The sequence below is a fragment of the Pelophylax lessonae genome (assembly GCF_965119305.1).
Source record: "Pelophylax lessonae genome assembly, chromosome: 1".
In the NCBI taxonomy this organism is placed as follows: domain Eukaryota; kingdom Metazoa; phylum Chordata; class Amphibia; order Anura; family Ranidae; genus Pelophylax; species Pelophylax lessonae.
The window spans coordinates 2965876-3110054 of record NC_138768.1 but is presented as its reverse complement, the minus strand read 5'-3'; the positions used below and the strand labels follow the sequence as shown (position 1 = coordinate 3110054).

Genomic DNA, 144179 nt, shown 5'->3' with positions numbered 1-144179 from the left:
TTGGGAAGTGCCCATGTACCCCTGTGCAGCAGACAGGGACCATTACTCTATACTGGAAGACTCAGAGGAAGTGGTCTGTGTATGGTGCCACATTGGGAAGAGTTCATTGATTATATACAGTAAGTCTCCATGAAGACAGGGCACTGGAACCATTGCCCATGTGAAGCTGGCATGGACTGCTTCGTTATACTGGAAGACTCAGACTAAGCGGTCTGTGTATGGAGCCACATTGGGAAGAGTCCTTCGATTATTTAAGTCTCCATGAAGGCAGGGCACTGAAATCGTTACCCATGTACAACAGACATGGGCCACTCCTCAACTGCATGACTGAGATGTCATGTTCTGTGTATGGTGCCACATTGGGAGCAGCCCATGAATCATAACAGTCCCCACAATGACAGGGGGGTGAAACTATTACCCATATGCAGAAGATTTGGACCACCCCCTTATAATGGGAGATTTGGATGACATGATCTTGGTAAGTGCCCATTGACCATAGAACCCCATGGGAATCATAAAGACATGGCACGGGAACCATTACCCATGTGTAGCAGACATGGACCTCTCCTCTATACTGGAATACTCAGATGATGTGGTCTGCATATGGCACCACATTAGGAAGAGCCCATCAATCATAATAGTCCCCACAAAGACAGGGTGGTGAAACTATTGCCCATGTGTGGAAGGAAGACCTGGACTGCTCCTCTGTAATGCAACACTCAGATGATACAGTCTGTGCATGGAGTCACAATAGAAAGAACCCATTGACCATAGAAATCCCCATGAAAACACAGTACTGGAATCTGTGTGGCAGGCATGGACCGCTCCCCTATAATGGAAGACTCAGATGACACAATCTTTGCATGGTGCCACATTGGGAAGAGCCAATTGACCATGGAAATCCCCATGAAGACATGTTATTGGAACATAACCCATGTGCAGCAGACATGGACCACTACTCTATAACAGAAGACTGAGATGCCATGACCTGTGTATGGCACCACAATGGGAAGACCTCATTGATCATAATAGTCCCCACAATGACATGGTGGTGAAACTATTACCACTATGCAGAAGATCTGGACCTCTATAATGGAATGACGTGATCTTGGGAAATGCCCATCGGCCATAGAACCCCATGGGGATCATGAAGACATGGTACCAGAACATTACCCATGTGCAGCAGACACAGACAGCTCCTCCATAGTGGAAGTCTCAGATGAAGAGGTCTGTATATGAAGTCACACTGGGAATCGACTATATAAGTCTCCACGAAGACAGGGAACTGGAATTACTACTCATGAGGCGGAGGCATGGACCACTCCTGGAGCTTGGAGAAATCCACATGAAGACATGTTACCGGAACATCACCTATTTGTACCAGACATGGATCACTATGCTATAATGGAAGACTCAGAGGAAGTGGTCTGTGTATGGAACCACTACGGGAAGAGCCTATCGGCAGGGCCGGTGCTAGACTATTTTACGCCCTAGGCAAGACTAGCTACTTGCGCCCCCCCCCCCCCCCCCAAAAAAAAAAGGGAAGGGTTTAAATACTCCTCTATGTCATACCCAGTGACCCTGATCTGATGGTTCCTCCATGTTATGCTCTCATACCCAGTGACCCCCCATGTCAGGGCCAGATTAACGTAGGGGCTATTGGAGCTGCAGCTCCAGGCCCCTACCTTTATAGGTTGGCCATATTCACTGTTACCGCTCTTCTGTCACTTGTAAACACAGAAGTCTGGCTTCTATGCTCGCTTCCCCAGGCAGCACCCTCAGAACCTCCCCACACAGCACGAAGGCCGGACAAGGAGGGACAGTTGCCGATGCATGGATGTGTTTATGGGCTTCAGAGACAGCATCCCATGTTGAATTAGGCATGCATGGCTGCACCCTTCCTCCTCTGGGTGCATGCCAAGGCACGGCCCTTAAGGCCCTTCAAAATCCTCAGCACCAAGCCCATGATGCTCTTAATCTGGCCCTGCCCCATGTTCCTCCATGTCACACCCGGGGACCCTAATGTCCTTTCTTGTCACACCCAGGGACTTTGATGTTTTCCCATGTCACACCCTTGGACCCCAATATTCCTCCATGTCATGCTGTCATACCCACTGACCCTGATGTTCCTCCATGTCACACCCAGGGCGCCCCGTGTTCCTCCATGTCATGCTGTCATACTCAGTGACCCCAATGTTCCTCTAGGTCAGACCCTGATGTTTTTCCATGTCACAGTGGGGATCCTGATGTTCCTCCATGTCACACCTGGGGACCCCGATGTTCCTCCGTGTCACACTTGGGGACCCCCATCCCCCATGGCACACCCAGGGACCCCAATTCCTCATGGCACACCTGGTGACTCTGATTCCCCATGGCACACCTGGTGACTCTGATTCCCCATGGCACACCTGGTGACCCCGATTCCCTTTCATACCAGGGATGCTCCATGTAACACCCAGGGACCAGCTCAGTGCAGAGAGTCACTTCCTGCCTGGGGATAAGGCCATTCAGCTCCAGCTGCAGAGGATCATCATGCAGGCAGCACTCTGGTGGGCTCCATTCCTGCCTCTTGGGGCCCCTCCAACAGTAGTGGAAAGCCAGGGCCTGATAGGCCTGCCCAAGACACCTGGCATCTTTCTCTGTCCCTTCTTCCTCCCCTACCGCCACCTCTCCCCTCAACTCACAATAATCATTCATGATGGAGAGAGAGTGCCGACTCCTGGCTGCGCCCCTAGGTGGCAATGCGCCCTAGGTGGCTGCCTAGTTTGCCTAGTGGAAGCACCGGCCCTGCCTATCGGTCATCTAAGTCTCCATTAAGACAGGGCACTGGAACCATTACCCATGTGCGGGAGGCAGGGACTGCGCCTTTATACTGGAAGACACAGCTGAAACAGTCTGCCCATGGCACCACATTTGGAAGAGACCATCGAGCATAACAGCCCCCACAACTACACAGTAGTGCAACTAATACCCATGTGTGGAAGACCTGGACCACTCCTCTATAAGGGAAGACTCAGATAGTGCTGTCTATTTATGGTGCCACATTAGGAACAGCACATCAGCAATAGAACTGCCCATGAAAAGACAGTACTGGAACCATCACCCAGTGGGAGACATGGACCACTCCTCTATAACGGAAGACTCAGATGACGCAGCCTGTGTATGGCACCACATCGGACTCACCGAGGATCCAACTACAACTGTCTGCGGAATAACTCCGCAACCATACCATGTATAGAGAAGAAACCAAACCTCATTCCATGTATCAGATTATGGCAGCAAAGGAGCCAGAAAACATAACGGGACGTCTCAGCGTACGAGAGTCATGGGGTGCAGCCATAATAGAGCAACGCACCCCACAGCACAACTGCTCTCCACAACAAGGGGCCCCACAGAATACAAATCCCACATCATACTCCACTCTACAGTCACTCTACACCACAAGGGGCCCCACCCAATGCAGATCCCACACTCCACTCCACTATATGGTCACTCTTCACCACAAGGGGCCCTACAGGATGCAGATCCCACACCACACTCCACTATTGGGTCACCCTCCAACACAAGGGGTCCCACAGTATGCAGATCCAATGCCACACTCACTGTAGGGTCACTCTCCACCACAAGGGGACGCCCAGGATGCAGATCCTACATCACAGTAGGGTTACTCTCCACCACAAGGGTCCCCACAGGTTGCAGATACCACACCACACTCCACTATAGGGTCACTCTCCACCACAAGGGTCCTCACAGGATGCAGATCCCACACCACACTCCACTGTAGGCTCACTCTCCACCACAAGGGTCCTCACAGGATGCAGATCCCACACCACACTTCACTGTAGGGTCACTCTTCACCACAAGGGTCCCCACAGCATGCAGATCCTGCACCACACTTCACTGTAGGGTCACTCTTCACCACAAGAGGCCCCATAGGATGCAGATCCCTCACCACACTTCACTGTAGGGTCACTCTTCACCACAAGAGGCCCCATAGGATGCAGATCCCTCACCACACTTCACTATATGGTTACTCTCCACCACAAGGGGCCCCACAGGATGCAAATCCCATACCACACTCCACTATAGGGTCACTCTTCACCACAAGAGGCACCACAGGATGCAGATCCCTCACCACACTTCACTATAGGGTCACACTTCACCACAAAGGGGCCACACGGGATGAAGATCCCTAACCACACTCCACTGCAGAGTCACTCTCCACCACAAGGGGTTCCACAGGAGGAAGATCCCTCACCAAACTCAACTATATGGTAACTCTCCGCCACAAGGGGCCCCACAGGATGCAGATCCCACACTACACTCCACTATGGGGTCAGTCTCCACCACACGGGCCCCACAGGATACAGATCACACACCACACTCCACTGTAGGCTCACTCTCCACCACAAGGGTCCCCACAGGATTCAGATCCCTCAACACACTTCACTATAGGGTCACTCTCCACCATAAGGGCACCCACAGGATGCATATCCCTCACCACACCCCACTATAGGGTCACTCTCCACCACAAGGGGTCCCAAAGGATGCAGATCGCTCACCACACTCCACTATAGGGTCACTCTCCACCACAAGGGCCCTACTGGATACAGATCACACACCACACTCCACTGTAGGGTCACTCTCTGACCCAAAGGGCCCCACAGGATGCAGATGCCTCAACAAACTTCACTATAGGGTCACTCTCCACCACAAGGGTCCCTACAGGATGCAGATCCCACACCACACTACAATCCACATTAGAGTGTCTCTCCACCACAGGGGGGCCTACAGGCATGGGTGTCTGCAGAACCTTTTCCGGGGGGGGGGGGATTGTTTTAAGGTCAGCAATGCTCTGCCCATTTTCAACAATGTCATGAAGGGGAGGGGCTTAGTGATTAGCACATAAAGCACAGGCATTCAAAGGTTTAAGAAACCTGATGCAAAAGCAAAGCTGACGCTCTCTGTTTTGGGTCCGTGCAGGCGGCGCATGCATGCACGTGACGTCAGTAAGTGCTGTGACGTCACTCGTCGTGCCTCTGTGCAAGGGGCCACAAATCTCCTCAATTTCCTTGCCCCGGGCTCCCCCTCTCCTGGAATGATAGCACCGGGGCCTTGGGGGTGAGGACAGTGGTCCAGGCGGCTGCTGATGTCGGTCACCGTGCAAGCCGCCGCTCTCGAGTATGTATTTTTAAAGGGGAAAAATAACCGGCTCTTTACCAGTTTTCAGAGCGCTGATCGCTGCTCACGTGACCCGCCGCCTCTCTTCTCCTCTCGGCCTCTCCTCCTCCCCTCCTGACTGAAGTCAGTGGGAAACCCTCAGGCCCGCCCACTGCAGGCAGCTGTCAGACAGGGAGAGAAGAAAGCTGGCAGGTCACGTGAGCGGCGATCGACGCTCTGAAAACTGGTAAAGAACGGCTTATTTTATAAAAACACAGACACAGGGGCACGGACACACATGGGCACGGACACACAGGATTATTAAACAGACCAGACAGGATAGTATAAAGTGGCTTAACAATCACTTTAAAGAGGAAGTTGATATTCGGGGGGGGGGCACTTGCCCCTCCTTGCCCCCCATGTGGATGCCCATGCCCACAGGATATAGATCCTTGACCACACTCCACTGTACGGTCACTCTTCACCACAAGGGTCCCCACAGGATATAGATCCTTGACCACACTCCACTGTATGGTCACTCTTCACCACAAGGGTCCCCACAGGATATAGATCCTTCACCACACTCCACTGTACGGTCACTCTTCACCACAAGGGTCCCCACAGGATGCAGATCCTACACCAAACTCCACTATAGGGTCACTCTTCACCAGAAGGGACCCCACAGGATGCAGATCCTATGCTATACTCCACTGTAGGGTCACTCTCCACCACAAGGGTCCCCACAGGATGCAGTTACTGCACCACAGTTCACTGCAGGGTCACTCTCCACCACAATAGGCCCCATAGGATGCATATCCTGCACCAAACTTCACTGTAGGGTCCCTCTTCGCCACAAGAGGCCCCATAGTATGCAGAACCCTCACCACACTCCACCACAAGGGGCCCCACAGGATGCAGATCCCACATCACACTTCACTGTAGGGTCACTCTCATCCACAAGGGGCCCCACAGGATGCAGATCCCTAACCACACTCCACTGTAGGGCCACTATCCACCACAAGGGTCCCCACAGGATATAGATCCTTCACCACACTCCACTGTACGGTCACTCTTCACCACAAGGGTCCCCACAGGATGCAGATCCTACACCAAACTCCACTATAGGGTCACTCTTCACCAGAAGGGACCCCACAGGATGCAGATCCTATGCTATACTCCACTGTAGGGTCACTCTCCACCACAAGGGTCCCCACAGGATGCAGTTACTGCACCACAGTTCACTGCAGGGTCACTCTCCACCACAATAGGCCCCATAGGATGCATATCCTGCACCAAACTTCACTGTAGGGTCCCTCTTCGCCACAAGAGGCCCCATAGTATGCAGAACCCTCACCACACTCCACCACAAGGGGCCCCACGGGATGCAGATCCCACATCACACTTCACTGTAGGGTCACTCTCATCCACAAGGGGCCCCACAGGATGCAGATCCCTAACCACACTCCACTGTAGGGCCACTATCCACCACAAGGGGCCCCACAGGATGAAAATCCCACACCACACTCTACTGCAGGGTCACTCTCCACCACAAGGGGCCCCACAGGATGCAGATCCGGGATCCCACACTTTACTCCACTATGGGGTCACTCTCCACCACAAGGGGCCCCACAGGATGCAGAGCCCACACCACACTTCACTATAGGGTCACTCTCCGCCACAAGGGGCCCCGCGGGAAGCAGATCCCAAACCACACTCCACTGTAGGGCCGCTACTCCATAGAAGGGCTACTCCCTACAATGTTGGACCCCACAGACTCAGTCAGTGCCAACAGCACAGGATGCAAGGATGCTTTCCACCATGTGGGGCCCCACAGGATCCATTCTGAGGATCAGAGAGTGGCTCAGTGGGTAATGTTTGTATAGATCACATCTCTGACCTCCGTAGGAGGGGACGCGGGTCAGGAGGGGACGCGGGTCAGGAGGGGACGCTGGTCAGGAGGGGACGCGGGTCAGGAGGGGACGCTGGTCAGGAGGGGACGCGGGTCAGGAGGGGACGCGGGTCAGGAGAGGACGCTGGTCAGGAGGGGACGCGGGTCAGGAGAGGACGCGGGTCAGGAGGGGATGCGGGTCAGGAGAGGACGCTGGTCAGGAGGGGACGCGGTCGGGAGAGGACGCGGGTCAGGAGGGGACGCGGGTCAGGAGGGGACGCGGGTCAGGAGAGGACTCGGGTCAGGAGGGGACGCGGGTCATAATGGGCACAGCAGGTGTACAGACCCAGGAACTCAGCACAGCGATGGTGGGAACCCCTCATAATGGGCACAGCGGGTGTACAGACCCAGGAACTCAGCACAGGGATGGCGGGAACCCCTCATAATGGGCACAGCGGGTGTACAGACCCAGGAACGCAGCACAGGGATGGTGGGAACCCCTCATAATGGGCACAGTGGGGGTACAGACCCAGGGACTCAGCACAGGGATGGTGGGAACCCCTCATAATGGGCACAGCGGGTGTACAGACCCAGGAACTCAGCACAGGGATGGTGAGAACCCCTCATAATGGGCACAGCGGGTGTACAGACCCAGGAACTCAGCACAGTGATGGTGAGAACCCCTCATAATGGGCACAGTGGGGGTACAGACCCAGGAACTCAGCACAGGGATGGTGGGAACCCCTCATAATGGGCACAGTGGGGGTACAGACCCGGGAACTCAGCACAGGGATGGTGGGAACCCCTCATAATGGGCACAGCGGGTGTACAGACCCAGGAACTCAGCACAGGGATGGTGGGAAACTGCCATTCCACTCCCTGACAGCGAGGTGTGAGGTTCCTTAGCTCGTGTGTTTCCAGAAGCCAGGGGCTAGAGTTGCTTCTCTGCCCCAGGAAGGATGCTGGATCCTGGGGAGGACCCTGGCGGGGGCCCCCTGGATAGGCCTGAGACTAGGCCTTAGTCTAAGGAAGACATGGAGCTCGGCCCAAGGAGGGGTGAATCCCTGCCTACCTTTAGGCGAAGGACTGTTGAAAAGCTGAGGCGGATTGAGAAAGAGGAGGAGAAATTGGCAACTTTGAAAGTAGAATTTAAAAAGAAAAAGTTGTATTGTGCCAAACTGTACAGTAAGAAGAGACCGGCTCTGAGGCCTGAATTGAAGGACTTGGAGCAAGCTTTGAAGAAGCAGAAAGAGTTGGTGAGCTCTCTGAAGGAAAGCTGTGAAGCACTTCAGGAGAAATACAGGAATGAGGAACGTTTCAGCCGTATGAGGAGAGGAGCCGTTTCCAGCATGGAGAGTGACCCAGCCAGTGAGGAGATTCAGGTACCGACAGAGTCAGCAGAGAGTGAGAAAGTGGGCCCGGAGGATGAGCCCAGCTCTTCAACACCTCAGGCATCTGCTGAGCCCCCAATGGCGGAGGCCTCTGTCTCCCTCCCTCTGCAGCAGCAATGTGGAACATCTGAGCAGGAGGTTGAGGGGAGTACTGGCATGTTGGAGTTCGTCGCTGAGCTGGAATCCCCTCTGGATGGAAGAAAGTTCCATTTTTCTGCAGATTCCCCAGATGAGGAGATGGATACCGTTCCTCGCCCTATGAGAGAGAGACCTGTGGAGAGAGGAAGATTCACCATAAAGCCTGCAACAACCAGGAGGGAGTTTGATCCCACCATCAGCCATGACACTGCAGAGGTAACACAGCAAGCAGGTACAGTGTGTGTGCAAAGTGGTGATGTGAACTTTAATGACAATATGCTTGCTGAGGGTTGTAGTGCTATGGGCTGTCAGCCCACACCCATAAACAAAGTGCAGCATGCAGTGCAACCTGATACACCTGCTGAAAAAACTCCACTTTTAAATGCAAGTGGTGAGAAAACTGAAAATAACATTAAGCTTCTGGTTGAAGAGTCTGCAGAGAGGAGCACCTCGGACATTGCAGAGGCTTTGCCTGGACCAAATACAGTGGCTGTTCCTGAGCATGGTGGAGGAGATGCTGGGAGCAGTAGTACTATAACTTTTTTGGAGTCTGCAGTAGACAAGGCTGTGATTGAACCCAGGAAAGCAGCTGAGTGCTCAGAGAAGGGGGAGGGGGTGGGTCTTGTCTCTGCTGCTCCAAAGACTGCAAGGGTTGATTCAGGCTCCTTGTCATCAGGTGTGGTTGTGTCCAAAGACAATGCTGCAATTGCTGGTGGTATGTCTGGGAGGAAAACCTATGCTGGTGCTGCTGAAGGGTTTGGGAGGGGGGTGCAAGCAGGGAAGGAGCATGGAAATGTTTTATCTTCCTCATTATTTAAAAGGAGGAATGTGGTACAGCTCAGATGGGAAGGCGAAGGTATTCCGCCATATAGGAGAGCTGTGGTTGATAAGATTCTGCAGATGGGCTTTAAACCTGCACATATCTTTGCCCTGATCAGTCCGACCGGCTCCTATGAGTATGATTTGTCCTTTGTCCGTCCGGAGTCTTTGGACATATTTTGGGAGAAATATGAACATGTGTGTAGGAGCCTGCCGGACTGGAAAGGGCTCATCCCCAAAGTTGTGTCACGTCAGCCACTTATTAAAATAGTGACAATTCTTGTGCGCAATGAGTCCATTCCACAAGGGGATTTATCTGTATGGCTGAGGAGATATGGAGACATCCTGAGCCCCTTACACAAAATTATGGATGATCGAGGAATATGGACGGGGGGATGGTCTGTGCAGCTAAAACTAAGAGTCATGGATAATGTCATCCAGCATCTGCCATCCTCAGCTTTCCTGGGGAGGGACAGACTGACCATATTCTATCCAGGCCAGCCAAAGCTGTGCAATAAGTGTGGGGATAAAGGGCACTTTGCATCCTCCTGTCCAGTAATGAAATGCTCTCTGTGTCAGGATTTAGGGCATTTGGCAAAAGATTGCAATATTATAAGGTGCAACTTGTGCAATGCAGTTGGGCATCCTTATAGCCAGTGTCCTGAGGCAGTACACAACCAGCCTGAGCTCATGAGAGAGTTCTTCCGCCTGGACATGGAGGATGCTCAGAGCTCAGCAGCTAGGGTGCCTGCGATTCCCTCCGAGACTGTACCAATACCCAGTGTGTCAGTGTCTTCCCAGTCTGTGGTGCCCCAGTCTGTGCCAATGCCCAGTGTGTCAGTGTCTTCTCAGTCTGTGGTGCCCCAGTCTGTGCCGATCCCCAGTGTGTCAGTGTCTTCCCAGTCTGTATCTAAGGTATCGGTTATTAAGAATGTGTCCAATCCTTCTGTGTCTATGTCTTCCAAAATTGCAGAGGCGGCAAGAGGTGCTGAGGCAGGGGCATCAAGTACAGTGCCAGTCCCCTCCCCTAGACATTGCAGGGCTTCTATTAGGGACCATGGGGTGCAGAGGAGTGGGGAGAATGGTGAAGAGGCTGGCCTGGTGGCAGATAAGGTAAGGGAGAGTGGGGGTGAAGGGGAGGGTGAGAGTGGGGAAACTGTTATTTCCAATTTGTCCAAGGGGGATGTGGAATGGTTGGAGGAGAAAAGAAAGAAGGGCAAAAGAAGGAAAAAAAAGTGTTCAGCTACCCACAGTCCTGAGGTTTTGCCTTTGACAAATAAGTTTGGGGTCCTGTCAGATGATGACGATGAATGGGACTTGTTGAGTACAGAATCTTCCATGGATGATGAGTCGCAGGGTGCAGTGAAGCGCACTGGTTCTCCAGGGGGAGAGAGTAGTCAGGCTAAGAAACGGCTGCCTCAATTATCTGTTAAAAGTGGCAACCAATAATGTTATCAGCTGAAAATCAGTCCTAAAATATAATTTTTGATTAAAGGCTCCATGCATGGTGAAGTTTCTTAGTCCGGCTCTCTCGTAGGGTTTATGCTGTGTGCAATTTGGTTTATTTATTATGTTCTTGTTTTGTATAGTTATATTCAATTATTTTGTAAATATGTTATTTATAATTTATTTATTATGGTTTTATTGTATATAAGTTGATTGTTTGTAAGAATTTCCAATAAACAAAATTAACCCCTCATAATGGGCACAGTGGGGGTACAGACCCAGGAACTCAGCACAGGGATGGTGGGAACCCCTCATAATGGGCACAGCGGGGGTACAGACCCAGGAACTCAGTACAGGGATGGTGGGAACCCCTCATAATGGGCACAGTGGGGGTACAGACCCGGGAACTCAGCACAGGGATGGTGGGAACCCCTCATAATGGGCACAGCGGGTGTACAGACCCAGGAACTCAGCACAGGGATGGTGGGAAACTGCCATTCCACTCCCTGACAGCGAGGTGTGAGGTTCCTTAGCTCGTGTGCTTCCAGAAGCCAGGGGCTAGAGTTGCTTCTCTGCCCCAGGAGGGATGCTGGATCCTGGGGAGGACCCCGGCGGGGGCCCCCTGGATAGGCCTGAGACTAGGCCTCAGTCTATGGAAGACATGGAGCTCGGCCCAAGGAGGGGTGAATCCCTGTCTACCTTTAGACGGAGGACTGTTGAAAAGCTGAGGCGGATTGAGAAAGAGGAGGAGAAATTGGCAACTTTAAAAGCTGAATTTAAAAAGAAAAAGTTGTATTGTGCCAAACTGTACAGTAAGAAGAGACCGGCTCTGAGGCCTGAATTGAAGGACTTGGAGCAAGCTTTGAAGAAGCAGAAAGAGCTGGTGAGCTCTCTGAAGGAAAGCAGTGAAGCATTTAAGGAGAAATACAGGAATGAGGAACGTTTCAGCCGTATAAGGAGAGGAGCCGTTTCCAGCATGGAGAGTGACCCAGTCAGTGAGGAGATTCAGGTACCGACAGAGTCAGCAGAGAGTGAGAAAGTGGGCCCGGAGGATGAGCCCAGCTCTTCAACACCTCAGACATCTGCTGAGCCCCCAATGGTGGAGGCCTCTGTCTCCCTCCCTCTGCAGCAGCAATGTGGAACATCTGAGCAGGAGGTTGAGGGGGGTACTGGCATGTTGGAGTTCGTCGCTGAGCTGGAATCCCCTCTGGATGGAAGAAAGTTAAATTTTTCTGCGGATTCCTCAGATGAGGAGATGGATACCGTTCCTCGCCCTATGAAAGAGAGACCTGTGGAGAGAGGAAAATTCACCATTAAGCCTGCAACAACCAGGAGGAGGTTTGATCCCACCATCAGCCATGACACAGCAGAGGTAACACAGAAAGCAGGTACAGTGTGTGTGCAAGGTGGTGATATGAACTTTATTAATGACAATGTGCTTGCTGAGGGTTGTAGTGCTATGGGCTGTCAGCCCACACCCATAGACAATGTGCAGCATGCAGTGCAACCTGATGCACCTGCTGGAAAAATTCCACTTTTAAATGCAAGTGGTGAGAAAACTGAAAATAAAATTAAGCTTCTGGTTGAAGAGTCTGCAGAGAGGAGCACCACGGACATTGCAGAGGCTTTGCCTGGACCAAATACAGTGGCTGTTCCTGAGCATGGTGGAGGAGATGCTGGGAGCAGTAGTACTATAACTTTTTTGCAGTCTGCAGTAGACAAGTTTGTGATTGAACCCAGGAAAGCAGCTGAGTGCTCAGAGGAGGGGGAGGGTCTTGTCTCTGCTGCTCCAAAGACTGCAAGGGTTGATTCAGGCTCCTTGTCATCAGGTGTGGTTGTGTCTAAAGACAATGCTGTAATTGCTGATGTTTCTGGGAGGAAAACCTATGCTGGTGCTGCTGAAGGGTTTGGGAGGGGGGTGCAAGCAGGGAAGGAGCATGGAAATGTTTTATCTTCCTCATTATTTAAAAGGAGGAATGTGGTACAGTTACGATGGGAGGCTGAAGGTATTCCCCCATATAGGAGAGCCGTGGTGGATAAGATTCTGCAGATGGGTTTTAAGCCTGCAGATATCTTCGCCCTGATCAGTCCGACCGGCTCCTATGAGTATGACTTGTCCTTTGTCCGTCCGGAGTCTTTGGACATATTTTGGGAGAAATATGAGCATGTGTGTAGGAGCCTGCCGGACTGGAAAGGGCTCATCCCCAAAGTTGTGTCACGTCAGCCACTCATTAAAATGGTGACAATTCTTGTGCGCAATGAGTCCATACCGCAAGGGGATTTATCTGTATGGCTGAGGAGATATGGAGACATCCTGAGCCCCTTACACAAAATTATGGATGATCGAGGAATATGGACGGGGGGATGGTCTGTGCAGCTAAAACTAAGAGTCATGGATAATGTCATCCAGCATCTGCCATCCTCAGCTTTCCTGGGGAGGGACAGACTGACCATATTCTATCCAGGCCAGCCAAAGCTGTGCAATAAGTGTGGGGATAAAGGGCACTTTGCATCCTCCTGTCCAGTAATGAAATGCTCTCTGTGTCAGGATTTAGGGCATTTGGCAAAAGATTGCAATATTATAAGGTGCAACTTGTGCAATGCAGTTGGGCATCCTTATAGCCAGTGTCCTGAGGCAATGCACAACCAGCCTGAGCTCATGAGAGAGTTTTTCCGTCTGGACATGGAGGATGCTCAGAGCTCAGCAGCTGGGGTGCCTGCGATTCCCTCCGAGTCTGTACCAATACCCAGTGTTCCTGTCTCTTCCCAGTCTGTGGTGCCCCAGTCTGTGCCAATTCCCAGTGTGTCAGTGTCTTCCAAGTCTGTGGCGCCCCAGTCTGTGCTTTTGCCTAGTGTGTCAGTGTCTTCCCAGTCTGTATCTAAGGTATCGGTTACTGAGAATGTGTCCAATCCTTCTGTGTTTATGTCTTCCAAAATTGCAGAGGCGGCAAGAGGTGCTGAGGCAGGGGCATCAAGTACAGTGCCAGTCCCCTCCCTTAGACATTGCAGGGCTTCTATTAGGGACCATGGGGTGCAGAGGAGTGGGGAGAATGGTGAAGAGGCTGGCCTGGTGGTAGATAAGGTAAGGGAGAGTGGGGGTGAAGGGGAGGGTAAGAGTGGGGAAACTGTTATTTCCAATTTGTCCAAGGGGGATGTGGAATGGTTGGAGGAGAAAAGAAAGAAGGGCAAAAGAAGGAAAAAAAGTGTTCAGTTACCCAGAGTCCTAAAGTTTTGCCTTTCACAAATAAGTTTGGGGTCCTGTCAGATGATGAATGGGACTCGTTGAGCACAGCGTCTTCTATGGATGAGGAGTCCCAGGGTGCACTGAAGCGCACTGGTTCTCCAGGGAGAGAGAGTAGTCAGGCTAAGAAACGGCTGCCTCAATTATCCTCCGTTAAAAGTGGCAACCAATAATGTTATCAGCTGAAAATCAGTCCTAAAATATAATTTTTGATTAAAGGCTCCATGCATGGTGAAGTTTCTTAGTCCGGCTCTCTCGTAGGGTTTATGCTGTGCGCAATTTGGTTTATTTATTATGTTCTTGTTTTGTATAGTTATATTCAATTATTTTGTAAATATGTTATTTATAATTTATTTATTATGGTTTTATTGTATATAAGTTGATTGTTTGTAAGAATTTCCAATAAACAAAATTAACCCCTTATAATGGGCACAGCGGGTGTACAGACCCAGGAACTCAGCACAGGGATGGTGAGAACCCCTTATAATGGGCACAGCGGGTGTACAGACCCAGGAACTCAGCACAGGGATGGTGAGAATCCCTCATAATGGATACAGCAGGTGTACAGACCCAGGAACTCAGCACAGGGATGGTGAGAACCCCTTATAATGGGCACAGCGGGTGTACAGACCCAGGAACTCAGCACAGGGATGGTGAGAACCCCTTATAATGGGCACAGCGGGTGTACAGACCCAGGAACTCAGCACAGGGATGGTGGGAACCCCTCATAATGGGCACAGCTGGTGAACAGACCCGGGAATTCAGCACAGGGTTGGTGGGAACCCCTCATAATGGGCACAGCGGGTGTACAGACCCGGGAACTCAGCACAGGGATGGTGGGAAACTGCCATTCCACTCCCTGACAGCGAGGTGTGAGGTTGCTGGTTCCTTAGCTCGTGTGCTTCCAGAAGCCAGGGGCTAGAGTTGCTTCTCTGCCCCAGGAAGGATGCTGGATCCTGGGGAGGACCCTGGCGGGGGCCCCCTGGATAGGCCTGAGACTATGGAAGACATGGAGCTCGGCCGAAGGAGGGGTGAATCCCTGCCTACCTTTAGACGGAGGACTGTTGAAAAGCTGAGGCGGATTGAGAAAGAGGAGGAGAAATTGGCAACTTTGAAAGTAGAATTTAAAAAGAAAAAGTTGTATTGTGCCAAACTGTACAGTAAGAAGAGACCGGCTCTGAGGCCTGAATTGAAGGACTTGGAGCAAGCTTTGAAGAAGCAGAAAGAGCTGGTGAGCTCTCTGAAGGAAAGCTGTGAAGCACTTCAGGAGAAATACAGGAATGAGGAGCGTTTCAGCCGTATGAGGAGAGGAGCCGTTTCCAGCATGGAGAGTGACCCAGTCAGTGAGGAGATGCAGGTACCGACAGAGTCAGCAGAGAGTGAGAAAGTGGGCCCGGAGGATGAGCCCAGCTCTTCGACACCTCAAACATCTGCTGAGCCCCCAATGGCGGAGGCCTCTGTCTCCCTCCCTCTGCAGCAGCAATGTGGAACATCTGAGCAGGAGGTTGAGGGGGGTACTGGCATGTTGGAGTTTGTCGCTGAGCTGGAATCCCCTCTGGATGGAAGAAAGTTCCATTTTTCTGCAGATTCCCCAGATGAGGAGATGGATACCGTTCCTCGCCCTATGAGAGAGAGACCTGTGGAGAAAGGAAAATTTACCATTAAGCCTGCAACAACCAGGAGGAAGTTTGATCCCACCATCAGCCATGACACAGCAGAGGTAACACAGCAAGCAGGTACAGTGTGTGTGCAAGGTGGTGATATGAACTTTATTAATGACAATGTGCTTGCTGAGGGTTGTAGTGCTATGGGCTGTCAGCCCACACCCATAGACAATGTGCAGCATGCAGTGCAACCTGATACACCTGCTGAAAAAATTCCACTTTTAAATGCAAGTGGTGAGAAAATTGGAAAAAACTGTGTGTTTCTGGTTGAAGAGTCTGCAGAGAGGAGCACCTCGGACATTGCAGAGGCTTTGCCTGGACCAAATACAGTGGCTGTTCCTGAGCATGGTGGAGGAGATGCTGGGAGCAGTAGTACTATAACTTTTTTGGAGTCTGCAGTAGACAAGGCTGTGATTGAACCCAGGAAAGCAGCTGAGTGCTCAGAGAAGGGGGAGGGGGTGGGTCTTGTCTCTGCTGCTCCAAAGACTGCAAGGGTTGATTCAGGCTCCTTGTCATCAGGTGTGGTTGTGTCTAAAGACAATGCTGTAATTGCTGATGTTTTTGGGAGGAAAACCTATGCTGGTGCTGCTGAAGGGTTTGGGAGGGGGGTGCAAGCAGGGAAGGAGCATGGAAATGTTTTATCTTCCTCATTATTTAAAAGGAGGAATGTGGTACAGCTCAGATGGGAAGGCGAAGGTATTCCGCCATATAGGAGAGCTGTGGTTGATAAGATTCTGCAGATGGGCTTTAAACCTGCAGATATCTTTGCCCTGATCAGTCCGACCGGCTCCTATGAGTACGATTTGTCCTTTGTCCGTCCGGAGTCTTTGGACATATTTTGGGAGAAATATGAACATGTGTATGGGAGCCTGCCGGACTGGAAAGGGCTCATCCCCAAAGTTGTGTCACGTCAGCCACTTATTAAAATGGTGACGATTCTTGTGCGCAATGAGTCCATACCGCAAGGGGATTTATCTGTATGGCTGAGGAGATATGGAGACATCCTGAGCCCCTTACACAAAATTATGGATGATCGAGGAATATGGACGGGGGGATGGTCTGTGCAGCTAAAACTGAGGGTTATTGATAATGTCATCCAGCATCTGCCATCCTCAGCTTTCCTGGGGAGGGACAGACTGACCATATTCTATCCAGGCCAGCCAAAGCTGTGCAATAAGTGTGGGGATAAAGGGCACTTTGCATCCTCCTGTCCAGTAATGAAATGCTCTCTGTGTCAGGATTTAGGGCATTTGGCAAAGGATTGCAATATTATAAGGTGCAACTTGTGCAATGCAGTTGGGCATCCTTATAGCCAGTGTCCTGAGGCAATGCACAACCAGCCTGAGCTCATGAGAGAGTTCTTCCGTCTGGACATGGAGGATGCTCAGAGCTCAGCAGCTAGGGTGCCTGCGATTCCCTCCGAGACTGTACCAATACCCAGTGTGTCAGTGTCTTCCCAGTCTGTGGTGCCCCAGTCTGTGCCAATGCCCAGTGTGTCAGTGTCTTCTCAGTCTGTGGTGCCCCAGTCTGTGCCGATTCCCAGTGTGTCAGTGTCTTCCCAGTCTGTATGTAAGGTATCGGTTACTAAGAATGTGTCCAATCCTTCTGTGTCTATGTCTTCCAAAATTGCAGAGGCGGCAAGAGGTGCTGAGGCAGGGGCATCAAGTACAGTGCCAGTCCCCTCCCCTAGACATTGCAGGGCTTCCATTAGGGACCATGGGGTGCAGAGGAGTGGGGAGAATGGTGAAGAGGCTGGCCTGGTGGTAGATAAGGTAAGGGAGAGTGGGGGTGAAGGGGAGGGTGAGAGTGGGGAAACTGTTATTTCCAATTTGTCCAAGGGGGATGTGGAATGGTTGGAGGAGAAAAGAAAGAAGGGCAAAAGAAGGAAAAAAAAGTGTTCAGCTACCCACAGTCCTGAGGTTTTGCCTTTGACAAATAAGTTTGGGGTCCTGTCAGATGATGATGATGAATGGGACTTGTTGAGTACAGAATCTTCCATGGATGATGAGTCGCAGGGTGCAGTGAAGCGCACTGGTTCTCCAGGGGGAGAGAGTAGTCAGCCTAAGAAACGGCTGCCTCAATTATCCGTTAAAAGTGGCAACCAATAATGTTATCAGCTGAAAATCAGTCCTAAAATATAATTTTTGATTAAAGGCTCCATGCATGGTGACGGTGATGTTCCTTAGTCTGGCTCTCTCGTAGGGTTTATGCTGTGTGCAATTTGGTTTATTTATTATGTTCTTGTTTTGTATAGTTATATTCAATTATTTTGTAAATATGTTATTTATAATTTATTTATTATGGTTTTATTGTATATAAGTTGATTGTTTGTAAGAATTTCCAATAAACAAAATTAACCCCTCATAATGGGCACGGTGGGGGTACAGACCTGGGAACTCAGCACAGGGATGGTGGGAACCCCTCATAATGGGCACAGCTGGTGAACAGACCCGGGAATTCAGCACAGGGTTGGTGGGAACCCCTCATAATGGGCACAGCGGGTGTACAGACCCGGGAACTCAGCACAGGGATGGTGGGAACCCCTCATAATGGGCACAGCGGGTGTACAGACCCAGGAACTCAGCACAGGGATGGTGGGAACCCCTCATAATGGGCATAGCGGACGTATAGACAGGGATGGTGACACGCTCTCTCTGTGCACTGGGTGGTATTTATTGCTCTCCTCTATCTGTTGATGTTTTAGGTTCAGTACTTTATGAGGTCAGCTATGAAATGCAGGCATGGGTGGAGTCTGCAGGCATGGGTGGAGTCTGCAGGCATGGGTGGAGTCTGCAGGAATGGGTGGAGTAATGGTTGGTGGGAATATTCGGGGTCACATGTTGATGGAAGACATGGAGATTTCTGAGTATTTCCTTCATCTCTCTGGGATTATTTCACAATATTCTGCAATCAGTGGGATCCCAGTGTGCCCGCCCCTCTGTGAATCTCTCTGGAAGCTTGGAACAATGTATCACTGGGTGAATCTCTGAAACAATGGGGTTCATTTACTAACGCTGGAGGGTGCACAATGTGGTGCAGCTCCACATAGAAACCAATCAGCTTCCAGGTTTTATTGTCAAAGCTTCATAGAAGAAGCTGATTGGCTGCCATGCAGAGCTGCACCAGATTCTGTATTCTCCAGTTTTAGTAAATAACCCCCAATTTATCATTGGGTGAATCCCTCCTGATCCCTGGAACAATGTATCATTGGGTGAATATTTCCAGAACCCTGGAACAATGTATCATTGGGTGAATCTCTCTCGAACCCAGGAACAATGTATCATTGGGTGAATCTCTCTCGAACCCAGGAACAATGTATCATTGGGTGAATTCCTCCAGAATCCTGTAAAAGCTTTGGAGCAGTTTATCATTGGATGAATCTTTCCGGGAACCCTGGAACAATGCGAATCTCTCTGGAACAATGTATCATTGGATGAATCTCTCCAAAACCCTGAAAGAATGTATCATTGGGTGAATCTCTCTGGAACAATGTATCATTGGGTGAATCTCTCTGGAACAATGTATCATTGGGTGAATCTCTCTGGAACAATGTATCATTGGGTGAGTCTCTCTGGAACATTGTATCATTGGGAGAATCTCTCCGGGACCCTGGAACAATGTATCACTGGGTGAATCTCTCTCGAACCCAGGAACAATGTATCATTGGGTGAATTTCTCCAGAATCCTGTAAAAGCTTTGGAGCAGTTTATCATTGGATGAATCTTTCCGGGAACCCTGGAACAATGCGAATCTCTCTGGAACAATGTATCATTGGATGAATCTCTCCAAAACCCTGAAAGAATGTATCATTGGGTGAATCTCTCTGGAACAATGTATCATTGGGTGAATCTCTCTGGAACAATGTATCATTGGGTGAATCTCTCTGGAACAATGTATCATTGGGTGAATCTCTCTGGAACAATGTATCATTGGGTGAGTCTCTCTGGAACATTGTATCATTGGGAGAATCTCTCCGGGACCCTGGAACAATGTATCACTGGGTGAATCTCTCTCGAACCCAGGAACAATGTATCATTGGGTGAATTTCTCCAGAATCCTGTAAAAGCTTTGGAGCAGTTTATCATTGGATGAATCTTTCCGGGAACCCTGGAACAATGCGAATCTCTCTGGAACAATGTATCATTGGATGAATCTCTCCAAAACCCTGAAAGAATGTATCATTGGGTGAATCTCTCTGGAACAATGTATCATTGGATGAATCTCTCCAAAACCCTGAAAGAATGTATCATTGGGTGAATCTCTCTGGAACAATGTATCACTGGGTGAATCTCTCTGGAACAATGTATGATTGGGTGAATCTCTCTGGAATCTCTGTGAGTGTACACACCTTATATCGGGGGGAGGGAGGCTCCTCATTCTTGGCTCTCTATAAAATGAACAGAAACATAAAATTGTACAAAGTTCACTCAGTTGGCAGTAAAGGAATCACATGACCCGCGATGCCTGCAGCTCACCTTCCCGAGTCCTCACTCCTCTGCCTGCTCTCATTTCCTGTGGTAGACCGACAGCACAGTGCTGGGGTGCCACTGATATCATTGGTGACAGCCCTGCCCAGCTGGTTTTCGCTGAACAGAATCCCTCCCCCTTCCCATCTTCAGAACATAGGGGGAGGTGTTCTGTAGTTTACAGAGTAATTCTACTGAGACTCTGCAGGGGGCACCGGGGCAGCTCTGGATTTCTGGAAGCATCAACGTTTTCCATGCCGCCTGTGTACTGCTCTCCCCGGAACCCCCCCCCCCTGTGTACTGCTCTCCCCGGGACCCCCCCCCCCCCAATGTACTGCTCTCCCTATGACCCCCCCGTGTACTACTCTCCCTAGGACCCCCTGTTTACTGCTTTCCCTGTAAACCCCCCCCTGTGTACTGCTCTCCCCATGACCCCCCCTTGTATTGCTCTCCCCGTGACCCCCCCCCCTGTGTATTGCTCTCCCCATGACCCCCCCCCTGTGTACTGCTCTCCCCATGACCCCCCCTGTGTATTGCTCTCCCCGTCACCACCCCCCCTGTGTACTGCTCCCCCCATGACACCCCCTGTGTACTGCTCTCCCCATGACCCCCCCCCGTGAACTCTTCCCCCTGGGATCCCCCCCATGCACTGCTCTCCCTGGGACGCCCCCCCCTGTGTACTGCTCTCCCCATGACCCCCCCCCCCGTGTACTGCTCTCCCCATGACCCCCCCCCCTGTATTGCTCTCCCCGTGACCCCCCCCCTGTGTACTGCTCTCCCCGGGACGCCCCCCCCCCGTGTACTGCTCTCCCCGGAACCCCCCCTCATGTACTGCTCTCCCCGGGACCCCCTGTGTACTGCTCCCCCCATGACAACCCCCCCTGTATACTGCTCTCCCTGGGAGCCCCCCGTGTACTGCTCTCCCCATGACCCCCCCCCTTGTATTGCTCTCCCCGTCACCACCCCCCCCTGTGTACTGCTCCCCCCATGACACCCCCTGTGTACTGCTCTCCCCATGACCCCCCCCCCGTGAACTCTTCCCCCTGGGATCCCCCCCATGCACTGCTCTCCCTGGGACGCCCCCCCTGTGTACTGCTCTCCCCATGACCCCCCCCCGTGTACTGCTCTCCCCGTTGCCCCCCCCTGTGTACTGCTCTCCCCGTGACCCCCCCCCTGTGTACTGCTCTCCCCGTGACCCCCCCCTGTGTACTGCTCTCCCCGGGACGCCCCCCCCCATGTACTGCTCTCCCCGGAACCCCCCCCCCCCATGTACTGCTCTCCCTGGGACCCCCTGTGTACTGCTCCCCCCATGACAACCCCCCCTGTATACTGCTCTCCCTGGGAGCCCCCCGTGTACTGCTCTCCCTGGGACCCCCCTGTGTACTGCTCTCCCTGGGACCCCCCTGTGTACTGCTCTCCCTGGGACCCCCCCCCCCCCCCCTGTACTGTTTTTTCCATGTCCCCTCAGTCAGTGTTGGTTATTTGCAGGGGAGGGGCTTAGGATAGTAATCGTCTTCAGTGACTGTAAAACCTCCTCTGCATTGGATTCAACTTTTGCCTCTCATTGAGGAGTTAAGCTGCCTGTGGATGGTGCTGAGTCAGCAGGTAGCTATGCTGTCCAGACATACTTGCACATCACAAATCAGGGTGACATTGGGAGTGTCTACAACCAGGACCACCTATATGACAGTGCGGTCATCCTAACATGTTTCAGGCACTGGGAGCTGCAGGAATAAGACCAGGGAAGAGTGTTGTCACCCTCCTAGTGATGCCAGCCAGTGACACCAACCTCCTAAAAAGATGGAGGATTAGTATCCAGATTAATACTTCTACCATTGTAAAGCCAGGCCTGGACATTAACTTCTTCCACTACTTCTCTGTCATCCCCTCCTAACCCAGTGACACCATGATGGTCACCCAAGGCGAGCCGAGGCTGCGGATGACACCTCAATACCTCTTCCTCTACGTCTCTACCACCCCCTCCTACCCCAGTGACACCATGGTCACCCAAGGCAAGCCAAGGCTGGGGGTGACACCTCAATACTTCTTCCTCTAGTCCTATGCCATCCCCTCCTACCCCAGTGACACCATGGTCACCCAAGGTGAGCCGAGGCTGGGGGTGACACCTCAATACTTCTTCCTCTAGTCCTATGCCATCCCCTCCTACCCCAGTGACACCATGGTCACCCAAGGCGAGCCGAGGCTGCGGGTGACACTCCACTACATCTAAGTTGGGCATATTGTCATCCTAGTTTGAGGAGTATGGTCAGCAGAGAGATGTGTGGGGGGAAGGGAGGGTTGCCACCCCTGGAAGCCCTGCTGCCCCAGGACACGGCCTATGTTAGTTATGAGGACCACCAAACCCTTCTGATAGCACTGGGACCTTACCTGAACCTGGAGTGTCCCTTGCACAGTCTAGCATTGCTTGTAGCTTGGCCCTAACCAGCCCGAGCCTTGACCATATTTTCTGTGCTCGCTAGGTCTCTCCTAGGCTCAGGGCATTGATTGCTTCTGCCTGCTGCTGGTGGGTCATCTCCATGAGTTAGAATGAGAAGTAACCAATTCTGGATATTTATCCGCCTCGGCCAATCTGAAAAGGTCTTTTCCTTCCCTCCTTTATTTAGTGTTGGTTTGTTTACATGCAGCAACTAACCAGAGATCTGTCATTTAGCATTGGTTTGTTTACATGCAGCAACTAACCAGAGATTTGTCATTTAGCTTTGGTTTGTTTACATGCAGCAACTAACCGGGGATCTGTCATTTAGTGTTGGTTTGTTTACATGCAGCAACTAATCGGGGATCTGTCATTTAGCATTGGTTTGTTTACATGCAGCAACTAACTGAGGATCTGTCATTTAGCGTTGGTTTGTTTACATGCAGCAACTAACCAGGGATCTGTCATTTAGCTTTGGTTTGTTTACATGCAGCAACTAACCGGGGATCTGTCATTTAGTGTTGGTTTGTTTACATGCAGCAACTAACCGGGGATCTGTCGTTTAGTGTTGGTTTGTTTACCTGCAGCAACTAACTGGGGATCTGTCATTTAGTGTTGGTTTGTTTACATGCAGCAACTAACCGGGGATCTGTCATTTAGCATTGGTTTGTTTACATGCAACAACTAACTGAGGATCTGTCATTTAGCGTTGGTTTGTTTACATGCAGCAACTAACCTGGGATCTGTCATTTAGCGTTGGTTTGCTTAAATTAAACAACTAACCAGGGATCTGTAATTTAGTGTTGGTTTGTTTACATACAGCAACTAATCGGGGATTTGTCATTTAGCGCTGGTTTGTTTACATGCAGCAACTAACCGGGGATCTGTCGTTTAGTGTTGGTTTGTTTACATGCAGCAACTAACCAGGGATCTGTCATTTAGTGTTGGTTTGTTTACATGCAGCAACTAATCGGGGATCTGTCATTTAGCATTGGTTTGTTTACATGCAGCAACTAACTGAGGATCTGTCATTTAGCGTTGGTTTGTTTACATGCAGCAACTAACCAGGGATCTGTCATTTAGCTTTGGTTTGTTTACATGCAGCAACTAACCGGTTAACTGTAATTTAGTGTTGGTTTTTTTACATGCAGCAACTAACCAGAGATCTGTCATTTAGCATTGGTTTGTTTACATGCAGCAACTAACCAGAGATTTGTCATTTAGCTTTGGTTTGTTTACATGCAGCAACTAACCGGGGATCTGTCATTTAGTGTTGGTTTGTTTACATGCAGCAACTAATCGGGGATCTGTCATTTAGCATTGGTTTGTTTACATGCAGCAACTAACTGAGGATCTGTCATTTAGCGTTGGTTTGTTTACATGCAGCAACTAACCAGGGATCTGTCATTTAGCTTTGGTTTGTTTACATGCAGCAACTAACCGGGGATCTGTCATTTAGTGTTGGTTTGTTTACATGCAGCAACTAACCGGGGATCTGTCATTTAGTGTTGGTTTGTTTACATGCAGCAACTAACTGGGGATCTGTCATTTAGTGTTGGTTTGTTTACATGCAGCAACTAACCGGGGATCTGTCATTTAGCATTGGTTTGTTTACATGCAACAACTAACTGAGGATCTGTCATTTAGCGTTGGTTTGTTTACATGCAGCAACTAACCTGGGATCTGTCATTTAGCGTTGGTTTGCTTAAATTAAACAACTAACCAGGGATCTGTAATTTAGTGTTGGTTTGTTTACATACAGCAACTAATCGGGGATTTGTCATTTAGCGCTGGTTTGTTTACATGCAGCAACTAACCGGGGATCTGTCGTTTAGTGTTGGTTTGTTTACATGCAGCAACTAACCAGGGATCTGTCATTTAGTGTTGGTTTGTTTACATGCAGCAACTAACCGGGGATCTGTCATTTAGCATTGGTTTGTTTACATGCAGCAACTAACCAGGGATCAGTCATTTAGCTTTGGTTTGTTTACATGCAGCAACTAACCAGGGATCTGTCATTTAGTGTTGGTTTGTTTACATGCAGCAACTAACCGGGGATCTGTCATTTAGCATTGGTTTGTTTACATGCAACAACTAACCAGGGATCAGTCATTTAGCTTTGGTTTGTTTACATGCAGCAACTAATCGGGGATCTGTCATTTAGCATTGGTTTGTTTACATGCAGCAACTAACTGAGGATCTGTCATTTAGCATTGGTTTGTTTACATGCAACAACTAACCGGGGATCTGTCATTTAGCGTTGGTTTGTTTACATGCAGCAACTAACCAGGGATCTGTCATTTAACGTTGGTTTGCTTAAATTAAGCAACTAACCAGGGATCTGTAATTTAGTGTTGGTTTGTTTACATACAGCAACTAATCAGGGATCTGTCATTTAGCGTTGGTTTGTTTACATGCAGCAACTAATCGGGGATCTGTCATTTAGCGTTGGTTTGTTTACATGCAGCAACTAACCTGGGATCTGTCATTTAGTGTTGGTTTGTTTACATGCAGCAACCAACCAGGGATATGTAATTTAGTGTTGGTTTGTTTACATGCAGCAACTAACCTGGGATCTGTCATTTAGCATTGGTTTGTTTACATGCAGCAACTAACCGGGGATTTGTCATTTAGCATTGGTATGTTTACATGCAGCAACTAACCGGGGATCTGTCATTTAGGGTTGGTTTGTTGACATGCAGCAACTAACCTGGGATCTGTCATTTAGCGTTGGTTTGTTTACATGCAGCAACTAAACGGGGATCTGTCATTTAGCATTGATATGTTTACATGCAGCAACTAACCAGGGATCTGTCATTTAGCATTGATATGTTTACATGCAGCAACTAACCAGGGATCTGTCATTTAGTGTTGGTTTGTTTACATGCAGCAACTAACCGGGGATCTGTCATTTAGCATTGGTTTGTTTACATGCAGCAACTAACCTGGGATCTGTGATTTAGCATTGGTTTGTTTACATGCAGCAACTAACCGGGGATATGTCATTAGTGTTGATTTGTTTACATGCAGCAACTAACCGGGGATTTGTCATTTAGTGTTGGTTTGTTTACATGCAGCAACTAACCGGGGATCTGTCATTTAGGCTACGTTCACATCTTGGCGTTGCTATTTACAGGCATTTTTTAGGCGTTTTTTCAGGCGTTTTACAGGCGTTTTTTGTGCCGGCGTTTTTAGGTTGACTAGTAACCAATGGAAAAAAATAAAAACGCCTGTAATGTGCCCAAAAAGAAGCTCATGTACTTTTTTGAGCGTTGGGCGTTTTTCTTAAAACGTCAAAACGCTCAGATGTGAAGAGGTGCCATTGAAATTAATAGGATTTGTCTTGTTGGGCATGTTTTGAGCTGATCCTAGAGCAGAAAAATGCCCCAAAAACGCCCCAAAACACCTACATGTGAACTTAGCCTTAGTGTTGGTTTGTTTACATGCAGAAACTAACCAGGGATCTCTCATTTAGCATTGGTTTGTTTACATGCAGCAACTAACCAGGGATCTGTCATTTAGTGTTGGTTTGTTTACATGCAGCAACTTACCGGGGATCTGTCATTTAGTGTTGGTTTGTTTACAAACAACAGCTGGCCAGGGATCTGTCATTTAGCGTTGATTTGTATACAAACAACAGCTGGCCAGGGATCTGTCCTTAATGTGGTTTGTTTACAAAAAACAGCTGGCCAGGGATCTGTCATTTAGTGGTGGTTTGTTTACAAACAACAGTTAGCCAGTTATCTGCTATTTAGCAGTTGTTTGTTTACATATAGCAGCCAGTTGAGAATCTGTCATTTAGGGGCAGTTTGTTTACATGTAGCAGTCAGCTAAGTGTCTGTAATGTAGCTGTGGTTTGTTTATATACAGAAGCCAGTTGAGGATCTGTAATGTATCAGTTATTTGTTTACATACATTTACATACAGCAGATTGTAAACAAACCACCACTAAATGACAGATCCATGACTATCTGCTGGATGTAAACAAATAACTGATACATTACAGATCCTCAACTGGCTTCTGTATATAAACAAACCACAGCTACATTACACACAGTTAGCTGACTTCTGTGTGTAAACATACTGCCCCTAAATGACAGATTCTCAACTGGCTGCAATATGTAAACAAACAACTGCTAAATGACAGATCCCTGGCCATCTGTTGTTTGTAAACAAACCACACTAAATGACAGATCCCTGGCCAGCTGTTGTTTGTAAACAAACCACACTAAATGACAGATCCCTGGCCAACTGTTGTTTATAAACAAATCACCACTAAATGACAGATCCCTGGCCAGCTGTTGTTTGTAAACAAACCATCACTAAATGACAGATCCTTGGCCAACTGTTGTTTATAAACAAATCACCAATAAATTACAGATCCCTGGCCAGCTGTTGTTTGTAAACAAACCACACTAAATTACAGATCCCTGGCCAGCTGTTGTTTGTAAACAAATAACTGATACATTACAGATCCTCAACTGGCTTCTGTATATAAATAAACTGCAGCTAAATTACAGACAGTTAGCTGAGTGCTGCATGTAAACAAACTGCCCCTAAATGACAGATTCTCAACTGGCTGCTACATGTAAACAAACAACTGCTAAATAGCAGATCCCTGGCAAACTGTTGCTTGTAAACAAACCACCACTAAATGACAGATCCTTGACTAATCGCTGACCAGGGATCTGTCATTTAGTGTGGTTTGTTTATATACAGAAGCCAAAAAAAAACAGTTGAGGATCTGCCATTTACCAGTGGTTTATTTCCATACAGCAGCTGGCTGGGGATCTGTCATTTAGGGGTGGTTTATTTCCATACAGTAGCTGGCTGGGGATCTGTCATTTAGGGGTGGTTTATTTCCATACAGCAGCTGGCTGGGGATTTGTCATTTAGGGGTGGTTTATTTCCATACAGCAGCTGGCTGTGGATCTGTCATTTAGGGGGGGGGGGTTATTTCCATACAGCAGCTGGCTGGGGATCTGTCATTTAGGAGGGGGGGGTTATTTCCATACAGCAGCTGGCTGGGGATCTGTCATTTAGGGGTGGTTTATTTCCATACAGCAGCTGGCTGGGGATTTGTCATTTAGGGGTGGTTTATTTCCATACAGCAGCTGGCTGTGGATCTGTCATTTAGGGGGGGGGGGTTATTTCCATACAGCAGCTGGCTGGGGATCTGTCATTTAGGAGGGGGGGGTTATTTCCATACAGCAGCTGGCTGTGGATCTGTCATTTAGGGGCAGTTTGTTTACATACAGCAGCTGGCTGGGGATTTGTCATTTAGGGGAGGTTTATTTCCATACAGCAGCTGGCTGGGGATCTGTCATTTAGGGGTGGTTTATTTCCATACAGCAGCTGGCTGGGGATCTGTCATTTAGGGGTGGTTTATTTCCATACAGCAGCTGGCTGGGATCTGTCATTTAGGGGTGGTTTATTTACATACAGCAGTTGGCTGGGGATCTGTCATTTAGGGGTGGTTTATTTCCATACAGCAGCTGGTTGGGGATCTGTCATTTAGGGGTGGTTTATTTCCATACAGCAGCTGGCTGGGGATCTGTCATTTAGGGGTGGTTTATTTCCATACAGCAGCTGGCTGGGGATCTGTCATTTAGGGGTGGTTTATTTCCATACAGCAGCTGGCTGGGATCTGTCATCTAGGGGTGGTTTATTTACATACAGTAGCTGGCTGGGGATCTGTCATTTAGGGGGGGGGGGTTTGTTTACATACACCAGCTGGCTGGGGATCTGTCATTTAGGGGTGGTTTATTTACATACATCAGCTGGTTGGGGATCTGTCATTTAGGGGCAGTTTGTTTACATACAGCAGCTGGCTGGGGATCTGTCATTTAGGGGGGGGGCTTATTTCCATACAGCAGCTGACTAGGGATCTGTTATTTAGGGGTGGTTTATTTCCATACAGCAGCTGGCTGGGGATCTGTCATTTAGGGGTGGTTTATTTACATACAGCAGCTGGCTGGGAATCTGTCATTTAGGGGCAGTTTGTTTACATACAGCAGCTGGCTGGGGATCTGTCATTTAGGGGGGGGGCTTATTTCCATACAGCAGCTGACTAGGGATCTGTTATTTAGGGGTGGTTTATTTCCATACAGTAGCTGGCTGGGATCTGTCATTTAGGGGTGGTTTATTTCCATACAGCAGCTGGCTGGGGATCTGTCATTTAGGGGGGGGGGGGTTATTTCCATACAGCAGCTGGCTGGGGATCTGTCATTTAGGGGGGGGGGGGGTTATTTCCATACAGCAGCTGGCTGGGGATCTGTCATTTAGGGGGGGGGGGGTTGTTTTCTTTCAGTCTACCAGGGTTTTGTCATTTAAAGTAGCAGCGAGTGAAGATCAGCAGGTGGTCCTGTTGGTCGGTCGGCATCTTCAGGTGTTGCGGATTGATGATGGATCTTCATCGTTTTACAATGTCATTAGGATTGAGTTTACTTTGGGACTTTATTTTTTTCAATTATTTTTTCTAGTAAAGGACCTAAAGTCTTTTATATTGTGTACCCTGTACTCATTCACCTAGGAGGGGGGGGGCTACCTGAGGGCCTCTTCATTCTAAAGGGGTCTTATTAGTTCTGAATAGTCCCCCCTACACCTGAACATGGGGACAAGGTGCAAAGGGGGACATTTTGACGCTCCCCCATGTAAGGTCCTCCTCTAATGTTGAAGGCTTGTGGTTTGGTGTGGTTCAGAATGGGGGATGCATGCTCATTAACCCCCCCGCATTCTCATTAACCCCCCTTCCCTGGCCGCCCAGGCTCTATGCTTGAGTATGAATTTTAAGTAAGACCCCACACCTTGCAGCCTGGGTGGCTTAGAAAAGGGAGGGGCAGTGAGTATGCAACCCCCCTTATCCCCCCAATCTGATCAATACCAAGCCACATGCCCCCGACATAATGAGGATATCTTTCAGGGAAACATACGGTATGTGACCAGGACAACCCCCAATCATTTATTGCAATGATACATCACATTAACGTTTCCGAGTTGTCCAGGAGCCATTCATCAGGCATGACCAAAGAGTCTTGCGTGACTCCAAAAGCATTGCATTTTTATTTCTTAAATGGATATTTAGTGTTCTGGCGGCATATGGTCATCGGTGTAGCACCCCCATACTGCAAGCTTTATGAAGGAAGGGGTGAATTGGGAATATATAACCATGGGATCTTACAAGGAGGGTGGAAAAGTCCCTTCCCACTTTCAAGGCATTTTGTCTCCAATGTTTAGGGAACAATGGCCTCACCCCAACATTCTGTCCCCCCCACAAAAAAAAGGATATATTGGGGGTAATAGGAAAGCCCCCATGGAACAAGGGGGCCCCCAGATATTTGCTCGTCCAGCTGAATGAGTACATAGTACCCCTTGCTACGCATTCACAAAAAGGTGTAAAGAGTAAACGAAAACAGATTGTGTGAAAAAAGGACATTGAGGTGGAACTGATGTTCAGATGGAACTCCCATTCAGGTGGAACCCATGTTGAGGTAGAACCCATGTCCAGGTGCAACTCCTGTTCAGGTGGAACTCATGTTCGGGTGAAACTCTTGTTCCGGTGAAACTCTTGTTCCGGTGAAACTCTTGTTCCGGTGAAACTCATGTTCGAGTGGAAGTCATGTTTGGATTGAACTGATGTTCTGGTGGAACTGATGTTCAGATTGGGCTCCCGTTCATGTGGAGCTCATGTTCAGGTGGAGCTCATGTTCAGGTGGAACTCATGTTCAGGTGGAGCTCATGTTCAGGTGGAACTTATGTTCAGGTGGAACTCATGTTCAGGTGGAACTCATGTTCAGGTGGAACTTATGTTCAGGTGGAACTTATGTTCAGGTGGAGCTCATGTTCAGGTGGAGCTCATGTTCAGGTGGAACTCATGTTCAGGTGGAGCTCATGTTTGGATTGAACTGATGTTCAGATAAAACTGATGTTCAGGTGGAACTCGTGTTCGGATGGAACTTATGTTTGGGTGGAAATGATGTTCAGGTGGATGGAACTCACGTTTGGGTGGAACTCGTGTTGGAATTGAACTGATGTTCAGATGGAACTTATGTTCAGGTTGAACCCATGTTCAGGTGCATCTCCTGTTCTGGTGGAACTCATGCTTGGATGGAACTGATGTTCAGAAGGAACTCATGTTCAGGTGGAACTCATGTTCAGGCGCAACTCCTGTTTGGGTGAAACTCATGCTTGGATGGAACTCATGTTCAGGTGGAACTCCTATCCAGGTGGAACTCATGTTCAGGCGGAACTCATGTTTAGGCGGAAGCCATGTTCAGATGAAACTCATATTCAGATTGAACTGATGGTCTGGTGGAATGATGATCAGGCGGAATGATGTTCTGGGGGAATGATGTTCTGGTGGAATGATGTTCTGGTGGAATGATGTTCTGGTGGAATGATGTTCTGGGGGAATGATGTTCTGGTGGAATGATGTTCTGGGGGAATGATGTTCCGGTGGAATGATGCTCCGGGGGAATGATGTTCCGGGGGAATGATGTTCTGGTGGAATGATGTTCTGGTGGAATGATGTTCTGGTGGAATGATGTTCTGGGGGAATGATGTTCCGGGGGAATGATGTTCCGGGGGAATGATGTTCTGGGGGAATGATGTTCTGGTGGAATGATGTTCTGGTGGAATGATGTTCTGGGGGAATGATGTTCTGGGGGAATGATGTTCCGGTGGAATGATGTTCCGGGGGAATGATGTTCTGGGGGAATGATGTTCTGGTGGAATGATGTTCTGGTGGAATGATGTTCTGGTGGAATGATGTTCTGGGGGAATGATGTTCTGGGGGAATGATGTTCCGGTGGAACTCATGTTCAGGTGGAACTCATGTTTGGATTGAACTGATGTTCAGATAAAACTGATGTTCAGGTGAAACTCGTGTTGGAATTGAAATGATGTTCAGATGGAACTTATGTTCAGGTTGAACCCATGTTCAGGTGCATCTCCTGTTCTGGTGGAACTCATGCTTGGATGGAACTGATGTTCAGATGGAACTTATGTTTAGGTGATACCCATGTTCAGGTGGAACTCATGTTCAGGCGCAACTCCTGTTTGGGTGAAACTCATGCTTGGATGGAACTCATTTTCAGGTGGAACTCCTATCCAGGTGGAACTCATGTTCAGGCAGAACTCATGTTTAGGCGGAAGCCATGTTCGGATGAAACTCATATTCAGATTGAACTGATGGTCCGGTGGAATGATGTTCTAGAGGAGGAGTTCAGGCGGAACTCATGTTCAGGTGCAAGTCATGTTAGGAAGGAACCCATGTTCAGGTCACCAAGATTGAACTGATGGTCCGGTGGAATGATGTTCTAGAGGAATGATGTTCTGGTGGAATGATGTTCTGGGGGAATGATGTTCTGGTGGAATGATGTTCTGGGGGAATGATGTTCTGGGGGAATGATGTTCTGGTGGAATGATGTTCTGGTGGAATGATGTTCTGGGGAATGATGTTCTGGTGGAATGATGTTCTGGGGGAATGATGTTCTGGTGGAATGATGTTCTGGTGGAATGAAGTTCTGATGGAATGATGTTCAGGCGGAATTTATGTTCAGGTGCAAGTCATGTTAGGAAGGAACCCATGTTCAGGTCACCAGTTGAAGTGATCGGTGGGGAAGTGACAGTGATGAATACAGTGTAGACATTAGGAGGGGGCAGTGTAGAAGGGTGAGCTCTGCCATCTCCCCCATGGAACACGCATCACTCTGCAGCCTTATTTGGTATAAATATCATCCCCCCCAGACACAAAAATTCCTGGCAGTTCCTGAGAGACAAAGAGCGACAACAATAACCCAACTGCCTGTGCCAACTGTCTACACAAACTGTCATCCATGTCCTGCCACTATTATATCTGTACCTACCGTATCATCTGTGTACTAGATGTGTTTTCCATGTACTACCCGTGTCTTCCATGTACTGCCTGTATTATCCGTGTACTGCCGTGTCATCCATATACTGCCTGTATAATCCATATACTGCATGTGTCATGTGTGTATTGCCTCTATCATCCATATACTGCCTGTATAATCAATGTACTGCCTGCATCATCCGTGTACTGCCTGTATAATCAATGTACTGCCTGCATCATCCGTGTACTGCCTGTATAATCAATGTACTGCCTGCATCATCCGTGTGCTGCCTGTATCATCCGTGTGCTGCCTGTATCATCCGTGTGCTGCCTGTATCATCCGTGTGTTCCCCGGATTATCCGTGTACTGCCCGTATTATCTGTGTACTACCTGTATTATCCGTGTGCTGCCTGTATTATCCGTGTGCTGCCTGTATTATCCGTGTGCTGCCTGTATTATCTGTGTACTGCCTGTATTATCCGTGTACTGCCTGTATTATCTGTGTACTGCCTGTATTATCCGTGTACTGCCTATATTACCTATGTACTGCCTGTATCATCCGTGTGCTGCCTGTATCATCCGTGTGCTGCCTGTATCATCCGTGTGCTGCCTGTATCATCCGTGAGCTGCCTGTATTATCCGTGTGCTGCCTGTATTATCCGCGTGCTGCCCGTGTTATCCGTGTGCTGCCTTCATTATCCGCGTGCTGCCCGTATTATCCTTGTGCTTCCCGTATTATCCGTGTGCTGCCCGTATTATCCGTGTGCTGCCCGTATTATCCGTGTGCTGCCCGTATTATCCGTGTGCTGCCCGTAATATCCGTGTGCTGCCCGTATTATCCGTGTGCTGCCCGTATTATCCGTGTGCTGCCCGTATTATCCATGTGCTGCCCGTATTATCCGTGTGCTGCCTGTATTATCCGTGTACTGCCCGTATCACCCTTGTGCTGCCCATATTATCCGTGTGCTGCCCATATTATCTGTGTGCTGCCTGTATTATCCGTGTGCTGCCCATATTATCCGTGTGCTGCCCGTATTATCCGTGTGCTGCCTGTATTATCCGTGTGCTGCCTGTATTATCCGTGTACTGCCTGTATTACCCTTGTACTGCCTGTATTATCCGTGTGCTGCCTGTATTATCCGTGTGCTGCCTGTATTATCCGTGTGCTGCCCGTATTACCCTTGTACTGCCTGTATTATCCGTGTACTGCCCATATTATCCGTGTGCTGCCTGTATTATCCGTGTACAGAAAGCCAGGTACAGGAGCAGGGGGACGAGGAGCCAGGTACAGGAGCAGGGGGACGAGGAGCCAGGTACAGGAGCCGGGGGGCGAGGAGCCAGGTACAGGAGCCGGGGGACGAGGAGCCAGGTACAGGAGCAGGGGGACGAGGAGCCAGGTACAGGAGCAGGGGGACGAGGAGCCAGGTACAGGAGCAGGGAGACGAGGAGCCAGGTACAGGAGCAGGGGGACGAGGAGCCAGGTACAGGAGCCGGGGGGCGAGGAGCCAGGTACAGGAGCAGGGGGACGAGGAGCCAGGTACAGGAGCCGGGGGACGAGGAGCCAGGTACAGGAGCAGGGGGACGAGGAGCCAGGTACAGGAGCAGGGGGACGAGGAGCCAGGTACAGGAGCAGGGGGACGAGGAGCCAGGTACAGGAGCAGGGGGACGAGGAGCCAGGTACAGGAGCCGGGGGGCGAGGAGCCAGGTACAGGAGCCGGGGGGCGAGGAGCCAGGTACAGGAGCAGGGGGACGAGGAGCCAGGTACAGGAGCAGGGGGACGAGGAGCCTGGAAATGGATAGAAATGAAGGTGTTTTGTCTCTCTATGTACTGTAAGGTGTCACTGTTTCTGCACAGAGCTCAGTCCTATCCCCTCCCCAGTGCAGGGCCTCTCTGATTGGATGGATTGGACTCCCTGCAGTCCCTATGGATGGGAATCACCCACAATGCTCTGGGGTAGGCAGAGATCATGTGATCGGTACACTTTGTCAGCATGTGAAGACTGCACTCTGGTGTGTGTTGGTGCCATGCTGGGTATGGGGGGGGAGGGGGGGGGTGTGCTCCATTGGCTCCCCAGGGAGGAGGATTGGATGTCATTCCTCCATATGGGACTCTGGAAGACCCGGTCAGCTGAGAGGTGACTCCTCTGTAATATTAATGAGGGAGGATCAGGTGTCACCCGGAGAAATGCCCGTCACATGGCAACCCTCACCCAACCATCCTCCCACTAAAGGGAACCTGTCATGTATTGATGGAGCGACCAATCAAAATCGGGGCCTCTGATACCAGCGCAGATGGCTAATCCTGACGTGATCTCAAAAAGGAATAGTGTGCCATCATAGGTGTCAGTGGGAGGAATAGTGCCCATCATTGGTGTCAGTGGGAGGAATAGTGCCCCATCATTGGTGTCAGTGGGAGAAATAGTGCCCCATCATTGGAGTTAGTGGGAGGAATAGTGCCCCATCATTGGTGTCAGTGGGAGGAATAGTGCTCCATCATTGGTGTCAGTGGGAGGAATAGTGCCCCCATCATTGGTATCAGTGGGAGGAATAGTGTCCCATCATTGGTGTCAGTGGGAGGAATAGTGCCCCATCATTGGTGTCAGTGGGAGGAATAGTGCCTCCATCATTGGTGTCAGTGGGAGGAATAGTGCCCCATCATTGGTGTCAGTGGGAGGAACAGTGTCCCATCATTGGTGTCAGTGGGAGGAACAGTGTCCCATCATTGGTGTCAGTGGGAGGAACAGTGCCCCATCATTGGTGTCAGTGGGAGGAACAGTGCCCCATCATTGGTGTCAGTGGGAGGAACAGTGCCCCATCATTGGTGTCAGTGGGAGGAACAGTGCCCCATCATTGTTGTCAGTGGGAGGAACAGTGCCCCATCATTGGTGTCAGTGGGAGGAATAGTGCCCCATCATTGGTGTCAGTGGGAGGAATAGTGCCCCCATCATTGGTGTCAGTGGGAGGAATAGTGCCCCATCATTGGTGTCAGTGGGAGGAATAGTGCCCCCATCATTGGTATCAGTGGGAGGAATAGTGCCTCCATCATTGGTGTCAGTGGGAGGAATAGTGCCCCATCATAGGTGTCAGTGGGAGGAATAGTGCCCCATCGTTGGTATCAGTGGGAGGAATAGTGCCCCATCATTGGTGTCAGTGGGAGAAATAGTGCCCCATCATTGGAGTTAGTGGGAGGAATAGTGCCCCATCATTGGTGTCAGTGGGAGGAATAGTGCCCCATCATTGGTGTCAGTGGGAGGAATAGTGCCCCCATCATTGGTATCAGTGGGAGGAATAGTGTCCCATCATTGGTGTCAGTGGGAGGAATAGTGCCCCATCATTGGTGTCAGTGGGAGGAATAGTGCCCCATCATTGGTGTCAGTGGGAGGAACAGTGTCCCATCATTGGTGTCAGTGGGAGGAACAGTGTCCCATCATTGGTGTCAGTGGGAGGAACAGTGTCCCATCATTGGTGTCAGTGGGAGGAACAGTGCCCCATCATTGGTGTCAGTGGGAGGAACAGTGCCCCATCATTGGTGTCAGTGGGAGGAACAGTGCCCCATCATTGTTGTCAGTGGAAGGAACAGTGCCCCATCATTGGTGTCAGTGGGAGGAACAGTGCCCCATCATTGGTGTCAGTGGGAGGAATAGTGCCCCCATCATTGGTATCAGTGGGAGGAATAGTGCCTCCATCATTGGTGTCAGTGGGAGGAATAGTGTCCCATCATTGGTATCAGTGGGAGGAATAGTGCCCCATCATTGGTGTCAGTGGGAGGAACAGTGTCCCATCATTGGTGTCAGTGGGAGGAATAGTGCCCCATCATTGGTGTCAGTGGGAGGAATAGTGCCCCATCATTGGAGTCAGTGGGAGGAATAGTGCCCCATCATTGGTGTCAGTGGGAGGAACAGTGCCCCATCATTGTTGTCAGTGGGAGGAACAGTGCCCCATCATTGGTGTCAGTGGGAGGAACAGTGCCCCATCATTGGTGTCAGTGGGAGGAATAGTGCCCCCATCATTGGTGTCAGTGGGAGGAATAGTGTCCCATCATTGGTGTCAGTGGGAGGAATAGTGCCCCATCATTGGTGTCAGTGGGAGGAACAGTGTCCCATCATTGGTGTCAGTGGGAGGAACAGTGTCCCATCATTGGTGTCAGTGGGAGGAACAGTGTCCCATCATTGGTGTCAGTGGGAGGAACAGTGCCCCATCATTGGTGTCAGTGGGAGGAACAGTGCCCCATCATTGGTGTCAGTGGGAGGAACAGTGCCCCATCATTGGTGTCAGTGGGAGGAACAGTGTCCCATCATTGGTGTCAGTGGGAGGAATAGTGCCTCCATCATTGGTGTCAGTGGGAGGAATAGTGCCTCCATCATTGGTGTCAGTGGGAGGAATAGTGCCCCATCATTGGTGTCAGTGGGAGGAATAGTGCCCCATCATTGGTGTCAGTGGGAGGAATAGTGCCTCCATCATTGGTGTCAGTGGGAGGAATAGTGCCTCCATCATTGGTGTCAGTGGGAGGAATAGTGTCCCATCATTGGTGTCAGTGGGAGGAACAGTGCCCCATCATTGGTGTCAGTGGGAGGAACAGTGTCCCATCATTGGTGTCAGTGGGAGGAACAGTGCCCCATCATTGGTGTCAGTGGGAGGAATAGTGCCCCATCATTGGTGTCAGTGGGAGGAATAGTGCCCCATCATTGGTGTCAGTGGGAGGAACAGTGTCCCATCATTGGTGTCAGTGGGAGGAACAGTGTCCCATCATTGGTGTCAGTGGGAGGAATAGTGCCCCATCATTGGTGTCAGTGGGAGGAATAGTGTCCCATCATTGGTGTCAGTGGGAGGAATAGTGCCCCATCATTGGAGTCAGTGGGAGGAATAGTGCCCATCATTGGTGTCAGTGGGAGGAATAGTGCCCATCATTGGTGTCAGTGGGAGGAACAGTGCTGACGTGTAGGGGGGAGCTGGCATTGTATGTCGGATTCCCGTCCATTGGAGGTCTCAGTATGTCATGGTTGGCCGGTGTAGGCGATGGCCGGGAGTGGGGGTGTGGTGACACTCGGGGTCAGAGGGCGAGGAGACCTTTTCAGTAAAAACATAAAAAATGCAAACGTGTGAATTCCACAAAGACGTGACAATTCCCGAACAGAGGAAACACAGAGACCGCAGCGAGGAGAGAACCCGCCTGTCCGGCCCGTGCTGTCCCAGAGAATGGGATCAAATGTTGGTGACAATGTAGCACAGACGGGTGAGCGGTGGTCAGGATGGGGGTAGAGATGGCACACTGAGGGAACTGGGCACTGAGGGAACTGGGCACCGAGAGAACTAGGCACAGAGGGAACTGGGCACGGAGGGAACTGGTACACCGAAGGAACTGGTACACTGAGGGAACTGGGCACTGATGGAACTGGTACACCGAGGGAACTGGTACACTGAGGGAACTGGGCACTGATGGAACTGGTACACCGAGGGAACTGGTACACTGAGGGAACTGGTACACTGATGGAACTGGGCACTGAGGGAACTGGTACACAGAGGGAACTGGGCACTGAGGGAACTGGTACACCGAGGGAACTGGGCACTGAGGGAACTGGGCACTGAGGGAACTGGTACACTGAGGGAACTGGGCACTGAGGGAACTGGGCACTGAGGGAACTGGGCACTGAGGGAACTGGGCACTGAGGGAACTGGTACACAGAGGGAACTGGTACACAGAGGGAACTGGGCACTGAGGGAACTGGTACACCGAGGGAACTGGGCACTGAGGGAACTGGGCACTGAGGGAACTGGTACACTGAGGGAACTGGTACACTGAGGGAACTGGGCACTGAGGGAACTGGTACACCGAGGGGACTGGGCACTGAGGGAACTGGTACACCGAGGGAACTGGGCACTGAGGGAACTGGTACAGTGAGGGAACTGGTACACCGAGGGGACTGGGCACTGAGGGAACTGGTACACCGAGGGAACTGGGCACTGAGGGAACTGGTACACCGAGGGGACTGGGCACTGAGGGAACTGGTACACCGAGGGAACTGAGCACTGAGGGAACTGGTACACCGAGGGAACTGGGCACGGAGGGAACTGGTACACCGAGGGAACTGGTACACCGAGGGAACTGAACACTGAGGGAACTGGGCACTGAGTGAACTGGTACACCGAGGGAACTGGGCACTGAGGGAACTGGTACACCGAGTGAACTGGGCACTGAGAGAACTGGCACTGAGGGAACTGGCACACCGAGGGAACTGGCACACCGAGGGAACTGGACACTGAGGGAACTGGACACTGAGGGAACTGGGCACTGAGGGAACTGGTACACCGAGGGAACTGGTACACCAAGGGAACTGGTACACCGAGGGAACTGGGCACTGAGGGAACTGGTACACCGAGGGAACTGGGCACTGAGGGAACTGGCATACCAAGGGAACTGGGCACTGAGGGAACTGGGCACTGAGGGAACTGGTACACCGAGGGAACTGGGCACTGAGGGAACTGGCATACCAAGGGAACTGGGCACTGAGGGAACTGGTACATCGAGGGAACTGGGCACTGAGGGAACTGGTACACCGAGGGAACTGGGCACGGAGGGAACTGGTACACCGAGGGAACTGAACACTGAGGGAACTGGGCACTGAGTGAACTGGTACACCGAGGGAACTGGGCACTGAGAGAACTGGCACTGAGGGAGCTGGCACACCGAGGGAACTGGCACACCGAGGGAACTGGACACTGAGGGAACTGGGCACTGAGGGAACTGGTACACCGAGGGAACTGGTACACCAAGGGAACTGGTACACCGAGGGAACTGGGCACTGAGGGAACTGGTACACCGAGGGAACTGGGCACTGAGGGAACTGGCATACCAAGGGAACTGGGCACTGAGGGAACTGGGCACTGAGGGAACTGGGCACTGAGGGAACTGGTACACCGAGGGAACTGGGCACTGAGGGAACTGGTACATCGAGGGAACTGGGCACTAGGGGACCTGGCAAACTGAGGGAACTGGGCACCGAGGCAACTGGCACAACAAGGAAACTGGGGAGTGGGGAACGGACACAATGAGGTAACTGGGGCAGTGAGGGAACTGACATACCACGAAAACTGGCATTATGAGAAAACCAGGGCACTAAGGGAACTGCAAACTGAAGAAACCCTGGCATTATGAGAAAACTGGGGCCCTGAGGGAACCGGTACACCGAAAGAACCGTGGCACAGAGGGAACCGGCACGCCGAGAGAACCGGGGCACAGAGAGAACTGGCACAACAAGGAAACCAGGGAACTAAAGAAACTGGCACAATGAGGGAAGCGGGCAGTGAGGGAACTGACACACCAAGAAAACCTGGCATTACGAGAAAACTGGAATCCTGAGGGAACCGGTACACCGAAAGAACCGGGGCACAGAGGGAACGGCCTGGATCAGTCTTCCAGGGGCACCTTGAAAAAGAGAAAGTTAGAGAAGTGACATAAAGTTGAGGAAGAGAAGTTGAGGAGGGAGGGGGAGGGGGAGAGGCACACAGGAGGAGGAGGAGGAGGAGGAGGAGGAGAGGGAGAAGAAAGGAAAATCATTCTAGACTGGAGACTGAAGAGGGAGAGACAGAAAACTTCCCAGCTCCAGGCAGACATGAGACCGCACTCCGACATGAATGCCCTCAACCTGGACACCTATGGCCTGTCCCTCATCACTGCCAAAGAGGACATCCTCAATGACCGCATCTCCACCGACTGGTGAGACACTTCCCGGGGAGGGGGTGCCAGCCACAGTGGGCATGAGGAAGAGTGCCAGATGGGGGGGGGGGGCACAGAGCAGGGGTAGGATTTAGGATGGGCTGGGATCAGGGGTAAGAGAAGGAGGGTGCGGGTTCTGGAATGAGGACAGAAAGTTCTGCACTGCATACTAATGATGTGTCAGAGGAGAAGATGGGGGCATCACCATGGGGCCACCTGTATTTACCCGACTTTGGCTCCCCGTCTGAGGGTCCTACACCAAACTTCCCAAATTTTTCCTGATCTCAGACAGGCCTGACAATCCCAGAACCCACCGCCTCCAGGGCCCGCGGGTACCCAACAACCTGGGGCCCCTGAGGAAGGAGGGTGGAGGGGACTTCATGAAGTTCAGGATGGAAGTCTCCTGAGCCGAGAGAATTCAGGAGGACACTAAGATACCAAGAAGCCGAAGACTTACACCCAATGCCAGCACAGAGGCAAGAAATATACAAGAAGGGGGTCAGAGGAAATGATTCATACCCCCGAAATAAGGAGCCTTCCAGAATGAGGGCAGGAAATATTCCAAGACTAACAATATACAAAGTATCCATAATATTCCCTCCTAAAATAGAGGATTACCTACTTTTCAAGGTGATCTGCTCAATGACTTACATAATCTATGACATCAGCATTATTATATCCAATCACATTATTATATACATCACAGGAAGCCCTACACCCTAACTGTGATTGGACATAATAATGATGAGGTCATGGGTTATGTCAGTCATCAACCTGATCACCTTCAAAGGCACTTAATAGCTCTATTATAATAATATTTATAAACTTGTGTCTGTATGTGAAGGGTACCTACAATGGAGGAACCACACCAATGGGTAGATGGCCCACACCAAGGGGTAGATGGCCCACACCAAGGGGTAGATGGCCCACACCAAGGGGTAGATGACCCACACCAAGGGGTAGATGACCCACACCAAGGGGTAGATGACCCACACCAAAGGGTAGATGACACACACCAAAGGGTAGATGACCCACACCAAGGGGTAGATGACCCACACCAAGCGGCAGAAGACCTACACCAAAGGGTAGGGGATATCTGATATTAGATGACCCACTCTAAGGTGTACCTGATATAAGATGTTCCACTTCAAGGGAACCTTATTTTAGATGACCCATACCAAAGGGGTAGATGACCCATACCAAAGGGGTAGATGACCCAGACCAAAAGGTAGATGACCCCGATCAAGAGGTAGATGACCCAGACCAAGAGCTAGATGCCCACAGATCAAGAGGTAGATGATCCAGACCAAGAGGTAGATGACCCAGACCAAGAGGAAGATGACCCAGACCAAGAGGAAGATGACCCAGACCAAGAGGTAGATGACCCAGACCAAGAGGTAGATGCCCACGTATCAAGAGGTAGATGACCCACACCAAGAGGTAGATGCCCACCGATCAAGAGGTAGATGACCCAGACCAAGAGGTAGATGCCCACAGATCAAGAGGTAGATGACCCAGACCAAGAGGTAGATGACCCAGACCAAGAGGAAGATGACCCAGACAAAGAGGTAGATGACCCAGACCAAGAGGTAGATGCCTACGTATCAAGAGGTAGATGACCCACACCAAGAGGTAGATGCCCACCGATCAAGAGGTAGATGACCCAGACCAAGAGGTAGATGCCCACAGATCAAGAGGTAGATGATCCAGACCAAGAGGTAGATGACCCAGACCAAGAGGAAGATGACCCAGACAAAGAGGTAGATGACCCACACCAAGAGGTAGATGACCCAGACCAAGAGGTAGATGACCCAGACCAAGAGGAAGATGACCCAGACCAAGAGGAAGATGACCCAGACAAAGAGGTAGATGACCCAGACCAAGAGGTAGATGCCCACGTATCAAGAGGTAGATGACCCACACCAAGAGGTAGATCCCTACCGATCAAGAGGTAGATGACCCAGACCAAGAGGTAGATGACCCAGACCAAGAGGAAGATGACCCAGACCAAGAGGTAGATGATCCAGACCAAGAGGTAGATGACCCAGACCAAGAGGTAGGTGACCCAGACCAAGAGGTAGGTGACCCAGACCAAGAGGAAGGTGACCCACACCAAGGGTTAGATGACCCACACCAAGGGTTAGATGACGCACACCAAGAGGTAGTTGACCCAGACCAAGGGGTAGATGACCCACACGAAGAGGTAGATGACCCAGACAAAGGGATAGATGGTCCAGAGCAAGAGGAAGATGACCCAGAATAAGGGATAGATGACCCAGAATAAGGGATAGATGACCCAGAATAAGGGATAGATTACTCATACCAACCTAATGTTAATATATAATAAAGGGTGATACTCCATGTGAAGGGGTTCCTGATATTAGGTGATCCATGTGAAGGGGTTCCTGATATTAGATACTCCATGTGAAGGGGTTCCTGATATTAGATACCCCATGTGAAGGGGTTCCTGATATTAGATACTCCATGTGAAGGGGTTCCTGATATTAGATACTTCATGTGAAGGGGTTCCTGATATTAGATACTCCATGTGAAGGGGTTCCTGATATTAGATAATCCATGTGAAGGGGTTCCTGATATTAGATAATCCATGTGAAGGGGTTCCTGATATTAGATGATCCATGTGAAGGGGTTCCTGATATTAGATACTCCATGTGAAGGGGTTCCTGATATTAGATACTCCATGTGAAGGGGTTCCTGATATTAGATAATCCATGTGAAGGGGTTCCTGATATTAGATACTCCATGTGAAGGGGTTCCTGATATTAGATAATCCATGTGAAGGGGTTCCTGATATTAGATGATCCATGTGAAGGGGTTCCTGATATTAGATAGTTTCCTGGGATCAGCGGGAGGCGATGATGAGTCTCGTTATCCGGAGGGTGTCAGGTGGTGAAGGTCGGGGGTGGTGAGGATGATGATGGAGCCCCCATACATCAATATATACTGTATATCATTCATAGAATACGCCCCGCACACCGTATTCATCCTCCATGTGGATGACACAACCTCCCAGAGGACAGGAGGGGGAGGGGCACAGACAGTGACAGCTCCCCGCCTCCCTCTATCATTACCCAGCAGAGGTTGTCAGCTCAGATTTCCACACAGCGGCCGGTCTGTCTGGGGTACGCGAGTCTCTAGCAGTCCCATGTGACATAGAAGCAGGCTCTCAGTCCCTGTGATAGGTGTCTCTAGCACTCCCCTGCAACAATATAAATAACACGCATTCTACTGTAATATGGTAACAGCCCGAGGAGTTCTTCTAACATGACAATGCTTTGGCAGTCTTCTGTAACATGGCAGCAGTCTCTAGCAGTCTCCTGTAACATGGCAGCAGTCTCCTGTAACATGGCAGCAGTCTCTAGCAGTCTCCTGTTCCATGGCAGCAGTCTCTAGCAGTCTCCTGTAACATGGCAGCAGTCTCCTGTTACATGGCAGCAGTCTCCTGTAACATGGCAGAAGTCTCTAGCAGTCTCCTGTAAAGTGGCAGAAGTCTCGAGTGGTCACCTGTAACATGGCAGCAGTCTCTAGCAGTCTCCTGTAACATTGCAGCAGTCTCTAGTAGTCTCCTGTTCCATGGCAGCAGTCTCTAACAGTCACCTGTAACATGGCAGCAGTCTCCAGAAGTCTCATGTGACATGGCAGCAGTCTCTAAAAGTCTCCTGTAACATGGCAGCAGTCTCCAGAAGTCTCATGTGACATGGCAGCAGTCTCTAAAAGTCTCCTGTAACATGGCAGCAGTTTCTAAAAAAGTCTCATGTGACATGGCAGCAGTCTCTATCAGTCTCCTATGGCAGCAGTCTCTAGAAGTCTCCTATGGCAGCAGTCTCTAGAAGTCTCCTGTAACATAGTTGCAATATTTAGAAGTACCTTGTAAAATGGCGGAAGTTTGCATCCTTCTCTTGTAATGTGGTTGCAGTCTCTAGCAGTCTCCTGTAACATGGCAGAAGTCTCATGTAATATAGCAGTAGTCTCTAGCAGTCTCCTGTAATATAGCAGCAGTCTCTAGCAGTCTTCTGTACTATAGCAGTAGTCTCTAGCAGTCTCCTGTAATATTGCAGTAGTCTCTAGCAGTCTCCTGTAATATAGCGGTAGTCTCTAGCAGTCTCCTGTAATATAGCAGTAGTCTCTAGCAGTCTCCTGTACTATAGCAGTAGTCTCTAGCAGTCTCCTGTAATATTGCAGTAGTCTCTAGCAGTCTCCTGTACTATAGCAGTAGTCTCTAGCAGTCTCCTGTAATATAGCAGTAGTCTCTAGCAGTCTCCTGTAATATAGCAGTAGTCTCTAGCAGTCTCCTGTACTATAGCAGTAGTCTCTAGCAGTCTCCTGTAATATAGCGGTAGTCTCTAGCAGTCTCCTGTAATATAGCAGCAGTCTCTAGCAGTCTCCTGTAATATAGCGGCAGTCTCTAGCAGTCTCCTGTAATATAGCAGCAGTCTCTAGCAGTCTCCTGTAATATAGCGGTAGTCTCTAGCAGTCTCCTGTAATATAGCGGTAGTCTCTAGCAGTCTCCTGTAATATAGCGGTAGTCTCTAGCAGTCTCCTGTAATATAGCGGTAGTCTCTAGCAGTCTCCTGTAATATAGCAGCAGTCTCTAGCAGTCTCCTGTAATATAGCGGTAGTCTCTAGCAGTCTCCTGTAATATAGCAGTAGTCTCTAGCAGTCTCCTGTAATATAGCGGTAGTCTCTAGCAGTCTCCTGTACTATAGCAGTAGTCTCTAGCAGTCTCCTGTAATATAGCGGTAGTCTCTAGCAGTCTCCTGTAATATAGCGGTAGTCTCTAGCAGTCTCCTGTAATATAGCGGTAGTCTCTAGCAGTCTCCTGTAATATAGCAGAAGTCTCTAGCAGTCTCCTGTAATATAGCGGTAGTCTCTAGCAGTCTCCTGTAATATAGCAGTAGTCTCTAGCAGTCTCCTGTAATATAGCAGTAGTCTCTAGCAGTCTCCTGTAATATAGCAGTAGTCTCTAGCAGTCTCCTGTAATATAGCGGTAGTCTCTAGCAGTCTCCTGTAATATAGCGGTAGTCTCTAGCAGTCTCCTGTAATATAGCGGTAGTCTCTAGCAGTCTCCTGTAATATAGCAGTAGTCTCTAGCAGTCTCCTGTACTATAGCAGTAGTCTCTAGCAGTCTCCTGTAATATAGCAGTAGTCTCTAGCAGTCTCCTGTAATATAGCAGTAGTCTCATGTAATATAGCAGTAGTCTCTAGCAGTCTCCTGTAATATTGCAGTAGTCTCTAGCAGTCTCCTGTAATATAGCAGCAGTCTCTAGCAGTCTTCTGTACTATAGCAGTAGTCTCTAGCAGTCTCCTGTAATATAGCAGTAGTCTCTAGCAGTCTCCTGTACTATAGCAGTAGTCTCTAGCAGTCTCATGTAATATAGCGGTAGTCTCTAGCAGTCTCCTGTAATATAGCAGTAGTCTCTAGCAGTCTTATGTAATATAGCGGTAGTCTCTAGCAGTCTCCTGTAATATAGCGGTAGTCTCTAGCAGTCTCCTGTAATATAGCAGCAGTCTCTAGCAGTCTCCTGTAATATAGCAGTAGTCTCTAGCAGTCTCCTGTAATATAGCGGTAGTCTCTAGCAGTCTCCTGTAATATAGCAGTAGTCTCTAGCAGTCTCCTGTAATATAGCGGTAGTCTCTAGCAGTCTCCTGTAATATAGCGGTAGTCTCTAGCAGTCTCCTGTAATATAGCAGTAGTCTCTAGCAGTCTCCTGTAATATAGCGGTAGTCTCTAGCAGTCTCCTGTAATATAGCGGTAGTCTCTAGCAGTCTCCTGTAATATAGCAGTAGTCTCTAGCAGTCTCCTGTAATATAGCGGTAGTCTCTAGCAGTCTCCTGTAATATAGCAGTAGTCTCTAGCAGTCTCCTGTAATATAGCAGTAGTCTCTAGCAGTCTCCTGTAATATAGCAGTAGTCTCTAGCAGTCTCCTGTAATATAGCGGTAGTCTCTAGCAGTCTCCTGTACTATAGCAGTAGTCTCTAGCAGTCTCCTGTACTATAGCAGTAGTCTCTAGCAGTCTCCTGTAATATAGCAGCAGTCTCTAGCAGTCTCCTGTAATATAGCAGTAGTCTCTAGCAGTCTCCTGTAATATAGCGGTAGTCTCTAGCAGTCTCCTGTAATATAGCGGTAGTCTCTAGCAGTCTCCTGTAATATAGCAGTAGTCTCTAGCAGTCTCCTGTAATATAGCAGTAGTCTCTAGCAGTCTCCTGTAATATAGCGGTAGTCTCTAGCAGTCTCCTGTACTATAGCAGTAGTCTCTAGCAGTCTCCTGTACTATAGCAGTAGTCTCTAGCAGTCTCCTGTAATATAGCAGCAGTCTCTAGCAGTCTCCTGTAATATAGCAGTAGTCTCTAGCAGTCTCCTGTAATATAGCGGTAGTCTCTAGCAGTCTCCTGTAATATAGCGGTAGTCTCTAGCAGTCTCCTGTAATATAGCGGTAGTCTCTAGCATTGTTTTATAACATGGAGTGTTTTCTAGCATTCTCTTGTAACATAGTAACAATGTAGTGGTCTCTTAGCCTCCCATGCACCCTGATTGGAGAATGTCAGAGATAGAAGTAGGCGGAGTCAGGGAGAGTTGTGTCTGGTTGTGGACGGAGAGTGATATAAACATGAACAGTGATTGGTTGTGATAGGAAAGCACAGTGATTGGTGATTGGTTGGTGGGGGGATGGAAAATAGTGAATGGTTGGTGGGGGGTGGAAAATAGTGAATGGTTGGTGGGGGGTGGAGAATAGTGATTGGCTGGTGGGGGGTGAGAATAGTGATTGGCTGGTGTGGGGGTGGAGCATAGTGATTGGTTGGTGGGGGGAGGAGAATAGTGATTGGTTGGTGGGGGGGGGGGTGAAGAATAGTGATTGGTTGGTGGGGGGGGGGTGAAGAATAGTGATTGGTTGGTGGGGGGGGTGAATAGTGATTGGTTGGTGGGGGTGAGAATAGTGATTGGTTGGTGGGGGGGGGGTGAAGAATAGTGATTGGTTGGTGGGGGGGTGAATAGTGATTGGTTGGTGGGGGTGAGAATAGTGATTGGTTGGTGGGGGTGAGAATAGTGATTGGTTGGTGGGGGTGAATAGTGATTGGTTGGTGGGGGTGAGAATAGTGATTGGTTGGTGGGGGGTATACACATGCACACTCAGGTTGAACTGGATAGTCTTAAGTCACCATGTATTGCTGGCTGTCTGGATGAGTAGTGGGGTCTCCTGGCTGTCTGGATGAGTAGTGGGGTCTCCTGGCTGTCTGGATGGGTAGTGGGGTCTCCTGGCTGTCTGGATGAGTAGTGGGGTCTCCTGGGTGTCTGGATGAGTAGTGGGGTCTCCTGGCTGTCTGGATGAGTAGTGGGGTCTCCTGGCTGTCTGGATGAGTAGTGGGGTCTCCTGGCTGTCTGGATGGGTAGTGGGGTCTCCTGGCTGTCTGGATGAGTAGTGGGGTCTCCTGGGTGTCTGGATGAGTAGTGGGGTCTCCTGGCTGTCTGGATGAGTAGTGGGGTCTCCTGGCTGTCTGGATGAGTAGTGGGGTCTCCTGGCTGTCTGGATGGGTAGTGGGGTCTCCTGGCTGTCTGGATGAGTAGTGGGGTCTCCTGGGTGTCTGGATGAGTAGTGGGGTCTCCTGGCTGTCTGGATGAGTAGTGGGGTCTCCTGGCTGTCTGGATGGGTAGTGGGGTCTCCTGGCTGTCTGGATGAGTAGTGGGGTCTCCTGGGTGTCTGGATGAGTAGTGGGGTCTCCTGGCTGTCTGGATGGGTAGTGGGGTCTCCTGGGTGTCTGGATGAGTAGTGGGGTCTCCTGGGTGTCTGGATGGGTAGTGGGGTCTCCTGGGTGTCTGGATGAGTAGTGGGGTCTCCTGGGTGTCTGGATGGGTAGTGGGGTCTCCTGGGTGTCTGGATGGGTAGTGGGGTCTCCTGGGTGGTCTCCTCTTCTGGGAATAATGAGCTGTCAGACAATAGAGGAGAAGACGGCTCTGCAGACAGACAGACGTCTATACATTGTACCTCCTCCCGTCTGTGTGCTCCATGCACCCCCCACAGGAGGTAATGAGTGACATCCCGACTGTCAGAGAACCAATCACTGACACTCCGAACCCACCGACCACCGACTGACCACCCAACATTCCACCCAATACAACATCTCACCATTGTGTGTGAGGAGCCCCGCTGTACAGATGTCCAACCTGTGGCCCTTCAAAGGCCCCAACCATCTCCTGTACTATGTCTGCAGTCTCTGACCGTCTCCTGTACCATGTCTGTAGTCTCTGACCGTCTCCTGTACCATGTCTGCAGTCTCTGACCATCTCCTGTACTATGTCTGCAGTCTCTGACCGTCTCCTGTACTATGTCTGTAGTCTCTGACCATCTCCTGTACCATGTCTGCAGTCTCTGACCATCTCCTGTACTATGTCTGTAGTCTCTGACCATCTCCTGTACTATGTCTGCAGTCTCTGACCATCTCCTGTACTATGTCTGCAGTCTCTGACCATCTCCTGTACTATGTCTGTAGTCTCTGACCATCTCCTGTATCATGTTTGCAGTCTCTGACCGTCTCCTGTACCATGTCTGTAGTCTCTGACCATCTCCTGTACCATGTCTGTAGTCTCTGACCATCTCCTGTACCATGTCTGTAGTCTCTGACCGTCTCCTGTACTATGTCTGCAGTCTCTGACCGTCTCCTGTACTATGTCTGCAGTCTCTGACCATCTCCTGTACTATGTCTGCAGTCTCTGACCATCTCCTGTACCATGTCTGCAGTCTCTGACCATCTCCTGTACCATGTCTGCAGTCTCTGACCATCTCCTGTACTATGTCTGTAGTCTCTGACCATCTCCTGTACTATGTCTGCAGTCTCTGACCATCTCCTGTACTATGTCTGTAGTCTCTGACCATCTCCTGTACCATGTCTGTAGTCTCTGACCATCTCCTGTACCATGTCTGCAGTCTCTGACCATCTCCTGTACTATGTCTGCAGTCTCTGACCATCTCCTGTACTATGTCTGCAGTCTCTGACCGTCTCCTGTACTAGGTCTGTAGTCTCTGACCATCTCCTGTATCATGTCTGCAGTCTCTGACCATCTCCTGTACTATGTTTGCAGTCTCTGACCATCTCCTGTACCATGTCTGTAGTCTCTGACCATCTCCTGTACTATGTCTGCAGTCTCTGACCATCTCCTGTACTATGTCTGTAGTCTCTGACCATCTCCTGTACCATGTCTGCAGTCTCTGACCATCTCCTGTACTATGTCTGCAGTCTCTGACCGTCTCCTGTACTAGGTCTGTAGTCTCTGACCATCTCCTGTATCATGTCTGCAGTCTCTGACCGTCTCCTGTACCATGTCTGCAGTCTCTGACCGTCTCCTGTACTATGTCTGCAGTCTCTGACCATCTCCTGTACTATGTTTGCAGTCTCTGACCATCTCATGTACTATGTCTGCAGTCTCTGACCGTCTCCTGTACCATGTCTGCAGTCTCTGACCGTCTCCTGTACCATGTCTGCAGTCTCTGACCGTCTCCTGTACTATGTCTGCAGTCTCTGACCGTCTCCTGTACTATGTCTGCAGTCTCTGACCGTCTCCTGTACTAGGTCTGTAGTCTCTGACCGTCTCCTGTACCATGTCTGCAGTCTCTGACCGTCTCCTGTATCATGTCTGCAGTCTCTGACCGTCTCCTGTACTATGTCTGCAGTCTCTGACCATCTCCTGTACCATGTCTGCAGTCTCTGAAGATTACAGGACAGGAATAGAGAAAATCTTCCAGTGGTGACACCTGTTGCGGTGACAACGGTTGGGATTTCCCCTCACTTCCTGTTCTGGTTCTGACACAGGAAGTAAGAGGTGATCTCCAAGCAGGAACACAGAGAGGACCTCTAACGTCTTCCTTCTATAATAAAAGGTTGAAGAGTTCTGTATTATTGGGGGGTTCTGGGGTCTCTCTGGTGACCATGTGACTCCCCCGGTCTGGTTACGGTGTTCTCGGCTCATGCGGTGACATTGGGCGTCTCTCTATAGTGCCCTATTCCTTCATTTGTCACGTTGGTTGGTTAATGTGTAATGTTGAGGGGGGGAGGGGGGACTCTGATCCGTGACCGCTCTCCGGCGGTGACAACCATAAGGAAGAAGAAATTCCTGCCTGCGCAGGGGACAAAGTTCTCTGGGTCAGAATTCAGGGACGGGGAAAGAGGAAGGACGGGGTGACACCCGGAGCCATCACATGGGAGAGGGACCATTACCACAGGGGGAGGAGCCATCCCATGGGAGAGGGACCATTACCACAGGGGGAGGAGCCATCACATGGGAGAGGGACCATTACCACAGGGGGAGGAGCCATCACATGGGAGAGGGACCATTACCACAGGGGGAGGAGCCATCACATGGGAGAGGGACCATTACCACAGGGGGAGGAGCCATCACATGGGAGAGGGACCATTACCACAGGGGGAGGAGCCATCCCATGGGAGAGGGACCATTACCACAGGGGGAGGAGCCATCACATGGGAGAGGGACCATTACCACAGGGGGAGGAGCCATCACATGGGAGAGGGACCATTACCACAGGGGGAGGAGCCATCATATGGGAGAGGGACCATTACCACAGGGGGAGGAGCCATCACATGGGAGAGGGACCATTACCACAGGGGGAGGAGCCATCACATGGGAGAGGGACCATTACCACAGGGGGAGGAGCCATCACATGGGAGAGGGACCATTACCACAGGGGGAGGAGCCATCATATGGGAGAGGGACCATTACCACAGGGGGAGGAGCCATCACATGGGAGAGGGACCATTACCACAGGGGGAGGAGCCATCCCATGGGAGAGGGACCATTACCACAGGGGGAGGAGCCATCACATGGGAGAGGGACCATTACCACAGGGGGAGGAGCCATCACATGGGAGAGGGACCATTACCACAGGGGGAGGAGCCATCCCATGGGAGAGGGACCATTACCACAGGGGGAGGAGCCAAGGATGGCAGCAGGAGCAGGGGGACGAGGAGTCCTGAATCAATATTACAACAGTCAGGAAATTTCCCATCCTCCACCTCAGTCAGAGATTTCCTCTGCAAGGGGCTCCCTTCCTGACTCCTCCCATATGTAGACCTCCGGTTTGTGCAGAGGAGGTCCTTTCCTGACTCCTCCCATATGTAGACCTCCGGTTTGTGCAGAGGAGGTCCTTTCCTGACTCCTCCCATATGTAGACCACCCCCCCAGCTTGTGCAGAGGAGGACCTTTCCTGACTCCTCCCATATGTAGACCCCTGGTTTGTACAGAGGAGGTCCTTTCCTGACTCCTCCCATATGTAGACCTCCGGTTTCTGCAGAGGAGGTCCTTTCTTGACTCCTCCCATATGTAGACCACCCCCCCAGCTTGTGGCAGAGGAGGACCTTTCCTGACTCCTCCCATAGGGTGTTCTCAGGACAGAAATAGAGCTGCTAATACCCCAGAGTGCGACACATGGTGGACTCATCCCTGGCTCTCATTATATAGTGAGGGGCTCAGCACTCCACATGGATGCGGCACATGGTGGTCTCATCCCTGGCTCTCATTATATAGTGAGGGGCTCAGCACTCCAGGTGGATGCGGCACATGGTGGACTCATCCCCGGGTCTCATTATATAGTGAGGGGCTCAGCACTCCAGGTGGATGCGGCACATGGTGGTCTCACCCCTGGCTCTCATTATATAGTGAGGGCTCAGTACTCCAGGTGGATGCGGCACATGGTGGACTCATCCCTGGCTCTCATTATATAATGAGGGCTCAGTAATCCAGGTGGATGCGGCACATGGTGGTCTCATCCCTGGCTCTCATTATATAGTGCGGGGCTCAGTACTCCAGGTGGATGCGGCACATGGTGGACTCATCCCTGGCTCTCATTATATAATGAGGGCTCAGTAATCCAGGTGGATGCGGCACATGGTGGTCTCATCCCTGGCTCTCATTATATAGTGCGGGGCTCAGCACTCCAGGTGGATGCAGCACATGGTGGACTCATCCCTGGCTCTCATTATATAGTGCGGGGCTCAGTACTCCAGGTGGATGCGGCACATGGTGGTCTCATCCCTGGCTCTTATTATATAGTGAGGGGCTCAGCACTCCAAGTGGATGCAACACATGGTGGACTCATCCCCAGCTGGTCATGGGTTTATCTAGTTTTCTGACTCACACACCATGGTGGATAAAGGAAGGGGGGCGTTTTATTGTGGGATTAGAGTGTCAGCTCTTGTGTATATCATGCACAGTGTTGGATAGAGGAAGGGGGGTTGTATTGTGGGATTAGAGTGTCAGCTCTTGTGTATATCACGCACAGTGTTGTATAGAGGAAGGGGGGTTGTATTGTGGGATTAGAGTGTCAGCTCTTGTGTATATCACGCTCAGTGTTGGATAGAGGAAGGGGGGGGTTGTATTGTGGGATTAGAGTGTCAGCTCTTGTGTATATCACGCACAGTGTTGTATAGAGGAAGGGGGGTTGTATTGTGGGATTAGAGTGTCAGCTCTTGTGTATATCACGCTCAGTGTTGGATAGAGGAAGGGGGGTTGTATTGTGGGATTAGATTGTCAGCTCTTGTGTATATCACGCAGTGTTGGATAGAGGAAGGGGGTTATATTTTGGGGGGATTAGAGTGTCAGCTCTTGTGTATATCATGCACAGTGTTGGATAGAGGAAGGGGGGGTATATTGTGGGATTAGAGTGTCAGCTCTTGTGTATATCACGCAGTGTTGGATAGAGGAAGGGGGGTATATTTTGGGGGGATTAGAGTGTCAGCTCTTGTGTATATCACGCACAGTGTTGGATAGAGGAAGGGGGGGTTATTTTGTGGGATTAGAGTGTCAGCTCTTGTGTATATCACGCTCAGTGTTGGATAGAGGAAGGGGGGTTGTATTGTGGGATTAGAGTGTCAGCTCTTGTGTATATCACGCAGTGTTGGATAGAGGAAGGGGGGTTGTATTGTGGGATTAGAGTGTCAGCTCTTGTGTATATCACGCACAGTGTTGGATAGAGGAAGGGGGGGGTTGTATTGTGGGATTAGAGTGTCAGCTCTTGTGTATATCACGCTCAGTGTCGGATAGAGGAAGGGGGGGTTGTATTGTAGGATTAGAGTGTCAGCTCTTGTGTATATCATGCTCAGTGTTGGATAGAGGAAGGGGGTATATTGTGGGATTAGAGTGTCAGCTCTTGTGTATATAATGCTCAGTGTTGGATAGAGGAAGGGGAGTATATTGTGGGATTAGAGTGTCAGCTCTTGTGTATATAATGCTCAGTGTTGGATAGAGGAAGGGGAGTATATTGTGGGATAAGAGTGTCAGCTCTTGTGTATATCATGCTCAGTGTTGGATAGAGGAAGGGGGTATATTGTGGGATTAGAGTATCAGCTCTTGTGTATATCACGCACAGTGTTGGATAGAGGAAGGGGGGGTGTATTGTAGGATTAGAGTGTCAGCTCTTGTGTATATTACGCTCAGTGTTGGATAGAGGAAGGGGGGTGTATTGTGGGATTAGAGTGTCAGCTCTTGTGTATATCACGCTCAGTGTTGGATAGAGGAAGGGGGGGTGTCATTGTATCCGGTGTTGTTTGGGGACAATGGGACATTCCTGGAATTGTTACATTTTCTGGCATGTGAAGTACAATGTAACATGAATGAGAAAAATCCAGAAGGTTTAACCCTCCGGGTGCCGGGGAGATGCCGAGCTGTGTAAGGAAGAGACATATGTCAGCCAGATCTTCAGCTCTTGTGGTACTACAATCCTATTATACCTGGGCAGCCACAGAACATGCTGGGAGTTGTAGTTCCACACCTGCCTGCTGAGTTCCGGCTTCTGTTCACACAGTTGGGGGGTGTTGCGGTAGTTTGGTGTTGGGGGGGCACGGATCATGAATGTCTCGGTGACCCCCTTCTTGGAGGAGAGGATGGGGGGGGGGTCACTATATATAATACAGAATAGGTATGCAGGAGCAGAGCCGGGAACTCCGAGTCCTCCATAGTCTGTAATGGGAGTTACATAGACGACGTTCCTCCATTGTGGATTGTACAATCGGTTGGTGCCGTGTGTGCTTAGAGATCAGTCCTCGTGTTTTGGACCCGGATCCCCCCCAGGAATGCGGCTGGAGATGCCAGTCCATATATATCAGACATTCCCCCCAAGGACTACGTATACACCAGACTCCGAATTCCTCCCATGGACTACATGTGTGGGACATATGTGAGGCCTCCGCACCCCTCATACACACCAATATTCCCAGTTCTTCCAGCGTCCTCCCCAGCAGGCCCCATACATGTGACTGGAACCCTCCTCTGAGACCTCCAAGTCCCCTCCACCGACCACCAAATCCAAGAACAAAGCTAATTACAGCGACAGGAAGGAGACTGAGAAACAATGTACAGATCAGACGGATTATCCCTCTGTCTCTGCAATTATCCCGGGGACACCTCAGACTCCTCCGCCTAATGGCCCTAAAGAGTCCTGCCTGGTGATCAGAGAGTGTTATGGTCCCCACACACCATTACACCACCACCAGCCTGAACCATTACCCCCCCCCACCATTACACCACCACCAGCCTGAACCATTACCCCCCCCCACCACCACCATTACACCACCAGCCTGAACCATTACCCCCCCCCACCATTACACCACCACCAGCCTAAACCATTACCCCCCCCACACACCATTACACCACCACCAGCCTGAACCATTACCCCCCCCCCCCCCCCCACCACCATTACACCACCAGCCTGAACCATTACCCCCCCCCCCACCATTACACCACCACCAGCCTGAACCATTACCCCCCCCCCCCACCATTACACCACCACCAGCCTAAACCATTACCCCCCCCCCCCCACCATTACACCACCACCAGCCTAAACCATTACCCCCCCCCACCACCATTACACCACCACCACCAGCCTGAACCATTACCCCCCCCCCACCATTACACCACCACCAGCCTAAACCATTACCCCCCCCCACCACCATTACACCACCACCAGCCTGAACCATTACCCCCCCCCCCCACCATTACACCACCACCAGCCTGAACCATTACCCCCCCCCCCCCACCATTACACCACCACCACCAGCCCGAACCATTACCCCCCCCCCCCCCACCATTACACCACCAGCCTGAACCATTACCCCCCTCCCCCCCCACCATTGCACCACCACTACCAGCCTGAACCATTACCCCCCCCCCCACCATTACACCACCACCAGCCTGAACCATTACCCCCCCCCCCCCCCACCATTACACCACCAGCCTGAACCATTACCCCCCTCCCCCCCCCACCATTACACCACCACTACCAGCCTGAACCATTACCCCCCCACAACATTACACCACCACCACCAGCCTGAACCATTACCCCCCCCCCCACCATTACACCACCACCAGCCTGAACCATTACCCCCCCCCCCACAACATTACACCACCACCACCAGCCTGAACCATTACCCCCCCCCCCCCACCATTACACCACCACCAGCCTAAACCATTACCCCCCCCCACCACCATTACACCACCAGCCTGAACCATTACCCCCCCCCCACCATTACACCACCACCAGCCTGAACCATTACCCCCCCCACCATTACACCACCAGCCTGAACCATTACCCCCCCCCCCACCATTACACCACCACCAGCCTAAACCATTACCCCCCCCCCCCCCCACCATTACACCACCACCAGCCTAAACCATTACCCCCCCCACCACCATTACACCACCACCAGCCTAAACCATTACCCCCCCCCACCACCATTACACCACCACCAGCCTGAACCATTACCCCCCCCCCCCACCATTACACCACCACCAGCCTGAACCATTACCCCCCCCACCATTACACCACCAGCCTGAACCATTACCCCCCCCCCCCACCATTACACCACCACCAGCCTAAACCATTACCCCCCCCCCCCCACCACCATTACACCACCACCAGCCTGAACCATTACCCCCCCACAACATTACACCACCACCACCAGCCTGAACCATTACCCCCCCCCCCACCATTACACCACCACCAGCCTAAACCATTACCCCCCCCCACCACCATTACACCACCACCAGCCTGAACCATTACCCCCCCCCCCCCACCATTACACCACCACCAGCCTGAACCATTACCCCCCCCACAACATTACACCACCACCACCAGCCTAAACCATTACCCCCCCCCCCACCACCATTACACCACCACCAGCCTGAACCATTACCCCCCCCCCCCCACCATTACACCACCACCAGCCTGAACCATTACCCCCCCCCCCCCCACCATTACACCACCAGCCTGAACCATTACCCCCCTCCCCCCCACCATTACACCACCACCAGCCTAAACCATTACCCCCCCCCCTCCACCATTACACAACCACCACCAGCCTGAACCATTACCCCCCCCCTCCTCCCCCACACCATTACAACACCTCCAGCCTGAACCATTACCCCCCCCCCCCCTCCACCACCATTACACCACCACCAGCCTGAACCATTACCCAACCTCCTCCTCCTCCCCACACCATTACACCACCACCACCAGCCTGAACCATTACCCCTCCTCCCCCACACCATTAAACCGCCACCACCAGCCTGAACCGGTGATATAAGGCTGGATGGATCCATTCTGACCCCTCCCATCTGAATGTCGCAGCTGAAATCCAGACTCATCAGACCAGGCAACATTTTTCCAATCTTCTATTGTCCAACGTTGGTGATCCTGTGCCAATTGTAGCCTCAGTTTCCTGTTCTTAGCTGACAGGAGTGGCACCTGGTGTGGTCTTCTGCTGCTGTAGCCCATCTGCTTCAAGGTTGGATGTGTTGTGTGTTCAGCAGGGCCAGATTAAGAGCATCATGGGCTTGGTGCTGAGGATTTTGAAGGGCCTTAAGGGCCGTGCCTTGGCATGCACCCAGAGGAGGAAGGGTGCAGCCATGCATGCCTAATTCAACATGGGATGCTGTCTCTGAAGCCCATAAACACATCCATGCATCGGCAACTGTCCCTCCTTGTCCGGCCTTCGTGCTGTGTGGGGAGGTTCTGAGGGAGCTGCCTGGGGAAGCGAGCCTAGAAGCCAGACTTCTGTGTTTACAAGTGACAGAAGAGCGGTAACAGTGAATATGGCCAACCCGGGGCCTATATAAAGGTAGGGGCCTGCATGGAGCTGCAGCTCCAATAGCCCCTACGTTAATCTGGCCCTGGTGGTATTCAGCACACCTTGGGTGTAACGAGTGGTTATTTGAGTTACTGTTACCTGTTACTGTCTGCCCATTCTCCTCTGACCTCAGCAAGGCATTTTTCTCCACACAACTGCCGCTCACTGCGTTGTGATTGGCTGATTAGCAGGTTGTGTTACCAAGCAATTGAACAGGTGTACCTAATAAAGTGGCCTGTGAGTGTGTACAGAAACCGGTGAAATGAGAATGGCAACAACTGCTCAAGCAAATTTATATATATATATACAGTAACAAATAGGTTATATAGCTGATTATAAGTCACTGATCCAGAAAATTACCCCTAATCGGGAGGTGGTCCTACCAAAGGGACAATTTTACAAACTGTCTGTCTGCATTAAACCCTTTCCCTGCTGGCCAGCACATTGGGGCCCATATCCAGTGTTGGGGCACTCAAAATAAGTTCCTCCAAAACCGGGTATAGCCACCTGCACTGTGTCCTGTGCAAACAATACTGGGTGCAGTAAGGTTTGGCCAGCGGCCTCTCACCAACTCCCAGGGTGACAGCTGGCCTCTATTCTTCAGGTCAGTGAAGTCAGCGGCAGAGGTCTTCTCCCCAACCATCAGGGGGCAGCACCAATCAGCAACAGTGACTACTCCCCCTCCCTGCTTCCATGATAGGGTGGTAGACATTTGGTCTCCTCACTACTCCTGCCTCATGCCTGCCAACACACCTTCCTTTTCCTCTGCACAGAGCTCTAGGAATGTTGGGATATGTAGTTCTTCTTCCAATCTCAGGCTCAGTCTGTCCAGGAACTACATGTCCCACAAGTCATAGTTGTGCCCAGCAAGCTTTGTCCTTCCCACAATCCACAGCAGCTCAGTCTCCACTTCCTGTCTGTGATCCCAGGGAGTGGGCGGGGCTTTCCTTCTCCTGTCCCTCATATGAGTAGCGCTCTATCTGTGCTCGCTGCTGCCCCTGGAGGCGGGGAGAGGAAGTGATTGTAGTCCCTGGAGCCAGAAAGAGCCATGCCATGGACAGGGGGCTGCATAAGACTATAGAAAAACTACAGAATAGTATAGGACTACAGAACTATGACTATAGGACCATAAAATAATATATGGGGCTTTAGAAGACTATTTAGAACTATATAGGAGTATATAACACTATACTATATAGGACTATATAACACTATACTATATAGGAGTATATAACACTATACTGTATAGGAGTATATAACACTATACTATATAGGAGTATATAACACTATACTATATAGGAGTATATAACACTATACTATATAGGAGTATATAACACCATACTGTATAGGAGTATATAACACCATACTGTATAGGAGTATATAACACTATACTATAAAGGAGTATATAACACTAGGAGTATATAGGAGTATATAACACTATACTGTATAGGAGTATATAACACCATACTGTATAGGAGTATATAACACCATACTGTATAGGAGTATATAACACCATACTGTATAGGAGTATATAACACCATACTGTATAGGAGTATATAACACCATACTGTATAGGAGTATATAACACTATACTATAAAGGAGTATATAACACTAGGAGTATATAGGAGTATATAACACTATACTGTATAGGAGTATATAACACTATACTATATAGGAGTATATAACACTATACTATATAGGAGTATATAACACCATACTGTATAGGAGTATATAACACCATACTGTATAGGAGTATATAACACCATACTGTATAGGAGTATATAACACTATACTATAAAGGAGTATATAACACTAGGAGTATATAGGAGTATATAACACTATACTGTATAGGAGTATATAACACTATACTATATAGGAGTATATATATGGTTTTATATGAGACTATGTATATAGAACACCATGTAAAGCTATATGGGACTCTAGAACACTGTATAAGAATAAATAAGACTATAGAGGACTCTATCAGGATATGGAGGACATAGAACCTCTGATCTATAACCAATACTGACACACAGAACCCCAATACTGACAAACCAAAACTCCAATACTGATACATGGAACCCCAATACTGACACATGGAACCCAATTACTGACACACCAAACCCCAATACTGATACATGGAACCCCAATACTGGCACATCAACCCCAATACTGACACATGGAACCCCAATACTGACACACCAAACGCCAATACTGATACATGGAACCCCAAATACTGATACATGGAACCCCAATACTGACACACAGAACCCCAAAACTGATACATGGAACCCCAGTATTAACACACAGAGCCCCAATACTGACACATAGACCCAAATACGGACAACAGAACCCCAATACTGATACATGGAACCCCAAAACAGATACATAGAACCCCAAAACAGATACATGGAACTCCAATACTGACCCACAGAGCCCCAATACTGACCCACAGAACCCCAATACTTACACACAGAACCCCAATACTGACACACAGAACCCCAATACTGACCCACAGAGCCCCAATACTGACACACAGAGCCCCAATACTGACACACAGAACCCCAATACTGACACACAGAGCACAAAAACTGACACACAGAGCCCCAATACTGACACACAGAACCCCAATACTTACACACAGAACCCCAATACTGACACACAGAGCCCCAATACTGAAACACAGAGCCCCAATACTGACACACAGAACCCCAATACTGACACACAGAACCCCAATACTGACACACAGAGCCCCAATACTGAAACACAGAGCCCCAATACTGACACACAGAACCCCAATACTGACACACAGAGCACCAATACTGACACACAGAACCCCAATACTGACACACAGAGCCCCAATACTTACACACAGAGCCCCAATACTGAAACACAGAGCCCCAATACTGACACACAGAACCCCAATATTTACACACAGAACCCCAATATTTACACACAGAGCCCCAATACTGACACACAGAACCCCAATACTTACACACAGAGCCCCAATACTGAAACACAGAGCCCCAATACTGACACACAGAACCCCAATACTGACACACAGAGCACCAATACTGACACACAGAACCCCAATACTGACACACAGAGCCCCAATACTTACACACAGAGCCCCAATACTGAAACACAGAGCCCCAATACTGACACACAGAACCCCAATATTTACACACAGAACCCCAATATTTACACACAGAGCACCAATACTGACACACAGAACCCCAATACTGACACACAGAGCCCCAATACTTACACACAGAGCCCCAATACTGAAACACAGAGCCCCAATACTGACACACAGAACCCCAATATTTACACACAGAACCCCAATATTTACACACAGAGCCCCAATACTGACACACAGAGCCCCAATACTGACACACAGAACCCCAATACTTACACACAGAGCCCCAATACTGAAACACAGAGCCCCAATACTGACCCACAGAACCCCAATACTGACACACAGAGCACCAATACTGACACACAGAACCCCAATACTGACACACAGAGCACCAATACTGACACACAGAGCCCCAATACTGACACACAGAACCCCAATACTTACACACAGAGCCCCAATACTGACCCACAGAACCCCAATACTGACACACAGAGCACCAATACTGACACACAGAACCCCAATACTGACACACAGAACCCCAATACTGACACACAGAGCCCCAATACTTACACACAGAGCCCCAATACTGAAACACAGAGCCCCAATACTGACACACAGAACCCCAATATTTACACACAGAACCCCAATATTTACACACAGAGCCCCAATACTGACACACAGAGCCCCAATACTTACACACAGATCCTACATTTATGACAGACAGAATCTTCAATGAGCCCCCCCATCTTCTCGTGTGATAATTATGGATTCCAGTTGATTTTAGTGGTGAAAATAAAGGATTATTGATCCCGGGAGGAATATGGGGTGACCCTGGAAAGGTCTGGGAATAGGGGGAGGATTATGGGGTGACCCTGGAAAGGTCTGGAAATAGGGGGAGGATTATGGGGTGACCCTGGAAAGGTCTGGAAATAGGGGGAGGATTATGGGGAGATCCTGGGAAGGTCTGGGAATAGGGGGAGGATTATGGGGAGATCCTGGAAAGATCTGGGAATAGGGGGAGGATTACGTGGTGACCCTGGGAAGGTCTGGGAATAGGGGGAGGATTACGGGGTGATCCGGGAAAGGTCTGGGAATAGGGGGAGGATTACGGGGTGATCCTGGAAAGGTCTGGGAATAGGGGGAGGATTATGGGGTGACCCTGGAAAGGTCTTGGAATAGGGGGAGGATTACGGGGTGATCCTGGAAAGGTCTGGGAATAGGGGGAGGATTACGGGGTGACCCTGGAAAGGTCTGGGAATAGGGGGAGGATTATGGGGTGATCCTGGAAAGGTCTGGGAATAGGGGGAGGATTATGGGGTGACCCTGGGAAGGTCTGGGAATAGGGGGAGGAATATGGGGTGACCCTGGAAAGGTCTGGGAATAGGGGGAGGATTATGGGGTGACCCTGGAAAGGTCTGGGAATAGGGGGAGGATTATGGGGTGACCCTGGGAAGGTCTGGGAATAGGGGGAGGATTATGGGGAGATCCTGGAAAGGTCTGGGAATAGGGGGAGGATTATGGGGTGATCCTGGAAAGATCTGGGAATAGGGGGAGGATTATGGGGTGACCCTGGGAAGGTCTGGGAATAGGGGGAGGATTATGGGGTGACCCTGGGAAGGTCTGGGAATAGGGGGAGGATTATGGGGTTATCCTGGAAAGGTCTGGGAATAGGGGGAGGATTACGTGGTGACCCTGGGAAGGTCTGGGAATAGGGGGAGGATTACGGGGTGATCCTGGGAAGGTCTGGGAATAGGGGGAGGATTACGGGGTGATCCGGGAAAGGTCTGGGAATAGGGGGAGGATTACGTGGTGACCCTGGGAAGGTCTGGGAATAGGGGGAGGATTACGGGGTGATCCGGGAAAGGTCTGGGAATAGGGGGAGGATTACGGGGTGATCCTGGAAAGGTCTGGGAATAGGGGGAGGATTATGGGGGGATCCTGGAAAGGTCTGGGAATAGGGGGAGGATTATGGGGTGATCCTGGAAAGGTCTGGGAATAGGGGGAGGATTATGGGATGACCCTGGAAAGGTCTGAGAATAGGGGGAGGATTACGGGGTGATCCGGGAAAGGTCTGGGAATAGGGGGAGGATTATGGGGTGACCCTGGAAAGGTCTGGGAATAGGGGGAGGATTATGGGGTGACCCTGGAAAGGTCTTGGAATAGGGGGAGGATTACGGGGTGATCCTGGAAAGGTCTGGGAATAGGGGGAGGATTACGGGGTGACCCTGGAAAGGTCTGGGAATAGGGGGAGGATTATGGGGTGATCCTAGAAAGGTCTGGGAATAGGGGGAGGATTATGGGGTGACCCTGGAAAGGTCTGGGAATAGGGGGAGGATTATGGGGTGACCCTGGAAAGGTCTGGGAATAGGGGGAGGATTATGGGGTGACCCTGGGAAGGTCTGGGAATAGGGGGAGGATTATAGGGTGATCCTGGAAAGGTCTGGGAATAGGGGGAGGATTATGGGGTGATCCTGGAAAGGTCTGGGAATAGGGGGAGGATTATGGGGTGACCCTGGAAAGGTCTGGGAATAGGGGGAGGATTATGGGGTGACCCTGGGAAGGTCTGGGTATAGGGGGAGGATTATGGGGGGATCCTGGGAAGGTCTGGGAATAGGGGGAGGATTATGGGGTGACCCTGGGAAGGTCTGGGAATAGGGGGAGGATTATGGGGTGACCCTGGAAAGGTCTGGGAATAGGGGGAGGATTATGGGGTGACCCTGGAAAGGTCTGGGTATAGGGGGAGGATTATGGGGTGATCCTGGAAAGGTCTGGGAATAGGGGGAGGATTATGGGGTGACCCTGGAAAGGTCTGGGTATAGGGGGGGGGATTATGGGGTGACCCTGGAAAGGTCTGGGAATAGGGGGGGATTATGGGGTGATCCTGGGAAGGTCTGGGAATAGGGGGAGGATTATGGGGTGATCCTGGGAAGGTCTGGGTATAGGGGGAGGATTATGGGGTGATCCTGGAAAGGTCTGGGAATAGGGGGAGGATTATGGGGTGACCCTGGAAAGGTCTGGGTATAGGGGGAGGATTATGGGGTGACCCTGGAAAGGTCTGGGAATAGGGGGAGGATTATGGGGTGACCCTGGAAAGGTCTGGGAATAGGGGGAGGATTATGGGGTGATCCTGGGAAGGTCTGGGAATAGGGGGAGGATTATGGGGGGATCCTGGGAAGGTCTGGGAATAGGGGGAGGATTATGGGGTGATCCTGGGAAGGTCTGGGAATAGGGGAGGATTATGGGGGGATCCTGGGAAGGTCTGGGAATAGGGGAGGATTATGGGGTGATCCTGGGAAGGTCTGGGAATAGGGGGAGGATTATGGGGTGATCCTGGGAAGGTCTGGGAATAGGGGGAGGATTACGGGGTGACCCTGGGAAGGTCTGGGAATAGGGGAGGATTATGGGGGGATCCTGGGAAGGTCTGGGAATAGGGGGAGGATTATGGGGTGACCCTGGAATGGTCTGGGAATAGGGGGAGGGTATCGGGCAGGGATGAGGGAAATGTAGAGTTTTCACAGAAGATTGTGTGGAAGTTTTTCCCATTCTTATTTCTTTCCCCCTCAGGGCTGTTTTCACCTATGAGAAGAAGTGGAGTTTGAAGCTGATGGATTCTGGAGGTGAGTCCGTGTGTCCGTCCTGTCTGTCTCTAAATCCCACCGATCGTCTGACTGGGGTCACCCAGATCTCCATGTAGAGTCCAAAAATACCGACCAACAACTCCTGGGGCCCCCGAACTCCAAGGGTTCAATACTTGTTATGTCCAGCAGGGGCAGATCAGGGGTGCCAAGCTCCATTTTATTGCGGCCCTCATCAAGCCTCTCTGAAACTGCACAGAGAAGCACAGGATCTGGAGGAGGAGTTCAATCCTCCTCCATGCTGCCAACTACTGAGACAAGGAAGCGGGCATAGACAAGCCTCTCTGAAACTGCACAGAGAAGCGCAGGATCTGGAAGAGGAGTTTAACCCCCCCTCTGTGCCAACTAATGAGACGAGAAAGCGGGCAGAGATGAACCTCTCTGAAACTGCACAGAGAAGTGCAGGATGTGGAGGAGGGGTTCAACCCTCCTCTATGCTGCCAACTACTGAGACAAGGAATCGGGTAGAGATGAGCCTTTCTTTCAACTGCATGGAGAAGCACAGGATCTGGAGGAGGGGTTCGACCCTCCTCTATGATGCCAAATTCTGAGACAGGGAAGGGGGCAGAGGTGAGCCTCTCTCAACTGCACAGAGAAGCACAGGATCTGGAGGAGGAGTTTAACCCCCCTCTGTGCCAACTAATGAGACGAGAAAGCAGGCAGAGATGAGCCTCTCTGAAACTGCACAGAGAAGTGCAGGATCTGGAGGAGGGGTTCAACCCTCCTCTATTCTGCCAGTTACTGGGGCAGGGAAGGGGGCAGAGACGAGCCTCTCTGAAACTGCACAGAGAAGCGCAGGATCTGGAGGAGGGGTTCAACCTTCCTCTATGCTGCCAACTACTGAGACAAGGAATTGGGCAGAGATGAGCCTCTCTGCAACTGCACAGGATCTGGAGGAGGAGTTCAACCCTCCTCTATGATGCCAAATACTGAGACAGGGAAGGGGGCAGAGATGAGCCTCTCTGCAACTGCACAGAGAAGCACAGGATCTGGAGGAGGAGTTCAATCCTCCTCTATGCTGCCAACTACTGAGACAAGGAAATTGGCGGAGACAAACCTCTCTGCAACTGCACAGAGAAGCGCAGGATCTGGAGGAGGGGTTCAACCCTCCTGTATGCTGCCAACTACTGAGATGGGGAAGGGGGGCAGAGATGAGCCTCTCTGCAACTGCACAGAGAAGAACAGGGTCGGGAGGAGTTCTGTCCTCCTTTATGTTGCTGACTGCTGAGACAAGGTGGGGGTGGAGATGAGGGGAGGGGGGGAACAGCTGTGGGAGAGGCCTGGCGGGCTGGATTTTGCCCGTGGGCCTTGTGTTTAAAACATGTGGGGTAGAGGAACAGGCAGTAGTACTTACCAGCTATTGACTGTGGCCAATCCTTGGGCACGGTCTACAGGGAGATAAACACAGACTGCAGTCCCTATCATCAAGCAGACCAGGCCCTGTCTATATGTTCCCCAACCCTTGTATGTGATCACAGGATGAACAATGTAAGGGGCTCCTCCAAAACTGGGGGGTCATAAAGGTATTGGAGGACCAAACCCAGCCAGAGGGGCTCCAAAGCTGTCATGAAGGATTTATTCCAATAGACCTGGTTTGGGGGTCCTGAGCCTATCGGCAATGGCCTTGGCAGTATCTAAGCTATTTTAACGGCAAAAGGTGGATCTGGGTTTTCATGGTTGGTCAGAGTTGTGACCCCACAGCATTGTGGAGGAGGATCATTGTGTAGCTGCAAGTCGTTGTAGGCTGCCATACTGAATCTCTACTGAAAAATGCTTGCTGCAGGGTTACTGTTTGTATTTAATGACTTTGTGTGTCTCTAACCCCAAATAAGCATGTATCCAGTGAAGTTAGATTTTTTCTGGTTAGTTACTCAGAAGCAGATGGTCAGCAGGACAGCCAGGCAGCTAAAAGCAACAAAAGTGGGGCCGTGAGTAGAGCTTACTGTGTGACGGGGTTGTATTCATTATCTCCTTAGTCCCCAACTTTTTGTTGAATCTGTATAGCCAGGCAGCTAGCATTTCCCTGGAAGAATGAGCAGAGGCTCTGTACTGCAATGACGTCATTACACCAGACCAGTGATGTCATCGGTGGACGGGTATTCTTCTAATGACTGGTGATCTGTAGACGGGGTAGAGGGCAATGGCTGGATGGTCATCTTCATCCTGAGGTAGTGAGGACAGAAGGGAAGAACTTGGAAGGAAAGTACAGAAGCTCCCTGATGGTATTTCCCAGTAACAGAGAGCAGGTGACCAGCGGGTGGAAATCCACTACAAGGCCCAGCAATACATTCCAGATGATTGGTCAATAAAATTTCATACCCCCAATGGCCTCCTTTCCAGCACACTCTCCAGATCCTCAGGGTGGTGGTGTCTTTTGGATCCGGTGCCCCATCCTTGGTAGGTCACTGACCTCCATATATGAGCTGGAAAACCCACCGGGCAGATCCATGGTGCCCCTTCATATTTCATGGCCTCCTATTTTGCAGTCCACTCTCCAGATCCTCAGGGTGGCGGTGTCTTTTGGATCTGGTGCCCCATCCTTGGTAGGTCACTGACCTCCATATATGAGCTGGAAAACCCACCGGGCAGATCCATGGTGCCCCTCCATATTTCATGGCCTCCTATTTTACAGTCCTCTCTCCAGATCCTCAGGGTGGTGGTGTCTTTTGGATCCGGTGCCCCATCCTTGGTAGGTCACTGACCTCCATATATGAGCTGGAAAACCCACCGGGCAGATCCATGGTGCCCCTTCATATTTCATGGCCTCCTATTTTGCAGTCCACTCTCCAGATCCTCAGGGTGGTGTCTTTTGGATCTGGTGCCCCATCCTTGGTAGGTCACTGACCTCCATATATGAGCTGGAAAACCCACCGGGCAGATCCATGGTGCCCCTCCATATTTCATGGCCTCCTATTTTGCAGTGCAGGTATCTATAAAAACGAGAGCTCCACCATGTCCCAGCACTCTTCTTCCCACCATCTCTGGGACTCTAAAATTAGAGGCCAATCTCTACAAACACAACCTCCCCCACCCACAGAGGATGGCGGAGGAGTCCCTCACCACTGTGGGAACCAAGAGATAGAGATCTGTGCTTTCCATGCCACCCAAATACTTCATCCAAAGGGACACATCTGCGGAACGCAGAGCTCTCCATGGAGAACGGTACCAGTCTGTACAGCTGTCTGTCCGGGGAGCAGACAGACAATATTATATAATGAGAGGACTGCAGAGCTGCCATGTGATATACAGGACTGTCCCACAGAGAAAAGTATAGGAAACTTCATCCCGCTCAGCAGAATAGTCCTTTATTCCAGATCATCCCTCCTGATAAATGTTTTTGAGGTGATAAATGAATCAGAGGAGATCAATGTATCATTGTATTAGAGGTGATCAATGTATTAGAGGTGATCAGTGTATAAGAGGTGATCAATGGGGGGGGGGGGGGCTTCATTGTCCAATCAGAAGGCTGGGGTAGAGGGGAGTGAGAGTGCTGTGTATCTAATGTGAATGGAGTGTTCTAGAACCCCTGGCAGGTTTTTATTGCTGTCTGGAGAGATTAATTGTCTCTATGTGTCCTGTGGCCAGTGTCTGTAGTGGTGGAATGGGGTTGCAGTGGTTAAAGAGGGTGGAAGAGGCATGCAGGGGATGTAGATATGAGCTGTAGTAAAAGAGTGGTCAGGGGAAGTCTGTGCAGGGTCAGAGGATGACGGTGTAGGGTCAGGGGAAGGTGGTGTAAGGTCCGAGGATGGAGGTGTAGGGTCAAGGGATGGTGGTGTAGGGTCAGGGGAAGGTGGTGTAGGGTCAGGGGAGGGAGGTGTAGGGTCAGGGGATGGCGCTGTTGGGTCAGAGGATGGAGGTGCGGGGTCAGGGGATGGCGGTGCAGGGTCAGAGGATGGCGGTGCAGGGTCAGTGGATGGAGGTGTAGGGTCAGAGGATGGCAGGGCAGGGTCAGGGGATGGCGGTGTAGGATCTGGGGAGGGCAGTGTAGGGTCAGGGGATGGTGGTTTAGGATCAGTGGCTGGCAGTGTAGGGTCAGGTGATGGCGGTGCTGGTCAGGCGATGGCGGTGCAGGGTGAGGAAATGGCAGTGCAGGGTCAGAGGATGGCGATGCGGGGTCAGGGGATGGCAGTGTAGGGTCAGGGGATGGCGATGTAGGATCAGAGGATGGCGGTGTAGGGTCAGGCGATGGCAATGTAGGATCAGGGGATGGCGATGCGGGGTCAGAGGATGGCGGTGCTGGGTCAGGGGATGGCGGTGTAGGGTCAGGGGATGGCGGTATAGATTAGGGGACAGCCATTGGAGGTCAGGAAATGGTTGTGTAGGGTCAGGGGATAGAGGTGTAAGGTCAGGGGATGGAGGTGTAGGGGTCAGAGGATGGAGGTGTAGGGTCAAAGGATGGTGGTGTAGGGTCAGAGGATGGCGATGCGGGGTCAGGGGATGGCGGTGCGGGGTCAGGGGATGGCGGTGCGGGGTCAGAGGATGGCGGTGCTGGGTCAGGGGATGGCGGTGAAGGGTCAGGGGATGGCGGTGTAGATTAGGGGACAGCCATTGGAGGTCAGGGGATGGTGGTGTAGGGTCAGGGGATGACGGTGCTGGGTCAGGGGATGGCGGTGCTGGGTCAGGGGATGGCGGTGTAGATTAGGGGACAGCCATTGGAGGTCAGGGGATGGCGGTGTAGGGTCAGGGGATGACGGTGCTGGGTCAGGGGATGGCGGTGCTGGGTCAGGGGATGGCGGTGTAGATTAGGGGACAGCCATTGGAGGTCAGGGGATGGTGGTGTAGGGTCAGGGGATGGCGGTGCGGGGTCAGGGGATGACGGTGCTGGGTCAGGGGATGGCGGTGTAGGGTCAGGGAATGGCGGTGCTGGGTCAGGGGATGGCGGTGTAGATTAGGGGACAGCCATTGGAGGTCAGGGGATGGTGGTGTAGGGTCAGGGGATGGTGGTGTAGGGTCAGGATATGGTGGTGTAGGGTCAGGATATGGTGGTGTAGGGTCAGGGGATGGTGGTGTAGGATCAGGGGATACCGGTGTAGATTAGGGGACAGCCATTGGAGGTCAGGGGATGGTAATGCCTGGTTGATGAATGATGGTAGATGGTTGGACCAATCCCTGGGAACCCCCATACACGCTGCCATGGATACTCTGGGAATTATTATAATATCCCAGCTGCTGTATTTCGCTTTCTGCGTCTTCCGCTCATTTTCTGGTCTGCCGGTCCTGGGAAGCCGAAATGCTGGAGGACTCCGGGGAACTAATTTAAGAATTCTGACCACTCATCCTGTAGTGGGACAGCTGAGATCCATCATCCTCGTCCTCAATAAACCACTTTCCCAGCCCCTCCCCCATACAGCCAAGCCATGTCCTGTCACCGTGTTAATGGCCTCCGTGTTGGAGTGTCCTGTAAACATCAGAAAACTCTCCAGTTTGGTATCTCAATGGAATGTCCCGAGTTCAGCAATTATACGTCTCCTTCACAAGAACACTTAAAGCGTCTGAATTGGTATTTCAGTGTTTGGAAGATTCTGGAGAGGAAAACCGAAAACCAGTCTTTTCTATCTGTAATAAGACTCCATTCATGGGAATCGCAACTGAGTTCCTTACACCCGCTGTGCACATTATGAGGGGGTTCACCCCATCCCTGTGCTGAGTTCCCGGGTCTGTACCCCCGCTGTGCCCATTATGAGGGGTCCCCCCCATCCCTGTGCTGAGTTCCCGGGTCTGTACACCCGCTGTGCCCATTATGAGGGGTTCCCACCATCCCTGTGCTGAGTTCCCGGGTCTGTAACCCCGCTGTGCCCATTATGAGGGGTTCCCACCATCCCTGTGCTGAGTTCCTGGGTCTGTACACCCGCTGTGCCCATTATGAGGGGTTCCCACCATCCCTGTGCTGAGTTCCCGGGTCTGTAACCCCGCTGTGCCCATTATGAGGGGTTCCCACCATCCCTGTGCTGAGTTCCTGGGTCTGTACACCCGCTGTGCCCATTATGAGGGGTTCCCTCCATCCCTGTGCTGAGTTCCCGGGGTCTGTACCCCCGCTGTGCCCATTATGAGGGGTTCCCACCAACCCTGTGCTGAATTCCCGGGTCTGTACTCCCGCTGTGCCCATTATGAGGGGTTCCCACCAACCCTGTGCTGAATTCCCGGGTCTGTACTCCCGCTGTGCCCATTATGAGGGGTTCCCACCAACCCTGTGCTGAATTCCCGGGTCTGTTCACCAGCTGTGCCCATTATGAGGGGTTCCACCATCCCTGTGCTGAGTTCCTGGGTCTGTACACCCGCTGTGCCCATTATGAGGGGTTCCACCATCCCTGTGCTGAGTTCCCGGGTCTGTACACCCGCTGTGCCCATTATGAGGGGTTCATTTTGTTTATTGAAAATTCTTACAAACAACAACTTATATACAATAAAACCATAATAAATAAATTAATAAATAACATATTTACAAAATAATTGAATATAACTATACAAAACAAGAACATAATAAATAAACCAAATTGCGCACAGCATAAACCCTACGAGAGAGCCAGACTAAGGAACATCACCGTCACCATGCATGGAGCCTTTTATCAAAATTATATTTATGATTTTAAGCTGATAACATTATTGGTTGCCACTTTTAACGGAGTGGGAACTGCCATTAGGATAATTGAGGCAGCCGTTTCTTAGGCTGACTACTCTCTCTCCCTGGAGAACCAGTGCGCTTCACTGCACCCTGCGACTCATCATCCATAGAAGACGCTGTACTCAAGAGTCCCATTCATCATCATCATCTGACAGGACCCCAAACTTATTTGTCAAAGGCAAAACCTCAGGACTGTGGGTAGCTGAACACCTTTTTTTCCTTATTTTGCCCTTCCTCCTTTTCTCCTCCAACCATTCCACATCATCCTTGGACAAATTGGAAATAACAATTTCCTCACTCTTACCCTCCCCTTCACCCCCACTCTCCCTTACCTTATCTACCACCAAGCCAGCCTATTCACCATTCTCCCCACTGCTCTGCACTCCACGGTCCCTAATAGAAGCCCTGCAATGCCGAGGGGGGGGGGGGGGGACTGGCACTGCACTTGATGCCCCTTCATCAGCACCTCTTGCCGCTTCTGCAATTTTGGAAGACATAGACACAGAAGGATTGGACACATTCTTATTAACCGATACCTGACATACAGACTGGGAGGACACTGACACACTGAGCATTGGCACAGACTGGGGCGCCACAGACTGGGAAGACACGGGCACACTGGGTATTGTTAGACTCAGAGGGAATCGCAGGCACCCTAGCTGCTGAGCTCTGAACATCCTCCATGTCCAGATGGAAAAACTCTGTCATGAGCTCAGGCTGGTTGTGTACTGCCTCAGGACACTGACTATAAGGATGCCCAACTGCATTGCACAAGTTGCACCTTATAATATTGCAATCCTTTGCCAAATGCCCTAAATCCTGACACAGAGAGCATTTCATTACTGGACAGGAGGAAGCAAAGTGCCCTTTATCCCCACACTTATTACACAGCTTTGGCTGGCCTGGATAGAAGATGGTCAACCTGTCCCTCCCCAGGAAAGCTGAGGATGGCAGATGCTGGATGACATTATCAATGACTCTTAAGCTGCACAGACCATCCCCCCCCCCCGTCCATATTCCCCGATCATCCATATTTTCTGTAAGGGGCTCAGGATGTCTCCATATCTCCTCACCCATACAGACAAATCCCCTTGTTGTATGGACTCATTGCGCACAAGAATCGTCACCATTTTAATGAGTGGCTGACGTGATACAACCTTGGGAATGAGCCCTTTCCAGTCCGGCAGGCTCCTACACACGTTCATATTTTTCCCAAAATATGTCCAAAGACTCAGGACGGATAAAGGACAAATCATACTCATAGGAGCCGGTCGGACTGATCAGGGCAAAGATATCGTCGGGTCTAAACTCGAAAAATCTGCAAAATCCTGTCCACCACAGCTCTCCTATATGGAGGAATACCCTCACCCTCCCATCGAAGCTGCACAACATTTCTCCTTTTAAATAGTGAGGAAGATAAAACATTTCCATGCTCCTTCCCTGCTTGCACCCCCCTCCCAGATCCTGCAGCAGTACCAGCATAGGTTTTCCTCCCAGACACACCACCAGCAGATACAGCATTGTCTTTAGACACAACCACACCTGCTGACAAGGAGCCTGAAATAAGCTTTGCAGTCATTGGAGCAGCAGAGACAAGACCCACCCCTCCCCCTGCTCTTAACACTCAGCTGCCTTCCTGGGTTCAATCACAGTCTTGTCTACTGCAGACTCCAAAAAAGTTATAGCACTACTGCTCCCAGCACCTCCTCCACCATTCTCAGGAACAGCCACTGTATTTGGTCCAGGCAAAGCCTCTGCAATGTCCGTGGTGCACCTCTTTGCAGACTCTTCACCCAGAAGCTCACAGTTTTTTTCAGTTTTCCCACCAATTGCATTTACAATTGGAGTTTTTTTAGCAGGTGCATCAGGTTGCACTGCATGCTGCACATGGTCTATGGGTGTGGGCTTACAGCCCATAGCACTACAACCCTCAGCAAGCACGTTGTCATTATTAAAGTTCATATCGACCCCTTGCACACACACTGTACCTGCTTGCTGTGTTACCTCTGCAGTGTCATGGCTGATGGTGGGATCAAACCTCCTCCTGGTTGTTGCAGACTTTATGGCAAATCTTCCTCTCTCCACAGGTCTCTCTTTCACAGGGTGAGGAACGGTATCCATCTCCTCATCTGATCAATCTGCAGAGAAATGGAACTTTCCATTTGCTGCAGAGGGAGGGAGACAGAGGCTTCCACCATTGGGGGCTCAGCAGATGTCTGAGGTGTTGAAGAGCTGGGCTCATCCTCCGGGCCCACTTTCTCACTCTCTGCTGACTCTGTCGGTACCTGCATCTCCTCACTGACTGGGTCACTCTCCATGCTGGAAACGGCTCCTCTCCTTATACGGCTGAAACGTTCCTCATTCCTGTATTTCTCCTTAAATGCTCCACTGCTTTCCTTCAGAGAGCTCACCAGCTCTTTCTGCTTCCTTAAAAGTTGCTCCTAGTCCTTCAACTCAGGCCTCAGAGCCGGTCTCTTCTTACTGTACAGTTTGGCACAAAACGGCTTTTTCTTTTTAAATTCATCTTTTAAAGCTGCCAATTTCTCCTCCTCTTTCTAAAGGCAGACAGGGATTCATCTCTCCTTGGGCCAGGCTCAGTGTCTTCCACAAACTGGGGCCTAGCCTCAGGCCTATCCAGGGGACCCCCACCGGGGGTCCTCCCCATGATCCAGCATCCCTTCTGGGGCAGAGAAGCAACTCTAGCCCCTGGCTTCTGGAAGCACACGAGCAAAGGAACCAGCAACTTCACACCTCGCTGTCAAGGAGTGGAATGGCAATTTCCCACCATCCCTGTGCTGAGTTCCCAGGTCTGGACACCCGCTGTGCCCATTATGAGGGGTTCCCACCATCCCTGTGCTGAGTTCCCGGGTCTGTACACCCGCTGTTCCCATTATGAGGGGTTAATTTTGTTTATTGGAAATTCTTACAAACAATCAACTTATATACAATAAAACCATAATAAATAAATTATAAATAACATATTTACAAAATAATTGAATATAACTATACAAAACAAGAACATAATAAATAAACCAAATTGCACACAGCATAAACCCTACGAGAGAGCCAGACTAAGGAACATCACCGTCACCATGCATGGAGCCTTTAATCAAAAATTATATTTTATGACTGATTTTCAGCTGATAACATTATTGGTTGCCACTTTTAACGGATAATTGAGGCAGCCGTTTCTTAGCCTGACTACTCTCTCCCCCTGGAGAACCAGTGCGCTTCACTGCACCCTGCGACTCATCATCCATGGAAGATTCTGTACTCAAAAAGTCCCATTCATCATCATCATCTGACAGGACCCCAAACTTATTTGTCAAAGGCAAAACCTCAGGACTGTGGGTAGCTGAACACTTTTTTTTCCTTCTTTTGCCCTTCTTTATTTTCTCCTCCAACCATTCCACATCCCCCTTGGACAAATTGGAAATAACAGTTTCCCCACTCTCACCCTCCCCTTCACCCCCACTCTCCCTTACCTGATCTACCACCAGGCCAGCCTCTTCACCATTCTCCCCACTCCTCTGCACCCCATGGTCCCTAATAGAAGCCCTGCAATGTCTAGGGGAGGGGACTGGCACTGTACTTGATGCCCCTGCCTCAGCACCTCTTGCCGCCTCTGCAATTTTGGAAGACATAGACACAGAAAGATTGGACACATTCTTAGTAACCGATACCTTACATACAGACTGGGAAGACACTGACACACTGGGAATCGGCACAGACTGGGGCACCACAGACTGGGAAGACACTGACACACTGGGCATTGGCACAGACTGGGGCACTACAGACTGGGAAGACACTGACACACTGGGTATTGGTACAGTCTCGGAGGGAATCGCAGGCACCCTAGCTGCTGAGCTCTGAGCATCCTCCATGTCCAGACGGAAGAACTCTCTCATGAGCTCAGGCTGGTTGTGCATTGCCTCAGGACACTGGCTATAAGGATGCCCAACTGCATTGCACAAGTTGCACCTTATAATATTGCAATCTTTTGCCAAATGCCCTAAATCCTGACACAGAGAGCATTTCATTACTGGACAGGAGGATGCAAAGTGCCCTTTATCCCCACACTTATTGCACAGCTTTGGCTGGCCTGGATAGAAGATGGTCAGTCTGTCCCTCCCCAGGAAAGCTGAGGATGGCAGATGCTGGATGACATTATCAATGACTCTTAGTTTTAGCTGCACAGACCATCCCCCCGTCCATATTCCTCGATCATCCATAATTTTGTGTAAGGGGCTCAGGATGTCTCCATATCTCCTCAGCCATACAGATAAATCCCCTTGCGGTATGGACTCATTGCGCACAAGAATCGTCACCATTTTAATAAGTGGCTGACGTGACACAACTTTGGGGATGAGCCCTTTCCAGTCCGGCAGGCTCCTACACACATATTCATATTTCTCCCAAAATATGTCCAAAGACTCCGGACGGACAAAGGACAAATCGTACTCATAGGAGCCGGTCGGACTGATCAGGGCAAAGATATCTGCAGGTTTAAAACCCATTTGTAGAATCTTATCAACCACAGCTCTCCTATATGGGGGAATACCTTCGCCTTCCCATCTGAGCTGTACCACATTCCTCCTTTTAAATAATGAGGAAGATAAAACATTTCCATGCTCCTTCCCTGCTTGCACCCCCCTCCCAAACCCTTCAGCAGCACCAGCATAGGTTTTCCTCCCAGAAACATCAGCAATTACAGGATTGTCTTTAGACACAACCACACCTGATGACAAGGAGCCTGAATCAACCCTTGCAGTCTTTGGAGCAGCAGAGACAAGACCCACCCCCTCCCCCTTCTCTGAGCACTCAGCTGCTTTCCTGGGTTCAATCACAGCCTTGTCTACTGCAGACTCCAAAAAAGTTATAGTACTACTGCTCCCAGCATCTCCTCCACCATGCTCAGGAACAGCCACTGTATTTGGTCCAGGCAAAGCCTCTGCAATGTCCGTGGTGCTCCTCTCTGCAGACTCTTCAACCAGAAACACACAGTTTTTTCCAATTTTCTCACCACTTGCATTTAAAAGTGGAATTTTTTCAGCAGGTGTATCAGGTTGCACTGCATGCTGCACATTGTCTATGGGTGTGGGCTGACAGCCCATAGCACTACAACCCTCAGCAAGCACATTGTCATTAAAGTTCACATCACCACCTTGCACACACACTGTACATGCTTTCTGTGTTACCTCTGCAGTGTCATGGTTAATGGCGGGATCAAACTCCCTCCTGGATGTTGCAGGCTTAATGGTGAATTTTCCTCTCTCCACAGGTCTCTCTCTCATAGGGCGAGGAACGGTATCCATCTCCTCATCTGGGGAATCTGCAGAAAAATGGAACTTTCTTCCATCCAGAGGGGATTCCAGCTCAGCGACGAACTCCAACATGCCAGTACCCCCCTCAACCTCCTGCTCAGATGTTCCACATTGCTGCTGCAGAGGGAGGGAGACAGAGGCCTCCGCCATTGGGGGCTCAGCAGATCTCTGAGGTGTTGAAGAGCTGGGCTCATCCTCCGGGCCCACTTTCTCACTCTCTGCTGACTCTGTCGGTACCTGAATCTCCTCACTGGCTGGGTCACTCTCCATGCTGGAAACGGCTCCTCTCCTCATACGGCTGAAACGTTCCTCATTCCTGTATTTCTCCTGAAGTGCTTCACAGCTTTCCTTCAGAGAGCTCACCAACTCTTTCTGCTTCCTCAAAGCTTGCTCCAAGTCCTTCAATTCAGGCCTCAGAGCCGGTCTCTTCTTACTGTACAGTTTGGCACAATACAACTTTTTCTTTTTAAATTCTACTTTCAAAGTTGCCAATTTCTCCTCCTCTTTCTCAATCCGCCTCAGCTTTTCAACAGTCCTCCGTCTAAAGGTAGGCAGGGATTCACCCCTCCTTCGGCCGAGCTCCATGTCTTCCATAGTCTCAGGCCTATCCAGGGGGCCCCCGCCAGGGTCCTCCCCAGGATCCAGCATCCTTCCTGGGGCAGAGAAGCAACTCTAGCCCCTGGCTTCTGGAAGCACACGAGCTAAGGAACCAGCAACCTCACACCTCGCTGTCAGGGAGTGGAATGGCAGTTTCCCACCATCCCTGTGCTGAGTTCCCGGGTCTGTACACCCGCTGTTCCCATTATGAGGGGTTCCCACCATCCCTGTGCTGAATTCCCGGGTCTGTACACCTGCTGTGCCCATTATGAGGGGTTCCCACCATCCCTGTGCTGAGTTCCCGGGGTCTGTACACCTGCTGTGCCCATTATGAGGGGTTCCAACCATCCCTGTGCTGAGTTCCTGGGTCTGTACACCCGCTGTGCCCATGATGAGGGGTTCCCACCATCCCTGTGCTGAGTTCCTGGGTCTGTACACCCACTGTGCCCATTATGAAGGGTTCCAGCGATTGCTGCATGTTTTGTTTTTTTTTTTTTGGGGGGGGGGGGATTGGACATCCCATAGTTGGTGGGAATGGAGAAGATGAGGACATCTCACTGTATATCTAATTATCCACCTGGAAGTAAAGTGCTGTGATTGGGTGGGGGAGTAAAGTGCTGTGATTGGGTGGGGAGTAAAGTGCTGTGATTGGGTGGAGAGTAAAGTGCTGTGATTGGGTGGAGAGTAAAGTGCTGTGATTGGGTGGCGAGTAAAGTGCTGTGATTGGGTGGTGAGTAAAGTGCTGTGATTGGGTGGAGAGTAAAGTGCTGTGATTGGGTGGCGAGTAAAGTGCTGTGATTGGGTGGTGAGTAAAGTGCTGTGATTGGGTGGAGAGTAAAGTGCTGTGATTGGGTGGAGAGTAAAGTGCTGTGATTGGGTGGAGAGTCACTCGGTGTCGTTGTTGGATGAGAAGTGAGGAATGTGCGCCGGCTTCTTATGTAACGATTAGTAATTAATGACAGATGGAATGAGATTACTTATTGCTGGACTCTGAGGCCTGGATACTGTCTGGAAGGGCGGGGCTGGGAGCGGAGGAGGTGGGGCTGGACAGACACATTGGGAGGAAAGGCGTGGGGGGGATAATTAACCCCTGTGTACCCCTCATGGAGACGAGGGATTCCCGCATTCTACTACAAATTCCTCATTACCACGCCACCATGCCACGTCACTTCCCATAACAAAATCCTCGAGAAATCCCTTCCGGGGACAAACAAGGAGGATTTCTGGTCATATTATCTCCAAACATCATCCGACTCTTCTACATATCATCCGACTCTTCTACATATCATCCGACTCTTCTACATATCATCCGACTCTTCTACACATCATCCGACTCTTCTACATATCATCCGACTCTTCTACACATCATCCGACTCTTCTACATATCATCCGACTCTTCTACATATCATCAGACTCTTCTACATATCATCCGACTCTTCTACATGTCATCAGACTCTTCTACATATCATCCGACTCTTCTACATATCATCAGACTCTTCTACATGTCATCAGACTCTTCTACATGTCATCAGACTCTTCTACATATCATCCGACTCTTCTACATATCATCCGACTCTTCTACATATCATCCGACTCTTCTACATATCATCAGACTCTTCTACATATCATCCGACTCTTCTACATATCATCCGACTCTTCTACATATCATCAGACTCTTCTACCCGTCTCCCGACTCTTTATACAAAACACACCCGGTGTCCGGACTATAAAAAATAAAATGTGTTACTTTGTATCTCTCTATCTCCTGTCTGATCAATGTTTATAAACAATGTTACTTTGTATCTCTCTATCTCCTGTCTGAGCAATGTTTATAAACAATGTTACTTTGTATCTCTCTATCTCCCATATGATCAATGTTTATAAACAATGTTACTTTGTATCTCTCTATCTCCCGTCTGATCAATGTTTATAAACAATGTTACTTTGTATCTCTCTATCTCCCGTCTGATCAATGTTTATAAACAATGTTACTTTGTATCTCTCTATCTCCCGTCTGATCAATGTTTATAAACTATGTTACTTTGTATCTCTCTATCTCCCGTCTGATCAATGTTTATAAACAATGTTACTTTGTATCTCTATATCTCCCGTCTGATCAATGTTTATAAACAATGTTACTTTGTATCTCTCTGTCTCCCGTCTGATCAATGTTTATAAATAATGTTACTTTGTATCTCTCTATCTCCCGTCTGAGCAATGTTTATAAACAATGTTACTTTGTATCTCTCTATCTCCCGTCTGATCAATGTTTATAAACAATGTTACTTTGTATCTCTCTATCTCCTGTCTGATCAATGTTTATAAACAATGTTACTTTGTATCTCTATCTCCCGTCTGATCAATGTTTATAAACGATGTTACTTTGTATCTCTCTATCTCCCGTCTGATCAATGTTTATAAACAATGTTACTTTGTATCTCTATATCTCCTGTCTGATCAATGTTTATAAACAATGTTACTTTGTATCTCTCTATCTCCCGTCTGAACAATGTTTATAAACAATCTTACTTTGTATCTCTCCGTCTCCTGTCTGATCAATGTTTATAAACAATGTTACTTTGTATCTCTCTGTCTCCCGTCTGATCAATGTTTATAAACAATGTTACTTTGTATCTCTCTATCTCCCGTCTGATCAATGTTTATAAACAATGTTACTTTGTATCTCTCTATCTCCCGTCTGATCAATGTTTATAAACAATGTTACTTTGTATCTCTCTATCTCCCGCCTGATCAATGTTTATAAACAATGTTACTTTGTATCTCTCTATCTCTCGTATGATCAATGTTTATAAACAATGTTGCTTTGTATCTCTCTATCTCCCGTCTGATCAATGTTTATAAACAATGTTACTTTGTATCTCTCAATCTCCCGTCTGATCAATGTTTATAAACAATGTTACTTTGTATCTCTCTATCTCCCGTCTGATCAATGTTTATAAACAATGTTACTTTGTATCTCTCTATCTCCCGTCTGAACAATGTTTATAAACAATCTTACTTTGTATCTCTCCATCTCCTGTCTGATCAATGTTTAGAAACAATGTTACTTTGTATCTCTCTGTCTCCCGTCTGATCAATGTTTAGAAACAATGTTACTTTGTATCTCTCTATCTCCCGTCTGAGCAATGTTTATAAACAATGTTACTTTGTATCTCTCTATCTCCCGTCTGATCAATGTTTATAAACAATGTTACTTTGTATCTCTCTGTCTCCCGTCTGATCAATGTTTATAAACAATGTTACTTTGTATCTCTCTATCTCCCGTCTGATCAATGTTTATAAACAATGTTACTTTGTATCTCTCTATCTCCTGTCTGATCAATGTTTATAAACAATGTTACTTTGTATCTCTATCTCCCGTCTGATCAATGTTTATAAACGATGTTACTTTGTATCTCTCTATCTCCCGTCTGATCAATGTTTATAAACAATGTTACTTTGTATCTCTCTATCTCCCGTCTGATCAATGTTTATAAACAATGTTACTTTGTATCTCTATATCTTCTGTCTGATCAATGTTTATAAACAATGTTACTTTGTATCTCTCTATCTCCCATCTGAACAATGTTTATAAACAATGTTACTTTGTATCTCTCCGTCTCCCGTCTGATCAATGTTTATAAACAATGTTACTTTGTATCTCTCTATCTCCCGTCTGATCAATGTTTATAAACAATGTTACTTTGTATCTCTCTATTTCCCGTCTGATCAATGTTTATAAACAATGTTACTTTGTATCTCTCTATCTCCCGTCTGATCAATGTTTATAAACAATGTTACTTTGTATCTCTCTATCTCCCGTCTGATCAATGTTTATAAACAATGTTACTTTGTATCTCTCTATCTCCCGTCTGATCAATGTTTATAAACAATGTTACTTTGTATCTCTCTATCTCCCGTCTGATCAATGTTTATAAACAATGTTACTTTGTATCTCTCTATCTCCCGTCTGATCAATGTTTATAAACAATGTTACTTTGTATGTCTCTATCTCCCGTCTAATCAATGTTTATAAACAATGTTACTTTGTATCTCTATCTCCTGTCTGATCAATGTTTATAAACAATGTTACTTTGTATCTCTCTATCTCCCCTCTGATCAATGTTTATAAACAATTTTACTTTGTATCTCTCTATCTCCCCTCTGATCAATGTTTATAAACAATGTTACTTTGTATCTCTCTATCTCCCGTCTCATCAATGTTTATAAACAATGTTACTTTGTATCTCTCTATCTCTCGTCTGAGCAATGTTTATAAACAATGTTACTTTGTATCTCTCTATCTCCTGTCTGATCAATGTTTATAAACAATGTTACTTTGTATCTCTCTATCTCCTGTCTGATCAATGTTTATAAACAATGTTACTTTGTATCTCTCTATCTCCCTTCTGATAAATATTTATAAACAATGTTACTTTGTATCTCTCTATCTCCTGTCTGATCAATGTTTATAAACAATGTTACTTTGTATCTCTCTATCTCCCGTCCGATCAATGTTTATAAACAATGTTACTTTTTATCTCTCTATCTCCCGTCTGAGCAATGTTTATAAACAATGTTACTTTGTATCTCTCTATCTCCTGTCTGATCAATGTTTATAAACAATGTTACTTTGTATCTCTCTTTCTCCCGTCTGATCAATGTTTATAAACAATGTTACTTTGTATCTCTCTATCTCCTGTCTGATCAATGTTTATAAACAATGTTACTTTGTATCTCTCTATCTTCGTCTGAACAATGTTTATAAACAATGTTACTTTGTATCTCTCTATCTCCTGTCTGATCAATGTTTATAAACAATGTTACTTTGTATCTCTCTAACTCCTGTCTGATCAATGTTTATAAACAATATTACTTTGTATCTCTCTATCTCCCGTCTGATCAATGTTTATAAACAATGTTACTTTGTATCTCCCTATCTCCTTTCTGATCAATGTTTATAAACAATGTTACTTTGTATCTCTCTATCTCCTGTCTGATCAATGTTTATAAACAATGTTACTTTGTATCTCTCTATCTCCCGTCTGATCAATGTTTATAAACAATGTTACTTTGTATCTCTATCTCTCGTCTGGTCAATGTTTATAAACAATGTTACTTTGTATCTCTATCTCCTGTCTGATCAATGTTTATAAACAATGTTACTTTGTATCTCTCTATCTCCCGTCTGATCAATGTTTATAAACAATGTTACTTTGTATCTCTCTATCTCCTGTCTGATCAATGTTTATAAACAATGTTACTTTGTATCTCTCTATCTCCGTCTGAACAATGTTTATAAACAATGTTACTTTGTATCTCTATCTCCCGTTTGATCAATGTTTATAAACAATGTTACTTTGTATCTCTATATCTCCCGTCTGATCAATGTTTATAAACAATGTTACTTTGTATCTCTCTATCTCCCGTCTGATCAATGTTTATAAACAATGTTACTTTGTATCTCTCTATCTCCCCTCTGATCAATGTTTATAAACAATGTTACTTTGTATCTCTCTATCTCTCGTCTGATCAATGTTTATAAACAATGTTACTTTGTATCTCTCTATCTCCTGTCTGATCAATGTTTATAAACAATGTTACTTTGTATCTCTCTGTCTCCCGTCTGATCAATGTTTATAAACAATGTTACTTTGTATCTCTCTATCTCCCATCTGAGCAATGTTTATAAACAATGTTACTTTGTACCTCTCTATCTCCCGTCTGATCAATGTTTATAAACAATGTTAGTTTGTACCTCTCTATCTCCCGTCTGATCAATGTTTATAAACAATGTTACTTTGTATCTCTCTAACTTCCGTCTGATCAATGTTTATAAACAATGTTACTTTGTATCTCTCTATCTCCCGTCTGATCAATGTTTATAAACAATGTTACTTTGTATCTCCCTATCTCCTGTCTGATCAATGTTTATAAACAATGTTACTTTGTATCTCTCTATCTCCTGTCTAAACAATGTTTATAAACAATGTTACTTTGTATCTCTCTATCTCCCGTCTGATCAATGTTTATAAACAATGTTACTTTGTATCTCTCTATCTCTCGTCTGATCAATGTTTATAAACAATGTTACTTTGTATCTCTCTATCTCCCATCTGATCATTGTTTATAAACAATGTTACTTTGTATCTCTCCATCTCCTGTCTGATCAATGTTTATAAACAATGTTAATTTGTATCTCTCTATCTCCTGTCTGATCAATGTTTATAAACAATGTTACTTTGTATCTCTCTATCTCCTGTCTGATCAATGTTTATAAACAATGTTACTTTGTATCTCTCTATCTCCCGTCGGATCAATGTTTATAAACAATGTTTTTAATGCAGCTTCTTGTTTTTCTTCTTAACCTTTTCATGATCAGGGAGACTCCGCCTTTCAGCTTTTTTTTTTGCTTACAACTTCCCACCCCCGCAGACTCCCCCCCCTCCCCCCGCGAACGGCGCCATCTTTCTATCTGTGTTTGGTGATGGGGGAGGGACACGTCCGGTGATCGGTGTCATGTGATCAGCACCCGCCGGTGCCAGGATCATCCACTAATGTCTTCCCATTATAAGGGACAGAGAAAGGGAGCGGAGACTTTCTGCAATCTCGAATGATATGATGACTGCCTGGGCGTCCAATCAGATGATGGCTCATAGAGTAGATGGTGGGAAGAGGAATATTAATATTCAGAGGTTCATAGAACTCCCCGCCATGTATTCAGACACCATAGAGGTCCATAGTGCTCCCCGCCGTGTATTCAGATACCATAGAGGTTCATAGTGCTCCCCGCCGTGTATTCAGACACCATAGAGGTCCATAGTGCTCCTTGCCGTGTATTCAGACACCATAGAGGTTCATAGTGCTCCTTGCCGTGTATTTAGACACCATAGAGGTTCATAGTGCTCCCCGCCGTGTATTCAGACACCATAGAGGTTCATAGTGCTCCCCGCCATGTATTCAGACACCATAGAGGTCCATAGTGCTCCTTGCCGTGTATTCAGACACCATAGAGGTTCATAGTGCTCCCTGTCGTGTATTCAGATACCATAGAGGTTCATAGTGCTCCCCGCCATGTATTCAGACACCATAGATGTCCATAGTGCTCCCTGTCGTGTATTCAGATACCATAGAGGTTCATAGTGCTCCCCGCCATGTATTCAGGCACCACAGAGTTTCATAGTGCTCCCCGCCGTGTATTCAGACACCATAAAGGTCCATAGTGCTCCTCGCCATGCATTCAGACACCATAGAGGTTCATAGTGCTCCTTGCCGTGTATTCAGACACCATATAGGTTCATAGTGCTCCCCGCCGTGTATTCAGACACCATAGAGGTTCATAGTGCTCCCCGCCATGTATTCAGACACCATAGAGGTCCATAGTGCTCCTTGCCGTGTATTTAGACACCATAGAGGTTCATAGTGCTCCCCGCCATGTATTCAGACACCATAGAGGTTCATAGTGCTCCCCGCCGTTTATTCAGACACCATAGAGGTTCATAGTGCTCCCAGCCGTGTATTCAGACACCATAGAGGTTCATAGTGCTCCCCGCCATGTATTAAGACACCATAGAGGTTCATAGTGCTCCCCGCCATGTATTAAGACACCATAGAGGGCCATAGTGCTCCCCGCCGTTTATTCAGACACCATAGAGGTTCATAGTGCTCCCAGCCGTGTATTCAGACACCATAGAGGTTCATAGTGCTCCCCGCCGTTTATTCAGACACCATAGAGGTTCATAGTGCTCCCAGCCGTGTATTCAGAAACCATAGAGGTCCATAGTGCTCCCTGCCGTGTATTCAGACACCATAGAGGTTCATAGTGCTCCCCACCGTGTTTTCAGACACCATAGAGGCCCATAGTGCTCCCCACTGTGTATTCAGACACCATAGAGGTTCATATTGCTCCTGGCCATGTATTCAGACACCATAGGTCCATAGTGCTCCCCGCCATTTATTCACACACCATAGCGGTTCATAGTGCTCTCTGCCGTGTTTTCAGACACCATAGAAGTCCATAGTGCTCCCCGCCATGTATTCAGACACCATAGAGGTTCATAGTGCTCCCTACCGTGTATTCAGACAACATAGAGGTTCATAGTGCTCCCTAACGTGTATTCAGACACCATCGAGGTTCATAGCGCTCCCTACTGTGTATTCAGACACCATAGAGGTTCATAGTGCTCCCCGCCATGTATTTAGACATCATAGAGGTCCATAGTGCTCCCCGCCGTGTATTCACACACCATAGAGGTTCATAGTGCTCCCCGCCATGTTTTCACACACCATAGAGGTTCATAGTAAGTGGTGCTCCCCGCTGTGTATTCAGATACCATATAGGTTCATAGTGCTCCTCGCCCTGTATTCAGACACCATAGAGGTCCATAGTGCTCCCCGCCATGTATTCACACACCATAGAGGTCCATAGTGCTCCCCGCCATGTATTCACACACCATAGAGGTCCATAGTGCTCCCCGCCATGTATTCAGACACCATAGAGGTCCATAGTGCTCCCCGCCGTGTATTCAGACACCATAGAGGTCCATAGTGCTCCCCGCTGTGTATTCAGACACCATAGAGGTTCATAGTGCTCCCCATCGTGTATTCAGACACCATAGAGGTTCATAGTGCTCCCCGCCGTGTTTTCAGACACCATAGAGGCCCATAGTGCTCCCCACTGTGTATTCAGACACCATAGGTGTTCATAGTGCTCCCTGCCGTGTATCCAGACACCATAGAGGTTCATAGTGCTCCCCGTCATCTATTCAGACACCACAGACTTTTATAGTGCTCCCCGCCGTGAATTCACACACCATAGAGGTTCATATTGCTCCTGGCCATGTATTCAGACACCATAGAGGGCCATAGTGCTCCCCGCCATTTATTCACACACCATAGCGGTTCATAGTGCTCTCTGCCGTGTTTTCAGACACCATAGAAGTCCATAGTGCTCCCCGCCATGTATTCAGACACCATAGAGGTTCATAGTGCTCCCTACCGTGTATTCAGACACCATATAGGTTCATAGTGCTCCCTACCGTGTATTCAGACACCATCGAGGTTCATAGGGCTCCCTACTGTGTATTCAGACACCATAGAGGTTCATAGTGCTCCCCGCCATGTATTTAGACATCATAGAGGTCCATAGTGCTCCCCGCCATGTATTCACACACCATAGAGGTTCATAGTGCTCCCCGCCATGTTTTCACACACCATAGAGGTTCATAGTGAGTGGTGCTCCCCGCTGTGTATTCAGATACCATATAGGTTCATAGTGCTCCATGCCCTGTATTCAGACACCATAGAGGTCCATAGTGCTCCCCGCCATGTATTCACACACCATAGAGGTCCATAGTGCTCCCCGCCATGTATTCACACACCATAGAGGTCCATAGTGCTCCCCGCCATGTATTCACACACCATAGAGGTCCATAGTGCTCCCCACCATGTATTCAGACACCATAGAGGTCCATAGTGCTCCCCGCCGTGTATTCAGACACCATAGAGGTCCATAGTGCTCCCCGCTGTGTATTCAGACACCATAGAGGTTCATAGTGCTCCCCATCGTGTATTCAGACACCATAGAGGTACATAGTGCTCCCCGCCTTGTATTCAGACACCATAGAGGTCCATAGTGCTCCCTGCCCTGTATTCAGACACCAAAGAGGTTCATAGTGCTCCCTGCCATGTATTCAGACATCATAGAGGTTCATAGTGCTCCCCGCTAAGTATTCAGACACCATAGAGGCCCATAGTGCTCCCCGCCGTGTATTCAGACACCATAGAGGTCCATAGTGCTCCCCGCTATGTATTCAGACACCATAGAGGTTCATAGTGATCTCCGCCATGTATTCAGACACCATAGAAGTTCATAGTGCTCCCCACCGTGTATTCAGACACCATAGAGGTCCATAGTGCTCCCCGCCATATATTCAGACACCATAGAAGTTCATAGTGCTCCCCGCCGTGTATTCACACACCATAGAGGTCCATAGTGCTCCCCGCCGTGTATTCAGATACCATAGAGGGCCATAGTGCACCCCGCCGTGTATTCAGACACCATAGAGGGCCATAGTGCTCCCCATCGTGTATTCAGACACCATAGAGGTCCATAGTGCTCCCCGCCTTGTATTCAGACACCATAGAGGTCCATAGTGCTCCCTACCCTGTATTCAGACACCAAAGAGGTTCATAGTGCTCCCTGCCATGTATTCAGACATCATAGAGGTTCATAGTGCTCCCCGCCGTGTATTCAGACACCATAGAGGTCCATAGTGCTCCCCGCTATGTATTCAGACACCATAGAGGTTCATAGTGATCTCCGCCATGTATTCAGACACCATAGAAGTTCATAGTGCTCCCCACCGTGTATTCAGACACCATAGAGGTCCATAGTGCTCCCCGCCATATATTCAGACACCATAGAAGTTCATAGTGCTCCCCGCCGTGTATTCACACACCATAGAGGTCCATAGTGCTCCCCGCCGTGTATTCAGATACCATAGAGGGCCATAGTGCACCCCGCCCTGTATTCAGACACCATAGAGGGCCATAGTGCACCCCGCCATGTATTCAGACACCATAGCGGTTCATAGTGCTCCCCGCCGTGTTTTCAGACACCATAGAAGTCCATAGTGCTCCCCGCCATGTATTCAGACACCATAGAGGTTCATAGTGCTCCCTACCGTGTATTCAGACACCATAGAGGTTCATAATGCTCCCTACCGTGTATTCAGACACCATAGAGGTTCATAGTGCTCCCCGCCATGTATTTAGACACCATAGAGGTCCATAGTGCTCCCCGCCGTGTATTCACACACCATAGAGGTCCATAGCGCTCCCCGCCGTGTATTCAGACACCATAGAGGTCCATAGTGCTCCCCGCCATGTATTCAGACACCATAGATGTCCATAGTGCTCCCCGCCGTGTATTCAGACACCATAGAGGTCCATAGTGCTCCCCGCTGTGTATTCAGACACCATAGAGGTTCATAGTGCTCCCCACCGTGTATTCAGACACCATAGAGGTCCATAGTGCTCCCTGCCTTGTATTCAGACACCATAGAGGTCCATAGTGCTCCCCGCCCTGTATTCAAACACCAAAGAGGTTCATAGTGCTCCCCGCCATGTTTTCACACACCATAGAGGTTCATAGTGAGTGGTGCTCCCCGCTGTGTATTCAGATACCTATAGGTTCATAGTGCTCCCCGCCGTGTATTCAGACACCATAGAGGTCCATAGTGCTCCCCGCCATGTATTCACACACCATAGAGGTCCATAGTGCTCCCCGCCGTGTATTCAGACACCATAGAGGTCCATAGTGCTCCCTGCCATGTATTCAGACACCATAGAGGCCATAGTGCTCCCCGCCGTGTATTCAGACACCATAGAGGTCCATAGGGCTCCCCGCTGTGTATTCAGACACCATAGAGGTCCATAGTGCTCCCCGCCTTGTATTCAGACACCATAGAGGTCCATAGTGCTCCCTGCCCTGTATTCAGACACCAAAGAGGTTCATAGTGCTCCCGTCATGTATTCACACACCATAGAGGTCCATAGTGCTCCCCGCCTTGTATTCAGACACCATAGAGGTCCATAGTGCTCCCTGCCCTGTATTCAGACACCAAAGAGGTCCATAGTGCTCCCTGCCCTGTATTCAGACACCAAAGAGGTCCATAGTGCTCCCCGCCTTGTATTCAGACACCATAGAGGTCCATAGTGCTCCCTGCCCTGTATTCACACACCATAGAGGTCCATAGTGCTCCCTGCCGTGTATTCAGACATCATAGAGGTTCATAGTGCTCCCCGCTATGTATTCAGACATCATAGAGGCCCATAGTGCTCCCCGCCGTGTATTCAGACACCATAGAGGTCCATAGTGCTCCCCGCTATGTATTCAGACACCATAGAGGTTCATAGTGATCTCCGCCATGTATTCAGACACCATAGAAGTTCATAGTGCTCCCCACCGTGTATTCAGACACCATAGAGGTCCATAGTGCTCCCCGCCATATATTCAGACACCATAGAAGTTCATAGTGCTCCCCGCCGTGTATTCACACACCATAGAGGTCCATAGTGCTCCCCGCCGTGTATTCAGACACCATAGAGGGCCATAGTGCACCCCGCCATGTATTCAGACACCATAGAGGGCCATAGTGCTCCCCGCCCTGTATTCAGACACCATAGAGGGCCATAGTGCACCCCGCCCTGTATTCAGACACCATAGAGGGCCATAGTGCTCCCCGCCCTGTATTCAGACACCATAGAAGTTCATAGTGCTCCCCGCCGTGTATTCACACACCATAGAGGGCCATAGTGCACCCCGCCATGTATTCAGACACCATAGAGGTTCATAGTGCTCCCTGCCGTGTATTCAGACACCATAGAGGGCCATAGTGCTCCCCGCCCTGTATTCAGACACCATAGAGGGCCATAGTGCACCCCGCCATGTATTCAGACACCATAGAGGGCCATAGTGCACCCCGCCATGTATTCAGACACCATAGAGGGCCATAGTGCTCCCCGCCCTGTATTCAGACACCAAAGAGGTTCATAGTGCTCCCGTCATGTATTCACACACCATAGAGGTCCATAGTGCTCCCTGCCGTGTATTCAGACATCATAGAGGTTCATAGTGCTCCCCGCTATGTATTCAGACATCATAGAGGCCCATAGTGCTCCCCGCCGTGTATTCAGACACCATAGAAGTTCATAGTGCTCCCCGCCGTGTATTCACACACCATAGAGGTCCATAGTGCTCCCCGCCGTGTATTCAGACACCATAGAGGGCCATAGTGCACCCCGCCATGTATTCAGACACCATAGAGGGCCATAGTGCTCCCCGCCCTGTATTCAGACACCATAGAGGGCCATAGTGCACCCCGCCCTGTATTCAGACACCATAGAGGGCCATAGTGCTCCCCGCCCTGTATTCAGACACCATAGAGGGCCATAGTGCACCCCGCCATGTATTCAGACACCATAGAGGTTCATAGTGCTCCCTGCCGTGTATTCAGACACCATAGAGGGCCATAGTGCTCCCCGCCCTGTATTCAGACACCATAGAGGGCCATAGTGCACCCCGCCATGTATTCAGACACCATAGAGGGCCATAGTGCACCCCGCCATGTATTCAGACACCATAGAGGGCCATAGTGCTCCCCGCCCTGTATTCAGACACCATAGAGGGCCATAGTGCTCCCCGCCCTGTATTCAGACACCATAGAGGTTCATAGTGCTCCCCGCCCTGTATTCAGACACCAAAGAGGTCCATAGTGCTCCCCGCCCTGTATTCAGACACCAAAGAGGTCCATAGTGCTCCCCGCCCTGTATTCAGACACCATAGAGGGCCATAGTGCACCCCGCCCTGTATTCAGACACCATAGAGGGCCATAGTGCACCCGCCATGTATTCAGACACCATAGAGGTTCATAGTGCTCCCCGTCGTGTATTCAGACACCATAGAGGTTCATAGTGCTCCCCGCCGTGTATTCAGACACCATAGAGGTCCATAGTGCTCCCCGCCCTGTATTCAGACACCATAGAGGGCCATAGTGCTCCCCGCCCTGTATTCAGACACCATAGAGGGCCATAGTGCACCCCGCCATGTATTCAGACACCATAGAGGGCCATAGTGCACCCCGCCATGTATTCAGACACCATAGAGGGCCATAGTGCTCCCCGCCCTGTATTCAGACACCATAGAGGGCCATAGTGCTCCCCGCCATGTATTCAGACACCATAGAGGGCCATAGTGCTCCCCGCCATGTATTCAGACACCATAGAGGGCCATAGTGCACCCGCCATGTATTCAGACACCATAGAGGTTCATAGTGCTCCCCGCCGTGTATTCAGACACCATAGAGGTCCATAGTGCTCCCCGCCATGTATTCAGACACCATAGAGGGCCATAGTGCACCCGCCATGTATTCAGACACCATAGACGTCTATAGTGCTCCCCGCTGTGTATTCAGACACCATAATAGTCATCTCGGGCAATCTTCTGTTTGTGGGGTAGAAAGTTGTATTGTAGAGAACGAACGTTCCTTGTAATGTGAATAGTCCGTCCTCCTCCGGCCTGAGCGGGGAGCACTCCGATCCTCAGAGTTCCTCTCTCCTGAAGTGTTACTTCTTCTGTCTTCTTCTTCCCTCTTCTCACATCTTCTTCCTGTATTGTTACTTTGTATCCTTCGTTTATTGATCTCCCAATCCTATGATTATCAGTCAGAGAGCGGCACCTAGTGGTAAATATGTATCATTACATCTTCTTCCTGTATTGTTACTTTGTATCCTTAGTTCATAAAGCTCCTTATCCTATGATTATCAGGCAGAGATCGACACCTAGTGGTAATTATGTATCATTACATCTTCTTCCTGTATTGTTATTCCTATTTCATGGATTTCCCACATTTTTATCAGGCAGTGACTGACACCTAGTGGTGTATTTGTATCACAACATCTTCATCCTGTATTGTTACTTTGTATTCCTATTTTATAGATCTCCCAATCCTATGATTAGAGCTCTTCTTATTTTGTTTTGTATTATTTCGTTTAGATGCGGCATTCATTACTTGGGATCATTTGTAACTTTTGGTCATTTGTAACTTCGGATGCATTCGTATTGATTATGTTCCATTCATTATGATCGGCATTCATTACTTAGGATAATTCAAAACTTGGAATGCATTTGTATTAGTTTTGTTCCAATTGTTTAGATGTGGCATTCATTACTTCGGATCATACATATTCGATCCTTTCCATTCGTTTGGATGCGGCAATCGTTACCTCGGATCATTCATAACTTCGAATGCATTCGTATTCATTCTGTTTAATCCATTTAGATGCGGCATTCATTACTTGGGATCATTCGTAACTTTTGGTCATTTGTAACTTCGGATGCATTCGTATTGATTATGTTCCATTCATTATGATCAGCATTCTTTACTTTGGATAATTCAAAACTTAGAATGCATTTGTATAAGTTTCGTTCCATTCGTTTAGATGTGGCAATCATTACTTCGGATCATTCGTATTCATTCTGTTTAATCCATTTAGATGCGGAATTCATTACTTTGGATAATTCGTGCTCGTTCTGTTTCATTCGTTTAGATGCGGCATTGATTATATCAGATCATTCGTAACTTTGAAATGTATTCAAATTAGTTTTATTCCATACGTTTAGGTGCGGCATTTGTTACTTCGGATCATTTGTAACTTTGGATGCATTAGTATTCATTCTGTTTTATTCGTTACTTCAGGCTCTGACTTTTTTGTTCATTCGGACATTGGTGGTTGTGTTTGTAATCAACAAATACAAGAGCCTCTCATAATGGGCACAGCGGGTGTACAGACCCAGGAACTCAGCACAGGGATGGTGGGAACCCCTCATAATGGGCACAGTGGGTGTACAGACCCGGGAGCTCAGCATAGGGATGGTGGGAACCCCTCATAATGGGCACAGCGGGTGTACAGACCCAGGAACTCAGCACAGGGATGGAGGGAACCCCTCATAATGGGCACAGCAGGTGTACAGACCCGGGAGCTCAGCACAGGGATGGTGGAAACCCCTCATAATGGGCACAGCGGGTGTACAGACCCAGGAACTCAGCACAGGGATGGTGGGAACCCCTCATAATGAGCACAGCGGGTGTACAGACCCGGGAGCTCAGCACAGGGATGGTGGGAACCCCTCATAATGGGAACAGCGGGTGTACAGACCCAGGAACTCAGCACAGGGAGGGTGGGAACCCCTCATAATGGGCACAGCGGGTGTACAGGCCCAGGGACTCAGCACAGGGATGATGGGAACCCCTCATAATGGGCACAGCGGGTGTACAGACCCAGGAACTCAGCACAGGGATGGAGGGAACCCCTCATAATGGGCACAGCAGGTGTACAGACCCAGGAACTCAGCACAGGGATGGAGGGAACCCCTCATAATGGGCACAGCGGGTGTACAGACCCGGGAGCTCAGCACAGGGATGGTGGGAACCCCTCATAATGGGAACAGCGGGTGTACAGACCCAGGAACTCAGCACAGGGATGATGGGAACCCCTCATAATGGGCACAGCGGGTGTACAGACCCAGGAACTCAGCACAGGGATGGAGGGAACCCCTCATAATGGGCAAAGCGGGTGTACAGACCCAGGAACTCAGCACAGGGATGGTGGGAACCCCATCATAATGGGCACAGCAGGGGTACAGACCCGGTAACTCAGCACAGGGATGGTGGGAACTCCTCATAATGGGCACAGCAGGAGTACAGACCCAGGAACTTAGCACAGGAATAGTGGGAACTCCTCATAATGGGCACAGGGATGGTGGGAAACTGCCATTCTACTCCTTGACAGTTAGGTGTGAGGTTGCTCGTGTGCTTCCAGAAGCCAGGGGCTAGAGTTGCTTCTCTGCCCCAGGAGGGATGCTGGGTCCTGGGGAGGACCCCGGCGGGGGCCCCCTAGACAGGCCTGAGACAAGGCCTCAGTCTATGGAAGACATTGGGCCTGGCCCAAGGAGAGATGAATCCCTGTCTACCTTTAGATGGAGGATTGTGGACAAGCTGATGCAGATTGAGAAAGAGGAGGAGAAATTGGCAGCTTTAAAAGCTGAATTTAAAAAGAAAAAGTTGTATTGTGCCAAACTCTACACCAAGAAGAGACCGGCTCTGAGGCCTGAGTTGAAGGACTTGGAGCAAGCTTTGAGGAAGCAGAAAGAGCTGGTGAGCTCTCTGAAGGAAAGCAGCGGAGCACTTAAGGAGAAATATAAGAATGTGGAACGTTTCAGCCATATGAGGAGAGGAGCCGTTTCTAGCATGGAGAGTGACCCAGCCAGTGAGGAGATGCAGGTACCGACAGAGTCAGCAGAGAGTGAGAAAGTGGGCCCGGAGGATGAGCTCGGCTCTTCAACACCTCAGACATCTGCTGAGCCCCCAATGGTGGAGGCCTCTGTCTCCCTCCCTCTGCAGCAGCAATGTGGAACATCTGAGCAGGAGGTTGAGGGGGGTACTGGGATGTTGGAGTTCACCGCTGAGCTGGAATCCCCTCTGGATGGAAGAAAGTTCAATTTTCTGCGGATTCCTCAGATGAGGAGATGGATACCGTTCCTCGCCCTGTGAAAGAGAGACCTGTGGAGAGAGGAAAATTCACCATAAAATCTGCAACAACCAGGAGGAACTTTGATCCCGCCATCAACCATGACACAGCAGAGGTAACACAGCAAGCAGGTACAGTGTGTGTGCAAAGTGGTTGATATGAACTTTATTAATGACAATGTGCTTGCTGAGGGTTGTAGTGCTATGGGCTGTCAGCCCACACCCATAGACAATGTGCAGCATGCAGTGCAACCTGATGCACCTGATGAAAAAACTTGAAATGCAATTGGCGGAAAACTGGAAATAACTTTGAGCTTCTGGGGGAAGAGTCTGCAGAGAGGAGCACCATGGACATTGCAGAGGCTTTTCCTGACCCAGATAAAGCTGTTGTTCCTAAGAAAGTTGGAGGAGATGCTGGGAGCAGTAGTGCTACAACTGTTTGGGATTCTGCAGTAGACAAAACTGTGATTGAACCCAGGAGTGCTCAGAGCAGGGGGAGGGGTGGGTCTTGTCTCTGCTGCTCCAAAGACTGCAAGGGTTGTTTCAGGTTCCTTATCAGCAGGTGTGGCTGTGTATAAAGACAATGCTGTAATTACTGGTGGTGTTTCTGGGAAGAAAACCTATGCTGGTGCTGCTGCAGGATCTTGGAGGAGGTGCAAGCAAGGAAGGAGCATGGAAATGTTTTATTTTCCTCATTATTTAAAAGGAGGAATGTTGTGCAGCTTAGATGGGAGGGTGAAGGTATTCCGCCATATAGGAGAGCTGTGGTGGATAAGATTCTGCAGATGGGGTTTAGACCCGCAGATATCTTCGCCCTGATCAGTCCGACTGCCTCCTATGAGTACGATTTGTCCTTTATCCATCTGGAGTCTTTGGACATATTTTTGGAAAAATATGAACATGTGTGTAGGAGCCGGCCGGACTGGAAAGGGCTCATCCCCAAAGTTGTGTCACGTCAGCCACTCATTAAAATGGTGACAATTATGGTGCGCAATTAATCCATACCACAAGGGGATTTATCTGTATGGCTGAGGAGATATGGAGACATCCTGAGCCCCTTACAGAAAATTGTGGATGATAGTGGAATATGGACGGGGGATGGTCTGTGCAGCTAAAACTGAGGGTTATTGACAAATGTTATCCAGCATCTGCCATCCTCAGCTTTCCTGGGGAGGGACAGACTGACCATATTCTATCCAGGCCAGCCAAAGCTGTGTAATAAATGTGGGGATAAAGGGCACTTTGCATCCTCCTGTCCAGTAATGAAATGCTCTCTGTGTCAGGATTTAGGGCATTTGGAAAAGGATTGCAATATTATAAGGTGCAACTTGTACAATGCGGTGGGGCATCCTTATAGTCAGTGTCCTGAGGCAATGCACAACCAGCCACCAGCCTGAGCTCATGAGAGAGTTCTTCCGCCTGGACATGGAGGATGCTCAGAGCTCAGCAGCCAGGGTGCCTGCGATTCCCTCTGAGTCTGTGCCAATTCCCAGTGTGTCAGTGTCTTCCCAGTCTGTAGTGCCCCAGTCTGTGCGTTTGCCTAGTGTGCCTGTGTCTTCCCAGTCTGTGGTGCCCCAGTCTGTGCCAATTCCCAGTTTGTCAGTGTCTTCTAAATCTGTGGCGCCCCAGTCTGTGCATTTGCCTAGTGTGTCAGTGTCTTCCCAGTCTGTATGTCAGGTATCAGTTACCGAGAATGTGTCCAATCCTTCTGTGTCTATGTCCTCCAAAATTGCAGAGGCGGCAAGAGGTGCTGATGCAGGGGCATCAAGTGCAGTGCCAGTCCCACCCCCTCGACATTTCAGGGCTTCTATTGGGGACCAGGGGGTGCAGAAGAGTGGGGAAAATGGTGAAGAGGCTGGCCTGGTGGCAGATAAGGTAAGGGAGAGTGGGGGTGAAGGGGAGAGTAAGAGTGGGGAAACTGTAATTTCCAGTTTGTCCAAGGATGATGTGGAATGGTTGGAGGAGAAAAGGAAGAAGGGCAAAATAAGGAAAAAAAGTGTTCAGTTACCCAGAGTCCTAAGGTTTTGCCTTTGACAAATAATTTTGGGGTCCTGTGAGATGATGACGATGAATGGGACTCGTTAAGCACAGCGTCTTCTATGGATGATGAGTCCCAGGGTGCACTGAAGCGCACTTGTTCTCCAAGGAGAGAAAGTAGTCAGGCTAAGAAACGGCTGCCTCAATTATCCTAATGGCAGTTCCCAGGCCGTTAAAAGTGGCAACCATTAATGTTGCCAGCTGGAAATCAGTGAGTGCTCGTCATATGGCCTTATTTTTGCTCAGCGAGTTTGATGCTGACATTTTGTTTTTGCAAGAGACCCATCTGAGTAGTCTGACTGATATATATCTGGCAATGAAGGAGTGGAAGCGTGGTCCCTCCTTTTGGTCTCTTGCGGCCGAGCCTTACAGCGGGGTTGCGGTCCTTTTTTCCGGTATGGTAACGTGCCGACGGGTAATTGAGGTAGAGATTGGGAGATGCATGATTTTGGATGTCTCTGTGAGGGGGCAGGACCTGCGCCTGATTAACATCTATGGTCCATAGACGAAATGGGACAGGAAATGCCTCTATACAAAGATTAAGCCTTTACTTTTTATGGCTCAGCAGGGTATCTTTGGAGGTGACTTCAACACCATTACTAGGCCTAAAGACAGGAGAGGTTTCAGAGATAAGCTGGGCTATGACAGCCTTTTCCTGAATGCAATGGTTAGGGAAGCAGGTCTGGTAGATGTGCACATTAAGCGCTGCCCAGACAGCACGGGGTTCACTTTTCAGCGAGGTAATAGTCAGAGTAGGATAGATAGGTTTTTTTTTTTAAAGGAGGACTCTACTTTTTCGGCACCTGTGTGTCGGGCAGTGGAGTTTTCTGATCACTGTATTCTATCTGTGACTCTGAATGCCCCAGGGGTGCCACCTAGGGGGAGTGGTATCTGGAGATTGAATTCGGCCCTCTTGGATGACGAGGAAGTAAGACAATCCTTTGAGGAATTTTTTCAGGCACAGGTAACTATCCTAGACTTTTGCAACAGTAAGTCAGAATGGTGGGAGCTTATAAAACAGCGGACTGTTAGGCTTTTCAAGGCCATAGGGAGAAAGAGACAGCAAGATAAGTATATCACCTACCAGCGTTTGCGGAGGAAACTTGACCGCCTTGTTTCGAATGGAGGAGATTCTGGGGCGATCTCTGAGGTGAAGCTCCTCCTGAGGAGACATCAATATGACCGGCACGCCTCTTTGGTTCAGGAAAGGGACTATGGGAAATACCATTCGCCTAACCCTTACCAGAACTGTAAACAGAGCATAGCAGTTAAGAGGGCCAATGGCCTGAAGGACAGTACGGGCTCTCTGACGAAGTCTAGGTCAGGGATCCTGGAGGTCGTCAGGTCATACTATGCTGATCTCCTGGGAGGAAAGAACCTTGATCGGGCAAGAATGTTGAGTTTTTTGGACTCTACACCAGGTCTGGAAAATATTGTTCCTTTGATGAATTTGACAGATGAAATCACTGCAGATGAGGTGATCCAGGCTATTGATAAACTAGCCATCAGGAAAACTCCAGGGCCAGATGGTTTGACAGCCGAATTCTATAAATGTTTTAAGACGATCCTGGCTTCACACCTTGCGGAGGTTTTTAATGGCTGTTTGCATGAGGGTTCTCTCCCTCCTTCCATGAGGCAATCTGCAGTGATTCTTCTGTCAAAGGGCAAAGATCCTTCAATGATTGAGAATTGGCGCCCCATTAGCCTTCTTAATGTCGATAGAAAGATACTGGCAAAGAATTTTTTCTGGCAATTATCATCAGTGGCAGGCGGTTTGGTATCCCATCACCAGCACTGCTCGGTCCAGGGTAGAAGAACTTTCTCAGCTGTGTTAGCTGTCCGGGAGGCCTTGGAGCGTTGTAGGGCTGCTGGTTAGGGTAAATATCTGCTGACATTGGATCAGGCTAAGGCCTTTGATAGGGTTAATCATGAGTACCTGTGGCTCCTTCTTGGCAAGTATGGCCTGGAGGGGGGTTTCATTGATTGGCTCAAGATTTTGTACAAAGGGGCTGAAAGCTTTCCTCTGGTTAATGGGTTGGGCAGCCCTTTGTGGTTGGCTCAGGTGTGCATCAGGGGTGTCCTTTGAGTCCTCTGCTATATTAGTTTGCAATTGACCCCTTCATTAGAAGGCTAGAGAGTGGACCATTGTGTGGGGTACCTTTGGGCATCACTGGTGAGCCTCCTTTGAAGGTTGTGGCTTATGCTGATGACATTTCTGTTTTTGTCTCTGGGACTGGGGAAGCGCAGGAGGTGGTCTCAGTAATCAGGCAGTATGTCGGAAGCATCAGGTTCAAAGGTCAACCAGGAAAAGTGTGAAGCTTTCTGGATGGGCATGGAAGGTGAGAGCTTTGTTCTCCCGGATGAGCCCCAACAAAAAATTAGAGTTCTAGGCATTGAATTTGGCCCAGGTGACTATGGTCATGCAAATTGGATGAGCAGGCTGGAGAATGCCAATGCCAAGGTGGCGAGCTGGAAAAGTTGGCGGTTTTCCTTAAGGGAAAAGGTTGAACTGATCAAAGGTTACCTGATTCCAATTTTTCTGTATGTCAGTTTTGTCTGCGTTTTGCCAGTGTCTCTCTATACCAGGATCTATAGTTGTTTCTTCTAGCTGTTATGGGGGAACAGAATAAACCTTGTCAAAAGGAGTGTGACTTATCTCCTAGGCGGGAGGGTGGTCTAGGAATGATCAACCCTGTAGTCTTTTTCTCTCTGATGTTTGTAAAGTACAACCTGGGTAACATGTTGGCTGAGAGACCGCCTGGGTGGATGGGTATTTTTCAGTCCTGGTTTAGGCCCTTTCTGCAAAACTGGGAAAATGGTGGACCAGTGAAAAGCCTGAGGGTCAAGCATGATAAGCTCCCGGCTTATGTTGCCCCATGTTTGAAAATACTTTAGCAGTGGCAAGTAACGGCAGGGGAGGTCAGATCTCTTCCAAGGAAACTTCTTGAGAAGCGGATCATGAGCTCTGTTTTTTGTGAACCACTGGCCTTAAGGGATTGCCCAAGCCTGGTTTTGGGGGAGGGTTTGCATTTGATTAATTTGGAGAGAATCCCAATGAAGTTTAGGGATCAGGCTTTGTTCGCTTTCCATGGAAAACTATATGTGAAGGGCAACCTGAAGTTTCTTTCTGTGAGTGATAGGGCTGCCCGAGAGTAGAGTGTGGAGGAGTGGTGGAGTCCATGGATCATTTTCTGCTTCAGTGCCCTTTTAATATAGAGGTGTACAAGAGGGTAGGGAGGGCTCTGAGTGTACCCTTCCTCCCCCATATGAGTTATGCAGACTGGGTGTATGGGGCATTCCAGACTCGCCAGGGTTATGATTTGGAAACACTTTTTTTAGTTAGTCTCGTAGTCTGTTATTTCACGTGGAGTGCACGGTGTCAGGTATCCTTACGGAGTAAAATCCTCCCTGTCGAGGTGGTGGTGAAGGACATTCTGGGTGAGGTTGGGAAGATTCGGGGTCTTGAGAAAGACAGGTGGCAACAGGAGGCCTGGATAAAGGCGTGGAGGAATATCAGGACTCTGTAGCTGCTGCCTGTTGATCTCGGGGTGTGCGGCTTTTCTTTCTGTCCTCGCTTCACTCCCCTAGATTTTCAGATAAAATACATTTTTGATAAAAGGCTCCATGCATGGTGACGGTGATGTTCCTCAGTCTGGCTCTCTCGTAGGGTTTATGCTGTGCGCAATTTGGTTTATTTATTATGTTCTTGTTTGGTTTTGGTTTTGTATAGTTATATTCAATTATTATGTAAATATGTTATTTATTAATTTATTTATTATGGTTTTATTGTATATAAGTTGTTGTTTGTAAGATTTTTCAATAAACAAAATGAACCCCTCACAATGGGCACAGCGGGGGTACAGACCCAGGAACTCAGCACAGGGATGGTGGGAACCCCTCATAATGGGCACAGCCGGTATTCAGACCCGGGAATTTAGCACAGGGATAGTGAAAACCCCTCATAATCGGCACAGCAGCTGATTAGAATATTCCTCAGAGAGGGAGTTTACAGGGAGTGTATCTCTCTCATTCAGCAATTTGTTATATTTCCTGAGACTGATATTGATCTTCTAGATAAGACAAACCAAGGCCTGTCCCCTGGAATCATTGGAAGGCATCCCCTGTCCTGTCCTCTGTCCGTCCTCTGTCCTGTCCTCTGTCTGTCCTCAGGATGGAGAGTTGGGTACATACTCCCCGGGGATCTCTCACACTAACAGCCTTCTCTTCTCTCCTGGCAGTTGGCGGGTTGGAAGAACTGATCAAAAAATTCAACAAGAACCTGGTGCTGTACGGACTGTGCCGCGTGCCGGACCCCAATACCCAGGGACCCCGATTTATCCTCATCTACTGGGTAAGATGTTCTCATGGGGGATTCCTCTGAAATATGGAAATGAATTGGGAATCTGCGTTTATTGTCTATATAAAGATAGCTGTCTCAGCATCAGATACACACGAGGATATGTGGAAGCCTCAGACCATGCCAAGGTGTTCTGTACCGTGTACAGAGCTCAGAGAATGGAGAACAGAGCTCAGAGAATGGAGAACAGAGCTCGGGGAAGGGAGAACAGAGCTCAGAGAATGGAGAACAGAGCTCAGAGAATGGAGAACAGAGCTCAGAGAAGGGAGAATAGAGCTCAGAGAATGGAGAACAGAGCTCAGAGAAGGGAGAACAGAGCTCAGAGAAGGGAGAACAAAGCTCAGTGAAGGGAGAACAGAGCTCAGAGAATGGAGAACAGAGCTCAGTGAAGGGAGAACAGAGCTCAGAGAAGGGAGAACAGAGCTCAGTGAAGGGAGAACAGAGCTCAGAGAATGGAGAACAGAGCTCAGGGAAGTGAGAACAGAGCTCAGAGAATGGAGAACAGAGCTCAGAGAAGGGAGAACAGAGCTCAGGGAAGGGAGAACAGAGCTCAGAGAATGGAGAACAGAGCTCAGAGAAGGGAGAACAGAGCTCAGAGAATGGAGAACAGAGCTCAGAGAAGGGAGAATAGAGCTCAGAGAATGGAGAACAGAGCTCGGGGAAGGGAGAACAGAGCTCAGAGAAGGGAGAACAGAGCTCAGAGAAGGGAGAACAAAGCTCAGTGAAGGGAGAACAGAGCTCAGAGAATGGAGAACAGAGCTCAGTGAAGGGAGAACAGAGCTCAGAGAATGGAGAACAGAGCTCAGAGAAGGGAGAATAGAGCTCAGAGAATGGAGAACAGAGCTCGGGGAAGGGAGAACAGAGCTCAGAGAAGGGAGAACAGAGCTCAGAGAAGGGAGAACAAAGCTCAGTGAAGGGAGAACAGAGCTCAGAGAATGGAGAACAGAGCTCAGTGAAGGGAGAACAGAGCTCAGAGAATGGAGAACAGAGCTCAGAGAAGGGAGAATAGAGCTCAGAGAATGGAGAACAGAGCTCGGGGAAGGGAGAACAGAGCTCAGAGAATGGAGAACAGAGCTCAGTGAATGGAGAACAGAGCTCAGAGAATGGAGAACAGAGCTCAGAGAAGGGAGAACAGAGCTCAGAGAAGGGAGAACAGAGCTCAGAGAATGGAGAACAGAGCTCAGAGAAGGGAGAATAGAGCTCAGAGAATGGAGAACAGAGCTCGGGGAAGGGAGAACAGAGCTCAGAGAAGGGAGAACAGAGCTCAGAGAAGGGAGAACAAAGCTCAGTGAAGGGAGAACAGAGCTCAGAGAATGGAGAACAGAGCTCAGTGAAGGGAGAACAGAGCTCAGAGAATGGAGAACAGAGCTCAGGGAAGTGAGAACAGAGCTCAGAGAATGGAGAACAGAGCTCAGAGAAGGGAGAACAGAGCTCAGAGAATGGAGAACAGAGCTCAGAGAAGGGAGAACAGAGCTCAGAGAATGGAGAACAGAGCTCAGAGAAGGGAGAACAGAGCTCAGAGAAGGCAGAACAGAGCTCAGAGAATGGAGAACAGAGCTCGGGGAAGGGAGAACAGAGCTCAGTGAAGGGGGAACAGAGCTCAGAGAATGGAGAACAGAGCTCAGAGAAGGGAGAACAGAGCTCAGGGAAGGGAGAACAGAGCTCAGAGAATGGAGAACAGAGCTCAGAGAAGGGAGAACAGAGCTCAGAGAATGGAGAACAGAGCTCAGAGAAGGGAGAACAGAGCTCAGAGAAGGGAGAACAGAGCTCAGAGAATGGAGAACAGAGCTCGGGGAAGGGAGAACAGAGCTCAGAGAAGGGAGAACAGAGCTCAGAGAAGGGAGAACAAAGCTCAGTGAAGGGAGAACAGAGCTCAGAGAATGGAGAACAGAGCTCAGTGAAGGGAGAACAGAGCTCAGAGAATGGAGAACAGAGCTCAGGGAAGTGAGAACAGAGCTCAGAGAATGGAGAACAGAGCTCAGAGAAGGGAGAACAGAGCTCAGAGAATGGAGAACAGAGCTCAGAGAAGGGAGAACAGAGCTCAGAGAAGGGAGAACAGAGCTCAGTGAAGGGAGAACAGAGCTCAGAGAATGGAGAACAGAGCTCAGGGAAGGGAGAACAGAGCTCAGAGAATGGAGAACAGAGCTCAGAGAAGGGAGAACAGAGCTCAGAGAATGGAGAACAGAGCTCAGAGAAGGGAGAATAGAGCTCAGAGAATGGAGAACAGAGCTCGGGGAAGGGAGAACAGAGCTCGGGGAAGGGAGAACAGAGCTCAGTGAAGGGAGAACAGAGCTCAGAGAAAGGAGAACAGAGCTCAGGGAATGGAGAACAGAGCTCAGAGAAGGGAGAACAGAGCTCAGGGAATGGAGAACAGAGCTCAGAGAAGGGAGAACAGAGCTCAGAGAAGGGAGAACAGAGCTCAGAGAAGGGAGAACAGAGCTCAGGGAAGGGAGAACAGAGCTCAGAGAAGGGAGAACAGAGCTCAGAGAAGGGAGAACAGAGCTCAGAGAAGGGAGAACAGAGCTCAGAGAAGGGAGAACAGAGCTCAGAGAAGGGAGAACAGAGCTCAGAGAAGGGAGAACAGAGCTCAGAGAAGAAAGAACAGAGCTCAGAGAAGGGAGAACAGAGCTCAGAGAAGGGAGAACAGAGCTCAGAGAAGGGAGAACAGAGCTCAGAGAAGGGAGAACAGAGCTCAGAGAAGGGAGAACAGAGCTCAGAGAAGGGAGAACAGAGCTCAGAGAAGAAAGAACAGAGCTCAGAGAAGGGAGAACAGAGCTCAGAGAAGGGAGAACAGAGCTCAGAGAAGGGAGAACAGAGCTCAGAGAAGGGAGAACAGAGCTCAGAGAATGGAGAACAGAGCTCAGGGAATGGAGAACAGAGCTCAGGGAATGGAGAACAGAGCTCAGAGAATGGAGAACAGAGCTCAGGGAAGGGAGAACAGAGCTCAGAGAATGGAGAACAGAGCTCAGAGAAGGGAGAACAGAGCTCAGAGAAGGGAGAACAGAGCTCAGAGAATGGAGAACAGAGCTCAGAGAAGGGAGAACAGAGCTCAGAGAATGGAGAACAGAGCTCAGGCTGACTACAGCCCAGCTACAAACACACTACATTTAATGAGGGACCTTTGGATGGTTGGTAGGCGAATATTTGTCACCCAAATGGCAGGGAGCGGGGGCAGTTTTAGGGAACACATTGCTAAAGTTTAAGCAGTTTACATTTGCCCCCCCCCCCCCCCATCAACATGCTAATGAAATGTTTAAATAAAACATCCAATGCATAGCCTTGACCTGCGTTCTGTGCCCTGGTGGGACCTGGTGACTATCACCCTGTCCTCCCCAATCTTACCTTTTTTTCTCATGGCAGGTCGGTGAAAATGTGGACGCTTCGCGAAAAGAGGTCAGCATCCAGCACCTTCCCGCCATCCGCAGATTCTTCAAGGTAGGTGGAGGTGTCGGTGGCGCGTGTGTGTGTGATGTATACAGACAGGAAGTGACATACTGACATAGAAGAGGTTCCATCATCTTCATTCCCTCACAAACCCCAGTAGGGGGCACCACCACTCCTTCTCTATAGGTAGATGCAGGCTTTTTCTGAAGCAGACCAGTTCCCTGGAGCACAAACCGCATCATCACTGAGTCTATTGCTTCCTAGTAGGATCGAGTTTGGTGCTCCCCCTGCTGGTGATAGGGTGCTGCAGACTTTAGCTGTGCTATCTGCTGATCACTTTAGTGCAGTTGCAGCAAGCAACTGATCGATAGATTGCACAGCTTAAGTACTCAACAGGGAGGAGCATGCATGACAAATTGATGCCGGGGATGCGTTCTTTCATATAATGCTCTGGAACAGCAGTACGGTGACTATTCCAGCCCTAAAGATCACAACCACTGTTATTGTTCCCCATATCCTGATGGTAACCCATGTTCCCGTGTTGTCTCATCCAGGAGGCCAGCGTCATGCTCCGTGCCCACCGGGTAGAGGACATATCACAGGAAGCTCTGACACAGGCCCTCAACAAAGTCCCCCAGCCCACCCGATCCTTCAGCAGACCCCGACTTCCCGGATCTCACGATGTGGTGGTGAGTAACCCCATTGTATCCTTCATTAAACTGACACTGCTATGTACCAGGACAGGGGGTCCTCGGTGAGGCACTGTAATTAGGTGAAATATATTGGACCATACACCATAGCTAAGTCCTATTTTTTTCCTCTTCTTTCTTAGGGGACGAATTACACAAAAACCAACCCAGCCATAGAGATGAAGTTCAGCATGAGGGACTCGTTCTGGCAGAGGAATGAGGTGAGGTTTAGGGACGGGCGTAGAGTGACCATCCTGGTAAGGTGTAGAAGGATTGCTATAGATATATGAACAGTTCTAGAATCACATGATACCCCATGATTACCAACCTTCCCTGAGATCGGGAGGCCAGATATTAATAATCGGAGGACCCTGGGCCCACTCTCATCAATGCCCTCCTGCCCTATGGTAACCTGACTATTTTCTCTACAGAGAGAGGAGGAGAGGCGGAAAGAGCAGGAACGTCTGCGGTTACAGGAGGAGCGAATTTCGATGGAGAAAGCAAGGATAGAGAGAGAGAGAGTGGAAGAAGAGGATAGGGAGCGCCGGATCCAGGAGAAAGAAAGGATGGTGGATGAACAAAGGTGAGGACATTGTAGCGTCTTCTCTGAGCATTGTACTGATACCAGACATGACTGAACAGAGCACTGCTCCTTCTCTGGTCCCATGAGCCAGATTGGTGGAGAAGCAAAGGTGAGGACATCATATTGGTGAGGATGTTATATTGTCTTCTCTGGACATTGTACCGACTCCTCTTCTTGTCTCATGGCTCAGACTGGTAGAGGAGTGGAGGTGAGGACATTGTACGGATATCATGACATGACTCCTTTGGTCCCATGGCTCAGACCGGTGGAGGAGCAGAGGTGAGGACATCATATTGTCTTCTCTGGACATTGTACTGATACCAAACATGACTCCTGATCTGGTCCCATAGCTCAGACTGGTGGAGTAGTGGAGGTGAGGACATTGTTCTGATATCATGATATGTCTCCTCTTCTGGTCCCATGACTCAGACTGGTGGAGGAGCAGAGTTGAGGACATTGTACTGATATCATGACATGACTCCTCTTCTGGTCCCATGACTCAGACTGGTGGAGGAGCAGAGTTGAGGACATTGTACTGATATCATGACATGACTCCTCTTCTGGTCCCATGACTCAGACTGTTGGAGGAGCAGAGTTGAGGACATTGTATTGATATCATGACATGACTCTTCTTCTGGTCCCATGACTCAGACTGATGGAGAGCAGAGTTGAGGACATTGTACTGATATCATGATATGTCTCCTCTTCTGGTCCCATGGCTCAGACTGGTGGAGAGCAGAGTTGAGGACATTGTACTGATATCATGACATGACTCCTCTTCTGGTCCCATGGCTCAGACTGGTGGAGAGCAGAGTTGAGGACATTGTACTGATATCATGACATGACTCCTCTTCTGGTCCCATGGCTCAGACTGGTGGAGAGCAGAGTTGAGGACATTGTACTGATATCATGACATGACTCCTCTTCTGGTCCCATGGCTCAGACTGGTGGAGGAGCGGAGGTGAGGACATCATTTTCTCTTCTCTGGACATTGTACGGATACCAGACATGACTGAACAGAGCGCTGCTCCCCCTCCCATCACATGACTTGGGTTCATTGTATGGATGGTGCTACTGAGAATGACTCTAGTGCTGGTCCCCTGGGTCTCCTGGTAGGTGCTCAGGTCCTTACTCTCTGTGCCCAGTCACTAAAATCTTACTGTTGGTCCCATTGAAGATGGATATTTGTCGGCTTCCTTGTGATGATGACATTTCATGTTCAGACACTTTTTATTTTCATCTCCTTAAACCCAAATCCTCTTTGGCCCACCCAACCATTCACTGCAGTGTCCTAGGTGCCGGATAATGCATTGTAGTGCTCAGGGCTTTTATTTGCACAGAGAATAGGTGCAGGAACGCCCCCCCCCTTTTAAATCACATCTTGTCCCCTCCCCCTACCCACCTCTGAGCACCGTCCTTTGGTTCCACCCCCTACCCACCGCTGAGCACCGTCCTTTGGTTCCACCCCCTACCCACCTTCCAGTATCGCCTCTTTTAGAGAATACAGAACCAAGTATCATTTTGTTGTGTTAAGTAATTTCTATGAAATTTGTTAATGATTACAAAAAAGCAGTAAAACAGAACCCCTGCAGACAGCAACCATAGACCCCCCCAGCCACACTAGATCCCCCAGCAATAACAGATTCACCCAGCAACAATAGATCTCCCCCAGCAATGATAGACCACACCCAAGCAACAGTATATCTCCCCCAGCAATAATAGATCCCCCCAGCAACAAAAGACCACACCCCAGAAACAATAGATTGCCCCAGCAATAATAGATCTGCTAGGAACAATAGACCCCATACACAACATTACATTACCCCCCCCCCCCCCCCAGCAACAATGGCCCTGTTACAGAATACCACCTCAGCAACAATAGAGCCACCCCAGCAACATTAGACCCCAAGCAGCAACAACAGATCTTCCAGCAGGAAGAAACAATAGACCCCCTCCCTCAACGGTAGAACCCTGGCAGCAACAATTGACCCCCTCAGCAACATAAAACTCCCCCTAGCAATAATTGACCCCCATGCAAAAATAAATCCATACCAGTTACAATAGATCCTCCGGCGCCAGTATCATAGACCCTCCAGCTTTCCTTGCCATTACATACATGCGGTGCTGGAGGGGCCGGAATTGCGTTCCCCCGCGTTCCCGCTGAAAAAAAAAAAAGCCCTGGTAGTTCTGGATCTTCTAGAACTGAAGTATTATCTCTGGCTATTTACTAACCTCATTACTGTCTCTGTACAGGAAGGAGCAGGCGAGACTGGAGGCCGAGCAGAGGAGGCTGGAGAAGGCTCGATGGGTGAGTGACAGGCAGTAGTCCATAGGGGTTAGAATTCCCAATACAGGGAAGCAGTTCTATCTGTTATCCAGAAGGGGAAACCCCTGTACACCATTTATCACAATGCATGGAGGTGGGAGACAGCGGAGTCTGGTAAAAGAACATGGCACCCCAGTCCTGACCTGAACCACCACAGCCCAACCTGACACTCCTGGTCTGAAATACCTCTGTCCTGGACTGAACCCCTACAATCCAGCCTAAAACCTCTATCCCGGACTGAACCCCTACAATCCCGCCTAAAACCTCTGTCCTGGACTGAACCCCTACAATCCAGCCTAAAACCTCTGTCCTGGACTGAACCCCTACAATCCATCCTAAAACCTCTGTCCTGGACTGAACCCCTACAATCCAGCCTAAAACCCCTGTCCTGGACTGAACCCCTACAATCCAGCCTAAAACCTCTGTCCTGGACTGAACCCCTACAACCAAACCTAAAACCTCTGTCCTGGACTGAACCCCTACAATCCAGCCTAAAACCTCTGTCCTGGACTGAACCCCTACAACCAAACCTAAAACCTCTGTCCTGGACTGAACCCCTACAATCCAGCCTAAAACCTCTGTCCTGGACTGAACCCCTACAATCCAGCCTAAAACCTCTGTCCTGGACTGAACCCCTACAACCCAGCCTAAAACCTCTGTCCTGGACTGAACCCCTACAACCCAGCCTAAAACCTCTGTCCTGGACTGAACCCCCACAACCCAACCTAAAACCTCTGTCCTGGACTGAACCCCTACAACCCAGCCTAAAACCTCTGTCCTGGACTGAACCCCCACAACCCAACCTAAAACCTCTGTCCTGGACTGAACCCCTACAATCCAGCCTAAAACCTCTGTCCCGGACTGAACCCCTACAATCCAGCCTAAAACCCCTGTCCTGGACTGAACCCCCACAACCCAACCTAAAACCTCTGTCCTGGACTGAACCCCCACAACCCAACCTAAAACCTCTGTCCTGGACTGAACCCCTACAATCCAGCCTAAAACCTCTGTCCTGGACTGAACCCCTACAATCCAGCCTAAAACCTCTGTCCTGGACTGAACCCCTACAACCCAGCCTAAAACCTCTGTCCTGGACTGAACCCCTACAACCCAGCCTAAAACCTCTGTCCTGGACTGAACCCCCACAACCCAACCTAAAACCTCTGTCCTGGACTGAACCCCTACAACCCAGCCTAAAACCTCTGTCCTGGACTGAACCCCCACAACCCAACCTAAAACCTCTGTCCTGGACTGAACCCCTACAATCCAGCCTAAAACCTCTGTCCCGGACTGAACCCCTACAATCCAGCCTAAAACCCCTGTCCTGGACTGAACCCCTACAATCCAGCCTAAAACCTCTGTCCTGGACTGAACCCCTACAACCCAGCCTAAAACCTCTGTCCTGGACTGAACCCCCACAACCCAACCTAAAACCTCTGTCCTGGACTGAACCCCTACAACCCAGCCTAAAACCTCTGTCCTGGACTGAACCCCCACAACCCAACCTAAAACCTCTGTCCTGGACTGAACCCCTACAATCCATCCTAAAACCTCTGTGCTGACCTGAACTGCCAGCCTGAAGGCTCACACCTCTGTGCTGACCCGAATCACCAGAAACCAGCCTCACACTTCAATCCATGCTCCAAGCCTAACCCTGCACAGCCCAACCTTTCACCTCTTTCCTGTCCCGAACTACTGCAGCTCAAACTCACATCTCTGTCCCGTATTAAAATGTCACAACCCAGCCAAACATCTGTCCCAACCTAATACCTCTGTCCTGACCTAAACCGCCACATCCCAGCCTCACACCTCTGACCAAGCTTGGCCCACCACAGCCCAGCCTCACCTCACATCCTGGCCTGAGCTGCCACAAACCAACCTCACATGTCCCAGCTTGACCCACCACAGCTCAGCCTCACACCTCTGACCAAGCCCTAGCCAACACAGTCCAGCCTCACACCTCTGTCCTGACCTAAACCAGCACATCTGAGGCTCACACATATGTCTAAGCATGAATTGTCTTAACTCAGCCTTGCACCTCTGTCCAAACCTGAACCACCACAGTCCAGTCTTGCACCTCTGTCCAAACCTGAACCACCATAGTCCAGCCTCACACCTCTGTCCAAGCCTGAACCACCACAGTCCAGTCTCGCACATCTGTCCAAGCCTGAACCCTCGAAAACCAGCCTCACACCTCTGTCCAAGCCTGAACCACCACAGTCCAGTCTCGCACATCTGTCCAAACCTGAACCACCACAGTCCAGTCTCGCACCTCTGTCCAAGCCTGAACCACCACAGTCCAGTCTCGCACATCTGTCCAAACCTGAACCACCATAGTCCAGCCTCACACCTCTGTCCAAGCCTGAACCACCACAGTCCAGCCCCACACCTTTGTCCTGGCCTCACATCTCCACTGACAGAGCTCATTGTCCAGATTTCCTTAGTTTAGTGTCTTGCAGAAATACAGCCAGCCCATGCTGATGTAGCTGCTAATCCAGTACTCCTAGGAGAAGGGATATCAAGGAAATGGAACTCGCTGGCAGAGCTCATAGTCCTGAGCTTCTCTGGGAAGTATCTTTAGAAAATACAGAAAGCCCCTGCTGATGGAGCTCACAGTCCAGTTCATCTGTTGGGAGATGTTCCAGGGAGTATACCCAAACACACAGAGGTAGCTCATAGTCAAGAGCTCCTCGGGGGAGTGTCTCCAGGAAACACAGCTGGCCTCTGTTGGCTTGGAATCTATGATTCTCTAAAATGGAATGCAGCTTCCTTCAGGTGTGGAATGGGGTAACAGTGACATGGTTACATAGTTACATAGTTGGTAAGGTTGAATAAAGACACCAGTTCCCATGATGGGAAATAGAATGGGAAATCAGTTAGATTCTCAGGGTACCCCAATCATGAGAGTAAAGGAATTTGCCTTACACAAGCTTTTTATTATTCCAAAGCCACATGATGATGATTAGCTGCAGAGGACAGTTGGCTGTCTAGTGGAGCAGGAGAATGACCCCATAAGTCTCATGGGTCCAACTGAGCTAAGGTGAAAAGCTGGAGCAGCACCCAAGGTTCATACAATCTTCATAGTGATCTCCAGTAACTTCTCCACTTCTGGTTATACAACATCATGTCCCCGGCCCTCCTTACTCTTCTGATCATTGATTGGTGGAACACCATTGCTACGTCTTAGCCAAAGTAGTTACAACAATGGATGCTTCTGAAAGGTTCTCAACCAGAAATGTAAAGTCTTTATTCCAGCCGGGTACAAGCTGTCCTCCATGATCTAGTTCTGATAGACCTGGACAGGTCCGGTTATCTGCAGGCTGAAATCTTCTGTTGATGGTTTGCTCTTCTGGTTTGGATGTTTCAGGCTCAGCAGCAGAAGGAGTTTGAAGAGGAGATGAAAGGAAGATTTAGGCGCAGTCAGTCCATCGAGATGGCCGCGGTGAGTCTTCTTCTACATTACCTATCATCAGTTGTGTTCACATCCCAGCCAATGGGAGCCTAGATCTATGTTATGTATCTTAGACAGTCACTGGGTGCATGGTAGGAAATCCTGCAAGGTGTCTAGGATGGGGGTGGTTGGGGTTCTCCATTGGCTTGGATGAGTTAGTGAAGGAATTGTTGCTCTATGTTAGGCATACAATTTTGCAAATGTTTAATTGCTGTATTAATGATCTTCATTCACTCGGTATCATTTCCAGGAGGCGGCAGCACTGGTTTCTGGACGGTCATTGCACCCCCGGGACATCTTCCGCCAGCATGAGCGATCTGTGTCCTGTTCCAACTCCCCTCCATCCACTCCCAGCTCTCCGGGGAGGTCTCCGTCCAGTGAGTCCAAGTCTTTTTGTGGGTCACTTTAGCTGTGTCTTGGGTACATCGGGGGTAGGATTCCTTTCCCTCCAACTAGCAGTCAAAGCTTCAGATCTGTAGTCAGCCTGAGAAGCTGTAAAGAAAAGACAGGCGCCACTCTAAGTGCCGTAGGAAGGTTTTAATAAAACATGGCAATATGCACCAATATACTCACAAACGAGTAAGTATGGAAGGCATCATATAGTTGTGTTAAATGTCCGTCCATGGGAACAGTTTGTCAGAATGGCTCCGGCGGTCTCAGATGCTCGGCTGCAGCCGATGGGTGTCGGCGCTTCCTGGTAGCTGGAATGCAGGGGCACTATCCGACGTCACTTCGTGACTTGATGATGTGATGACGCAGGAGGCGACACGTTTACGGAGCATGCGCTCCTTCCTCAGGCCTCTAACTTTTTGGAAAGTGACGTCGGATAGTACCCCTGCGTTCCAGCTACCAGGAAGCGCCGACAACCATCCGAGCATCTGAGACGGCCGGAGCCATTCTGACAAACTGTTCCCATGGACAGACCTTTAACACAACTATATGATGCCTTCCATACTTACTTGTCTGTGAGTATATTGGTGTATATTGCCATGTTTCTATTAAAACCTTCCTACTGCACTTAGAGTGGCGCCTGTCTTTTCTTTACAGCTTCCCTCAAGTTCCCTTCTTACTTGCAGCAGAGCAGCCTTCAGTGCTAAGGACTATTGCATACATATGGACTTGAATATGGACTTTTTCATGTGTACATGTGTATTTGACATATTCTCTCATGGTAGAAATCGTTGGGTTCCTTCTGTTTCACTTGCGCCAGTGTACATACATGTTGTTTGTCTAGTCAGCCTGAGAAGCAGCTTGTTATCCATTCTCTGCTGCTCGTCATTGGTCAGTCGGTGTTGCTTGTCATTAGTCCATATTGTCTACTGATCTCCAACATGGAGCTGCATGCCAGAGGTCAGCCATTGATGGAGGTCATGTGGGTCAGTCTATGTTTTTGGATCCACAGTCATTTTTTGAGCTGCAACTCAGAGTTCAGTCAGCTCTGAAGGTCAATGTCCAACCTGTCCAATGGGTCAGTCTGTAGGTGCAGTGCAGCGTGGCGAAGGCAATGATTCACACAGTCCGGGGCAATAATAAACTTGCATTGAAGCAATGCAGCAATTCATAACAATCCCGGTGGGAAGACTGCCCAAAGCGGTTCCAACCAGAATGATGGCGTCTGTAGAGAGGGGCAGAATGAGGCCTGGCTGTCCCATGCCCAATCAGGAAAATGTCCAGAAGAGATGTGACCCTACTACTGTCCCTAACAGACGGGGTAACTTTCCCTCCTCCTCAGAAACCTTTCCCTACTACTGTCCCTAACAGACGGGGTAACTTTCCCTCCTCCTCAGAAACCTTTCCCTACTACTGTCCCTAACAGACGGGGTAACTTTCCCTCCTCCTCAGAAACCTTTCCCTACTACTGTCCCTAACAGACGGGGCAACTTTCCCTCCTCCTCAGAAACCTTTCCCTACTACTGTCCCTAACAGACGGGGTACCTTTCCCTGCACTACCCGCTCCCATAAAGCATGCCAGAGCCAGGGCATTAACCATTTCCCGACCACACTACAGCCGAATGACGGCTGCATCGCAGTCTCACATTTCCGGGAGGGCGTCTATTGATGTCCTATAGTGATCGCGCTTCCCATGCACCCCCTGCTGCGTGCATCAGCAGGGATCTGTTGTCGGGGAAAAGAGCCAATAACAGCGGCTCTTTACCATCTGATCAGCTTTACCCAATCACAGCTGATCACGGTGTAAACAGGATTTGCCAGTTATCGGCAGTCCTCTCCTCACACTGACAGTGCTGTCAGGAGAGCCAGGAAGCAGCAATCCACACAGGGGACATCTACATTGACAATCAGGGCACTGATCATCAGTGTCCTAATATCAGTGCAGCTCTAACAGTGCCCATCAGTGCTGCCAATCAGTGCCCATCAGTGCAGCTATACCATTGCCCATCTGTGCTGCCAATCAGTGCCTGTCAGTGCAGCCTGTCAGTGCCCATCAGTTCTGCCCGTCAGTGCCCATCAGTGATGCCTATTAGTGCTATGTATCAGTGCCCATCATTTCTGCCTATCAGTGCCCATCAGTGCTGCCTCTCAGTGCAGCCTCATCAGTTCCGTCTATCAGTGCCCATCAGTGCTGCCTATCAGTGCCCATCAGTGCACCTCATCAGTGCCGTCTATCAGTGCTGCATATCACTGCAGCCTCATCAGTGCAGCCTATCAGTGCCCATCAGTACTGCCTCATTCGTGCCCAACAGTGCACCTCATCAGCCGTCTATCAGTGCTGCATATCACTGCAGCCTCATGAGTGCAGCCTATCAGTGCCCATCAGTGCCGCCTCATCAGTGCTCATCCATGCAGCTTATCAGTGCCCATCAGTGCCACCTCATAAGTGGCCATCAGTACTGCCTCATTAGTGCAGCCTATCAGTGCAGCCTCATCAGTACCATCTATCAGTGCTATCAGTGACGCATATCACTGCAGCCTCATCAGTGCCGCCTATCAATGCCCATCAGTGCCGCCTCATCAATGCCCATTAGTGTAGCCTATCAGTGCCCATCAGTGCCCATCAGTACTGCCTCATTAGTGCCCATCAGTGCCTTCATCAGTACTGCTTCATTAATGCCCATCAGTGCCTCCCCAGAAGAGTTGAAGCTGTTATAGCTGCAGAGGGTGGGCCAACTCAATATTGAACCCTACGGACTAAGACTGGGATGCCATTAAAGTTCATGAGTGTGTAAAGGCCGGCGTCCCAATACTTTTGGTAATATAGTGTATATAGTGTATATAGAGAGGCGTCCCAATACTTTTGGTAATATAGTGTATATAGAGAGGCGTCCCAATACTTTTGGTAATATAGTGTATATAGAGAGGCGTCACAATACTTTTGGTAATATAGTGTATATAGAGAGGCGTCCCAATACTTTTGGTAATATAGTGTATATAGAGAGGCGTCACAATACTTTTGGTAATATAGTGTATATAGAGAGGCGTCACAATACTTTTGGTAATATAGTGTATATAGAGAGTCGTCCCAATACTTTTGGTAATATAGTGTATATACGTATTGCGTTCTCGATATGGTGTTTATTGGTGGTTCTTGATAAAGAGCCAGAAAACTGCAGTTGAAAAAATGAGCAATACTGTCACTTACAGTACCTTGGTTTGAGGACGAAGTGATGAGTGGGCTTCCCCTTGCGAGCGCTGGTCTGAGTACCCCTGAGTGTGGAACAGGGGCACAGGGCACAAAGAAACGCGGGTGTCGGTAATCAGGTAGCAGGCAGTGATGGCTTCTTGACAGCAGTGAGCAGCAGTGCAGGTACATCAGAAGAGAACCAAGGAAGCCCCCCAGGAATTGGACCTTGGAAGCTTGGCATAGAGGCTGCGAGGACACACAGTCAGGGGTAAATTAGTGCCCATTAGGTGCAGGTACCCATTAGGATCAAGAACATGGTCAGATGGCAAACCAGGGTCAGCTTGGATGGACAGTTAGGATGTAGTCAGCAGCCAAGCCAGAGTCATAGACGAAGAGCAGGAGAAGCGTAGTCAGGCAGTAAGGCGTTACCAGGAAGACAGCAGAGAGTGGTCAGAGGCAAGCCGAGGTCAAAGTACAGGACTCACAAAGCAAGGTCAGGAGCAGGCCGGGTCAGCAATGTGATTGTAACGCTGAGCGCTCCGGTCCCTGCTTCTGGACTGGATCGCTCGCGGCGTTCGTTCCAGATCCACTCACCTGTGCCCGCTCCGGCTCCCTCCTCCGCTCCCCGCTCACGTGGTTCCCGGCGCATGCGCCCCTGCACCATAGGGTGCGCGCGCGCCGGTTGTTTGAAATTTAAGGGGCCTGTGCACCAGTAATTGGTGCCTGGTCCAAACCTCCCTTCCTGTTTCCTGTTTCCTGTGACCTGTTTCCTGTTTCCTGTGACCTGTTTCCTGTTTCCTGTTTCTTATATAAACCAACTCCCCCTTCCTGTCCTTGCCGGATCTTGTTGCCTTAGTGCCTTGAGAAAGCGATTTGTGTTTGCTTTGCCTGTGTATCTGACCTTCTGCCGTTGACCTCCGACTTCGAACCTTTGCCACCTGCCCTGACCTTCTGCTACGTCTGACCTTGCCTTTGCCTTGTCCTATTGTACCACGCCTGTATCAGCTGCCAGTGAGGTTGAGCCGTTACCGGGGGACACGACCTGGTTGCTACCGCCGCAGCAAGTCCATCCCGCCTTGCGGCGGGCTCTGGTGAAAACCGGTAGTAACTTAGAACCGGTCCTCTAGTACGGTCCACGCCAATCCCTCACTGACACAGAGGATCCACCTCTTGGGCAGTCATCTGCCGCCAGTCCGGACCCTGACAGTGATATTAGACAGCAAGAGCAGGAACACAGAAACATGGGCAGCTGAAGAACATCCAGCAATGAGAACACCTCTGGGCCTCCTTTAAATCGGCATCTTTGAGACATTTCCAGGAATGGACGTGTATGGGCATGAAGCCTTGTCCGTGGCCAATACGCGCTGGCGCTTGATACTCCGACCTGTGAATGCACGTTGGTTACTGGCCAAGGCTTGCCTGTATGCTGGCACATGTGCGCAAAAATTAGCATTATCTCTAGCATTAGCTGTACGAGTATTGGTCCTCCATTAGCTGTACCAGTATTGGTCCTCCATTAGCTGTACCAGTATTGGTCCTCCATTAGCTGTACGAGTATTGGTCCTCCATTAGCTGTACCAGTATTGGTCCTCCATTAGCTGTACGAGTATTGGTCCTCCATTAGCTGTACGAGTATTGGTCCTCCATTAGCTGTACCAGTATTGGTCCTCCATTAGCTGTACCAGTATTGGTCCTCCATTAGCTGTACGAGTATTGGTCCTCCATTAGCTGTACGAGTATTGGTCCTCCATTAGCTGTACCAGTATTGGTCCTCCATTAGCTGTACCAGTATTGGTCCTCCATTAGCTGTACCAGTATTGGTCCTCCATTAGCTGTACCAGTATTGGTCCTCCATTAGCTGTACGAGTATTGGTCCTCCATTAGCTGTACCAGTATTGGTCCTCCATTAGCTGTACGAGTATTGGTCCTCCATTAGCTGTACCAGTATTGGTCCTCCATTAGCTGTACGAATATTGGTCCCCTGAGAAATACAGGATTTACTGACAAGTTAATGGGGGGCTGGGTTATTACTAACAGCTCAACTGACAATCTTCACTGATAGAAATGACAGTTTGTACTCCTATGTTTAAGTCAAGTGGGATGGTTCATTAAGAGAATTATTCACATAAGTATGATGAATATAAATTATATGAGATAACTTGACTCCAAATCTTCTTCTTTTCTTTGAAGGTTTTTCTGGCAGAACAACATTCCGATACCAGCGCAGCATGACAGAGTCTATTTTGACCCCTTCGGCCCGAAGTCCATCCTATTTTCCTGGTTTCCAGAAAAGAGACTCATTCAGTGGTCCTTCTTCTAGTACCCCTCCAGCATGTTCTCCTGCCTTCATCTTCTCCAAGGCCCCACTGCCAGGCACATCTACAAAGATGGACTCTTTACCTTCCTTTATACCCCCTCCAATTTCCACCAAGCGAGGTTCGCCATCACATGTAAAAGAGAGTATATCTCCTCAGAGCTCTATATCGCCTCCTCAGAGCTCCATATCTTCTCCTAAGAGCACCATACCTCCTCCTCAGAGCTCTATATCTTCTCCTATGAGCACCATACCTCCTCCTCAGAGCTCCATATCACCTCCTTGGAGCTCCAGATCTTCTCCTATGAGCACCATACCTCCTCAGAGCTCCATATCTCCTCTTCAGAGCACCATACCTCCTCCTCAGAGCTCAATATCTCCTCTTCAGAGCACCATACCTCCTCCTCAAAGTTCCATATCTCCTCCTCAGAGCTCCATACCTCCTCCTCAGAGCTCCATAGCTCCTCCTCAGAGCTCCATAGCTCCTCCTCAGAGCTCCATATCTCCTCATCAGAGCTCCATATCTCCTCCACAGAGCTCCATATCTCCTCCTCAGAACTCCATATCTCCTCAGAGCACCATACCTCCTCCACAGAGCTCTATATCTCCACAACCATATCTGTATGATGTACCCTACAGGGCTGAATATGTAACACTAACATCAGAGGAGCCTCTACAACAAGGCAATAAAATCAAAGCTCAGACAAGACCTCCAGCACTTAACATTCCACCGTCTACAACCTTTGACACTCCAGATGCTACAAACACAAAGATTCTTGGTGATGTATACAGAGCAGAGTTTGTGCCCGTTCATAGTCTGAACACATCTGAAGATCTTGTGGACCAAGGACACAGTCCAAATTCACTGAGGAGCTACCACACACCTGAAGGACCGCCAGCAGCAATAAAGGCCACGGTCTCCATCTCCACTCCTGTATCAGAAATTGCTTTTGCAAGTGTCACACCAGTTACCGACGCAAAAATTTCCACCTCACCACTCAGCACTGAGGCACCAGGACTCAATTCTCCATTAAGTGCAAAAGCTATTGGGCCCACTTTTGCACCTCAGGAAGTGGTCCTGGAACCGGTTTTAGCCGTACAAGCTTCTTCCACTTCTGCTGCTTCCGTTGACCAAAGATTATTACCATCTCCACCTATTTCTGTTACTCCAGAAACAAAATCAAACTTTTACCCAATAAGCAGCTATACTTCTTCCTCTAAGACCAATGGTGAGGATCCCCTGCCTTCTTCTTTGCCTGATTCTCCAGTGACATTCGAAGGCAAAACTCCATTTTCATCTTCTTTGAGGTCTATATTACAGTATGTTGCTCCTCCTCCTTATACACCTTTTAGTGCAAGAACAACGGATTCAATTACAGTGAAGGCACCAGCATTTGCAAAATCTCTGAATACCAGGTCGGCTTCCATCTCTACTGGGACTTTGCCTGCGATTTCTTCCACCAATGTTTCAAACTTAGAGACCTTAACTGTAAATTCTAACCAACCTAAACCTCAAACTCCACCTTCCATTGATTCACAGGAACATACCACCTCCCGTCTCTCAGATCAGCCACCCCAATCTCAGATCAAAGCCACCAAAGGGTCAAATGACCTACAACCAGTAGACTTGGCACCAGCATCTGCTTTTTTGGCCACTGTCATCCAAGCTGAATCTCAACCCGAATTTAAAGCAGAGGTTCCAACACTAGACAGTTTACCTAGAGAAACAAGCTTATCCACATCTCAGATGGAACTCAACAAAGACCAGGTCAAATTTCCCTCCAACAACTTGCCTAAAGCTATAAATGAACCCATTTATAATCAAATCGAAGTATCATCAGCAGAGAATTTTCCTTTATCTCAAATTGAACCCGATAATACAACATATAGGATTCTTCCAGCAGAGCCTGCATCTGTTATTAACTTACCTGAACCTCAGGTTGAAGCCAATGTCCCACCAACTGAACTTTTACCTTTATCAGCCTCCCTTCCTACCAATGTCCCACCTGAATTTCAAGCTAAGCCTATTGAAAAACAAACTGAGGTTTCTCCAGTAGATTCCTTACCGGTGGTGGCCTCTCTTTCCAGCATCATACCTGAACCTCAAATGGAACTTAGTGAAAAACAACTTAAGGTTTCTCCAGTAGATTCCTTACCTGTGGTGGCTTCTTTTCCCAGTATCATACCTGAATCTCAAGAAGAACTGAGAGATAAACAACTTGAGATTTCTCCAGTAGATTCCTTACCGGTGGTGGCCTCTCTTTCCAGCATCATACCTGAACCTCAAAAGGAACTTAGTGAAAAACAACTTAAGGTTTCTCCAGTAGAATCTTTATCTGTGGTGGCTTCTTTTCCCAGTATCATACCTGAAACTCAAGAAGAACTGAGAGATAAAAAACTTGAGGTTTCTCCAGTAGAGTCTTTACCTGTGGTAGCCTCTCTTTACACCGTCTTACCTGAACCTCAGGAGGAATTTGGTGAAAAGCAAACCAAGGTTTCTCTAAGAGAGCCTTTACCTGTAGTGGCCCCTCTTTCTGGCATCTTACCTGAATCTCAAGATGAACTCAGTGAAAAACAAACTGGGGTTTCTCCAGTAGATTCCTTACCTGTGTTGGCCTCTCTTTGTACCATCTTACCTGAACCTCAAGAGGAACTCGGTGAAAAACAAACGGAGGGTTCTCCAGTGGAGTCTTTGCCTGTGGTGGTCCCTCTTTCCAGAATTTTACCTGAATCTCAAGAAGGACTCATTGAAAACCAAACTGAGGGTTCTCCAGTAGAATCCTTACCTGTGGTGGCCTCTCTTACGACCATTGTACCTGAACCTCAAGATGAACTCAGTGAAAAACAAACTGGGGTTTCTCCAGTAGATTCCTTACCTGTGGTGGCCTCTCTTTGTACCATCTTACCTGAACCTCAAGAGGAACTCGGTGAAAAACAAACGGAGGGTTCTCCAGTGGAGTCTTTGCCTGTGGTGGTCCCTCTTTCCAGCATCTTACCTGAATCTCAAGAAGGACTCATTGAAAAACAAACTGAGGTTTCTCCAGTAGAATCCTTACCTGTGGTGGCCTCTCTTACGATCACTGTACCTGAACCTCAAGATGAACTCAGTAAAAAACAAACTGAGGTTTCACCAGAAGACTTCATACCTGTGGTGGCCTCTCTTTGCACAATCTTACCTGAACCCCAAGAAGAACTCGGTGAAACTGAGGTTTCTCCAGTGGCCCCTTTTTCTGGCATCTTACCTAAATCTCAAGATGAACCAATTAAAAAACAAGCGGAGGTTTCTCCAGTGGAGTCTTCACCTGAGATGGCCTCACTTTCCAGAATCTTATCTGAGTCTCAAGCTAAAACAAGTGATTTCCAAACTGGCATTCCAATACTTCCTACTTTACCTATGGCTGCGTATCCTCCCATCAATAACTTACTAGGAAACCAAGCTGGATATATTGAAAACCAGGCTGAGTTTTCATCTACAGAGACTTTTCCTGCAAGTGCTTCACTTTGTTCTGAATCTCAAATTGAACATATTGGCAACCGGACCGAAACTGTTTCCATGGACGTTTCTTCCTTTTCTCAGTCTGTGTCCAGCTGTAATCAAACTGACCTTTCATCAGTTGAGACAATACCTATATCTGAAAACCTTCCCGCTGGCGGTTTCAATGATTCTCAATGTAATGACCTTGTTGGTACGTTTCCTGTGTCATTGTCTCTCCCCACTGAAAGGTCACCGGGATCTGAACACACCGAAGACCAATCTGACAGTCCATTAGCTGAGGATATACCTGAACCTGTAACTCTTCCCACCGAAAATTCACTAAAACTTGAACAAAAACTAAGCAATGTTCAGGATCAAGTTCTGCAACCTCAGGCTTCACCAATATCTTTTACCCTTCCCAAATGTGAACCCAGTATTAATCAAACAAAGGCTTTAGATAATGCAGCCGTGCAATTGGCTGACTTCCTTTACACGGACAGTACACCTACATCCCAAGCCAAGGATAATATTAATCAAAGTAAGGTTTCAGCCGATGCAGCTATGCAATTAGCTGACTTTCTCTACACAGAGAGCCCAGCCAGGTCCCAAGCTGAGGACAGAATTATTCAAACTGAAGTTCCTCTATCAGAGATTTTACCTAAATCCACCATTCTACCTTCTTACAGCTCTACAGGACATCAGAAGGATCAGATGACCACATTAACTGATTCTATGTCTGTATCATCCACTATTCCCAATTTCAGCTCTAAAGAATTACAAGAAGAGCCCTGTAAGATCCAAACTGAAGCTCCATCCAGTGAATCTTTGCCTCTGCCGGCTTCTCTCCCCCTCCATGGCTCTGTAGACTCTCAAGCACAACTCATTAAGGAACAAATTGTCGATTCACCCCCTCAGTATTTACCCGCCACTGCTAATATTTCATGGCAATCTCTTGGTGAGCCCATAATAAGTCAATGTGAGGTTCCTGGACCCGAGGCTTTACCTGTGCCTGCCTCTATTCCCACTGAGATGGTGTCAGAACCTCAAGCTGACACATACGATAGACAACCTGAGATTCTACTATCTGACATTGTGCCTGTAATTTCTACCCTTCCTAACATCGTTTCTCTTGAATCTCAGGGTGAAATCTCTGATAAGTTAACTGAGGATCCACCACTTCAAACCTTAACTCCTACAGATTCCCTATTCACCAACAGCTCACCGGCAGGTCAGACTCAACCCCAAGATGACAATACTGAAGCTCTACGAGTTCAGTCCACACCCGAGGCCACCACACTTTTTCCTGACAATTCATTCAGGTCTGAAGATGAAGCTAACCAAACTGCGGTTCCGGTGCCTTTATCTTTGCCTGTCCCCCTTCCTACTGAGAGTTCTTCTGAGTCCAGTGTCCATCAACCAGAGGACAATGTATCTGTATCCTTCTCCCTTCCTGTCTGTAGCTTACCTGAACCTCTCAGAGAAATTAGGGAAATCCAAACTGAGGGTAAAAATGAATCTCCCCCATTTCCTCCTGTCATCCCAGCTGAAGTTCAAGCTGAGCCCTATGATGGACCATCTGAGGTTCTGCCATCTGAGAATATAACTGAACCTACTCCACTTCCTACCTTCACCCAGTCTGAACTTTGCCCTGAAACCAATGACTATCCCTCAGAATTTCCAACGATGGTGAGTTTATCTGGTTCAGGCTCTCTTCCCCCTGATCAATGTGTTGAATATCCAGAACAATCGAGTCTTGAAAATCCGGAAGTTCTAAAACCTGACACATTTATTGCATGCATGGCGCTTTGTACAGACGAATCAGCTGAATCCAATATAGAAATAAATGAAAACCAACCTTCAACTGAAACTTCATTTTTACCTGAAAGAATTCCTTCCAGTAGCTCTTCTGAATGGCCATCTGAACCCAGCCAGGTGCCACCATTTGACCCTACATCTCTGACATTGTTAGGTGACAACCCTTCTGCATCTCTCACATTGTTAGGTGACAACCCTTTGACATCTCAGACGGATACCTTAAATGCAGCCTCACCAGTGGATTCTTCTCTGCTTTCCTTTCTCACCAACAGCTCAGTTGAATTTGCAGCTGATCCCAATGGAAACCTAATAGAAGTTGCATCTTTGCCAGTGTGCTCCTCTCTTCTTGCTGGCAGCTCATCGGAATTTTTGCCCCCACCAACTGACATCCCATGTGTTGATGAGGCAGGGGTGCTAGAGGCACCTTTACTTTGTGATTCACTGCCAGCGCCCAATTTAAACCTGTTTGAGGACCCTCATCCTGGAAGCCCACCGGTCACTGGTAGTCTGATTGAACCTTATCATACAGAGGAAGCTTCTGGTCCCGGGACAGAGGCCGTTTCTACAGCTGAACACAGCACAGATAAAGTCATTGTACATGACATTTTGCCCATCAATAACTTGCCGGCGGAAGAAAGTCAAACTCCAAAAGATTTGTCTCTGTGCAATACAGAATCGGTGAATTCCAGCGATAGCTCAGCCTTCGTTGACCATAAACACTCAACTTTAATCCCAACAGAAAATGCTCTGCAGACCACAGAGAATAATATTCCCGACAACAACAACACTCTTCTCTCTGAAGTTGTTCTGTGACCTTCACCTAACAAGTTGTGAGACCTCCTCCGCTGTCACAGAGGTGAGTGGCCATGTGGGAGCTTCCTAGCCTGGTGCACTTATGGCGCTTTTCCACTGCATGGAACCGAACGGTTCGACTTGCTTTTGTGCTTTTCCACTGCTGGTACCGCATGGTATGGTGTAGGAACGGTTCGGTACGGTACGGTACAGCGGCGCTTTTCCACTACATGGAACCAAACGGTACGGCTCGCTTAAACAGTACCACCTCAGTTGGGGTTCCAAGAGGGCCGTACCGGTACCATACCCCACAATCCTTTGCATGCAGCCTTGACTGTTTGTCACTACTAGCCACTGATTGGTCAGAGAATCATTGTTATCCCACCCACTTTACTTTAGTGGAAAAGCAAACCGTACCGAACCGTTCCAACACCGTACCATGCGGTACCATGCAGTGGAAAACCAAACAGAGCCAAGCAGGGCCGAGCCGGTACTTGCAGTGTAAAAGTGCCATATGTTATACATAAATACTGTATGAAAGGGTTCTGACCGGTACCTACATGCAAGGGGATGTGTCCATCTGAATGCTTGGTGGTCAGCAGAGGCCAGATCCTCCATTTGTCCTGTGGTTGGAAGTCAGGTACTTGGCTGGTGGTGGGGTCTTCTCGCCTGGTGGTGGGGTCTTCTCGCCTGGTGGTGGGGTCTTCTCGCCTGGTGGTGAGGTCTTCTCGCCTTGTGGTGGGGTCTTCTCGCCTGGTGGTGAGGTCTTCTCGCCTTGTGGTGGGGTCTTCTCGCCTGGTGGTGAGGTCTTCTCGCCTGGTGGTGAGGTCTTCTCGCCTGGTGGTGGGGTCTTCTCGCCTGGTGGTGGGGTCTTCTAGCCTGTAGAAACTCCTGTTTCCTTTTGTTGTCTTTAATGTCTTCTCTGGTAACCACCTTCTACTTTTGATGCGGTTTCTTTTCTCCTCCCTGGGTCCTGCTCTCCACCTGTCCTCAGAGCGCTCCTACTTCTACATCTAGCAAGATCCTGTTTTGGTAGTCATGGACTTTACGTGGACCATATAGAGACAAACAGAGTATCATAAAAACAGACTTTATTTAACCACTTTAGTACTAAGCCATAGCCAAAAGACAGCTACAGTGCAGTACTATTGTTGTTGGAGGGTGTCCATAGATGTCCTCCCAGAACCCCGCCCCCTGTGTGGTCCCTTCAGCGCTCAGTGGGCGCGCTCTGTGACCACTTTGTCTTTCGAACACAGCTGATCACAGATCAGAGTAAAGGGCCAATCACAGCTAATCACATGTAAACAGACGAGGGTTATCAGCAGTCCTTTCCTCATGTGCTGTCACAGCGTGAGGAAAGGAGAGCCGGTAACCGGCAAGTCTGACAGGGAAATATTTACACTGATAATCAGGGCACTGATCATCAATGTCCCAATTATCAGTGCAGCCCCATCAGTGCCAATCAGTGCTTCCTATCAGTGCCCATAAGTGCCATCTCACCAATGCTCATCAGTGCTGCCTCATGAGTGCAGCTTATCAGTGCCCATTAGTGTATCCTCATCAGTGCAACCTCATCAGTGCTGCCTCATCGGTGCAGCCTATCAGTGCCCATCAGTGTTGCCTCATCAGTGCAGTTTATCAGTGCCCATTAGTGCAGCCTCAACAGTGCTGCCTCATCAGTGCAGCCTATTAGTGCCCATCAGTGCAGCATATATGTGCTCATCAGTGGCCATCAGTGCAGCCTCATCAGTGCAGCCTCATCACCTGTCCTGTGTCACATCAGTCTTGCTTTGATGTTTGTGATGAAGAATAAATAACGTCACTTGTTTTGACTTTTATTTTAGTGTGCGGTCACTATCTTTGTATTTGGCTTATAATCTGGATGGCGGATCCGACCTGCACCTGAGCCAAATCTCACCTCTGCCTGCATTGGATTTCTGCACATGAATGAAGAAAATAAATTACTTATTTGCTAAATTTTATAACAGAAACTAAGAAAAAATTAATTAATTTTTTTTCAAAATTTTGTTTAGCAAAAAATCAAAAACCCCCAGTTGTGATTAAATACCTCCAACATAAAGCTCTATCTGTCTCAAAAATGATTTAAAAAAATGTCATATGGGCACAGTGTTGCAAGACTAAACGAGCAATTGTCATTCAAAGTGCGACGTAAGGGGTTCTTCACTGTCAGAGCAGTAAGGATGTGGAATTCTCTTCCGCAAACAGTCGTATCAGCAGGGAGCATCGATAGTTTCAAAAAACTATTAGATGGGCACCTTAAAGACCACAACATACAGGGGGTATACAATGTACAACATACAGGGGTATACAATGTACAACATACAGGGGGTATACAATGTACAACATACAGGGGGTATACAATGTACAACATACAGGGGGTATACAATGTACAACATACAGGGGGTATACAATGTACAACATACAGGGGGTATACAATGTACAACATACAGGGGTATACAATGTACAACATACAGGGGGTATACAATGTACAACATACAGGGGGTATACAATGTACAACATACAGGGGTATACAATGTACAACATACAGGGGTATACAATGTACAACATACAGGGGGTATACAATGTACAACATACAGGGGTATACAATGTACAACATACAGGGGTATACAATGTACAACATACAGGGGTATACAATGTACAACATACAGGGGTATACAACGTACAACATACAGGGGGTATACAATGTACAACATACAGGGGTATACAATGTACAACATACAGGGGTATACAATGTACAACATACAGGGATATACAATGTACAACATACAGGGGTATACAGTGTACAACAAACAGGGGTATACAATGTACAACATACAGGGGTATACAATGTACAACATACAGGGGTGTACAATGTACAACATACAGGGATATACAATGTACAACATACAGGGATATACAATGTACAACATACAGGGGTATACAGTGTACAACATACAGGGGTATACAATGTACAACATACAGGGGTATACAATGTACAACATACAGGGGTATACAATGTACAACATACAGGGGTATACAGTGTACAACATACAGGGGTATACAGTGTACAACATTCAGGGGTATACAATGTACAACATACAGGGGTATACAATGTACGGTTAACATCAAACACACACATCATAGGTTGGACTGGATGGACTGATGTCTTTTTTTAACCTCACAAACTATGTAACCTTGCCACTGAAGTGAAAATAATGAATAAGATCCTGAATTAGTTCCTCCTCAGGGTCCTAACTTGGCACCCGCTTTCTCACTTCCCATGCATGCTAGCCCCTGTCCACTGACTCTCTACTGGAGTGGTCCCCTTCCTGGGCAGACCAAGGTTGCTCTACCTTCACTTCCACTTGTCAGCATCCACTGGACCTTCTGGCTCAGCACCACACTTCTGGCTCACTAGGCCAACTGCCTGTGACCACCTTCCATACAGACAGGGGGAGAGACAGCCGTCACCCTCCTCCTGGGACCTGGCTTCCCGCTCAAAGACACCCTGTCACATGTGCCCCTGGCTTTCATAACATTTCCCAGGATGCACCACTGTTGTGCCAACCCACTGGGGTAGTCAAAAAAGCCTACGTGTCACTGGCTGAGTTTCCTCCACTATCCAACAGGCTCCCCTATTGAATACAGTAGGGACACTCCCTCAGTCCAGATGAATCACACATGGACACATGCAACAGGCCTAACTACTGATCAGGCTCCCCTGATAAGCAGGCAGAGCTAACTTAACCTTCCTAACTAGCACCCATCTAGGAGGGTGCTACCCAATCTTCTACTAATGATCACAATCTTCTACCCAATCTTCTACAAATGATCACAATCTTCTACACAATCTTCTACTAATGGTCACACTCTTCTACACAATTTCCTACTAGTGCTCCTACTTCCCAAGTTTATTTTTCCAGTATTCTTGGCTCTTTCTCCTGGTTAGTATTACTCCTGGCTCCTGTCTGTTCTCAGTGCGTCTAAACCCTGTTACGTTCCTTTACCTGATACTTCTGATTTTTATCCGACCCATTTGATTCCTTATATCTGATTTCCGGCTTGACCTGACCTTGCCTGTACACCACCTGCCGAGACCTTGACTATGTTATTTACCAAGTCCATGTTCCACCATTTGGTTTTGATGTTTGGATCTCCTTACCTCCTAACAACGACCCTTGGCTACTTCACTCTACAATCCCATTATCCTACAGTCGTGTTACTGGGGTAAGAGCTTCCTGCTAAGACCAGATAACCCAGTGTCTCTGTTCCTGGGGGCAGCCAAGGACCACTGTACCCATATAAAGTATCCTAGAAAGATGGCAAGTTCTTGTTCCAGTATTCTTGGCTCTTTCTCCTAGTTCGTATTATTCCTGGCTCCTGTCTGTTCTCAGTATGTCTGAACTCTGTTACCATCCTTTGTCTGATACCCCTGATCCTGCTACTTCTACCTCTGACCTGTTGGATTTCTTGAATCTGATTTCTGGCTTGACCTGATCTTGCCTGTACACCACCTGCCAAGACCTTGTCTATGCTATTTACCAAGTCCATGTTCCACCACCTGCCAAGACCTCGTCTATGCTATCTACCAAGTCCATGTTCCACCACTTGCCAAGACCTCGTCTATGATATTTACCAAGTCCATGTTCCACCATCTGGTTTTCATGTTTGGATCTCCTAACAATGACCCTTGGCTACTCCACTCTACAACCCCATGATCCTACAGTCTTGTTACTGGGGAAAAGCCTCCTGCTAAGACCAGATAATCCAGTGTCTATGTTCCTGGGGCACCCAAGTACCACTGTGTACCCATATAAAGTATCCTAGAAAGATGGCAAGTTCTTGTTCTTTATTCTTGGCTCTTTCTCCTAGTTCGTATTACTCCCGGCTCCTGTATGTTCTCAGCATGTCTGAACTCTGTTACCGTCCTTTGCCTGATACTCCTGATCCTTCTACTTCTACCTCTTTTGTTTATAATATATCCAGCCAATAGGTGGAGCTATCCCACACTTTTATATACAGTATGTCTCTTTACTACTTCCCGGAAAATGTTCAGGAATGATCCCATATAATGATAACAGATCTCAATAATTTAGGTTAGAATTTACACAGACAACTTAAAATGTCAAATCATAGATTCTACACTTCTCAAACGGCTTTGTCTGAGGTTTCACCCGGCCAAAGCAAGCCCCCAGATGTGATCCTAGTTTAGCTAACCCATAGTATTCAAAAAATCCTTTGTAAAATGTAAAAAACACAAAAAATATTCCTAATGTGCTTATTTCCTATGATCAGATCCATCTAGTGGTCAAAATGTAGTATTTTCCTGAAGTATCTCAATCATTAAAATACTGTACCAAGTTATGGACAGTAGATGGGGCTGCACCTACCTCCAAGCACTGTCCCTTGGTTCCATCCCCTTCCACCTCCCATTTACAGAAAACAGAACAAAGTATTATTTTATACCTGGTATCTGACAACAACAGACACCCCCCCCCCCCAGCCCCTGCAACAATAGATCCTCCGAGAAAAATACCCCCCAGAAACAATAGACCCCAGACAACAATAGACAAGCTTAGCAACAATAAATCCTGGGCGATCAATACCCTCCAGCAACAATAGATCTCCCTGCAACAACAGACACTGGCAGGGAAAATAGATCCTTCAGCAGCAGTAGCCCCCTCCCCCAGTGACAATAGATCCCCCAGCAACAACAGACCCCCTGCAAGAAAATACCCCCACAGCAACAATAGATCCACCCTAGGAACAATAAATCTCCCAGTACGTCCCAGCCAGCAACAGTAGATACCTCCATCAACAGTAGATCCCTCCCAGCAACATAAGAACCCCCTTGTCAATAATAGGCCTTAACCTCAACAATAGGTGTACCACCATGCTGGAGGTGCCAATTCTACTTTCAGATTTTATGATTATGCAGTCCCACCATGTTTTTGATGTGATATGTATGTCCTTTATTTATAAGTGATGGTGACCTCAGATCTTTTTCTTCTTCCTCAGGTATCAAGCACTGGCCAGGTGACTGTCCTGTCCTCAGTGAAAAGAGAGTGACCTGAGAATCCTCCAGATACTGACACACTGCATTACTTCCTCAGTTACACTGACACCAGGGAGATGGGGGGGGGGGGGGGGCCTTGTCTTCAACAATCCAGAATACTATATGCAGGCGCCAATCACTCTTGTGAACCTGAAGACATTGCTTGTTCCTTTTCATTATCAGTTAGAGGAAACCTCCCTTCACCATGTCCATTCCATGGATTTACCATCAGATCTTCTCAGTCATCAATGACATTACAAGAAACTGTCCCAATTTCTGATCCTTGATGGGTCATTATCTTTGTATGTTCATAGCCATGGATAAGAAGAGCCTTTGTTTGTTCTGCACAGTCAACATGGAGAGGAGGTCTACAAGTACTCATGGATGAGGGAACATTCTTCCACAATTTCAACAATGAGACTTTACCATGAGACATGACCACCAATTAGTGAGAGACTTCCAAGACCTACCCAACTGTCAATGAGATGCTTCCAAGATGTACCCAACTGTCAGTGAGAGGCTTCCAAGAGCCGCCCAACTGTCAGTGAAAGGTTTCCAATACCTACCAAACTATCAGTGAGAGACTTCTAAGACCTACCCAAGTGTCAGTGAGAGGCTTCCAAGACCTACCCAGCTGTCAGTGAGAGGCTTCCCAGACCTACCCAGCTGTCAGTGAGAGACTTCCCAGACCTACCCAACTGTCAGTGAGAGACTTCCCAGACCTACCCAACTGTCAGTGAGAGACTTCCCAGACCTACCCAACTGTCAGTGAGAGACTTCCCAGACCTACCCAACTGTCAGTGAGAGACTTCCCAGACCTACCCAACTGTCAGTGAGAGACTTCCCAGACCTACCCAACTGTCAGTGAGAGACTTCCCAGACCTACCCAACTGTCAGTGAAAGGTTTCCTATACCTACCAAGCTATCAGTGAGAGACTTCTAAGACCTACCCAGCTGTCAGTGAGAGGCTTCCGAGACATACCCAGCTGTCAGTGAGAGGCTTCCGAGACATACCCAGCTGTCAGTGAGAGGCTTCAAGGCCTAACCAACTGTTAGTGAGAGGCTTTCAAGACCTACCCAACTGTCAGTGAAAGGTTTCCAATACCTACCAAGCTATCAGTGAGAGACATCTAAGACCTACCCAAGTGTCAGTGAGAGGCTTCCAAGACCTACCCAGCTGTCAGTGAGAGGCTTCCAAGAACTAACCAACTGTCAGTGAGAGGCTTCCAAGAACTAACCAACTGTCAGTGAGAGGCTTCCAAGAACTAACCAACTGTCAGTGAGAGGCTTCCAAGAACTAACCAACTGTCAGTGAGAGACTTCCCAGACCTACCCAACTGTCAGTGAGAGACTTCCCAGACCTACCCAACTGTCAGTGAGAGACTTCCCAGACCTACCCAACTGTCAGTGAGAGACTTCCCAGACCTACCCAACTGTCAGTGAGAGACTTCCCAGACCTACCCAACTGTCAGTGAGAGACTTCCCAGACCTACCCAACTGTCAGTGAGAGACTTCCCAGACCTACCCAACTGTCAGTGAGAGACTTCCCAGACCTACCCAACTGTCAGTGAGAGACTTCCCAGACCTACCCAACTGTCAGTGAGAGACTTCCCAGACCTACCCAACTGTCAGTGAGAGACTTCCCAGACCTACCCAACTGTCAGTGAAAGGTTTCCTATACCTACCAAGCTATCAGTGAGAGACTTCTAAGACCTACCCAGCTGTCAGTGAGAGGCTTCCGAGACATACCCAGCTGTCAGTGAGAGGCTTCCGAGACATACCCAGCTGTCAGTGAGAGGCTTCAAGGCCTAACCAACTGTTAGTGAGAGGCTTTCAAGACCTACCCAACTGTCAGTGAAAGGTTTCCAATACCTACCAAGCTATCAGTGAGAGACATCTAAGACCTACCCAAGTGTCAGTGAGAGGCTTCCAAGACCTACCCAGCTGTCAGTGAGAGGCTTCCAAGAACTAACCAACTGTCAGTGAGAGGCTTCCAAGAACTAACCAACTGTCAGTGAGAGGCTTCCAAGAACTAACCAACTGTCAGTGAGAGGCTTCCAAGAACTAACCAACTGTCAGTGAGAGACTTCCCAGACCTACCCAACTGTCAGTGAGAGACTTCCCAGACCTACCCAACTGTCAGTGAGAGACTTCCCAGACCTACCCAACTGTCAGTGAGAGACTTCCCAGACCTACCCAACTGTCAGTGAAAGGTTTCCTATACCTACCAAGCTATCAGTGAGAGACTTCTAAGACCTACCCAGCTGTCAGTGAGAGGCTTCCGAGACATACCCAGCTGTCAGTGAGAGGCTTCAAGGCCTAACCAACTGTTAGTGAGAGGCTTTCAAGACCTACCCAACTGTCAGTGAAAGGTTTCCAATACCTACCAAGCTATCAGTGAGAGACATCTAAGACCTACCCAAGTGTCAGTGAGAGGCTTCCAAGACCTACCCAGCTGTCAGTGAGAGGCTTCCAAGAACTAACCAACTGTCAGTGAGAGGCTTCCAAGAACTAACCAACTGTCAGTGAGAGGCTTCCAAGAACTAACCAACTGTCAGTGAGAGACTTCCCAGACCTACCCAACTGTCAGTGAGAGACTTCCCAGACCTACCCAACTGTCAGTGAGAGACTTCCCAGACCTACCCAACTGTCAGTGAGAGACTTCCCAGACCTACCCAACTGTCAGTGAGAGACTTCCCAGACCTACCCAACTGTCAGTGAGAGACTTCCCAGACCTACCCAACTGTCAGTGAAAGGTTTCCTATACCTACCAAGCTATCAGTGAGAGACTTCTAAGACCTACCCAGCTGTCAGTGAGAGGCTTCCGAGACATACCCAGCTGTCAGTGAGAGGCTTCCGAGACATACCCAGCTGTCAGTGAGAGGCTTCAAGGCCTAACCAACTGTTAGTGAGAGGCTTTCAAGACCTACCCAACTGTCAGTGAAAGGTTTCCAATACCTACCAAGCTATCAGTGAGAGACATCTAAGACCTACCCAAGTGTCAGTGAGAGGCTTCCAAGAACTAACCAACTGTCAGTGAGAGGCTACCAAGACCTACCCAGCTGTCAGTGAGAGGCTTCCAAGAACTAACCAACTGTCAGTGAGAGGCTTCCAAGACCTACCCAACTGTCAGTGAGAGACTTCCCAGACCTACCCAACTGTCAGTGAGAGACTTCCCAGACCTACCCAACTGTCAGTGAGAGACTTCCAAGACGTATCCAACTGTTAGTGAGAAAATATCATTTTACTTCCGTCAATGAGGGACTCATTCATTGATAGTCAATGAGACAAAAAAGGTAATTTTTGAAGACCCTCAACTTGCAGGACTCTCTCCCTCCCCCTCTTTCTCTCTCTCCCCTCCCTATAGATGTGTATCTATACATTTGGGGGTGGTTGCATAATGGAAATTGTTGTGGATTGGAGATGGTTGTAAGATTTGTCAGGGCTTGTTGACTGACATGGGTTCGGTGCCTTATGGAGCTTCCACCATGGTGGATTTATAATGACCTTTGTGGGTAGTGGTAAGTGTGTTTGGAAAGCAGATAGTTCTTTACATCTTAGAAAGGTCTAGGGTCGTAGTTCTGTATTTCTGTCCTGGGAATGCTTCCCACAGCTCACAGAAAGGCAGAAATAATTGTGCACTCTTAAACGTAATAACGAGGGTTACAGTCTATGTCGGGTGGAATAAAAAGTCGTAGAATGAAGATGAAGGTGTAGAGCCGGGGTCCTCAATAGGCGGACTCCGGGCCGCCTCCGGACCCACACGGATTAAAATCTGGACCGCCGAAGCGGTCTGCTTCCTTCTGTCTCAGCGGGGGACAGAATGGAGAGGATCGGGAGGATCGGAGTGGCTGTGTTTAGCGCTGCATGATTACAAAAAGCCGAGTACAAGTTCTTCTTACCCGACGGAGAGGATGTCCTACAAAGTCCCGCCTCCTGGGCCGGCTGTTACCTATGATAGACAGAACACTGGTGACGTCTATCATAGGAGCCAGTGTCCAGGAGGCGGGACTTTGTAGGACATCCTCTCCGTCGGGTAAGAAGAACTTGTACTCGGCTTTTTGTAATCATGCAGCGCTAAACACAGCCACTCCGATCCTCTCAATTCTAACCCCCCCCCCGCTGATGACAGAAGGAAGCAGACCTCGGCGGTCCAGATTAATGGGGGCACGCACACTGGTCACTGCATTATTGGGGGCACAAACACTGGTCACTGCATTATTGGGGGCACAAACACTGGTCACTCTGCATTATTGGGGGCACAAACACTGGTCACTGCATTATTGGGGGCACAAACACTGGTCACTGCATTATTGGGGGCACAAACACTGGTCACTGCATTATTGGGGGCACAAACACTGGTCACTGCATTATTGGGGGCACAAACACTGGTCACTGCATTATTGGGGGCACACACACTGGTCACTGCATTATTGGGGGCACAAACACTGGTCACTGCATTATTGGGGGCACACACACTGGTCACTGCATTATTGGGGGCACACACACTGGTCACTGCATTATTGGGGGCACAAACACTGGTCACTGCATTATTGGGGGCACACACACTGGTCACTCTGCATTATTGGGGGCACAAACACTGGTCACTGCATTATTGGGGGCACAAACACTGGTCACTGCATTATTGGGGGCACGCACACTGGTCACTCTGCATTATTGGGGGCACACACACTGGTCACTGCATTATTGGGGGCACAAACACTGGTCACTGCATTATTGGGGGCACGCACACTGGTCACTCTGCATTATTGGGGGCACAAACACTGGTCACTGCATTATTGGGGGCACACACACTGGTCACTGCATTATTGGGGGCACACACACTGGTCACTGCATTATTGGGGGCACACACACTGGTCACTGCATTATTGGGGGCACACACACTGGTCACTGCATTATTGGGGGCACACACACTGGTCACTGCATTATTGGGGGCACACACACTGGTCACTCTGCATTATTGAGGGCACACACACTGGTCACTCTGCATTATTGGGGGTACACACACTGGTCACTCTGCATTATTTGGGGCACACACACTGGTCACTCTGCATTAATGGGGGCACGCACATGGTCACTCTGCATTAATGGGGGCACGCACATGGTCGCTCTGCATTAATGGGGACACGCTCTGCATTAATAGGGGCACACACATGGTCGCTCTGCATTAATGGGGGCACACACATGGTCGCTCTGCATTAATGGGGACACCCTCTGCATTAATGGGGGCACACACATGGTCGCTCTGCATTAATGGGGGCACGCACATGGTCGCTCTGCATTAATGGGGACACGCTCTGCATTAATGGGGGCACACACATGGTCGTTCTGCATTAATGGGGGCACACACATGGTCACTCTGCATTAATGGGGGCACGCACATGGTCGCTCTGCATTAATGGGGGCACGCACATGGTCACTCTGCATTAATGGGGGCACGCACATGGTCGCTCTGCATTAATGGGGGCACGCACATGGTCACTCTGCATTAATGGGGGCATGCACACTGGTTGCTTTTCATTAATGGGGGCACGCACAATGGTCGCTCTGCATTGGATGGGGGCAAGTTTTGGGGAATGCCTTTTTTTGTTGTTGGCGTTCTGTATTTGGAATTTGACGGTCACTTTTCCGGACCTCGGACTGAATGGAAAATTTGTAAGTGGACCTTTCAAGTTTACATTTGAGTACCCCTGGTGTAGAGGAAGGGTCAGCTTATGTTATCTGAGGAGGAAACGGTAAAGGTTGCAAACACTGAAGATGGATTTATTGAAGTGTCTGAAGGTTGAACTATATGATGATATTTTAAGGAAGGATGCAAAGCACTTTAGTTTGTCCATGTATCACCATGGAAGGGTGGAGAAGTGCTGAGAGTATTTCTGTGGATTTTGGGATGTGTAGTCATGGCCTGCTAAGGAAAGTGTGACTGTAAAAAAAAGTTTCTTGGGACTCTATATAATTGACTCTGCTCTTCTCATCCATCAGTAGAAGTGTGTAGATATTCGTCATTGAGTCTTTCACTTCCTGCTCCTTGGGGAAAGAGCATTGATACTTCCTGCTACTCAGGGGAAGAACATTTTCTCTTCCTTCTTCTGAGTGGGAGAACATTGTCTCTTCTTCTTCTGAGTGGGAGAACATTGTCTCTTCCTTCTTCTGAATAGAAGAACATTGTCTCTTCCTTCTTCTGAATAGAAGAACATTGTCTCTTCCTTCTTCTGAGTAGGAGAACATTGTCTCTTCCTTCTTCTGAGTAGGAGAACATTGTCTCTTCCTTCTTCTGAGTAGGAGAACATTGTCTCTTCCTTCTTCTGAATGGGAGATTGTCTCTTCCTTCTTCTGAGTGGGAGAACATTGTCTCTTCCTTCTTCTGAGTGGGAGAACATTGTCTCTTTCTTCTTCTGAGTAGGAGAACATTGTCTCTTCCTTCTTCTGAATAGAAGAACATTGTCTCTTCCTTCTTCTGAATAGAAGAACATTGTCTCTTCCTTCTTCTGAGTAGGACAAGATTGTCTCTTCCTTCTTCTGAGTAGGAAAACATTTCTCTTCCTTCTTCTGAGTAGGGGAACGTTGTCTCTTCCTTCTTCTGAGTAGGAGATCATTGTCTCTCCCTTCTTGTGAGTGGGAGAACATTGTCTCTTCCTTCTTCTGAGTAGGAGAACATTGTCTCTTCCTTCTTCTGAGTAGGAGAACATTGTCTCTTCCTTCTTGTGAGTGGGAGATTGTCTCTTCCTTCTTCTGAGTAGGAGAACATTGTCTCTTCCTTCTTGTGAGTGGGAGAACATTGTCTCTTCCTTCTTCTGAGTAGGAGAACATTGTCTCTTCCTTCTTCTGAGTGGGAGATTGTCTCTTCCTTCTTCTGAGTAGGAGAAAATTGTCTCTTCCTTCTTCTGAGTGGGAGAACATTGTCTCTTCCTTCTTCTGAGTGGGAGAACATTGTCTCTTCCTTCTTCTGAGTAGGAGAACATTGTCTCTTCCTTCTTCTGAGTGGGAGATTGTCTCTTCCTTCTTCTGAGTAGGAGAACATTGTCTCTTCCTTCTTCTGAGTGGGAGAACATTGTCTCTTCCTTCTTCTGAGTAGGAGAACATTGTCTCTTCCTTCTTCTGAATAGAAGAACATTGTCTCTTCCTTCTTCTGAGTGGGAGAACATTGTCTGTTCCTTCTTCTGAGTGGGAGAACATTGTCTCTTCCTTCTTCTGAGTAGGAGAACATTGTCTCTTCCTTCTTCTGAGTGGGAGAACATTGTCTCTTCCTTCTTCTGAGTAGGAGAACATTGTCTCTTCCTTCTTCTGAGTGGGAGAACATTGTCTCTTCCTTCTTCTGAGTGGGAGAACATTGTCTCTTCCTTCTTCTGAGTGGGAGATTGTCTCTTCCTTCTTCTGAGTAGGAGAACATTGTCTCTTCCTTCTTCTGAGTGGGAGAACATTGTCTCTTCCTTCTTCTGAGTGGGAGAACATTGTCTCTTCCTTCTTCTGAGTGGGAGATTGTCTCTTCCTTCTTCTGAGTAGGAGAACATTGTCTCTTCCTTCTTCTGAGTGGGAGAACATTGTCTCTTCCTTCTTCTGAGTAGGAAAACATTGTCTCTTCCTTCTTCTGAGTGGGAGAACATTGTCTCTTCCTTCTTCTGAGTGGGAGAACATTGTCTCTTCCTTCTTCTGAGTTGAACATTGAGTCTTTCTTCTTCTGAGTAGGAGAACATTGTCTTCTGTACATTCATAGTCGGTCATCACCATATTCACTGTCCATCAATAGGAGTCATTGATAATATATTGGTAGGATGTTTTTGGGTAAACATGGTCAGGTCTCATTCACCTCTAGAAGAATGTATTCTCAATAATGAGTGAGGACAGCGGAGTCTTCTGGCCCCTGGAGATGAAATGAAAGGAATAACTCAGGAATGCAGAGTTTGACTCACCAGCATCTTAATTTGTATGAAGTAATTAGACCAATGAAGGAAATCTGATTGCCTGTTTGTACAGAGTCACTATTATTGTGGAGTCTTGTGTTAGTGTCTATGGATCACACACCATTGTATTTTATGTCATTTCTCACACCTCGGCAGGTTAGCAACATCACGAGTCTGTGTGGCTGGTTCACACTAAGGATTGTTATGGATGTGTTGGGTTCCACCTTCTGTTGCACATATATGTATATTTTAACCTGTCACAGTAAATGTATAATATAATAATATAGATTATTAAACACACAAATGGTATCAAGGCTCACATTGTCTTCTTCTTGGTGGTGGTGACTTAGTTGTGATGGTGGGATGTCTTCTGGTGAAGTAAAAGTACAGCATTTTTTGATCGGACCCAGTGCTGGGACACCCAAGGCAAAGATGTTCCCCAAAGTTGGGATAGATGGGGATTGCAAATCTGCACATACAGTTTCTGGACAGGGTTAGAATAATGACAGCTGCTCTCCTATGGTCCCAAAGCTTCCTTGTATTGGTCTACAAAGGACCAAACAGGATAAGGAGATGGATGGGACAAAGATGTCAAAGTCTACCCTCCACCCACCCCCAATCTGGGACAGATGATGCTTACAAGTCTGCACACACAGTGGCTGGAACAAGGTTTAAAAATAACAGCCGCTCTCCATTAGTCCCAAAGTTACATTCTATTGGCCTACAGAGGACCAAACATGATGAGAAGAGGAATGGGGATGGGAGGTTGTAGCATGGTTAAACCAGAGCAGGGCTTGAGGTTTTCTGTAGTTATTGTCTATAGAGCTGTTTTCTAACGAAAAGATCCAGCAGGCTCTTGAATTTCATATTAATTTCTCCATCCTTGGGTTAAAAAATGTAATTTAGTTTTAAAGAACATGGTAAAACAGACCCACGATAAATGCTTAGTGGTCCCCGCTCAGGCTAACAAGGTCCGATGAACTGGATGCTGCTGATTGGTGAGGGTGCAGCTGGGGAAAGGTTTGTCCAGACCCAAAACACACTGTAGAACTAGAAAGAGATATCCCGGCCACCACACACCTCACCCGGCCCACTTACGCTTAGCAGGTAAGCTGGACGAAACACGTTGGGGGCATGGCTTGGATGAATAGAACAGAGGTTGCTTTTACCTAACCACTCAGGCCGGGTGAGGTGTGCGGTAGCTTGGCTATCTCTTCCTATAAAGGGGCCAAAACCTGCAAGAGGGTTGTTTTCATGTGATTACGAAGACTACTAAAATCCTGCATCGGAGTTTAGCCACATCAGTACCGGCATCTTACACCCACTTATTTTCTAAACATTTTCAGTTGTCAAGAATCATCAGCAGGGATGGTCAGATATGTGTGGCTACACTCAGGAGGCTGGGACCAGACTGGGTATGCTTTAAGTCACATTTACAGTGAAACAAACTCCATCCAAACACCAACAAACATGAAAATATAAGTGAATAAGAGTTGGGCAAACAGTTTGAGCCGAGCAAAATTTCAGGCCTGAACATCGCCTGTTCACCCGTTTGTGGCACCGCCCTCGTGTGATGTCACCGATCGGTGCATGCTTAGTCGGTAACATCACATTGGGGCGGCACCAATAGGTGATGTCACGAGGTGGCCCCGCCCCTTACCTATTTAAGAACTGTCAGATGGCGGAACCGGCAGATGGCGGTTAGCCTTCGTTGTGGGCAGAGAGTTTTTTTTTTCAGGCCAGGCGGTGACAACGACAGTGTGATTGACAATGGATCTACATCTGGGGACATTGTTTTTTTTATTTTTAATAAAGGAATTGTCAAAAACTGTGTGTGTGTTTTTATTTCTTTTTGACACTTTTTTGGTGAATGGGTAGGGGTACAATGTACTCCATACTCATTCTTATAAGGGGGGTCTCCTTGTTAAAGGGGGCTTTCAGATTCTGATAAGCCCCCTGCACGCAGACCCCCACAATCACAGCCCAGGGTTTGCAGAGTGGAGGCCCTTGTCCCCGTCCACATAGGGACAAGGTGCTTTGCAGTGGGGGCAGAGCCCCCCTGCCCCAAAGCACCCCCATGTTGAAGGCATGTGGCCTGGTATGGTTCAGGAGGGGAGGCACTCGCTCATCCCCCCCTTTCCTGACCTACCGGACTGCATGCTGGGATAAAGGTCTGGTATGGATTTTGGGAGACCCAAAGCTGTTTTTTCTTTTTATTTTGGGCTCGGGGTCATGAAATTGTCAAAAAAGTCTTGGTATGCTGACGCCTACAGTGGAACTAAGGGACCAAGCCCAACCCCTGAAAATCAACCCCACACCATAATCCCCCCTCCACCAAATGATTTTGACCAGTGCACAAAGCCAGGTCCATAAAGACATGGATGAGTGAGTTTGGGGTGGAGGCGCTTAACTGGCCTGCAAAGAGTTCTGACCTCTACCTGATAGAACACTTTTGGGATGAATTACAGTAGAGACTGCGAGCCAGATCCAACATCAATTCCTAATCTCACAAATGCGCTTCTGCGTGAATGGTCAAACGTTCCTATAGAGACACTCCTAAACCTTCTGGACAGCCTTCCCAGAAGAGGTGAAGCTGTTATAGCTGCAGAGGGTTGGCCAACTCAATATGAAACCCAACAGACCAAGACTGGGATGCCATTAGGGTTAGTGTGTGTGTAAAGGAAGGTGTCCCAATACTTTTGACAATATCATGTATATAACGTGGGATACACAGAAAAGCATAAGAAAACTGGAAGTGAAGGGAGCAGAAACGAAATTGGGATCAGGAACAAGGAGGAGCAGGTACAAGGCAGCACAATACAGGGCAGGAGCAATGTCAGGATCAATGGCAAACAGAAACTGGTAGCAGCAAAACACTGGAGCAAGTGGGAAGTGTAGAGGAGGAACTAGATACCCTCCCAGCAGCCAGCATCAGGTGGAGACTGATTACTGAGATCTGCTGTCTGTTGGGAGGGCATTTAGTCTGCCCTCTACATTTTTCTCTCACCCCAATGTTTTGCTGCTGCCAGATTCTGTTTGGCATTGATTCTGAGAGTCACCTGCAGGTGGACACCGGAACTACACCCTGCTGTTCTGGGAAGCACAGCGCCACCAGCAGGTAATACAGGTCCTAATTAGCTCTGTGCCTTTGGCCTATGATCTCTGCTGTCTAATGACAGTGGGATCACAGGCATTTCTTGCTCACCAGCAGTAAACAAATGGGCATTTATACACTTTTACCAGAATGGTCACCTTCCCCCAATGTGCTTTTTGCTGTCTCTGTTCACTTTCTGTCCTGGTGACACAATAGGAAGTGAGAGGAAATCTTTCCAAAGTGAAGGAAATTCGTTAGGCAGTTGTCACCATAGCAAGTGTCCCCATTGGAAGATTTCCCTGGTATTTCTTTTCTCTTGACAGATCCTAAAATGACCCCCAGAGACCACCCAGTTCTACATGTAGATCCTAATACAACCTCAAGAAACCACCCAGGCCTACATGTAGATCCTAAAATGACCCCCAGAGACCACCCAGGTCTACACGTAGATCCAGGATTGACTGCCAGAGACCAACTGGGTCTACACGTAGATCCAGGATTGACTGCCAGAGACCAACTGGGTCTACACGTAGATCCAGGAATGATCCCCAGAGGCCACCGGGGCCCTAATGTAGATCCAGGAATGACCCCCCAGAGACCACCCAGGCCTCTATGTAGGTCCTGGAATAACCTTTAGAGACCACCCGAGTCTATGTGCAGATCCTGGAATGACCCCCAGAGACCACCCAGGCCACATGGGTCTACACGTAGATACTATACAGGAATTACCCCCAGAGGCCACCCGGGTCTACATGCAGATCCATGAATGACCATCACAGACCAACCGAGCCTACATATAGATCCAGGAATAACCCTCAGAGACCAACTGGGCCTACATGTAGATCTAGGAATGACCCCCAGAGAGCACAAGGGTCTATACATTGATACAGGAATTACCCCAGAGGCCATCTTGGCCCTACATGTAGATTCAGGAACAACCTCTGGAGACCAACAGGGCATATATGTAGATCCAGGAAGGACCCCTGAGCCCACAGGTAGATCCAGGAATGACCCCAAGAGACCACCCTGGTCTACATGTACATCCAGGAAAGAACCCTAAAGACCAACAGGGTCTAAATGAAGTTTTAGGAATGACCTCCAGAGACCACATGTCCTACATGTAGATTCAAGAATGACCCTTGAGACCACCTGTGCTTACATGTTGATCCAGGAATTACCCCCTGATACCACCCAGGCCGACATGTAGATTCAGGAATGACCCCTGATACCACCCAGGCCCTCATGTAGATCCGGGACTGATCAGAGACCACCTGGACCTACATGTTGATCCAGGAATGACCCCCCCAGAGGCCACCCAGGTTTACATGTGGATATAGGAATGACCCCCAGCAATGAACAGAGGCTACATGTAGATCCAGGAATGATCTCTAGAGGTCACCTGGGTCTAAATATAGATCCCGGAATGACCACCCAGGATCAAATCCCACCTCATACCCAGATGTAGAAAAGTTCATAGTGACTCACAGACTATCTTTGGCCTTGTTCTAGAGAAGTTCTGGAGCCAGGTTCTGAGTTCTCAGACATGCCACTGTCAGGGTTCCTTTCCAACTTTGAGGTTTTCCTGGTTTACATTCTAAGGCCGGACAAATCGCAGTGACGGAATGTGAAGTGAGGTGACTGGAGAGGAGCAGATTGATTCGCACAGATTCAGATTGCCTATTCACACCATCAGAAGATCATGACAACTGTCTAACATCCAACTCTTAAGTGGCTCCTCCTACTTCCTTCCCATTATCATTTGTGTCCATTATGAGGGGTTCTCACCATCCCTGTGCTGAGTTCCCGGGTCTGTACCCCCGCTGTGCCCATTATGAGGGGTTCCCACCATCCCTGTGCTGAGTTCCCGGGTCTGTACCCCCGCTGTGCCCATTATGAGGGGTTCCCACCATCCCTGTGCTGAGTTCCTGGGTCTGTACACCCGCTGTGCCCATTATGAGGGGTTCCCACCATCCCTGTGCTGAGTTCCTGGGTCTGTACACCCGCTGTGCCCATTATGAGGGGTTCCCACCATCCCTGTGCCCATTATAAGGGGTTCCCACCATCCCTGTGCTGAGTTCCTGGGTCTGTACACCCGCTGTGCCCATTATGAGGGGTTCCCACCATCCCTGTGCTGAGTTCCCGGGTCCCAGTAGAGACTATAGAGATTCAGTAAGTGGCCTCCATGGATGACCGGTTCTCAATGCTACTTTTCCTGGCTGTGTCTGTCTACAATAAACAAGCATGTAGCATATGAAAGCCGGCCATGAATGCTCTGCTAATACTAACAGATATGTAACTCAAGCAAACAATAATCTTCTAATGAAGTCAGATGTCTGATAGGATAAAGGTTGTCATTGCTATCATCCTTAAAATGCCAACTTCCTGGCTGCACCTGGGTTCAGTAGGTCTGAGTAAGAGGCCAGAAGCAAGCATGCAGCCAGTGAAGTACTTTCAGCATTGTGGAATATGGGGAATGTGGGGTGAGACTTCTATCTGTGATCTCTTTATAGCCATCACTAAAGACTATAGAGAGATATAGAAGGCCCAGCCCAGGAAGGGTTAATGGCCTGATTGAGCTCCTTGATTGGCTGTGTGATAAATAGGAGGGTGAGGGGAAATGTTCTGTGTGTTTTGCTGGTTGAGGTGAGCAGATTTTATGGCCTGCAATGATGGAGGAGGTTGGTGGGAATCTGAGAGATAGAGTTGGGGGTGCAAAAATGGTGGGGATGAGATTGTGCAGAGCTGGGGGAGGGGTAATGTATGGTGGTGGGGATCTGGGTAGAGGAATTGTAGCATTCAAACACTGCTGCAGGTTGAGGTAGTGTGGAGCTGAGGCATCTGGGACTCTAGGGTGGCGGGGGACTGGAGGAGGGGAGGTTGGGATTGTAGGGTCGTTTGGGATCTGGAGGTTGGGATTGTAGGGTTGGTGGGGATCTGGAGGTTGGGATTGTAGGGTCGGTGGGGGATCTGGAGGTTGGGATTGTAGGGGCGGTGGGGGATCTGGAGGTTGGGATTGTAGGGGCGGTGGGGGATCTGGAGGTTGGGATTGTAGGGGCGGTGGGGGATCTGGAGGTTGGGATTGTAGGGGCGGTGGGGGATCTGGAGGTTGGGATTGTAGGAGCGGCGGGGGATCTGGAGGTTGGGATTGTAGGGGCGGCGGTGGATCTGGAGGTTGAGATTGTAGGAGCGGCGGGGGATCTGGAGGTTGGGATTGTAGGGGCGGCGGTGGATCTGGAGGTTGGGATTGTAGGGGCGGCGGTGGATCTGGAGGTTGGGATTGTAGGGGCGGCGGGGGATCTGGAGGTTGGGATTGTAGGAGCGGTGGGGGATCTGGAGGTTGGGATTGTAGGGGCGGCGGGGGATCTGGAGGTTGGGATTGTAGGGGCGGCGGGGGATCTGGAGGTTGGGATTGTAGGGGCGGCGGTGGATCTGGAGGTTGGGATTGTAGGGGCGGCGGGGGATCTGGAGGTTGGGATTGTAGGGGCGGCGGGGGATCTGGAGGTTGGGATTGTAGGGTCGGCGCGGGATCTGGAGGTTGGGATTGTAGGGTCGGCGCGGGATCTGGAGGTTGGGATTGTAGGGTCGGCGGGGGATCTGGAGGTTGGGATTGTAGGGTCGGCGGGGGATCTGGGGGGGAGGGTGGTGGTGGGGATTTGGAGAAGGTAGTGGGGGGTTGGGATCGTAGGGTTGGTGGGGATCTGGAGGTTGGCATTGTAGGGTCGGTGGGGGATCTGGAGGTTGGGATTGTAGGGTTGGCGGGGATCTGGATGGGAGGGGGGGGAGGGTCGGTGGGGATCTGGGGGGGAGGGTGGTGGTGGGGATTGGGGGGTTGGGATTGTACGGTGGTGTGGATCTTTGGGGGGGGGGGGTTGTTGGGATCTGGGGGAGGTGTTGAGATTGTAGGGTGGTGGGGATCTTGGAGGGGGGGGGGGTGGTATCATGAAAACAGTGGTTACGTTTGGACATCCCTAATGAGATTTATAAAATATGTTTTTGGGGGTGGGGTCCTTAGTTGTCTTGGGGTTTGTTTGTTCGTTTTAATTAAGATAATTGACTGACTGTAAGGCCACTTGCTGAGTTTGCAGAATCCACAGGCAGCTTGGCTCTTTGTGAAGTTTGAATCCAGTGTAGCTTTACTTCAGACAAGTGCAGATCAGAGAAGTGTAAGAAGGCAATGACTTTCCTAAGCGCTGTCTCTGCAGAGGAAAGTGATCCTAAACTGCACAGTAGACAGGCCAGGGGTGCCCAGCTATGTAATTTTCCATCAACCTGAGGGAACGGGGGGGGGGGGGGTGGGGGGAGGGGAATCGTGCCATGGGTATCAGTAGTTATCACTCCTAATCTTTGAGATAACATTGCAGCAAACACAAGACTCATTCCAGTCCATGAATGTGCATGTGGTGCCCCCCCCCCAGACCTGGAGACATGATTTATGTAAATTCTAGTATTCTGCTTCCATCATAACATTCTTGTTGTAGCCCAACCTACAACCACTACAAATGTCCGGATCAGA

General features: G+C 49.0%; 1 protein-coding gene across 2 annotated transcripts; it reads left to right on the top strand.

Moving 5' to 3' along the window:
* The first annotated feature begins 40060 nt into the window (after window positions 1-40060).
* On the top strand, window positions 40061-128963 carry LOC309560348 (uncharacterized protein). 2 transcript variants are annotated; one of them, XM_082263973.1, is made up of 13 exons: window positions 40061-40215; window positions 64068-64120; window positions 100047-100159; window positions 103526-103600; window positions 104104-104238; window positions 104382-104459; window positions 104670-104821; window positions 107075-107129; window positions 110515-110589; window positions 110849-110975; window positions 116369-118536; window positions 118627-122638; window positions 128614-128963. In XM_082263973.1, the coding sequence occupies exons 1-12, from the start codon at window positions 40112-40114 to the stop codon at window positions 122593-122595; spliced, it is 7104 nt and encodes a 2367-aa protein (XP_082120099.1). In that variant the 5' UTR covers window positions 40061-40111; the 3' UTR covers window positions 122596-122638; window positions 128614-128963. The 2 variants fall into 2 exon arrangements, with proteins under 2 accessions (XP_082120099.1, XP_082120098.1); XM_082263972.1 differs by having other exon boundaries at window positions 116369-122638.
* Window positions 128964-144179: the final 15216 nt, after the last annotated feature.

Excerpts from the sequence above, each read along its gene's own strand:
- LOC309560348 (XM_082263972.1), top strand. The coding sequence starts at position 40,112 with ATGAGACCGCACTCCGACATGAATGCCCTCAACCTGGACACCTATGGC. Across the intron at positions 104,822-107,074 it reads AGGATGGTGGATGAACAAAG|GAAGGAGCAGGCGAGACTGG; the intron begins GTGAGGACATTG and ends GTCTCTGTACAG. Across the intron at positions 110,590-110,848 it reads AGTCCATCGAGATGGCCGCG|GAGGCGGCAGCACTGGTTTC; the intron begins GTGAGTCTTCTT and ends TATCATTTCCAG.